The 144,179-nt window shown below is 41.9% G+C and overlaps 3 protein-coding genes across 20 annotated transcripts in view; 2 read left to right on the top strand and 1 right to left on the bottom strand.

The window, feature by feature from the left end:
* The window catches only part of cadm1b (cell adhesion molecule 1b), a 131,665-nt gene extending 120,468 nt beyond the window's left edge, over positions 1-11,197 (bottom strand). For both annotated transcript variants that reach the window (XM_056440845.1, XM_056440846.1), the window contains exon 1: positions 11,091-11,197. In XM_056440845.1, the coding sequence (XP_056296820.1) occupies positions 11,091-11,166 (76 nt within the window). In that variant the 5' untranslated portion in view covers positions 11,167-11,197. The remainder of the gene's footprint in view (positions 1-11,090) is intronic.
* A 28,569-nt stretch (positions 11,198-39,766) lies between these two features.
* Positions 39,767-121,103, top strand: ncam1b (neural cell adhesion molecule 1b). Of its 17 annotated transcripts, none has more exons than XM_056440365.1 (24): positions 39,767-39,971; positions 81,495-81,569; positions 82,235-82,444; positions 83,994-84,137; positions 87,817-87,954; positions 88,332-88,449; positions 90,038-90,198; positions 91,906-92,048; positions 93,421-93,444; positions 100,443-100,472; positions 103,932-104,082; positions 104,662-104,849; positions 105,186-105,282; positions 106,464-106,634; positions 107,159-107,287; positions 107,989-108,003; positions 108,668-108,700; positions 109,219-109,248; positions 111,134-111,258; positions 111,489-111,669; positions 113,910-114,108; positions 115,676-115,792; positions 116,532-117,596; positions 119,071-121,103. In XM_056440365.1, exons 1-24 carry the CDS (start codon positions 39,920-39,922, stop codon positions 119,189-119,191), a joined length of 3,717 nt encoding a protein of 1,238 aa, XP_056296340.1. In that variant the 5' UTR covers positions 39,767-39,919; the 3' UTR covers positions 119,192-121,103. The 17 variants fall into 17 exon arrangements, with proteins under 17 accessions (XP_056296340.1, XP_056296350.1, XP_056296342.1 ...); XM_056440375.1 differs by having other exon boundaries at positions 116,532-117,632; positions 119,071-119,158; XM_056440367.1 differs by lacking the exon at positions 93,421-93,444.
* A 3,806-nt stretch (positions 121,104-124,909) lies between these two features.
* zbtb16b (zinc finger and BTB domain containing 16b) lies at positions 124,910-143,876 on the top strand (the record flags this gene model as incomplete). The annotated part of the gene is made up of 6 exons (XM_056441296.1): positions 124,910-126,150; positions 128,896-128,993; positions 131,356-131,442; positions 138,915-139,085; positions 140,101-140,268; positions 141,331-143,876. Coding segments are annotated over 6 exons (1,995 nt in total), but the record flags the coding sequence as incomplete, so codon positions are not given.
* Between the last annotated feature and the right edge of the window lie 303 nt (positions 143,877-144,179).

Genomic DNA, 144,179 nt, shown 5'->3' with positions numbered 1-144,179 from the left:
TTTGCAGTTTCTCTTTCCATTTGTTACGTAAAGCTTTATTCAGGACCATCTTTGGTTGAATATACGTAAGTTAGTGCAGCCGAACTGGGAATGAGTTAACGGCTGCATAAACTGACAATTCCAGTAATTATCCTGTTTACAACTCTCTGTTTATGATCTGCTGCGCCTCAAGGAAATATGATCGCTAAAGTTGTGCTTTGTGTCTTGCGCTTGCATGAAAAGAGAAAACAACGGTTGGATATATGCTGATACTCTACTTCCATTCAATGGACCGACAGCTCTCAAAAGTAAAGGAGCTACGAGACGGACAGAGCAAATTTGGGTCGAGTGCACAAAAGGTCCATTGCTGTGCTGCTGTGTCCACACACATTTCCCCAGTTACTGTGTAAACCTCCCTCGCCTCAAAACGGCATCATTATTGTGCTGCAACATCAAGGCACATTAAAAGAAGTGAAACTGTAGCTCTGTGCTAATACGTGCTGGCATATGTTCTGCATCGGAGGATAGCAGCAAACCAAAAAAACTGTTTCAGGAAACAGACTTTACACTGACCAATTAAATGTATGAGAGCATCATGGACTATCAAAGCTAAATGAGATCTGATTGCAGAAAAGAGTGTGGAGCACTAGAAGTGCCTCTATGTGAGGAGTGAACTTCGGTTGTTCCTATGGCTTGCATGCACACTAAATAATGGATTTTGGCTTGTGAGCTGCAAAGCCGTCCATAAAGACAAAGGTTCCTCTTGCACAAGAGCTGTCACGACACCGGCTACGAGTGGACCCGAGTGTCAGGAGGTGCCACTTGGTTATTCTGTCAGTGACTTCTCTGAATTACACTAAATAGTACAGATGAGGTCATGAAATGCTGCTGTAGCATCTGTATCATATACAAATATGTAAATTAACTAACCAAAAAGACCATACCATATATATGTGTGTACAGAAACACATGGTAAAAAACCAGTACAGAAGGCATTTCTGTTGTTTCATTCTGTTAGAGGAAAAGCAACTGGCATGTGCTCTAAATGGAACATCACAACTTCCGAGCAGATTCACAAAGCAGCATAAAAAATACAACACTTTTAAGTAGATCATGGTAGGAAATTAACATATCTTTCAGGGGTTAATTTTTGCCCCTATTGACTGAAATCCGGGGGCAGTTTTTAAAACTTGTGAAATAACATTTAACCTTTGTCCATAAATAATACATATACTTATTTAGCCTTCCATTATTTGAGCAATTGTCATAAAAATTTCAATAATAAGACTATGAGGCAGTAGTCTACAGATTCAAAGTGTTTTCTGAGATTTTTTGAACAAAAAACAAAAAGAAAACAGAAATCAGACAATCATATTTAATTGTATTCTTATTTTTTTGGGTTAGTTATTGTTATTCATTTTTTAATGATGATATCTATTAACAATGATAACTTATTTCGGGGTTTTGAAATTATAGTGGCATTTTGTGCCCCTCTCCTAGTGATATCAGGGGCAATATTATATATCTTAGGGGCAGTTTTGCCCTTTGCCATCGTTTATTTCTGACGCTGGAGTAGATTTATACATGATATACGTAACTCCGTTTTTTTTCTGACGCTGGTGGAACAAAGAATAAGTGACAGATGAAAGAATTAACTTTGAGTGGAAATCTGACAAGTGTAATCGGCTTATCTTGACAAATGAATAGCATTAATGAAGGTCTGCCACATCCGTCTATATGAAGCAGGCTACTTTCAGCAATATGACTAGTTTGTACAATTTAAATTGTACAAGACTTTTAAAAAGAAAGTTCTAAAGTGCTGCAAAGACAAATAACCAAGAGAAAACAAACATCAGCACATAATGATAAATGAAAATAACATTGCACTGTTGACTCCATTAAAGCCCACAGCTCATTAAGGGAGAGTCAACCAACTTCAACACCCCTGTTAGACTCCACTGGGAAAACAGGAGAACAAATAAAATATACATCAAGCAAAGTGGGAGCAAAAACCAAACATGTGCATAAGATATGAGTTAAATTAATACACCGTGGTTGAAGAGAAAACACAAAGTTTGGAATTAATTTTCCTTAAATGTTTAGAGCCTTTGGTTGCAGCTGTTTGAATAACTTAGTGCATCATATCAAATAAACATACCATATGCATCTTTATGTAAAAACTAAGTAGTAGCTTTAGCTGTTAAATAAAGGTGTTGGAGTAAACTGTTCAACATTTTCCATCTGAAATGCAGCAGAGTACAAATATAAAGTGGCAAAGAATGGAATTACTCAAGTATGTAAGTATATAATTGTATTTAAGTACATAACTTGTGTAAATGTAGTATAAATGTGTACATAAACAACACTGCTCTCCTGGTGGCTCCTCCCACAACAGGAACACAGGAGGATGGGCTCACTGACTAGATGTTGCTGCTGGTTGCTGGTGTGAATCCCCTTTTCTTACAGAATGTGTCTACTGGCTTGAGGAGACACACTTCTACATTATGCTTGACGTGAGGATATATGGAATAAGTGGATATTTCTCAAATCAAAACTACAGACTATTTTAAAGCTTTGTGTTGTGTTCTCACAGGAAAAGTGTATTTAAAACCGTTAATATACGTATTGAAAAAAAGACATTCGATTTGTGGGGGTCGAGGGACTCTATTCTCCCATTAAATCATTCTTAAAAGGATAATAACATCCGATATAAAACCATATATTACAGTTAGCAGTGGTATGGAATTGGGATAACACAATAATGTTATTATCTCCAATAATAAAAAGCCAAAATGTGTCAGCTCCGATTGCAACATCAGAAGAAGATGCGTGTGTCTGTGTGCTGTCGAGGTGCCTTTTATCAATAAATATGATGAGTTAAATCGCAATGTTCAGTTCTGCGAAGCATGAACCACAGATGTGATCTGGAGATAGAGGAGGTGCTGTGCATCTGAACTGCAGACCAGTTGATCATTGGCAGCTTTCCTTTCCTTGTTAGCTACAGACAGACTGCTATTCTGGAGGCAGTGGATCAAGCCCATATTTCCTTTCAAATACATTTACCTGTCATCTCGGATGTAAACAATGTGACTTTGAGTTTCCCTCTTCCATTAGCTCTATTGCCTCCCATGTCTCTTCGCAGTGCAATGACTCAAGGATGAGAAATAATCGATAGGCTTCTGGTTTGGGTGAATGAGTCTCGCACAGTCTTGATCAGCCTGACAATGATAGATGATAGTGCTGTATCGGAGAGTAATTAAGATGGGTCTATCGTCACACTGATAACTCAAGAGCCTGATGCCCCGAGGCATGAAGCACCAACCTGTCAGACAACAGCTCTCGTCTTCGTAAACATCAGCATCGAAACATCCTTTTTGAGAAGAAATTCTCAAAGTCCTGCAATTTTTCTAAAACCATACGGAATTTCAGAAACAATTCAACCGTTTATTTTGTAAACCCATCTGGCTTACAAAAATAGACATTTGGGAAAATACTTGTATTTGCTTTCTTGACTGAGTTAGTACAGATGATTGATAACCGACCTCACGTCTCAACACTAAATATGAACCTATAGCCAGCAGCTGGATATTTAAGCTCAGAACAAAGACTTGTCTTACTCAGTTCAGAATTAACTAAATCTTCCTATCTGCACCTTTGGATGCTCACATACTAACCCATAAGGTTGTATCTGTATCTACTCTTTTTATGGGGGGTTATGTGCCACAAAATGTTTTGGTCAGGACCGGTAAGCCAATACCCCCCCAGTTGGACATTTTTGTGACATTTAAGTAGTGAAACTGATGAACGAGTTAGTTGAAAAAGTAACATTTAATTTAAACAAGAGTAAGTGAGGTAGAATGGATTTAATTTTTTATTTTTTATTTGTAGTATATTAAATGCTGTTTCTTTAAGACTTGTTTGTTCTTGCCATCCCTTAGTGTATTGTAAAAATAGATTAGAGGAAGGGTTTATTTATTGATTTATTTCTGAGGGTTCAACAAAGGCACTGCTGAAAAGAAACATAGAAAGTCGGAAGGGTCGGGCTATATCCCCAAGTCTAGATACATCCTGCTGTGTAAGGGAATACTATTTCATTCAGTCTGCATAAATGAATTTGGAAACGGCCAAAGGAGGGGCTGATTCTAGGGGATACTGATCAGAATGTAAGGTACCTGTCCCAGGATCTCATATAAGCATTTGATTGTTTACGTTTCGATCTCAGAGCAAAGCATGGCATAAGCAGCGCATTGTTTTAATGCATTGTTTATTGATGAGTGTTCTGTTGCCACTGACTTGTACATCGTGCTTTTGACGTTACGTTACTTCCACCTGCTTGCCTCGCTGCTTACAGAGGACTCTGGGTACACAGCGCTTATTTTATCAGCCTCATATCTGCCCAGACAAGCCCAGAGGAGACAGAAAGGTGCTGATCCTCTGCTGTTGTCTGAGAAGCACGGTGCAGCCGCTGACCTCCGCCAGATAGAGGAAAGCTCTTGCCTTCAGATTCCGACAAGAGTAAACGGCCAGCCATCAATCAACAGTGGACATCGTAAATGGGACGGGTCCAAATGCGGCGGGGGCTGACCAACTCCCAAACTCATTCTCTATAAATGTCCATGTTTCATTCCAATTCAATCAGTAGATTAGTGGGAGCTCAATAATGGAATTTATTGATTCGAGAGTCATTCTTCTCTCACAGAAAGAGTCTTTTCTCCTCTGCATTGATCAGCAGTTATTTAGTCTTAATGCCGTGACTTCTGGTCTGAGATGCATCCACTCTCGGGGCTCTCTTTTTGTTGAATTTCTCTTTTGTTGTGACTGATCTCAACACAGCAATAGTATCTGTTTTGGTGAGTTCATAATATGTTAAAGAAAAAAGGCAATAGTAAGTTCAAGATTAAATCACTGTCTGACCATCATGAGTAAGGAATATGCGTTGCCTATATTTAGGTTGTAATTCTGGTTACCCTTAGTGTAATTTTGAACGCTGTAATGCTCTGTTGAAATACATGTGTGATCAGATCATTGGCGTCTCAGATATCATATGACACATTGATGAATAAAAAAGTTATGGAAGGCACTCCTTTGGGTAACAATATTTATTTATAACCCTGACAAAATCCAACAAGTGAACGAATGTTGCAGGGCAGTGCACTCTTAAAGATACCATAATTGTCATGGTATGGGGTTTTGGTGTCTTGTTTCCTGTTTTATTTTGAAGTCATTGTCTCTTGCGTCCTCTGTTTCCTTGCACTTCCTGTCCCTGTGATCGTCTGCCCTGTCCCTGATTGTTCATTCCCTTCACCTGCCCTCAGCCACTCCTCTGCTTCTTGTTTGATTGCAAGCCCCGCCCTCATTGTTTCCACCTGTGTCTCGTTCCCCTGTGTGTTTAGTCTGTGTCTACTCCTTGTTCTGGGCCAGATCGTTTTTGTACTTCCCGTGTTCCTCGTCCTCGTGTGACTTTTTTCAATGAGATCCTGATAATCTGATCAGTGACCAGGGTTAGGGTTACTAAACACAGTGCCTCCCTTAGGTAACTTAGGGTTTGTCTGAAAAGGGCAAAACAATAAAATACTTTCGTTAAGCAGTCTACAAAGATAATGTATACCAAGCTATTCGAAAAAGAGAACATGTTCTTATTCACATCAAATAACATGCTGATGTTTTGCTGCAATGTTTACCACATTCACCACATGAGTTTAGCATGTTTAACCTATTTGCACTTTAGAAGGTTCTCAGTTAAATCATAAAATGGCAAAAAGTCAATTAAGCACTGACAACTTTTGGTAAATTCAGCATTTAACCGCAGATGGATTCACCTTGCAGTCCCTGAACAGCTGTATCTCAAAAATTATTTTGCGTTCCAGCACACTGTAGTTAAAGGGTTTAAAGGCATCTAGGTTTGAATCTCATCCAGCCTTCGTAAAAACTAAATTACTGGCATCTGCCGTGAGACAGAGGAATGGTCAGATCCCTTCCAGCTATTTTTTTATGCATCGTCATGTTATTGAACTGGATTCTTGTTTTTTACACATTCTATTTGAATTACACTGCAGGTTTATGGTGGATATCGGCCCAAAGAATATACTTTGCTTTGACTGCTCCACAGCCTTAATGGTGGCTTGTATTTGCTCCATCAGCCATACTAATATGCACTCTGTGACCCTTTCAAAACCAAAACATTGCATTTGCTTTTTTTCTCCTTTGTGGATCTGATTGTCACCGTCTGAGCATCACAGCCAATAGAGTGAGGTTTCTCTATACCAGAATACAGAGAAAACAATGTCATATTCATAAGAGCAGACATCAGCTCTCCTCATTACCACAGCACAGTCATGAATGGAAGCTTCTGTCCCCACAATAATGAAAGGATCTGTCATCTGTCTGTTTCTCCTAATTGACTGTTTACAACATTTCAACACAAACACAGACTGACAGACACACAAAGTGTTCATCGTCCTCAGTTTGTCATTCAGTTTGACACCGCAGTACACAAATTCCTTAAATAGAAATGTCCCAAGTTTCTACTTTCTACACGACTCAAAGTGATAGCATGTCTACAAGCACCACTCCTGCGACCTTGACAGAACAACCTCATACAGTATTTACTTGAAGGTCCCACTATTAAGCAAGTGAACAAAAACCCTCGTACTCTGCACCCAAGGTGACGTTTTCGAGATTGGACTCTTTCAGATACTGAAAAGAATCAAGGAAATAACAATCTTTTTATATTTTTATATCCTCTAACATTGACTTCTTTAACCAACTCTTTTCTGTATAAACTGACTAACTCGTTTTAACCTCTGATTTAGAAGAACAAATAGTAAAGAGAAGTTCAATCGTGGATGCACAGTCCCACTCTTGCCATGCTCAGGCAAGGTGGTAATTGATTAAAAACACTGCATTTACAGATGAGAACTTCCCACAGCTGCGATACTGTGATGTACTTTAGCAACTGTGCCTTGCTTTGTTACATGGGATATCAGTGACTTAATTGTTAACATGCATTAGCTGCCAATTCTCAGCCATCCCCTCCCTTTCCAACTGTAAGATTAGCTGCCACTGCATAAAGTAGTGCCATGCATTATCTAGCAATTAGAGTGAAACTTATTAAGCAGAGTTTAATGCAAATTTAATGAGCAATAAATTCAATTTCTTTAAATAGAAGAGATTATTATTGTTACAAATGATGTACTGTGGTGATCTCGAATGTCCCGGCGATGAAATACTTCACAAGAGGGCACGTATCAATGGGCCATTAAGTGCGTTTTTAAATTCATCATGGAAGTGCTATTTCACACAGATAGTGGGGAGAAGGCCACTTCAGTTTGCTCCGGAGGTAGCACTACGGTTCTGCGTGTGGTTCTGAGTAGTAGCGGGTATCAATTGATTAATCAATTTGTCTTTCCATGGAAACGTTCTCTGATTTCAGCCTCTTTACTTTACTCTGCCGTTTTTCTTTATTTCATGTGAGTTTAGAAAAAACAGGCCTCGGCTAATTATTATGTTTTTACATTCTAGAGATCCGCTTATCAATCCATGAATCACAAAAGTAATCCGCAGATTTATCCAAAACCAAAATAATCGCTAGTTGCAGTCCTCGCCAGTTGTATAATATACTGACAGTATGAATTTACTCATGTGCTGTATATAAGTACACAACTGATGTACTTGTCCTTGAATATATTCGTTTTGTTTTACTTCATACTTTTACTTCATTACATTTGAGTGGCAAATATCTGGTGTGTATTTACTTTGTTACATTTATTGACGACTGCAGTTACATTGCAAAATAACATTATACACACAAAACAAATGAAGGACATAATAACAGAATGTTGCATTCTCATGCATTTCATTTCATTTCATTTAGTCTAAACTAGGACACCTAGAACATTAAAATGCTGCTTACACATACTGTGAAGGCATTAGTAAAAATATAATGCAACAACACTCAGAGGGGAAATATTTTGTGTTGTGAGCAACATTTTTCTTATATTATTGAACATGGCTGTAATTCTGCTTAATTCAAGGATCTGAACACCTGTACTACCATTGGTCCTAGATTGTCTTATAATCAGCACTCAATAGAAGTGACCAGTACTGACCAGTACATGTGAAAAACACCGGGAGATCAACACTATGGCTCGTATCGTATACTGGGGAAATAAAGCCAAACCAAGACACCAGAACACACTCGCTGTAAGAAAGCACAAACTGAGCCCATTTCAGCAGTGTCCGTTCCAAAGCCAAACCCCACCATAAGCAGCCAGAGACGGACATCTTCAATTACTCACCCTGACACGTGCCAACTGGCAAACCAAGAGCACCATAACAACTGTGTGTTTCCTTTTGTTTCTCTGAGATCGCGTCATTCAGCGGCGCCTTGAGGCTTCACGACAGCTCGCATTGATCCACTTCACCATCACTCAGCTCTGACGAATGACTTCTTGAAGCTGGCAATAAGTGGGATTATGCAACCTTTTGAAACGCGTCCATCTGATATGCTACAGCAGGTCGAGCCACAGGAGACGCAGGGAGAAAAAATACTGCGAAACAGATGATTTGTTAAAATGTTAAAGATAAAGTGTCAGCATTTCATAAGAGGGTGCCCAGTCTTGTTCCCTGTCTAAAAACTATGAGCAACTTTCTCTTATGGGTCATATATTTCTTCAACCTACTCTATTTCCTGGCTATCTTTATAACAAACGGAACACCGATTGTGACGAGCAGCATCCAGTTCGTGGGGCTATTTTCCAATTCCAGACAATCAAACAAATGAAATGCCTGATGTCAGATCAGACTTTCTCTGGCTTGCATGAGGACGTTACCTGAACTGGGAGTGAGGCCACATCAGTTTCCTGCTGCTGCCAGCCTCGGCGTATTGAGCTGGAGGTTATTGTGCATTCGTGATGCATTTTGTGTTTGATTGAGAAGTTAATTAACTTAATGTGACATGGAGCCGCGAGACAATGCTGTAAATGACATTCAACACAGACCATAAAACATTCACCAACTGTGAAAAGAAAGCATTGCAGTGAGCTGTGAAATAAAATACAAACACTCACTGTAAAAAGAAGTGTTCTTTAACGAGTAGCCTAACCTCAATTTGGAGGTTCAATTTGCACACACATACACACACCCACACACATACACACACCCACACACATACAAACACACACACACACACACACACACACACACACACATACAAACACATGCACACACATACAAACACATGCACACACATACAAACACATGCACACACATACAAACACATGCACACATACAAACACGTGCACAGGTATACACCTACAAATACATACACACATACACACATATACACACATACAAACACATGCACATACATACAAACACAAGCACACGCATACAAACACACACACACATACAAATATATACACACATACAAACACGTACACACACATACAAATACATACACACATACAAACACATGCACATGCATACAAACACAAGCACACGCATACAAACACACACACACACATACAAATACATACACACATACAAACACATGCACATACATACAAACACAAGCACACGCATACAAACACATACAAATATATACACACATACAAACACGTACACACACATACAAATACATACACACATACAAACACATGCACATGCATACAAACACATGCACATATACACACACATACAAACACATGCACACGCGTACAAACACATGCACATATACAAATACATGCACACATACAAACACATGCACACATACAAACACATGCACATATACACACACATACAAACACATGCACACATACAAATACATGCACACATACAAACACATGCACACGCGTACAAACACATACACACTATGCACACACATCTCAGTGTTGCCAGGTCCGCTGTTTTCCCGCGGAATTGGGCTACTTTTGAAGTGTTGCCGCGGGTTGAATTTTTTGTCCGCTGGTTCGGGTAGACCTATTTTGCATGCAAATTATAATGAATATCTTTAAATAAAAATCCATATTTTAAATGAAATAATTTATTTATACCCAAATCCTACGAAACTGACTCCAGATCAGCACGTAGGCCTACACGCCGACACATCCGCGCACACAGGTGAGCTTGATGGACGATGCCGATGTCAATGTACGATAACTACAGCACTGCCAGAAACACAAATGAAAGTAGACTTCAAGTGAAAAGCTGTCATCGCAACTGTTGCTTTGCCATGTAACAACCCCCGGGCACTGACAGCACGGCAGCATGTCCATCCCGCCGCCGGGAAGCATTTAAAGCGGCTCAAGCTGACATTTTAACCGCTTCACATGCGTCAGTGTTGCCATTCCGTTCCCCAGGACCCGCGGTGGGACACCGGGGGGAACGGCCGGACTGTGGGGCTTCAATGGTCGGGCAGCTCCGGTTCGTGCAGTTTCGTCCTGTAAAACGGATGGGGAAGCCATAACAGCGACATGGCACATGCACGTCTCCAGCCCCAATGACAAGAGGAGTAGTTAAGACTGCGGACTGGGGAACGCGCACGGGCATCGGAGGCTGCGTTTGTGCGGCCAGAGGACGCTGCGAGACGAGAGCTGCAATGCGTGTTTTCCCCTCCAAAGCGCACCTGAAGCGCAGACTTGGGAGATGTGTACACCGTGGATTTAGTTGGGACTGTGAGGGTTTATGCGCTCGGAATATATAACCGGGGATGGAGTCGCGAGAATCGCCTCTCATTTCAAAATAAAAGAGCCACGTTTCACTCGGCTTGCCTTCAACTTGCCCCGTGGCTCTAATTACTGTCGGGCCGTTTCACTCGATCCCCGCTGCTGATACTTTCTCTCCGCCAAAGCAACACTACTTTTAGTTTTTGTTGCACACCTCTCTGTGGCTACAGCACAGGACGACACCCTTTAAACGCGCGCTCAGATGACCGGATAAGAAGCCCGACAGTGGACGAGGAGCAGCGTGCATGCTTCTTTTTTTTTTGTGAGTCGCATCGCAGCGATAGAAAGTGAGGCTGAGATTCGAGGGGAAGCGGGTTGCGCAAACTTCTCCCCGGTGCTCCTCTCGTGAAGCGGGTAATTCACACGCACGCCAAAAAAACAACTTACCTTTCGGAAGAAACGCCGCTGAAACCACGAAAAGAGAGAGAGTAATAGCGAGAGATCCGCTCCCCGTGATCGCCATGTTGGACACCTGCTTGAGACTGGCGGCGCTAAATCACCTAGAGACGGCCATGGGATGAAAATGTAGACACATGAGAGGCGGAGGGAGGGAGGGAGGGATGGAGGGAGGGAGGGCTCAAGCAGGGAGCCTGCTATCATAGTGAGCTGCATTATGTCGCGATGACAGGCCTATAGAATAATGTAGGGCTATTACAGTGATATCTTAAATGGTGTCAAAAGAGTGATACTGTCCTTATTTATTACCACTGTAGGCCTAATTCCCAATGGGGATATTAAAGTAATATTACAGTGATGCCATGGGAAGTGTAAAATACAATGGAGCGCGGTGAGGTAACCATAAACTCACCACCGAGAACCACAGACACTTTATAGGAATATTATAGTCATTTTCTTTTATGGTTATCGTCTGTTGGGTCATGTGGCTGATACCAACACATACTCATGGTGTGATAGCTGAAGCCCAAAGGAGATAAAAACAACATTTAGTTTATGTTTATTATACAGTAGGCTCGTCTGGACAATAGCAGTGTGAGTTTCAGTTGAATGTGTTTTAATCTGTTAGAGGACACTTTGAAGGCTGCAGATGAAGAAAGGATTTCTCTATTTAACACTCTTTGTGTGGAAGAGCACACAGTTTGCTACTTTTTAGCAGCATAATTGAAATCAAACTGCAACATGTTAACTACAAATGTATTCAGTGAAGCTTAAATAACACACAAAAACAACATATGTTGGCTGAAAGTACAGTAATGTTGGTGCTCTACCTTATTCAAACCGGTTTAACCATAATCTTACAAACAGGCCGCACAGACCCCACAGGTATACTTTTTTATTCATATCATGTGCTTCATTCTATCATTCCAATGTTACATGACGTTATCAATCTGTGTGTTTCCCGTGTCATCCTATCCTTGTTGTCATCTTTTTTTAGTGCTTTTGAATATATCAATATGTATAATATGTATTGAGGTCCGGGGGAACGCTATACAAAAGCGACCAATTCTGGCTACGCAGTTTTAACAGATACAAATATTGATAGAGTTTAAAGTATCCTGCCTTCAGGGGGGCACAGGCACCCTGCCAGTCATTTTGAAGGACACAGACACAGATTTCCTCATGTGCTTTGACCATTTAAATTGTACATGATATGTAAATTATTATGATACTAGAAATAATGATTTGACTACATTATTGATATTGTTTTGAGAAGAAATTGTAATTTTTCTAGGATTCGATTCAATTCAGTTCATTTTGTATCGCCAGATATCACAAATTACAAATTTGCCTGAGAGGGCTTTACAGTCTGTACATATACGACATCCCAGTCCCAGGACCTCACATCAGATCAGAAAAAACTCCCAAGAAATAGAAAAAACCTTTTCACGGGGAAAAAGGGAAGAAACCTTTAGAAGAGCAACAGAGGAGGATCCCTCTCCGGGATGGACAGAAGCCACAGATGTCATGTGTACAGAAGGAATTATTACAGAGTTACAACACATTCAATGAGTATGATAGAGTGTATGAGTAGTTCGTAGTAGGCATGGACCCCGATCCAGACCTCCATGATGCATCAGGCAAATGGAGGTAGAGAGGAGGAGTGGGCGGAGCATCCGCAGGGCCATGACAGGAGGCATCAGACCCAGCCAGGTCCGATGGACCCTATGAGACGTTACAAAGACTCCGGGGAGGAAGCAGAGTTAGTAATGTGCAATGGAGAGATGTAAATGTATCCATAAGTAGAGAGAAGAGGAGAGAGGTGCTCAGTGTATCCTAAACGTCCCCCAGCAGCCTATAAGCCTATAGCAGCATCTCTAGGGGCTGGACCAGGTGAACCTGATTCAGCCCTATATGCTCTATCGAAGAGGAAAGTCTTCAGTCTCCTCTTAAATGAGGTGACTGTGTCTGCCTCTCGGACTAAAGGTGGAAGCTGGATCCATTAAAGAGGAGCTTGATAACTGAAGGCTCTGGCTCTAAGACTCTGGGAACCATAGCCCCACATTTAGTGAGCGCAGCTCTCTAGTGGGGCAGTATGGTACTACAAGCTCCTTAAAATATGATTGTGCATCACCAATGTGATGGTTGTTTGTTAATTATTTTTAGCCTATATTTTATGAATAATTATGTTGTTGGGATGAGGGTCAATAAAGCAGGGTCAATAAAGAAAATGATATCTAAAGTTAAGTGAAACAATATTGTGTTATGTATACTCAAAGAGCCCTCGTCTATAGTATATTGTAGCTGAAGAGGTGGCAGGTGTCACGACGGAATTAGGGTGGACCCAAGATCGGAACAGACAGAATAATCCAACTGTGGAACGCTTGAGGGCTTGGTCAGAAAAACACAAGACAATCTGGCAGAGGACAAGTGGAAGTGAGGGAGCTAAATAGTGAGGGACTAATGAGGGGATGGGCTGCAGGTGAGAAGGGCGTGAGGACCAGGTGAAGGGAATGAGGGACTAACGAGGGAGTGATCAGAGGCAGGTGAGGGGAGTTGGATTGACGAGATGGGAAGCAGGATCTGGAATGACATGATAGTTAGTGACAGGATGAAAACAACTACTACAAAAAGGAAGGCGTGGAGCTAAACTGTTACAGGCAGAGGCGTTTGTAGGCTTCAAAGAAAGAGGGGGGTTAAGCCCCAATGAAAGCGTCAATTTTTTTCAGGACCTCTGATATCCATTTTTTCCAACAGTTCATAGATTTGTTCAATCAGAAAGAGTGTGATTTTGCTCTGTAGTTTTGCTTGCATTCAATATCACAAGAGACAGCATTTCAGGGTCATAGTGATATTTTATGCTAATTTGAACACTATCTCTGAGATAAATATGCACTAGTTCAGTGTAAAATATACCATTCAATGGAAGAAAAAAATATATATATTTTAATGCAAAGAATAGAGATGTCGATGGTTATTTATTGTATTTCGAATTCGCTTGTTCACACTCTCGCTCAATGGAGACAGTTTCTATTCCCTTTAATTATCCTCAAGTAGAGCTCAATGTAAGCAGGTAACCGTCGTTAACAACTACCGACAGCCACATTCTGTAACTACCTGGACTTACAAGTTCACTCTGTGCATCATTTACTTTGAGCTAACCTCATTGGCTGTAATTCTACCTGGCCCGAGTGAGAACGCCAGCGCAGCAGCCTCCCCAAAGTCCTAGTGCCTGGGGATTATATAAGTATGATGATCTGCTACTGAACTGTAATTTGAAGGGGGAGAAAACATACAAACCAGAATGCATGCACATATGTCACATGTTAAAGTTATAAATAACAATTCCATGTGAGAAATAATAGTTTAATTTAATGACATCACAAAAAAACAAGTACAAAAATAACAACCTTTTAAAGCCAATAATGTGAATTTTTTAGGGGGGCTGAAAAACATTCAATAGGCCATTACTTAAAAAAGGCCTAACGAGGCCCCTGAGAGGCGGCATAATCGGCAAAATAGGGAAACAAAAATCACATTGGAATTTCACATTTTAAAATCTGAGAATTTAAATAGAAATGAAGTACTGTGGGTTAATAATAACTGTCACCGATTCAACTATCTCCTACACTCTCTCTGTGTGTGCTTTATTACATTTGGTAATGCTTTAACCTTCCCAAACTTATTCTCACCTGAAACAGTACATTTGAAATATCTTCTGCGAATCTAAGGGCTACAGTGAAGCGTGCATGACAACGTTGAATCTCATTTCCCTTTTTCATTGTGCCAAAACAGCACAAAGGCTGCTAATTGCACAATCTATTCTTTGAGACTGCGTGTCAGTCCTCATTCCATGGATGAGTAGATAACATTTAGAGCTTCACTCTAATGCTGCAGCCGTCCCTATCACTACAGATTGAATTCCACACATCAAATTTATTTCAGATGTTATTATCTGTGGCCAGTTCTGCCTGCCACTCACACAATGTCTCCACAAGGTGTGTGTGTGTGTGTGTGTCCCCCCCCCCCCACACACACACAGCTCCGGCCAGGCTGCTTTACTCTCCGACAGTTTAGCATTGGCGGGCATCCGTCTGCACCTGGTGGAGATGTGCTCAGTAAGTTATGTTTCCTCATTTCGTACTTTGGTGGGATTTGTAATGATTTGAATTACTGTACGCCTGATGGTTAATCTCAGTTATTGTGCACTCAGGATATTTCACACTACTCCCAACTTTTGTTTTCACTCCCTGGTGATTCATTCCACTTCTGCATTTCAGCGCCTTTGCTCATGAGAATAGATGGGGTTCCTGGGTCTCTCTGAGAAGAGAAGCCCAGCGCCTCCGTCTCCCCGAGTAGGATGAATAATGAATGGGAATGGATCAGATGACTGATGTGCTTCATTTGAATCCTCTGTTGTAATAGTCAAGCATAGATTATCTGTTTATTTGGGTGTGCTCAATCGGTGCATCATACGAGGAACGGTCATGCGGCTTGAAAACGGTTGAGTATAGTCTATTTAGAAGATCTTTCACGTGAACTATAGTCGCACACTGAAAACTGGTGGTGCCATTTAATAAGGCAGCCATCAGCATTTTCTATTTAAATTAGTGGAGAAAGTGGTAATAACAGTTTTTCACCCAGGCCTCGTTCTATGTTAATGTTTGATTAGAAATGCAATGGTTTTAAATTAAGATTTCTTTCCCCCCTTTGGTATGAAATCAATCAAATTAACAGAAATTGAATTACTTGAGATGGTAATCTATTTAGGCAAACCATTCACCATGAAAATGTTTTCCTCCTGTTGTGAATAGAAGAATAATTGAATCAGACCTTGGTAAGTGACCCCCATTGGCTAAGCACGAACAAGGCTTATTGAAAATAAATGTAGATTTGATCAAGCTTTGACCACATAAGTGAACTGGCAGGCGTATCACACATTTGAATTACTGTATATGTATGATATGTTACATGCATGATTGGGATACCAGAGTGCAGAGTAATGGACTGTAATCATGTCCATATAGCATTTATAAGGTACAATAGTGCTACTGCACATTTCCGTTTCTTTCCAATCCCATAGCAAATTATTACAGGAAATGATATTCCAAATATATCACCACAGGTCATCAATTCTTTATGCCTTCCAGGGATGAAACATGTGCACTCAATTGGTTTCATACCTTCTTTTTTTTTACATTATACATTCATGTAGGATCCGCTTGTAAATCACATTTATGTATGTTATCCAGAAAGGGAATCCTATATTTGCTCCTGGTAAATGTCAAAGAGAAGTGTATCTTGATCCTTAAAAATACGTTCTCGAGATAATTGAAGGATGCCATTAAAATCATTTCGTGGTGTATTCGGATGACGTGTTTGCTCAAGATAGTAAATAGACCTGCACAAATGCATATTGTATTCTGTGCATCTGTTCCTTTGAAGCAACAGGATTTCCCAAATCTCAATAAGTGTATGTAAATGGAATACAGTAATGACATTCATCATTCTCTGCCTTTTTCCCAACAGACAACGCGTAAATACTTAATTGTTCAACACATACTTCACATTTTATCAGCCAATGCACACATAGGCAATACAACAGGTGATTGTAATAAATCATGAGTCACAAGGTACTTTACAGAAGCTTAATGGTAATACATTTAGCAGGGTGGATGTCAAGTGTGCCTTTCTTGTCTCTACACGTGTGGAAGAAAAATATTGTTTCAGTCCTCCAATTTGTGTTAGTCCAAACTCTAAAAGATCCTCGCGCTTTGCATTTTTTGGCCAATTGACGAAAGGATGTTATGACCGACTTCCACCTTTTATCTGCTTCGAGGGGTCTATCCAGTTCAACATATAGGGCTTAATCTCTGGTGAACCCCAGAGCACATAGAGTCAGATGAACAAATACTCCTTCAGCAACACTAGTCGTGTTCCAAATGTGATAAAAATATATTTGATCTGTTTCGCATTTTGAAAGGTAAACAAATGGACTTTATATGGTAAAACCAGAAACAATAAAAGCAATAACAAAATAGACAAGAATGTGAGATGACGTTCTAACAGGAAAACAACTAAACACAGACACACAGCACGAGCATCACAAGTTTAAAGCTAATTTAAATTGACGGCCAATGTTTTTTTCGATGAAAGGAAGCACTTTTTGTTGCGGAATCAAAGGAGAGGGTTTTATTAAAAATGATGCAGAGGTTAGTGTGAAAGCAGGAACAGTCCTGCCATTGATGGGGGACGAGTTGTGGTGGGATTTGTTTCGGGATTTGGGGATTTGTCGCTGTTGAAGAGAAAGTTGGTTGCCCCCAGGTCGGATTTGAATCAGGAGAGGCCTGTGCCAGTGATATGGAGAGAGGACTCAAGAAGAGGAAGATGCAGTGGTGGATGGTGTCAAAGGCTGCAGTGTATTTCTTGTAAGCCAGGATGTGTACTGTGAGGCCATGATCTGTTGGAGAGCCACTCAAGTTGACGCTTCCAGGATTTCATTGAGGCGACGTTCAGGTGTGTACCAGGGGGCAGTGTGGGTGAAAGAGACAGTTCTGGATTTGAACTGAGCTGATCAAGGCAGGAGGATAGTGTGTTATTGTAGAGGTCGACCAGGTCTGTGGACCAGGGCTAAAAGTGTCACGGCGGGATTTAAGGGGACCCAAATGCACGACTCAGGAGACAGATAATGCACTTAAAGAATTTCTCAAAAACGGAACAGACTGAATAAACAAACAAACAAACAGTGGACCGCTCACGGGCTTGGTCTGAGAACACAAAACAATCTGGCAGAGGACAAGTGGAAGTGCGGGAGCTAAATAGTGAGGGACTAATGAGGGGATGGGCTGCAGGTGAGAAGGGCGTGAGGACCAGGTGAAGGGAATGAGGGACTAATGAGGGAGTGATCAGAGGCAGGTGAGGGGAGTTGGATTGACGAGATGGTGTGACAGGATCTGGAATGACATGATAGTTAGTGACAGGATGAAAACAACTAATACAAAAAGGAAGGTGGGGAGCTAAACTGTTACAAAAAGAGGGGGAGAGGGTGAAGAGTTAACCAGTGAGACAGGCTAACATGAGGGGCAGACGGACGTTGTATTATTAGAGTGGTGGTGCGCGTCTGTTTGGCTTCTGAGATGTTCATGTCCATGATGATGGCTAGGTGGTCGGAGATGGTAAGGTCAGAGCCGGAGACGTGGTTGATGATGATTCCAGTGGAACAGACCAGGTCCAGGATGTGACCGTGGTTATGGGTGAGGAAGTTGATGTTGTTAAACCATCTAAGTATGTCCAGACATTCTGGGCATGGTTTTACAATCAGGAGTTCGGTGTGGAGGTGGAAATAACCAGCAGTAGCATTGGAAGGTGAGAAGGAGCAGAGCAGGGTAAGGGGGTCATATAGGTCAGAGAGGAGGGCAGGGTTGGGTTGGGGGGGAGTCGAACATTTAAATGTTGAGGATGGTAGTCTGGCTGGTTTTACATTAATGTGAACTCAGTCCACTAACATCTTATTTTCTGTTTGTTTTGCAGTCACACACACACACACACGTAATATATACTTACATATGAATAATAATCTCAACAGGGATTATAAAACAGAACAAAGCTCTATGATTGTGTTGCCTTAAAACCGGTGGGTGTCCTGCTGGCTTCGCTTTACTGGAATTATTAGCACAGCTGGAACGCCGGACTGAAAACATATTTTTAAAGTAGACTAAACAGCATAATGAAGGCCCAGTGCCATTAGCATCAAACTGCCCATGAGTATTTCTGCTGGGAGCCAAATAGCCAGTGGCTACCTGCTGTCATTAACTCACCAGATCGAGGTGCAGTTGTTCTTCAATGACTGCAGGACCCAGTGCATGATGGGAAATGGCTAGATATCGCCTGATCAAAGAACCGATTGGCTCTTAGATTTAAAACAAACACCACGTTTTATAGAAAATCATATTTTTTCTGTGTGATTGTAATACATATTTTTTCTGTGTGATTGTAATACATAATGCTAGATTTTTGGCGATTAGTCTCAAAACATATTTTTCGTGATTGATAATAATAAAGCTTATTTATACAACACATATCAATACGAGCAGCAAAGGGTTTCACAGGCAGACAAGAACAAAGGATAGCATAGAATCAAGATACACGCACATTCCCACAAGAATATCTATATGTATACATTTGCATTTACATATGAGGTCCGTCTCACTTTTTCTGTCAATGCCCCCTGCTGCTGCCGCCTGCTCTCGTTTTGACGATTTGACAGATGTTTTCAATTGGCTTGTCCTACAAAGGGCACTTTATTTTGAAGACCATACAGCACATGTCAATGTAAGCCCATGTCTTTAGCAGTCACTCAGACAGGTGTTGTGCAGGAACTATACCATAGTCCCCTCCAGACTGGCCGGCAAGCTGATTGAGCTGGGACTGAACACCCCCCTGTGTGCTTGGATCCTGGACTTCCTGACCGCCAGGCCACAGGTGGTCAGGAACACCATCAGGATGACACAGTGGTGGTGGGCCTGATCTCAACAACAGACTGTTTCAGCTGCTGCGGTCAGGCAGGCGCCGAACAGAGAACACACACACACACACACACATTGTAAATAGTGTTTCCTGCTGAGCATTGCCACTTTCATTTCACTGCACACCCTGTGTGTGTATGTGACAAATAAAACATCTTGAATCTTGAATCTTGAACCTTGAGTCTTAATGTGCTGTTAATTCCTTTCTAATGATTATCCAAAAGATATACACGCCTCACACCAACTGTGCAAAAATCAAACCTCAGAAAATCCAATAAAAATGCTTTAACCTTGACTGTGTGTGTAGCAATAATCTGTAATCACATTGGATACACTAATTAGTCTCTAACAGTATACTTTCATAGATCGAAATAATTTCAATTTTCAATTACTGAAATAAAAGAGACAATAATATGACTTGTGAATCTCCAAAAATCGGTTGATATCTTTAGAGAAGTGAGACAGAAGTTGCTCTAAGCAGAGTCAAACCTCCTGGTGAGTCAATTCAACCATTATTCAGTGAAAACATATTCCGAAGAAACAAATGAGGGAACAAATCACAGTTTTCATTTCCCGTAAACACTCAAAGAAAAAATTCAAATAATTGTATCTCCTCTACTGTGGTTGATTTTGTATAGATTTCATCAACTGCTATTGAAGCACTGACGGTTTGACCCCAGAATACATTAGAGCTTTAACTGAATTCTCAGATCCAGAAAGCCCTCTAGACTATCTCCTCATCGAGATGAAAAATAAGGGTGATGCATTTGCAACCAAGAACCCTAAACTGAAGATAACTTGTATGACAAGATTTAATTATCAATCAGTCAAGCGGAATTGTTGCTTTCTTAATTTTTTACATTTTTTTAAGTAGACCTTATGGAAGCAGGAGTCTATTAGTTTCTATGAGTTTATTTCAGTTTTAATTTGATGGTGTAATTAGATAGTCAGTGGCCTGTAAACTGTTAAGGGGGCTTCATAGTGTCCTAATTTATATGTAAATTGCCATTGTTATGATAATACTGCACTATAATGTATTGCGCTGTCTCTGTTATGCTGAGCTGGCCTTTATAGGAACCAGACGTTCAGGAACATCTTCTATTGAGCTGGATTGTTTTGTCGAAACTTGTTTAACATACTTTGATTTCAGAAAATTATGTTTTTCATTGAAATTTCAGAATTGTTTACCCTTTTCTAAACAGACAGCACAGACCTTTATTCTAATACATATATTATCTCGATGCATATAAAGTCATGTACAACACATAAGGACACATGCTTTTTCACACATTCTGTTGCTTCACCTTCACATTTGAAACTTAACCAGGGCGCCAAATTAGCTTTAATTAGATGCTCTATAAAACTGATTTCCCTGTTTGTCCACCCTTATCTGTATTGTCCTTGTTAAATAAACTAACAAAATGAATAACAATGTACAATCCAGTTTCAATCCACCCTATCCTGTAAAGCTACTGGTATTCACGGTTAAAATCTGTTAAAAAGTGTGTGTGTCGGCCACACAGCTCATCGAGCAACAGTCTCAGCATTACAGAGTACTTTTCCTCCCCTGTGTTTAAACAGTTCTCTTAATTAATGAACTAAAGGGAACTGCGCTATGGGGCTCTTATGGTAACAGACAGGTTTTCTCCAGATGTGAAAAACAGTGTTTTACCCAGGTTTAATTGGTTCTCATAGTTTTATTTCCCCTCTGTCACTTTCATTCTGCTGGTATAAAAGTGTACATTTCACAAAGTTTTGTGAAATCCAAAAAGGTTTTGCAAAATGTACCAATGCTAGTCACTGCTTTTTCTTTCCTCTCTATCTCTACGCGTTGTCATAACATAACCAAAGGTGTGTTAAATGACAGGCTGATATCAAAGTCATACTGTTATTTAGAATTGATTTGTGAATTTGTGCTAAGACATTAAAACGCTCTCTCAACAATACTGTTACTAATCATCAGAGCATAAAATAATATACATTACAAACTTAATAACCAGCCTGCAGCCAACTGCATTTATGTTTATCGGTTAATTGATGGAAGTTTGTGCTGCTGTGACACGGAGATATGATATTGTTTTTGACTGTCTGTAAATAAGTGTATATACTGTCAAGTCACGGGCTGTCCCTAGTGCTGGCTAGGGTGGGGCAGTGCAAGGGAGGAGTAAAAACAGTCAAAATTGCAAGGTTTAAAAATGAACGGGAATGTTTATTCATTTAAACAAATTAAAAATATATCAATTTCTCAACAAAAAGTGTCCCGGGGGAGAAAAATTATCTTAGCAAAGTCCGCTTAACAAAGTCCTCCAATTGGTAGTCCGCTTGTCCTCGTCCTGGAGGCCCTTCCACTCTTGGCTTGTCCAGCTCCTTTCCCCCTTGTGCTCTCCCCTCTGTCTCTTCTTAAGCTTCCCAGCCCTGCCTCAATTAGATGTCCCAAGCACCTGCAGCTGGGTGCGTGGTGAGGCAGTCAGGGAGCTGTAGTTTCCGCCGGAGTGGCCATTTTGTCTTGTGGCCGCTGTAATTGAGTGGGAATATATCGTTCCTCTCCAGTCTACAACCTGTCCCCTTGTGATGCCACAATACGTACTGATGGATTTTTACGCCATCAAAAATGATTATTTTGGATCACTAAAGGTTAGGATTTAATTTCAGCCTCAAACAACAGGTCAGTGACATTATCATTTATGTCAGTAAATCATTTACAGCAGAGCAATGTTCATGTTTTTCCATGTTTAACATTGATATTTGTTTAAAAAAACTTTAATTTGTTAAATGGGATGAGTGACAGGTAAGAGCAACAGGGAAGAGATATGCAGCAAAGTCCTGATTTATATCTCGAGCCCACAACGAAAACTACTTATTTTGAACTGTGCTCATTTCTATAGATGCTCAAAGCATTTCTGCACTACCAAGCAAACCTTTTCTCAAATCAGGAGTGTTCCGCCAGGAATGGTTGTTTTCTAATTGCATGACTCTCATAATCTCCATTTCCACCAAGGACAGACCTTTATTGGATTTCTATTATCTGAACAGTATCATTATCCTAGAGAGTGTTGTATCTTCATCTTTGGTGTTTTTACACAAGCTGAGACATATTTAACTAAAGGTGACGAGTCTGCAATTAAGATCACGTCTAGTTCCCTCTGAACGTTTACAGCATTGTCAAATGCGAGTTGACAGTGTGAAACATGGTTTATGGTAATGAGGCCATTCAAATCCGTGCGACTGTAGCAGCTCGGATGCTGCATCCGCACGGCTGTAACGGGTTGAAGCAGGTAGTCAAACAAAAGTACAGTGGAGAAGAATCGTCAGAGCAGTCGTGCTCTTCCTCGTAGTATAAGTATCTGAACATGGCTCTACATGGATGAACTACAGCAATAACATGCTCTTTCATATTAGTTATAACAACTGAAGAATATAATAACACAACATAGTGAAAGTTGCTATTCTGCATACTTAGTACTTTTCGTTTGACACGAAGTACATTTTGAACACGTAACGTTTTGAATTCGAATCATTTAATTGTAAGTAGTCATGTACTACTTTGTATGTAAGCTAATGTATCCTCAACAGCTTCTTTGCCCGGTTTGAAGCACAGAACAGCAATGATCAGGTTCTGTGCCTGTCTGCTGCCAGCGTGAAGAGGACTCTCTCGTCCATCAACACCCACAAGGCAACAGGTCCAGACAACATCCCACGGATGTCTTTAATACTTCTCTGAGACAAGCTGTTGTTCCATCATGCTTCAAGGTAACCACCATCATACCCCTGCTTCAACGACTATCGTCCAGTGGCACTGACCCCATAATCATGAAGTGCTATATCAAATCCATTCTCCCCACTCTGGACCCTTTCCAGTTTGCATGGAGGATGCAATCTGCTCTGCTCTCCACCCAGCCCTCACCCACCTGGACAAAATGTAAGAATGCTGTTCATAGACTTTAGCTCAGCATTCAACACAATCATCCCACAACAACTAATCTGCAAACTTGACCAGCTGGGGCTCAACACAACTGGCTGCTGGACTTCCTGCATCACACTCAGCACAGGCTCAGTCCCCTGCTCTTCACCTTGCTGACTCACGACTGCAAAACCAGCTACAGCACCAATCACATGGTCAAGTTTGCACATTGATAGGTCTCATCACCAAGGATGACGAGACCCTCTACAGGAGGGAGGTCAACCTTCGCCAACAACCTCCTGCTCAACAACAGCAAGACCAAAGAGATCACCCACCACTGACCATCGTGCGGACATTGAGCAGGTCAGCAGCACCAAATTCCTGGGGTGGAAATCAGTGAGGACCTGTGGACAGCCAACACTATCCATCATGTGCACCTTGCATCCTGACCAACTGCATCACTGTGTGGGCTGCACAGACCACAGCAGGTGAAGGCAGCTGGAAGGATCTCCCATCCCTGCAGGACATATGCCACCCCTCACACGGTCTCTTCAGCCTCCTGCCCTCACACCGCCAGGCTGTCCAACAGCTTCATCCACCAGGCGGTCAGGAAGCTGAACTATCCTCCCACTCCGTCCTCTTTCAGACTCACATGTCTGAATTTGTCTATATGTTTACATGTTTCTTACTATTTTTGCACTTTATGTTGTCTATGCACTTTATGTTGTCTATATGTTCACAAGTTTTTTACTATTTTTGCACTCTATGTTGCACAATTCACTTTATGTTGGACAGAGATCTTCTGTATGTTTGCACATATGGAAAATTGACAAATAAAACTGACTTTGAGTTTGACTTTGATCCTGTAGAACTGGATCATGACCCACAGCAAGTAACGAACATACAAAAGTGCAATGCTACCTTCACAGTGAAAATGTACCGGACAAGAAATAACTTGTGAATTAAAAGAGGCCACATATAAGGTACAGTGTATTGAGGCAAAGCAATTGGTTTCATTAACTAATTTGCACACTGAATTATTCAAATAACAAGCCAGGGGGAATGATGGCTTGTATTTATGTGTGACCCTTATTATCAATATAACTCATTAGCAACATGCACTGTCCTGGTATGTTGGCCAAGAGCTCATCATGTTTGTCACATCTGTAAAATAAACATTTGTGAGGCCGATCTAAATAACATCATGTGTAACACTGCAGTGTTTGACTGAACACAGACTAATTAAGCATTTTAAAATTGCGTTCACATATTTTAAGCAATCCAAAAACCTCCGCAGTTTGCTCATCATCCCCTTGGTATCATTGTGCTATAATGAAGATGTAAATAATAACATCTTTGTGCTCCAAAGACTCCCTCTGTGTCCTGCTTTGCACCCCACAGATAAGCGCAGCTACACGTCACAGTGTATGTGAGCGCACGAGTCAATTCATCTAAAATAAATAAACATCGAAATTAAAACTTTTTGGAAAACTTCTCCCATCTACTTTATGTTTTTTCTTACATTTATATATGTTTTACTTCCATCAGCAGCTCACGACAAGGTTTGAGGGTTAAGTACAGATAACAAAACTCATCTGTTTGGACATCAATATTACAAAAACAACCCTTCATTTGGTGGCTTAGGAAATATTTTCATCAAACTTTAATAGGAAAACATAAACTGCACCACAATTGATTTAGAAAGTCATAAGTAATATGAAAGTCTGCTTTAAAAGTACCCCATGCCCTCAAACCTTTAAATCCCCTTTGTTGTTTTATTGCTCAGAATTATGCCGCACAAGTCTCAAAAAACTAACCTGCGACTTACCTAATGATTGTTTTTCTGTGTCCACAAATAACTTTTATTATGAATATGAATGAATACAAATATGAATAAAAAGCAAGCATAAGGGAAGGTCATCTGTATTGGCATGGTGTGCCACGCTAGCCTCTGCTCAGCTCTCTCATCCTCTGACTGGCCTTCAGATTCTGCCGTACTCATCCACGACCTGACCTTTGGTTTGATGACTTCCAGCTGGATGGCCAGTGGCGGCCTTTAAAGGCGAGATGAAGTGGACGCTGCTGGCGGACATGAATAGACTTTTCCTGTGGAAACTAGGTCTTCTTCACACCCACTTTCAACGCTATGATGGAGCTTTGTACAGTTATTCCATTCATGGTACTTAGTTGCGAATAAAGTCGCTTTAGAAAAATAAAACAATCTAGCACCACAGTTGTCATTTCTTCTTGACTGGATCACCATAGTCAGAAGGAGTCATCGTCTGGGAACCACCAGCGTCGTCACAAAATGTAATAGCAATCCAATAGTTGAAGATATTTCCGAGACCAAAGATGCGAACCAACAAGACAAACTAAATGATATTTAATTTGAGTCACATCTACAGCAATTGGCATCTTTTTGGTCTTTTGATCGAGTATCTAAGTGAATGAGGAAATGAGCAGATCCACTTTAATCTACACTTAGTCGGAAAATGAAATTTAATTAAATATGCTCTTCCTCTTCAGTTAAACTTAATAAAACACTGAAGCTCACACGCCATCAATGAATGTTCAGCTGGGGATGTATTATGCTCTATATTTCCTCTGTGTGAGATATCTCAGAGAAATAATCTAACACTTGATAACTACTGAAATATCTCCCCAACTGAGTTGGTTAAAGGATGATTGATATGCCAATTACTGCCTGTCTGACTCAGAAATTATATTTGAAATACTGCTTTGTATAAGTCACTGTACCTTTCTGTAAGTATCAATGATCTGTCATCTAGCAAGTCAGAGATTCAGGCCTCAGTAGATTCATCTCGTCAGATTCACCTAAATGCTTGACTACAATTAAACTGCTGTACTCATATAAAGTGCTAATTACTTTCCTTTTAATTAAATTTCAGGCTGTGCGGGAAAACGATTTTTATTTCTGTGTTTCCCAAACTAGGGATCGGGTCCCAAGATACATCTGGGGCGTAACAAGAAGAGAATATCCAATTGTTTGCCTCTTTCTTGAGAAATCCTGCAATACTTTCACATAAAGTCCATTCCAAGCCTCTGTGGTGAGGGGTCACAAATAGATATCCCCTCATTAAAATAAATTCTCTTTCTCTTTCTTGATATGAGGTAGTCAGAAACTGATACCATTTAAATGTCTGCTTGGTAAATATAAAAATACAGCAAATGGAAACATTCAGCCTACCAGCACCTTTAAAGCTCACAAATTCACTCAAAAAACTAAGTGAAAAAACAAAAGACGCTAATATTTTACATATAGATAGGAGAGTAGTATCAACTAACTCATGTAACTCCGGTAATACGTCAACTGAAAAGTGATGAACAATAAATAATACTGCTGTGCCATATTATTAAATGAATGACACACAAACCAAATAATTATACTTCAACGGGAATATTCTTCATTGCTTTACACATTTAGTTGAATAAAATGAATGCATAATTTAATAAGAAATCCTGGATACATTTCTTTGTGCTGCACATGTAACTGATCTGGAGTTATACTTCATGTAATATAGCAAAAATAATTACTTTGCCTGCTCATTCATCCATTACAAAGGTATTATCACTTAATCCGAATGGCTGAATACTGACTGGTAAAAGATATCTTTATTAAAACCAGGTCTACAATCCAGCACCTGCCTATTTAACATGCTGTTCATTAAATCTCGCTTTTTTCTGTCAGTCATATCTCACCCTGGCCATAACTCAGCTGGGGACATGAGTGATAACTGCACCATCATGGGCCTTTTCAATTCGATTCTGAGATGAAAAAATAAATAATCCTCATCCTTCATGCCAGGATGCTTTTCCAGATTACAACACCGTCTGTATTAATCATAAAATGTATGAACAAGAAGTTTGCGCTTGCATAGCACTGCCAGTCATATTGTCTGGCATTAATAATAAGTACTCATGCACAAGCATAGCAAAGACAATTAGGGCTTGAAGTGTGTTCATGTTCTACTTATTGTGGTCTTTTATTGTAAGCAATAAATGACTCATATCACTTCAAGTCCTGGGGCTGAAAATTATGAAAACATATATATCCTGCATGATGTTTGTTGATTAAGCTATAAATTATGAGCCCATGTCCATATATATGCAGCTGGTTATGACCCCACGTACTGTGCTGGGGGAAGATACACATTAATTAATTAAAATAACACCATTTTAGAGGGGAAGCTATGGGATGCCATGCTGGTGCTAAATTTTTTATGCAATGATCTCACACGCATATATTTACATAACAGTGGTTGATTAAACCTTCCAGGTTTTTTCCGAAGGGGAGGAGGGCAGAAGTTTGCTTTCACCTCAAGATCCAAGGGAAAGGGAAAGTTGTGTGTGGTGTTCTAGGAACAGGAAGTTCCTGATTGTAGTTTGGATTTCGCTCACTGGTCAACGCCGTCTGCTGTCGGAGTAACGCTAGAAGCTGCGGCTCATGGCATGGACGCAATAAAGGTACACACACATTTGTAGATTCAGTATGATCTCATCTTTGCGAGGATGTCATTATATCGGATATCCATCATGAATAAACAACCATAAATTCGCTCGACACACGATGGTCATTACTTTGGTTTATTTGATAAGGGACAGTGCACATTGATAAAAACATTTCTGTAAATGTTAGCCAAGAGGCCATTTTTCATCTGTAATCCCGAGAGGCAGATGTCATAAAACAAACCGAAAAACATAAGATTACATATAGAATGTTTTACAATATTTACGCTTTCCAATGGGTGCGCAAACAATTAAGAGTGAGAATAGTGAGTACTCTTAGAGATTGTCAACTACTAAACTTGCCTTTTTTAAGTTTTCTTCATCGAGTAATCCAGTGAGAGATATATGGGCACAGATAGATACATTTCAAATGGGACTATTCGGCATGCATTTCATGCTGCCCATTTGCTAAAATGTAAACAAATAGAGGATAACATTATCAACAGGAGTGAGCAAGTATTGTAGGCACTGTGGTAGCGGTTAGACTAGTGAGTGTCTAACACACTGTGGTGATACATATCAGTGTTGTTGTCAGACCGTGTGGACATAACACAAATCCCTTTGTTCTACTTTTTGGTTTTGCAAAAATAAACATGAGTCTCAACTGTAAACTGGGGCTAGAAATGGCCTATATAGATTATACTCGGGGGCAATAATCGGGCCAATTATTTTCGTTATTTCCTTCTTCATAACAGAGGTCAGTGTAACCATGTAGCTATTGTAGGTACATTGTCAGAAAGGGGACATCTTGTGGACTGTAGTCTGGCTATACTGGATGTGGCCCTTAACATGACAGCGCATGTAACTTCGCAAAGGTTGCATGTACAATCAGTGTTGGCCTTTTCACTCATGAAAAAGGAGACAGTTATGTGAGTGATGGGCAGCGCAAAGCTATGCAGTGGCTAAATTTAGGCTTGTCAGTTTGGCTATTTTTCTTCTTGACATATCTCATGTCAATCTTTGCTCTGTTGCGTATTGACCATGACTTAAATGTGAGTATCTGATAGAAAGTACCCAGTGTGATAGCTCTGTCATTTGCACTAGAGATGCATTGCATTAGGCAGAAGCGACATACATATGAACACTGTGCTCAGACCGAAACAAGGGCAATAATTCAATTGATGTGGAATAATTTTAGCCCACAGCATCATCAAACAAGCTGAGTAAAATAGCTCTTTATTGACTAACTCTTGCAGGGGTCTTTTAAAGTGTTGAGATTTAGTTAAAAGGCAATTTAACAGCTTAATGAGGGCAATACATTGTGTGAATTGTCAGCAGAATGAATTGAAAAGTATACATTCTGACATTTTTCATTGAAAAAAATGGTGTGAAAAATCCTACTCCCTGTATTGAAAGTTAATGGGCCAGGTGGATACGTACGGGCAGCCGAACCATCCCACTCTGGAAGTAATTACCACACAGCATGTGCGAGCAAAAAAAAGCAAAACCGTGTTATGAGGACATTTTACACAGTGAAATAAGAACAAAGATTACAGAATATAATCGTTTGTCTCTTGACTGGTGCTCTTTTATTGATTCTCATCTTATCACAAAATAGTACAAGAGAAAGTCAAATGTATTATGTCCGAGAAACTCAAAAGCACCAAAGAACATGATCTCAGGCTGCTGTTGTCATATTAGAGATGCAATTTTAAAAAAAAAGTGATTCTACACAATATCAGACTGTATATAATATGTTCATTAACAAGCTTTATAGGTGTTGGTAGATTGATTTTGGTACCTCTTTATAGAGCCAGGCTAGCTGAAGTTTTTCTTTCTGTTAGTCGGGACAACATTATCCAACATATTAAACAGACACATCCCCTCACACCCACCATAAGTCGTCATTCTCAATATTTAATACTTAATCATTAGTTTTGATCGTTGCATTGTCGCATGGATCCGCATGGAACAAAGACTCCTTATTGACTTTCTATTGGCTCTTTTTGTGTGTGCTGAGCAACACAATTTGTGTTCATGTACACAAATCAACACATGTCACAAACTGTTCTGAGAGTAGATTGACCAAGAACAACTTTCAAAGAACTTTTTCCCATCTCAACATCACTTCTTTAGGGACTTATAAGTGTGCGGTACTGATATAGAACAGCAGCTGCCAGTATGGACCACCGCAGGGTCCATGAAGAGCATCCAAAGCGCTCATTAAACCTCATCTCACTTCACAATATTGAAACATGGGAGGATGTTTTATACCTCGAAATAGAAGAGCAGAATTGGGTCAAGTTTTTGCGGCGGGTTCACTCCTGTCCTTTTCCATCTCGGCATGAGCTGATCCAATGTAAGATTTTTCTCCGCTATCACTTAACTGAGGTCAGGCTGTCAAAGATATGAAAACTTTTCATCCTATCTGAGATTGACGTCGTCAATCTTCTTCTACCTGTATTCATATGTGTTGGATATGCCCCCTCTTTGCACACTATTGGCCACAGATTGTCCCAGTTCTTGCACCATCTGGGGCACCATAGGGGCGACTGTGGCTCAGTTGTGAGCAGGGTCGGTTAAATCAGAGGATCGCCGGTTCAATCCCCGGCTCTGCTAGCCCAATCCGATGTTGCCTTGAGCAAGACACTTAACCCCAAAATTGCTCCCGTAGCTGTGCCTACGGTGTGTGAATGTGTGTGAATTGTTAGTCCTGATGGGCTGGTGTATGAATGGGTGTGAATGGGTGAATGACATGTCATGTCGTGTTAAAGTGGTTGGATGACTAGAACAGCGCTTTACATCGACAGACCCATTACGCACACCAGTAATGCCAAATCATATGATGAAATAATACTAGCTCTTTTATCTACATGTCTGATTCTTGTTAGGTAGAAATTCCCCTCCGTCATTTGTTAGTATAATCATTTAAAAATAGATTTGAAGTTAATTGTTCACCGTTATCTATTTGGAAACACTGACAATAGATGCATAGTAAAGAATCTAATAAATTGTTAGGCCCATACACACTAACATACAGCCATGAAAAACACGACATGACATGAGATTTATGTGAAATTCAGAAATGAAATGACAATTTTGTCTCAGTCTTACTGCAGCAAAAATATAAAATGATCTCTTCAAAGTGCAAAAGAAATAATACTTTAAAGACTTTTACTAGACACATGATAGAGGATGTAATGAAGAATGGCATGAAATATTAATGGATTCACTTCAAAGATAGCATATGCTTCCCTTTCAAATGTTTTTAATTGCTTCTTCCGTTTTTTATTCCGTAAACACCATATTTCCCTCTTTTTTTGCTGGTTGTTGGAGACACATTCTCTCTGTAGTGCTTTAAACTTTCAGTAACGTAGTGTCAAAGAGTATAGTTCAAATGCAACACTTTGTTGTCCTTTGAATATCGAACAACAAAACATAAATGTCTGACCTCACATTTAGATGTGGAAGCAAAGTGGCTCATGCAGGTCATCGGTTTACTTCTGGATGAAAAGGGAAGATGGGACATGATTGATAGGCTGCAGATTGAAAGTGGGGTCACAGGAAATGAGCAACCGAACAAATGTCTTTGTTCTCGTCTTTCTCACACAATCGATTGAAGGGGGAAAAAATGGAACACATCCCCTTCAAAGTCCATCTTTTTCTGTTTGAAGTCCATATTGTACTTCAAAATAATGCCGGAGGGAGCACTCTGCCCTCAGCTCCTGTAGCACTTGAAGTCAATGAGTAATGCAATATTGTACTCGCTCATGAAATAATTTTGCTGTTGAAATATAAAGAAAAGCAAACAGCAACAAATGTACTCTTCTTTGTATTTTTTTCCAGTGATAATGAAAACATATAATATGCAAAACAGATTTGTGAATGCCCCAGAGATGACACATGTTGCATTATGTTACAATTGCATCTGTTGCTATACACACATGTAAGTTTTGCTGAAATACATATGTTCGAAGTTCATAGCAGCCTTGGTGAAAGGTTGAGTGGCTCACGTTTTAAAAGTGGTCGCACAAAGTCCAGGATGATAGACTAGCTTTGTGTCTTTTTGCTAAGCTAACTCGCCGCTGGATCTAGCTTCATATTCAGCAAATATGTGTGAAACTAATCATTTTAGAGTTAATACAATGGTAGTTTTGAACATTAATACGAGTTGCAAGCAAACAGCAGTCGTTGGAGATCAATTAAGATGGCGTTGTTACAGAATTGTACATTGCAATTGAATAGCTATATAATCATTTCAAAGTGTCTATAATTCAAACTTATTTTCTGGTGCACACCTCCGCATTTGTATGTTTCTGAAATCTTGCAAAGACTCGCCAGCACAGTGCTGTTGTTATACTCTAAATGTTGGTGACATTATATCAGCTGCTGTCGGCCAGCGGTAAACACACACACGCCTTATTTCCAGCATCAATCTAGAGGCCCATTCAAACCCCCACTGAAGTTGTAGCGGGGGCGGAAGCCAATGAACCGAACAGAGTTAACTTCCAGGTTGGCTCGCAGGATAACAGCCCCGCTGGCCTCGAGAGGCCTGTCGCGGCCATAATATTATCCACATAAACACTGTACACTGAAAAAACTGTTAAAATAAGACAGAATGAACAAACCCACTAAGCCCTTATTTGTTGGGCTACTACTCGGCACTTAATAACCTCGACAGTTCAAAGTAGATACTCACACATACATTAAAAATAACACATATTACATTAAAAATAACACAAATAATTTTTAGTGTAGAACTTATATGCAGGGTGCGCATAGATGCAAACCAATGACCTATTTAAGTTACAAGTCTTGCATCGACTGTATTTCCTACAACCTGCTGAGCTCAGTGTATGTGTATCGTTTGTGTATTAATTTTGTTGCCCTCGTAAAAGATAATCCTTTTGATCATCTATCATTTTCAAAGTTGAACCATTTTTCTGGAGTGTTTCAGTATTGCGCAGCGCATTTTTAAGGCAGTTTGATGACCAAGAGCCGTGTTCTGCATAGCCCGGGGTTTGAAATGGGGTTTGAAATGGGGTTTGAAATGGGGTTTGAGTATGTTAGAGGCTTGTCATACATCTTGAGTGAAATCCAAAGTGACAGGCTTCTTGAAAGACCGAGGATCTGATGTGAACTGCCACTGCACATTACAGAAGCTGGTGCATGCAAAGCTTGCTTTACAGGATATTAGAGAAGTCTGCAGTGAAAGTCTTTAAAGGAGTCTTACTCCTATTGTTAATACCCTCTATAAATAACAACAAGTGCTTTTGAAGAGGAGGCTGCTTGCTTGTTTCTTTGATGGATGGATCTATAACACAAGCCACCTGTTTGTAACATCTGTGTTCAACTCAATTCATGACATCATGTGATTATTATTTAGGTATAGTTTAGGGATCTATTGCAATAATTAGTCTGTTATTGTGGCGAGTAAATGAGGCATTGTGCCGCCGCGTGTGATGATGGTGATGACAATGAAGGCTGTTTTTATAGCATATTGCATTGCTACTAAGGTACTAAAAATAGAGTCAATTACAGACAAAGTTGTCCACTGTTATTAAAAATGGTTATAATTTAAAAAAATTGTTTGGACTTTGGAATAATTTGGATTGGAAATATATTCGAGATAATGAAATGACAGATGTAGTCAAAAGTATCTGCACAGTAAGAGACGCAAATGACATTTGGAAAATACTGCGAAAATAACACATAATAAATAGTGTGTAGATGAGATTTCAAAACATAAATAAATAACCAAGAGGAGTCATTTGCCTAAAAGCAACATAACACCAATCACACCAAAAGTAATAAATAGCACCGCTGCTGCATTGGCATGTGTACTAAACCTTGCATCCGCTGGTGTGCTGGGTCAGAGTCAAACCGTCAGTCTGCGGGCCAGGCACCACGGGTGCATGATGAAAATCTATTTTCCAAATTACACCACTTTTACAGTAGAAAAGCGATAAACATTAGTTCTCATTAACTCTTAATTGCATGTGTACACTGTCCATGCATGAATTATTCAGTGAGAAGAAAATCAGTTGAAAGTATTCTCTTTAAAGTAGAGATGTGGTGCCCCCACATGGCGGAACCGCCACATTACATGCAAAGTGCTGCTTTGCCCTTGTGCGGTGTTCTTCATCTATTATTCAGCTGGTGTTCGTGGGTCTGGTGGAGCCGCTGCATTTGTGGTTTTTTAATTCAACACAATCATGTTAAAATGTCTCTGTTTACTTCAGCCTAATTACAAGCAATATAAACAGCACATATGGTTAATATTAGCCCTTTGCCTTTATATGAGCAAATCAAATCCAGATTGGAGCCGGCCCATACAGGAGGAGGACAGAGTGAAGGTACACAGGACCTACAATGTCCACCCGAAATACTGTATGCATTAAAAATGATATATGTTCTTCACAGAAAATAAGCCAAGGCCAAATTATTAATGGTATCATGTTTTTGTTGTTAAAACATTATAGCGGGTCCCACAGACCCGACACACAAGGGTTAATAAGGGTGTTGTCATCTGTGCTAAAACGCCATGTCCATGCTGTAAAGCTCTTTTGTCCCTAGATGGCAGCAAATAACAAAGATATCTTTACAGTCGCATCTTTCGGTTGGTTTTGCAAAAATAAGTTCCTCCCCTACTTCTTGACTGCATGGCTGCCATGCATCTCTTTCATTGATCGACAACTACAAGCCGGAAGTGTTATATTACATGATAACACAACCACTTGCAGTCTAATGCAGTAGAATATGTCGATTTATTAAACATACATTGTCTAACGATGTTGAGACAAAGGTCTTGGTTCAAGCCCATGTGTGTGACTTGTTGCTTTTCTTGTATTTGGTTGCATTATTCTATCGAACAATTAAAGTATCGTCCTAAAACTGTGTTTGGTGTCTCAACATTCTTGAAATAACGTGTTAGGTGTTTCCTTTCTGGGAATCACTGTCCGAAATTGAAAATGTTTACTATAAATTCAGTTTAATTCTTTGTGTGACTGTGTCATTATGTGGCCACAGTGCATTTTTTCTCGCGTGCTGGGTTATGCAGACGAGGCCGAGGTGAAGCCTTGTCACTGGCCTGGCAATCAAACTGAGCCTTCTTTGTGCTTAGCGATGATGAATGTTAGTTGGAGCATTAGCGGTGAGGAGCAGCCTCAATATATTGCATAAGTCATCTCGAAAGAATGCAATTCTTATGATGCAGGAAATTTGTACGTGATTGGACTCAGCATCCTTTCCTTCTGTTGTTACATCATGAATAAGCACATGGTTGAATCTGTGTGTCTTTCTGTCTGCTGATATATAATATATATATATATATATATATATATTAGGGCTGTCAGCGTTAACGCGTTAATCTATGCGATTAATTTGGCCGCGTTAACGCACTAAAATATTTTAACGCAATTAACGCAACTTTGTTTACTTCCGGTGTTCGTTGAAGTTTTTACACTCTGAGTGTCAAACCGCGGCAGTGCGGTTTAACACTGTTTCTGTTTTTAAAACAATTATTTCTCCGCGAAAATAAGGAGCATGAATCAGTTTAAACTCGTGGATGAATCAGTCAGGTTTCCTCCTGCTCCTCCTTCCTCCCGTCTCCCCCTCTGATACACAGAGGAACGGAGGGGCGACGTGTCGGGGGACGCGGCGCGGAAAGAACTCGTCACACGAAACCTTCAACGTGATTTGTCAATCCGTTTGTCTGTCAACATTTTGCGAAAGAAAACAACCAATGAACACTCAGTAAATCACAAAGGACCTCCCACCTCACAGGTGAGGCTCATTAGCAGCCTGTCAGTCAGAGAACAGAGAACACGGCGCGAGGACAACTGAGCCTCATTGAATAGAGCTGAGATTGTTCTGGAATGTTTGATGTATAACACGTGGGTATGTGTCACATGCAAACGCCTTTAAAAGGTGAATTTACATTTTTTTGTAAAATGTATTAAATGCCCCCAGCCTCCAGAGGGTTAACGTGACACATTTGAATGTCAGTCAGTTTACCAAGGCCACTGGTTCTGCTGCTGTCCAATGTTAAAGATGACAGGACCAATGGGGTCTCAATATACTTCTTTTTTTTACTAATCTGATGTTTCACTGAAGAAACAATTTATCATCCACAATATTAAATACCTCGCTGGCGCTTTATAGGTAGGAGCCTCTTTGAAAACACAGCTCTGTGTGAAGTTTTGTCTTTAAAAAGAAAAGAAAAGAACTTTTAATCGCGATTAATGAATTTCAAAATGTGCCATTAATTAGTTAATTTTTTGTAATCGATTGACAGCCCTAATATATATATATATATATATATATATATAATTTATCACTAACAAAAATAGTCAGTGGGGGCAGTAGATTGATGTGTGTGTGTGTGTGTGTTTGTATTTGAATTTAGTCAGAATCCTCTCGATCTCTGCCTACACAGATTAATATCTGCAGTCCACAAAGGATCCCTGTGTGTTCAGGACAATGCATCTACTGTCTGACAAAAGCATCTGCCTCTCAAGCTAACCAATATGCACCCCTGAGTCCCGAAATTATAGGAAACTCGCCTCTCTGCACCAACGGTGATAATTGAATGACGGAGCCGTACTCCGAGCTTTCTCATAGCTTGTCACCGAGTCATTCATCTAGACCGAAGAGCATTGAATTAGAGTCGCCAATGGCTTTCACGCTTGTCCCTCCACTTGTGACTTTTGCAGATGGCTTTTTGAATGAAATTACAGAAATAGTCTGTGTTTGTTTCGTATTTTTTAAGGAAGAAAAAATAAATACAGAGTGTGCACCAAAATGGTCAAAGACAAAATGAGAAAGTTGGAGATATACAATAGAGCTTGATTTCTCATCAACCCTCTTGGCGGGCCATACAGCTTCATCCTACCAGCCTGCTGATGTACAATACCGCCACAGGCTTCTGTTTGGTTTTCTTTTCAGCTGATTTGAATAGTAATTGATTGTGAAATATAAACTGCAAGAGTCAGAGAAAGGTATGGGGTCTTGTCAAACCACACTATCTAGTCATTATAGCGCCCTTTGTTGTTCTCCTTAGTCACACTGATATCCACTGAACATAATTATGCATTCCCCTTCTTGCACAACAGACCTTTGCTTTTCTCTCCCATGCCTGGAAACCAATGTCCATAACAGTACTGTATGTTGCCTTCTGTGACAGCGGAGAAGGCAAGAGAAGCTATTTCTATATAGCTCAAAAGAGAATGCATTTGTGGTCATGGCTCTGATGGGTAAAAAGACGAGAGGATCGAGGCAGGAGAAAGAAGAGGAGATATACTGCACAGGGAGATGGAGAACTCAAAATAACAGCCGGAGGTGTGTAATAACCTGGACATTACGTTTAAGGTTTCAGAGGGCTGAACATGTTTTTAAAATGGCTTCTTTTTATTCAACTGGGGAGAATGAAACAAATGGAGATGTGATGTATTAGCATGAACAGTCCATTGGTAGTAGAGTGACTACTACAGTGTGTGATTCAACATGAGGAATGAAGGATTCTGGATGATTTGAGAAGATGAAAGAGCATGTTATTGGTGCGTTACCACACATGAATCCAACTGTTTTTCTGCTAAATAAAAAACAAAAGTATGAAGATTAAGGCATTTGGCAGTCCAAGCTAACACAGACAGACACACACACACACACACACACACACACAAGATCAATATGAATAAGATGAGTATGATATTAGAAATAATACGGAAGCACGTATAGTTAAAAATGCAGCACTGATAAACTGCTGAACAGATTTTTTTCAGATGATACGATTTGGCAGTGATATCGGCAGTTAAGCTTTTTATTAATTCACTCCAAGGTTTTCTGCTGCATTCCATATAGGCTATGTACTCAAGCAGAAGATGTATACATTTATCCTGATTCTTGAAGAAATTGCTCGAAGAATGTCTTGGAAATTAAATTGTTGTTGTGTGTGAGGTTACAGCACACAAACAAGAGAACGGAGGGGAAACAAAAAGAAGAAGCTCCATGAGGTTTTCAACTTCAATGCACACTGAATAAAAGACTACAGTGGATTTCGGAGGGCATTCATATGCATGAGTCATCAGCTGACTCACACTTTTCCTATCATGCCAAAGCAGACACAGCCGTCAGACCTCATTCCCACCACCCTCTTCTTCCTAGAAGACTGCTGTAAAAGAGGAATAGAGGGAAGCATGTGAACATCTTTGTGTGGAGGGATTTGCCGTAGAAGGATGGGTTGCAGTAAATGTGCAAGATTTGACCACAATACATTTACAGCTAGCCCATAGATTGATTTGGGTTAATACATTTGGCTCATTGCATCTCTCTGCTGGCCAACAGTGCAAATCAAAGGCAAACTGCCCTCTCAGGGTGCCAAATGCTAGGTCCCCCCTGGTGTATGAGCAAACAACGTTCTCTTCCCGTTTTATCCTTGTTATCTCAGGTAGTACTTTGAAGCCTAAATGGGCGACTGTGGGTCAGTGGTTAGCGGGTCTGTCTTTCCAACAGGGGATTTGCGGTTCAAATCTGTGTCGTTGAGCCAGATAATTCACGCTGAATTTCTCCCTGTGTCTAAATGTCATGTAAATAAAATTGTCTTGCATAAGGCTTTCTTTGGTCATTGAAGGGGTGAAGGAGGTCAGCGGAGTCTTTGATTTACAGCAGTGTTTTACAAAAATATGTGGCTATGTGCGGTTTATTTTACCTTTTTTATGTTGTCTTATGTGTTGGACTCTAATAGTCGTTTAATAAAAGCACAGCAATGTTTTCCTGTAATGCGAGATGAACATGCACAATATTATGTATGTTTGGAATTATAAATTAAAGTGCATTACAGTTGATCTGTTCACTGTAATCTGAATCTGTAAGGCAATTGATGACATTTTATATATGGAAGAAAACAAATGTAACTGAGAGATGATGATTTTTTATTGGAATGAAAAGCATTTATCATTGGACTTTCTCAGGGTTGTGGTCGTCATTGGGGACACTTACGCACTCTGTTTCTCCTGGGTACGATACAGCTACACTGAAGTGTATATGAAGGTTTAGAAGGCTGATTCTGAAGAATAGACGAAGAAAAGCAACACATCATCACAAATCTCAAGGTGGAATTGGTGTTTACTAAATCACTTAAAATGTTCTTTCTAGAGCGATTAATCCATCATGAAAATAATTGTCAATTATTCGTCTTTCAGCCAACTACTTTTTTTTACTAATTGTTTCGGATCTATCGAAAACCCAAGGTGATTCTCATTTATTTTGATCATAACTATTCTAGTCTCATACCTTATATCTGCATATTTCTGTGAAGCTTAATTGAATCTAAATAAATCATGAAAGCTATTCATGGAAGCCCTCTATGAAGGGTGCCTTGTTGTGCATGTATTTTTACATGCACAGTTTATTTTCGGGGGAAACAAAGAAATACGAATTAATTTTTATATTAGCTTTCTCATTAACTCAGAAATCCGTTTATCACATAGCTAAATATATATTTGTACTATTTGAATATGATATATTAATCCTAATCACAATGTGAGCTGTATTTTTTAATTTATTCCTGTGTATCTATTATTTTGTTGGCATTATCATGATTATTGCAGGGGTTTCCCCCATGACATGGGCTATTACTTTGAAACCGGCGCACTATTTAACAGGAGGTGCTTTATTCCGCGGATGAATCCACGTGTGTGAGAAGGCTCCGCTTGTCAGTCAGACTTTGAACAGTGCACTGGCGCTTATCACCGCTAATCTTCGACCGCCGCTTTTCCTCAACGACGCTGCCGCTGACAGTCATCACTGACCAGCTCGAGAAATACAGACGAGGATGAACAGTTGCTGAGATAAAGCAGGAAACCCGAGGGCAACACCGGAGGGACCGAGCGGAGATTAAACCTCAACGTTGCTATTCGGCAGTTGCGATGGTCCAGTCAAGGGACATCTGTCTAGCCTTGCTTCTCGTGGGCTTCGCAGGTAAGACCATCTCGCATTCAACACTTCAGACAGACATGTTCACGTTTCGCTCTGAATACCACATTTGAATAGTGGTCAGAAAGGTAGCAGGCATCCACTCGCCTCCTGGTGTCCCTTCCTCTCTCCTCCTCCTCCCGCAGCAGGGTACCTCGTTTAGCAGGTGCAGCGGCAACGGCGCTCTAACCGCTGCTAATGAGCGCACTGTCGAGCACGCTGAGGTGTTTAAACAAAACAAAAAGAGTAAAGACAGCTTCCTATTGTGTTAGGGATCTATTTTCTCCGGAGACACACACACACACACACACACACACACACACACACACACACACACACACACACACACACACACAGTGGGCTACATAACCCATATACTATTTGCGTGACCAGCCTGTACGCTGCTGACTTAGCGACAGCGTGCATTCAATACGACACGATGTCCACAGAGGACACGCTTGTGAACTGTATTGGAACGGATTTGGGATTTAACATTTTTTATTAGTTTTTTAGCCCATGTATGACCGCGTTGGTGTGGGCCGTGTGTCTCTCCTCGCTCGAGACGTGTTTGTTGTTGACGAGTGATGCTGATGGGCTCCTTGGATTTGTACACGCGCACACGCGCGCACGCTTAAACAGCCTTCAGGGTTGAGTCACGTTCTCTCAGTTAAAGGCACATCGTGCACACATCGAAACGTGTTTTAAATGTCAAAATGTGCGCAGGTGTGATGATGGCACGATCGGAGGACGTACTGACACAAGACGCGAGCTCGCGTGAAGTACATGAATGGTCTTTCAGGGACAATGTGGCTTGATTTGGTCTCTGAGGCTCACTGATGCATAGCAAGCACAACTTCTACTCTGAATCATCTGTTACGTAATCCGATGCCACGACAAAGGCTTTGAAATGAGATCCTCTATGTTGGTACAATGTGTCCTTATTTAATTTTATTTGAGTGAGTTTTGTGACAAATTGCATTTTTAATAGCCTATGCACGCCCATTTTTTGGATTAACATGAGTGATTTGACATGAGAGGCGATTAAGGTTGGTGTTGTACTCTTAGCTATACACTCCGGCTCAGGGTAGTCGTGGGATAGCCTTTTAATCCTTTATATACAATCCTCTATGTGCAGGGGTGTCTTCGGGCAGGAGAGGGAAACACACAGGAAGTGGAGCGCTCACTGCATTGTAAATGTGATGCTATTTCTCTTGGGCTCGTTTTATGTGGAAATGTCAATTTGCACAACCTTTGTGATTAGGATTAGGATTCAGTCCCCTCTTAATAGAACTAAAGATTAATATAATGTATTTGACACGTTATTTATTCTGTATCCCATTGCACTTAAACACTTAATAATAATAATACTGCTGAACATCTTGGCAAAGCCTTTTAATTTAATGGAAGCATGAGATGAGATCTAAAAATGATAAAGAATAAACTGAGAAACTTCAGCCTCTTGAAATTCTCTGTTCTGTTTGAGGGACAGTACTTTTTTAGATTTTGGAACATCTGAAGCTTCAACAGTTGAGATATTATACGACTCACTCCATCTGACCTTGTGAATACAGTTGTTATATAATGCAGCCGTCATGTTTGAGGCTGATAGTTATAAGTTGAAACTTGGATGCACTCTGTAATGTTGCCACTGTTTGTAAATGCCCTTAATCACATATCTTTGGCATTTCTGTACAAAAGTTTCTTGTCACTTATCAGCCTTATCTGCAATAACCTAATTGTGGTCGATCTTCAATTCAATTCAGTTTATTTGTATAGCCCAATTTCACAAATTACAAATTTGTCTCAGAGTGCTTTACAATCTGTACACATAGACATCCCTGCCCCAAAACCTCACATCGGACCAGGAAACACTCCCAAATAACCCTTCAGGGGGAAAAAAAGGGAAGAAACCTTCAGGAGAGCAACAGAGGAGGATCCCTCTCCAGGATGGACAGATGCAATAGATGTCATGTGTACAGAAGGACAGATTTAGAGTTTAAATACATTCAATGAATGTGACAGAGTGTATGAATAGTTCATAGTAGGCATATTCCACGATGGAGACCTCCACGATCCATCAGGCAGATGGCGGTGGGGAGGAGGAGTGGGCGGAGTCTCAACAGGACAGTGGCGTAGTCAGGAGCAGGAATTCCACGACCCAGACCTCGATGATCCATCAGGCAGATTGGATCTATGCCGTCTCATAGGGTCCGATGACCCCATGAGACGTGAAGTCAAAAGGACTCCGGGGAGAAAGCAGAGTTAGTAACGTGTGATTGAGAGATGAAAATTCATCCTTAAGGAGAGAAAAAAGAGGAGATAGGTACTCAGTGCATCCTAAAACGTCCCCCGGCAGCTATAAGCCTATAGCAGCATATCAAGGGGCTGGACCTGGTGAACCTGATTCAGCCTTAACTATAAGCTCTGTCAAAGAGGAAAGTCTTAAGTCGACTCTTAAATGAGGTGACTGTGTCTGCCTCCCGGACTGAAGGTGGAAGCTGGTTCCATAAAAGAGGAGCTTGATAACTAAAGGCTCTGGCTCCCATTCTACTTTTTAAGACTCTAGGAACTACAAGTAGTCCCGCATTTAGTGAGCGTAGCTCTCTAGTGGGGCAATATGGTACTACAAGCTCCTTAAGATATGATGGAGCATCACCAATCAAGGCTTTGTAGGTTAAGAGAAGAATTTTAAAAGTGATTCTTGATTTTACAGGGAGCCAGTGCAGAGCAGCTAGTGCAGGAGTGATGTGATCTCTTTTCTTAGTTTTAGTGAGAACACGAGCTGCAGCATTCTGGATCAACTGGAGGCACCTAAGAGACTTATTAGAGCAGCCTGATAATAAGGAGTTGCAGTAATCCAGTCTCGAAGTAACGAACGCGTGAACCAATTTTTCTGCATCTTTTTTAGACAAGATCTGCCTGATTTTTGAAATATTACGTAGATGAAAGAATGCAGTCCTTGAGATTTGCTTTACGTGGGAGTTAAAGGACAAGTCCCGATCAAAGATAACGCCAAGATTCTTTACAGTGGTGTTGGATGCCAGGGCAATGCCGTCTACAGAAACCACATCACCAGATAATTGATCTCTGAGGTGCTCAGGGCCGATTAAAATTACTTCGGTTTTGTCTGAGTTTAACATCAAGAAGTTGCAGGTCATCCATGTTTTTATGTCTTTAAGACTTGCTTGAATTTTACCGAGTTGGTTGCTCTCCTCTGGTTTTATCGATAGATATAGTTGAGTATCAACTGCATAACAATGAAAGTTTATGGAATGTTTCCTGATAATATTGCCCAAAGGAAGCATGTATAAGGTAAATAAAATTGGTCCAAGCACAGAACCTTGTGGAACTCCGTGATTAACGTTGGTGGTTATCGAGGCGTCATTATTTACAAATACAAACTGAGATCGATCTGATAAATAGGATTTAAACCAAATTAGTGCCGTGCCTGAAATGCCAATCGACTGCTCCAGTCTCTGTAATAGGATGTCATGGTCAATGGTGTCGAATGCAGCACTAAGGTCTAACAAGACCAGTACAGAGAGGAGTCCTTTATCTGCTGCCATTAAGAGGTCATTTGTAATTTTCACCAGTGCTGTCTCGGTGCTGTGGTGTTTTCTAAATCCTGATTGAAATTTCTCAAATAAACTATTATGATGTAGAAAGTCGCACAACTGATTTGCGACCACTTTCTCAAGGATCTTGGAGAGGAAGGGGAGGTTAGAGATCGGTCTGTAGTGAGCCAACACCTCTGGATCCAGAGTGGGCTTCTTCAGGAGAGGTTTAATAACAGCTACTTTGAAGGAATGTGGTACATGGCCTGTTAGCGAAGACACATTGATAATATCTAATAGAGAGCTGCCAATTAAAGGCAAAACGTCTTTAAGCAGCCTCGTCGGGATGGGGTCCAAGAGACAGGTAGACGTGTTCGAAGTAGAAACCGTTGAAGATAATTGGTCACGGTTGATGGGAGAAAAGCCCTCCAAATATACACCAGGGCATACAGCGGTTTCCAAGGCCATTCCACTTGAGGACAGATTGGCACTGGTTCTGGGCAAGAGAATATTAATCTTGTCCCTAATAGTTAAAATCTTTTCATTAAAGAAGTTCATAAAGTCATTACCACTGAGGTCTATAGGAATACTCGGCTCCACAGAGCTGTGACTCTCTGTCAGCCTGGCTACAGTGCTGAAGAGAAACCTGGGGTTGTTCTTATTTTTCTATTACTGATGAGTAATAGGCTGCTCTGGCATTACGGAGGGCCTTCTTATAAGTTTTAAGACTATCTCGCCAAACTAAGCGGGATTCTTCCAGATTAGTTGAACGCCATATGCTTTCAAGTTTTCGTGACGATTGCTTTAGTTTGCGGGTCTGAGGGTTATACCAGGGAGCAAACCTCCTCTTCCTCACTGTCTTCTTCTTCAGAGGGCTATCGAGTCCAGTGTCATTCTCAGAGAGCCTGTGGCACTGTCAACAAGATGATCAATCTGGGACGGACTAAAGTTAGACCAGGAGTCCTCTGTTATATTGAGACGTGGTATCGAATCAAATGCAGAAGGAATCGCTTCTTTAAATTTAGCTACAGCACTGTCAGTTAGACATCTGGTGTAGAAACTTTTGACTAACGGAGTACACTCCGGTAGTATAAATTCAAAAGTTATGAGGTTGTGGTCTGACACAAGAGGATTCTGTGGGAAGACCTTCAAATGCTCAATGTCAACGCCATAGGTAAGAACAAGATCAAGCGTGTGGCCAAAGCTGTGAGTGGGTTCCTGTACTCTCTGGCAGAAGCCAATCGAGTCCAACAATGAGATGAATGCAGCACTAAGGCAATCATTATCAGCATCCACATGGATATTAAAATCTCCTACAATAATACCTTTATCAGTTTTAAGAACCAAACTTAATATAAATTCTGAGAATTCAGATATAAACTCTGAATATGGACCTGGTGGCCTGGTGATCTTGCAGCCCAGATAAAATTGTTTGCAATATAAAGTGGAGGATGAAGCAGTTGAGTTGTATATGGATTTCACAGAGATAGGAGGATTCTGACCTTTCGGTAGACTGATCTCTTTTTCACAAAACTCATGTGCCGTCACTGAGGCTAAAATACCAATGTTTGTTTTCTACTCCTCTATTAAATCTGCTATTGTAGGGTTTTGCACACATGTCAGAAATAATACTTTTATTAATGTCAGTTTGGGAAATTTAAGCAAAAAATAAATAAATTGTAATCTAAATTCATCGGTGATGCTTTGGCAGAGTCGACATGTTAATAACAGAGATTTTAAAGACCTGAACCATCCTTCCGTTTAATGTACAACTGATCCTCTTCAAACTGATAACTGAATGTGGAAGAATTTCAAGACTCCATTTCTGACATGAAATGAGATATAGCCTCCAAAATGTGAAGACAGAGAAGTGAAGCAGAGTTCCTGATGTCCTCAACTGGTGGTTATGATGAATGAATTGCAATCTTCATCTCACCAGATGGCTCTTGCTTCAAACGCATAACGTGGCTCTCTCTAGTTTACTGTCGGATTGTTTCCTCTAGCCTGTGTTACATCATCAGTCAGACCATGCGGGAATGATGACGTAAGCGGCTCCATTTGCAAAACAAGATGGAATCATGGCCGACTGCAGGCCGGCTTACAAAACCTCCAGACTTCCTCACGTCTGACTTCGCTTCATGAGGATGGAAATCAACTTTGCTAAAAGCAATGGCTGCAAGTCCAACTGCTCCAACTTGAAGGAGCAGTGATTACTTCAGAGCAGTGTGTGCACCGCGAGCAGTGTTTCCCGTCTTTAGAATTTATTAAGGCGGTCCAACAAAATAGATTCTCTCCCAAAAGGATTGATTTCTTCAACTCTTCTTTTTGTCGACCAGCAGTAAATCATGAATGTATTATAAATCAAATTATCTAAAAGCGAGACAATAATCAAATGCTCATATTTGAGGAAGCTGAAACCAAGCAAATGTTTGGCATTATCGAATAATAAATGAATCAAACGTCTTATTACTGTCGATAACATTTTCTCTCACGTCAGTTAAGATGAGAGAGAGAGAGAGAGCGAGAGAGAGAGCAAGAGAGAGAGCGAGAGAGAGAGCGAGAGAGAGAGAAAGAGAGAGAGAGAGAGAGAGAGAGAGAGCGAATCAGAATCAGAGAGAGAGAGAGAGCGAACAGAGACAAGACGAGAGAGAGACAACAAAGAGGAGAGATGAGAAGAGCGAGAAGAGAGGAAGAGAGGAGAGAGAGAGAGGAGAGAGAGGAAGAGAGAGAGAGAGGGAAGAGAGAGAGAGAGAGGAGAGGAGAGAGAGTGAGAGAGGAAGAGCGAAGGAGAGAGAGGCGGGGTGGGGGGGTGCATCCTCCTGAACAACCATCTCCACTGTCTTTCCAGCGTTGAGCGTTGAGCTGTTGTTGTTCTCACCAGGTCACCAGGGGTGCAGTCTCTCCCACCTGTAGGCGGGTCTCGTCCCACCAGAGATGAGAAGCTGTTGGTGTACAGGAGAACAGCAGAGGGGAGAGAACACAGCCTTGGGGAACCCCGTGGGGGGTCGGGGGAGCCTGACGGTGTTTCCCCAGCCTCGTGCTGCTTCTCCTGCGGGTCAGGAAGTCTTGCAGGTGGAGTCGCCGTGTGCAGCTGGGAGAGCTTGTCCTGCAGCAGGGACAGGATGATTGTATGATCCCTGGCGAGGTTCCTCGGGAGTCCAGATGCTGGAGGATGTGTAGAAGGGGCCATGTTGACTGCATGTCTACAGACCCTGTGGCTCTGTGGGGCGAACTGCAGGGTCCAGGAGACCAAGCGTCAAAGGACTTCATGACCACAGAGGTCAGGCGGCGGGCCTGTAGTGAAGCAGGCTGGATGGTGGCATGTTTCAGGAGGTGTGAAGATGTCGGTGAACACGGAGACATGTTGACTCTCTCTCCAGGATGACGAGGGTCGTCGCTGAGTTGATGTGATTTGGCTTGTAGTTGGTGATCTGCCTGAGCCCTCTCCAGACAGAAGCAGAAAGAGCGAGACAGAGAGAGGTAGAGAGAGAGAGCGAAAGAGCGAGAGAGAGAGAGAGAGAGCGAAAGAGAGCGAGAGAGTGAGAGAGAGAGCGAAAGAGCGAGAGATAGAGAGAGATAGAGAGAGAGAGCGAGAGAGAGCAAAAGAGCGAGAGATAGAGAGAGAGAGAGAGAGAGAGAGATAGAGAGAGAGAGAGCAAGAGAGAGAGAGAGATAGAGAGAGAGAGTGAGAGAGAGCGAAAGAGCGAGAAAGAGCGAGAGAGAGAGAGAGCGAGAGAGAGAGAGAGACAGACAGTGATTTTGTTCCAGCCAGGCATCCTTGACTCTCCTTTGAGAGGGAGTGGATCTGTCTGATCCACTCCCTCTCAAAGTCTAGGGACCGAAAAAAGATGGCATCACACATGCAGATGACCCTGTAAAGCACTGTGTGAGCCGCGTAAAACCCTTTCCTGAGGCTTTGCTCACAGAGACACCGATAGTAGGGCTTAGTGTTTTTTTAATTTATGATTACTTCCGTGAGGCCTGAGATATTATATTAGTATTATACTATTCAGGTATATTTGAAGCATACAGAACGGGTTAAACACAGGACTGTCGCCTGGCAGCCGAGCTTGTTTTGTATTTTGCCACTAATGTACGTGAGAACTGAACACCTGCTTTTTTGCTCAAGATTGCAATTCTGCGAACTTCCTCCACAGTGCGATGTGTGAAGATCTCAGCGCTATCCATACATTTGATCAGCGGGTCCTTGTCATCCATCAAATTAAGAAGTCAGCGCTGTGGACACGGGATCCCTGTGGACTTGTAACTCTACATTGGTAAACCTTGAGGCATTGTGTGGCCTCTCCACTTTTCTTTTAGCATTTACTCTGTGGGAAAAAAACCCTGTGACAGGGTGTTGGAGACTTTGCGAAAGTTGAATTTTTAATAATCTGTTAGGCATACTTTTCTGTTTTTTTCAGACCACCACCTCCTGTTCAGCTATGTCCATGCAAGGTGCACTTGGCAAAATGTATCACCTTTTTCCCTCCGCTATATACTTGCCCAGACTGATTTCCCATTTTCCTGAGCCTTGTTATAACTGAAAGCACCTCCTATCTCCCTCTGTGCCTCGCTATGTCTTATTTGGTTGTGAGAAAAGCAGGAAAAACAGGATTCGTCTGACCAGAAACAAAGTCATCACAGTCTTGAGTTGACACAATTACGTATGACGCCAACTCCTAAAAAACAAGCTTTACATTATGTCTGATTTGAAGGAAATGAGTGCATGTCTCCTCTTACCAGAATAAAGGTAATATATACGCTGTTGCTGGCTAGGATTTAGCTCGCAACTTCTTTTCAGGAGTGTGAGAGGAAGCACCCTGTGTGGGTCTTCTCATGTATCGATGCACATCACGGTACATTCATTATTGAAACACTAAAGGAAGGCATCAGCATGCACAGAGAAGGGAACATTCAGATTGCTATGCCCCAGGCGTTCTTTTTATGCACCCTCTCCACTAACATCACACTCCTCTACTGTCTTATTCATCGCCAGGCAATTTAGAGATACCTCTGTTTTCATACACATGTAACATGCATCAATATTATTATAGAGAACCCCCTCCCCCTTCATTAAAGCAGTGAAGTCACAACCATTCAATTAAGAAAAGCTGTTATTTTAAATGTCTAATTAGATCACTCTAAGAAGGTACCATCTCCAAAGGTGCAAATACAGCTATAGTTTAGCAGTTGTTATCCATTCAATGACTTTGAAAGGATGTCAGTGATTCTCACAGATAGGCTCGGCCGCCTGCAGAAGCATTCCAACAGTCACTCAAGAACATTTGAACCCACTCAACATCTGTCGGGAAGTTTGTGGGATTGATAAAAGTGTGTTGCAGTGCATTGTGAGAACGTTTGTGCGAAATCATGCACAGATAACCCTCAAACATTGCATTCAATCTGCCAACTCTTTATTCAAGGGCTCATTATTCATAGATACTATCCCTACTCAGAAAAATTATGATAAATAATAATGACCTTTTATAAATGTATTATAACTTACATCCACCAGGATCAGTTCAGTGTCTGGTTATTTTGAAGCTGATCGTATTTTCTGGGTCTATGATACTGTTTTAGGATTTCTTGAGAACTAGAAGGAAAAGGGACATTTAGAAAATGATAGCATTGAGGACGGCAATTAACCTCATTTAAACATCCGGGCAGAGTAATCTCAAATTATGTAACCGATATGTCCAAGGATAGAAAGAAACCTAGGCCGCATGGCAACATGGCTCCTATTTCTAATTTGATTGTCGAACTGTCGCTCCTGTAAATGCAAGAGCGTGGATCGCAATTGACTGTCACCAATAGAATGTTAAATATGAAATATTTCGAAATATTTTCAAAGCTCTTTGTATTGATCGATTCGATCACTATGCTTTGGTAAGCTTGTCACACAGTGAACATTTGAGTTTGTTTTTTAATTATTCTTAAACCGTTTTAATCTACTGTTCACACACATAGACACTCACAATAATCAGATTTCATTTACATTTAAACATTTTATTAGATTAATACATTCGACATCTGAGATCTTAACATCCACTTTGACCTTTTCTTTATTTTTAACCAGGATATCACATAGAGGCCTACGGTTATTGATCCCAATAAATAATTAATGAGTAACGCTACACCACCTCTTACCATCATTTGCCATGCTGCTTGTGTGGCCTTGAAACAGACGGCATTGTGACATTCATATTTCAAATGTCTTTTTTTCCCATTTTGGCGGCCAGTTCCCTTCAAACTGAGGTATTGGTAACAGTTACCTGGAATTAACCTGGCCATGCATTTCCTCTATTACACATGAAACCACGACAATCTGTTATCCCAACAGGAGCTTCACCAGGAGGGTGTTACACACAGACCCCATCCCTTCTCACAAACACACATGGAAACAAGGACTTTTGAGAGGCTAAAGGTAATCGTAAGGCATTTTCACAGAGGGCACCGCATTGCGAACATTAACAGGCAATATCATCGAGTTGAGCGCAGCACTGAGCAGAATTCCTCCACCCAAGAGACAGGAGGTGTAGCTGGACTATTGGAGGGGAGTAGAGTCCATCTCCGAGTCAGAGGTCACTGGAGTACCATAGTTAACTGGTCAGTGGTCGAGTGTTGGCGGTTGATTAGATTTGTTCTCAAATACTGAAGGCTGTATGCATCTAGTTTAGCCCCATAACTGGGGCGTTTTCTGACTACTGTGTAATTGCACTGTTAAGTACCTCTGGAAACCTTATGGAAAGATATCCCAGCCTGTTATTAAACCTCGGATTGACCTTTTTCAGCGGGACAGTTGACCAGCTCTTCGCCCGGTGACAGATTGAGGAGTCATGAGGATTTGCTATTTCATTGTCTGATCAGGCTCCGTGACAAGCTTTGGATATTGGCCTAAAGGCCAAATAAATAACTGTAGGAGCCGGGGGGTTGATTCTCAGCAGTTGTATCTGTATTTTTGTGCATTTTTTATAAAGCCCAGTTGGCGTGTTAGAAGTGGAAAGCTCGGGATGAAGCACACTGCATGTGTGTGTCCATCTCTCCACAGGAACACAGTAAGGTTAGCATCATAAGGATTCCAGAGCATGAGATACTGAACGGTATGAACACATATATGAAGCAAGGTATCCTTTTAAAATTCTGAGGGTTTCACGGTATTTCTTGCATTAATATGGTTTTTCATAGGTTGATAATATCTTATCCTATTGTCGGGAGAACATAGAATCCCAAAAGACTATATTTTGATCATGAGCTGAAGACTTTCCCTAAGTTTTGCCCACACAATTTTGCAATATAATAACAACTCTGATTGCATGAAACAGTTGGAGAATAAAAACAATTTGTATTGTGTAACATGATTCTCGTGCATTTCCGGTCTCTCTTCCTTCATCTTCCATCTGTCTTTTATGTTCTCGTTCTTGTGCAGTCGTTCGTTGCGGAGCGTGCGCCAGCTGTTAACAGACTTTCATTCCACCTGGCTAGCCAGCAGCTATAACGTGTACATTTTGAAAATGTCATTTCATATCACATTGAAATTATCCTTATCTTCAAAGATTTGCTTATTATTTAGACATTTTAATGCAATATTTAGTGTCACTTCAGCTTTCCAGTGGGACACGCTGCCATGCACTCACATGCTCTTAAAGCACAGGCAGCATGTTAACAAAGGAGCAAGGAGAAGCTCGGATTACAACACACACATATGGAGAAGGACTTCATTATCTGCTCAGATAGACGCGACTCAACTATACCATTACACAAACTAATAGTTGTTTGCTGCTATTCTAATGCTCTTAATGTCATATATTTATTTATTTAACCCTCCTGTTACCTTTAGGGTCAATTTGACCCCATTCAATGTTTAACGTCTGTGTTCTTTGGGGTCATTTTGACCCCAGGCTGTTTTTCACTGTGTCAAACATATAAGAAATATCAACTTTTTCATATATTTAAAGGGCTATTTAGGTAGTCAACAAACAAACATAAAGTACCTCACACTTAAACTTGGGAAACAATATTAATTCTAATAATTTTCTGGAGGTTGTAATTGCTGGGGTCAAATTGACCCCGAGGGTAAAATATGTTAGTAAATGTGAAGGTAACAGGAGGGTTAAACTTACAGACGACAAATTCCGAAAATTCAATAAAAAATAACAACTTTGTATGTACAACAGTGTCATCTTTTGAGGTCAACCTTTCTTGATGTACACTGTACATTTGACACGAATCATAATGTTGTGACCATTTCTCTCACGCTCCTCCCTGAAGGATCTCCTCTCAGTGTGAGTCTTTGACTTCCTCTGCCTAAAAGCCGTCTTGCTCTCCCTTTGCCAGCAGAAGCCGGATGTATCACGATGAACACCATTGTTCATCCTTTCCATGGATGTCATAGAGTGCGATGGCAAATAACAGGCCCTCTGAAGCAAATGAAATGAACTTGCTGCAATAGTCATAGTAACCATGCCAGTGTAAAGAGACAGGCGCCCCTTGAACTATTTCAAACTGGAAGCACAACATTTGAAGAAATCACATTTGGAGATATCACCAATCTGAAAACAATCGACATCAATGTTTTGTTATTGTCTTAAATGCTTCCTCATCACTCTGAAGCTTGAAGCAGTTTAAGTGGATTCATGTTCATGTCTGTGGTTCAAATGCGAAAAGTGTTTTCCCATTAATTACATAGACTGTTCGGTCAGCCTTCATCTAATTTGTCTCACCACAGTTCATATAAACCAACAATATTATTTATTGGATGGGCTGGCCGGCACGATGTGGATCCATGTTAGCAACCCACCCAACTGGTCTTGAAACACGGACCCCGTCTCTTTGTGTGTGTGTGTTTGAGCATTTTGCATTTGCTGCCGCGTACACTCGACTCCCCACAGCTTATGCTAAAGACATTTTGAGGCATGGGGAGATTTTGTGTGGAAAAAAAGACACATTTTGAAAAGCACTTTGGAAACCCAGGAAATACAAATATGGAAATTCAGTAACTTTGCTGTATGCTGTGAGCAAATGGGAATCCTTCACTAATCTTAATGACTGACAGGGGATTTGTGTACTCCAACGGGAGATTCCTTCACAACAGCCATTAGTGGGGAGATGGGATATGAGAGGGCTCTTCTCTGCCTTATGACAGAGTGCGTGGCTGCTTTTACTGCCTGGCTGGACACAGTAACACTGAGCGGAAACACATTTGGACTGAACAGGGTCACGGCGCCGTTTCACCGCTGGATGTAAGCCACCATGCAGGATGTTTGACCTCAGCTGTGGCGTTCATATCGTTCGTTGGTCTTACTGCATCTTATTGGTAAATGTGTTCACACAGGGTTTTTGGTTTCTTGATATCATGGTGTGTCAGATAAATAAGCATCCACCTATGTAGTGTTCATAAAACTCACGGTTCAGATCGGATCACGGATCAGATCACAAATTGCCAAAAATCATGCAAATGCCAAATCACTGATTGGCAGGTACAGATCCCTTTGATGTTTAATTATCGCAGCTGGTGCACAAAAAGGTTCCAACAATCATTCAATCTGCTCTGAATTGCATTAACTATTCCAAATGTTATCCTTTGACTTTGTGATCGTAATTTATTGTAATTTATGGTTTTTCATTATAAAAACACAGAATTGAAGGAATGATACGAACGTAAGAAATAAAAGATTGTGTAGTTATTTATTAAAACAAATCTTGTTTTAATGATCTGCTTAGAGGCATTGTGAACAAACATAATTCTTTTCTTCTATATATTTATTTCATTGTGAAAAGATCTCACTCAAACAACTATGTATTTAAGCTCTCACCAACACTACCTTTTTATGGGATTACATTTTACAATGTAATACTGTGCCATCAGTGTCTGATTTAATATAGAATATATAAAATATACAGTTTATAAATTAACTTAAATAACTAGTTTAAAGGATTTTTGAATGCATGCTCATTTTAAATAGATCAAAAATAAATCTCCCGTACCCCCAGGGATACACGCACCCTCATTTGAAAACCACTGGTTTACATCATCACGGATCGCCGACTAGAAAAGCATAAATGCCGATGTCCTGATCGCAATTTTATTGAACATTGGCAGATAACGATCGGCAGTAAAACTTTATCTCACACTGGAATGGTTAACGTTAAACTGCGTATTATTCCTCAGTTCACATGCGTTCTGAACCCCGAAGGGAGATCCGTACGCATCACTGGTCGACAGTGGTCCATTACACGCTCGGCCTATGGAATCGTTGGTGTGTGTGTGTGAGTGACTTGTTATATTGCAGAACTATTTAAATATCCACGATTGTTAATTGTATCCCTGTTTACCTGTCCCCTTTGCTCTACAAATGCTTGCATCTTTGCTTATCTGGACACATGTCACTACATTCATGGGAATGTGTTATTACCTTCGCATTGAAAATGCGGAAGGTTATTGTTTTGATCGCCGTGTATTTGTATGCATGCGTGTTATTCAAAAAGTATTAAACCGAATCGCATGACATTTGGTGGGATGATTGGTTATTATCCGGGGACCATTTTATTAGATTGTGGGATCGATCGGGTCAGAGGTCAAGGTCAAGGTCATGAAAAAGTCAAATCTTATTTTTACCATTTTTATCCAATTGGCATGCAACTAATGCCAAAATGTTCATAATTCAATGCCCAATCTTGTGATATGCGAAGGTATGCGCTCTACCGAGTGCCCGTTCTAGTTCTTACTGTTACTGTCTGGAAAAGTGGTACCTCCTTCTGTTTGTTTCTTTGCAATGTGAGCATGCTGTGGGCTGAGGAAACTGTAGTTCGTTTACGAGTGTCTCCAAGAGATATTGTTTAAATAACCATAAGAGAGTTCAATTTCTTAACAGGTGTCAAGAGCATCATGGTGAATGCATGCTGATTTTAATTACACAGAATAATTGGGCTAAGGTCATTCTAAGTGAATCTGTTTACGAGTGTGAGCCTCCAATAGACTGTGGCTGCATGCCTGTGTTGACATCGGTAGACTAATACCTGCAGAGTATTATCCTCAGTCAGAGTTGGATGCATGCTCGCTGTCAACAAGCTGTGGTACTCGTCAGACATGAAACCAATGGAATCATTTGTTTTCACAGAACCGCTCAGAGATTTTACATATGACCTTGTGCTTTCTCCTAAAGAAGACTGCACACTCACATGTGGTGGTTTGTGATGGCTTGAGTGAACATGGGTCGTTTTGAAAATTGAAACTTGAAAAGTATTTCATTTTTGTCGTTCAATGAGAATTGGTTTTTAGACCTGGGCAGTCTATAATATCAATGTCAAACTGTGTTACGATCTCAGACACTTAGGAAGTAGGACCCAATTGCACGACCCGGGAGACAGAGATAAAGTATTTGTAAGTACTTTATTTTTCGGTTCTGCAGTGAACAAAGTATGCTCACGTAGTGAGGGATCAAAAACTTTTCAAGAGCCCAACATAACCCGACCTGATCATGGCAAAAGACCAGACGAACTGACAAGGAACACTGGGAGACAGGGGAATTTAAGCACATGGTAACAAGACACAGGTGGGACCAATCAGGGCGGGCTGACACTGATGAGCATAGGAGACAGGTGTGATGACAGGTGAAAACAATCAGGAAGCCTGGAATGAGAGAAAGCGAACATAAATGACATGAACCTCTCTAGCATATCTGTCGGTGCACAACAGTACCTCTAGGGCCAACTCCTGATGGCCCAGGCTGATTGTAAAAGTCGTGGATAAGAGTCTTGTCCACGATAAATGAAGCAGCTATCCAGCTTCTAGCCTCAGGACCGTAACCCTTCCAGTCTACCAGGAATTGCTTGCCCTCCCCTATTACGGACCTCCAGTAGCTTACGGACCTTGTAGCGTCACCCCTTCAAAGAACTGGGGCGGTGGAGGGGCTTGGGCGGGAACAAGTGTGCTCTCACACCGGCTTGATTTTACTAACGTGAAACGTTGGGTGCACTCTCAAGGTCCTGGGAGTTGCAAGCGACCGACGCCGGGTTGATGACTCTGGACACTGGAAACGGACCCACAAATCTCGGAGCCAGTTTCTTTGAGGCGACATGGAGTGGTAAGTCTTTGGTAGAGAGCCAAACCTTTGGCCTGGACTGTAGGAGGGAGCGACCCGCGATGAACGTCCGCAACAGCCTTCATCCGAGCTGAACCCGGAGAAGAGACTGGCGAGCACCAGCCCAAACTCTGCGACAACGTCTGATCATGGCATGTGCCGATGGAACCATCACCTCTTCCTCGTTGTTAGGGAAAAGTGGAGGCTGGAAACCATTGACACAATGGAATGGAGAGAGACCTGTGGCCGCCGTCGGAAGGGTATTGTGGGCAACCTCGACCCATGTGAGGTGGTCACTCCAGGTGGTCTGGTTCGGAGGCGAGACAACGTGGCGTAGTCTCTAGTTCTTGGTTCAGACGCTCCGACTGTCCATTTGACTGAGGGTGATATCCTGATGACAGGCTGACGGTGGCACCTATGAGTCGACAAAACTCTTTCCAGAAGGCGGAAATGAATTGTGGACCCTGTCGGAAACAATGTCATTAGGGAATCCATGGATCCTGAATACGTGATTCATCATGACCTCTGCGGTGACTTTGGCAGAGGAAGCTTGGTCAATGGGATGAAGTGAGCCATCTTTGAAAATCGATCAACCACTGTTAGAACCGTAGTCTTGCCTCTGGATGAGGAAATCCTGTCACAAAATCCATCGAAATGTGTGACCAAGGACGATGGGGAATCGGCAGCGGCTGGAGCAAGCCCATCTTAACTTGAGATGAGGTCTTATTACACCCACACCGGACAAGCCGCTACATACTCGGCCACATTTTTCTTCATGGATGGCCACCAGAAACGTTGTTGAATCCTGAACATTGTTCTTGCTACTCCCGGATTCTAAAGGCGCACAGATGAGTGAGCCCAGTGGATGACCTTGGAGTGAAGAGCCTCAGGAACAAACAGCAGATTGTTGGGACACTCGCTAGGCGCTGGATTCATGACATTTGCCTCTTTAACGTCTGACTCCACTTGCCAGGAAAAGGCTCCGATCACCCGGTTAAGTGGAAGGATGGTCTGGGCTCTACCGCAAGTGGTTCGGGATCGTAAAGACGAGACAAAGCATCGGGTTTTGATTCTGAGACCCGGGACGAAAAGAGAGTGTGAAGTTGAATCTACTAAAGAAAAGTGTCCACCTGGCCTGACGGGAGTTGAAGCCTTTCTTATATATTCTAGATTCTTGTGATCTGTCCAGACTAAAAACGGTTGCTCTGCACCCTCTAGCCAGTGTCTCCATTCCTCGAGGGCAGCTTTTACAGCTAACAATTCCTTGTTTCCCACCTCATAATTCCGCTCTGCCGTTGTCAACTTCCGCGACAGGTAAGCACATGGATGCATCTTGTTGTCTTCTGCAGAACGTTGAGACAGTACTCCTCCAATTCCCTCATTGGAAGCATCCACCTCGACCATAAACTGGCGCTGGGGATCTGGAATGGTGAGTATGGGAGCTGAGGTGAATCTATCTCTGAGAAGTTTGAAAGCAAGATCCGCCTGGGGTCCACTTGAAGGAACCTTAGGAGAAGTCAGAACATGCAGAGGAGCAGCAACAGAACTGAAATTCCTAATAAACTTCCTATAGAAGTTAGCAAATCCTAGGAACTGCTGAACCTTTTTCCTGGAGTCTGGTGTGGGCCACTGGGATACTGCACTGACTTCGCAGGATCCATTTGGATATGATTAGGTGAGACTATGTATCCTAAGAAAGACACCTCTTCTGTGTGGAACTCGCACTTCTCTGCCTTGACATATAGCTGATTATCCAGTAGTTTCTGCAAAACTTGGCGGACATGGTTAACATGAGATTTAGCGTCTGGGGAGAAAATCAGTATGTCATCCAGATACACAAACACTGAAATATTCAAGAATTCCCAAAAACCTCATTCACAAAAGCTTGAAAACAGCCGGTGCATTGCACAGTCCAAAAGGCATTACCAAGTACTCATAGTGACCATTCTGAGTGTTGAATCCAGTCTTCCACTCATCCCTTGTTTTATTCTAACCAAGTGATATGCATTTCTTAAATCCAACTTGGTGAATATCTTGGCCGTTGAAGCAGTTCAAAAGCAGATGACATGAGTGGCAGAGGATAGCGGTTCTTCACCGTAATGTCATTTAGTGGACTGTAGTCTATGCAAGGTCTCAGAGACCCGTCTTTCTTTCCCACAAAGAATCCCGCTCCGGCTGGAGACGATGAAGGACGGATAATCCCTGATTTGAGTGAAGAGGAGATGTATTCATCCATTGCTGTTCTCTCAGGTCTCGAAATCGAGTAAAGTCTCCCCTTGGGAATGGGGCTCGGGTAAGAGATCAATGGGACAGTCAAAATCTCGGTGAGGTGGTAGCGACAAGGCTTTAGACTTGTTAAACGCTTCTTTAAATCATGGTAACAGGAAGGTACCTTGTGTAGATCAGGATAGTCAGGGTGATCTATAATGATCCTACTAGAGTCTGTTGGTGCATTAACAGGTTGCGAAGTTTACACCTGCCCTTACAATCCTCTCCCCATTCCTTAACTTTCCTGAAGGCCAGTCTATGTGAGGATTGTGGATCTTCAGCCAAGGAAACCCCAAAATAATCGGGTGCTGAGTCGACTCAAATATGAAATTGCATGCTCTCGGTATGGTCCTTATTTATAGTAATCCGTATGGGCTCAGTGCAATGGGTAACTGTGAACAACAAGCGGCCGTCTAAGGCACTGGCACTAACAGGATGAGATAGCGGGACAGTTTTTATTTTTAGCTGTTTGACTAGGCCCCAGTCTATAAGGCTTTCGTCAGCCCCTGAGTCTATTAACACACCCTGGTCAATGGTCTGATTGTTAATACAAATGTCTACCTGAGTAACAGGTCGAGGAGGAAGTCTGCGAAACTTGTTCACCAGCGCCCTCCTTTTGACTGGTGAGCACGATCCTTTCCCGGGCATGAAGCGAGTTGATGACCCGCTGGCCGCAGTAGAAACAGCAACCCTCCGTGAGCGGCGCTGCCTCTCCTCCAGAGAAAGCCTGGTTCTTCCAAGCTGCATGGGTTCACCGGAGTCATTCGGAAGTGTAGTCCTCTGATGGTCCGGTAACATGAGCTGGAAATCCTCCGCTGGCGGCGCGACCCGAGGCGAATTCTGGAAGCTGGGAATAACATCTCGGTTGCGTCGGCCCTCTCTCTTTCAAGGCCACGGTTATCGATCCGGATGGCCACAGCGATGAGGGATTCCAGATCCCGGGTGTCTCCAGTGGAGCCAGCTGGTCCTTTATCGGTTCCGAAAGTCCTGTCATGAAGGCGTCACGAAGAGCCGGAACATTCCATCCGCTGTCCGCTGCTGCTGTACGAAACTCGATGGCATAATCAACCACCTGACGGTTGAGCTGACGTATTTGAAACAGTCTTCTGCTGGCCTCCGTAGCAGGCGATGAGTGGTCAAAATCGCCTCATAGTCTCTATGAAATCGGCCAATGAGTAACATAGTTCGGTGTCTCTAGACCATTCTGCAGTAGCCCAGGCTGCAGCTCTTCCCGTTAAATGAGACACAATAAACGCCACTTTACCGTGCTCAGATAAAAAAGCTGCTGGGTTGTGTTGAAAATGCAGATCACACTGTACCAGAAAGGCTCTGCAATTCGAAGAGTCTCGGAAAATCTCTCCGGAAGAGCCAGCAAACGGGAGGAAACAGCCTGACCTGGGTCGTCAGCTGGAGTATTGACAGGCAAATTCTCAGCTGTGGATGACGTCACCGGAGGAGCAGTCTGTTGATGAGTGAAAAAATTATTCATTTGGGCAACCAGTTGTTGCATCTGTGTAGATATTTCTTCCTGAACCCCGGCCTGGCGTCCTCTCAGCTCTTGTATTTCCCGGCTGACTTTGTCCAGTTTTTCCTCGTGATGAAAAATCGTCACGCCCTGTACCGACAGAGAAGCGTTCTTGGGTCGGCTGGGTCCATAATGTGGTCAGTTCGTTCTGTTACGATCTCAGACACTTAGGAAGTAGGACCCAATTGCACGACCCGGGAGACAGAGATAAAGTATTTGTAAGTACTTTATTTTTCGGTTCTGCAGTGAACAAAATGAAAGCGCTCACGTAGTGAGGATCAAAACTTTTCAAGAGCCCAACATAACCCGACCTGATCATGGCAAAAGACCAGACGAACTGACAAGGAACACTGGGAGACAGGGGAATTTAAGCACATGGTAACAAGACACAGGTGGGACCAATCAGGGGCGGGGCTGACACTGATGAGCATAGGAGACAGGTGTGATGACAGGTGAAAACAATCAGGAAGCCTGGAATGAGAGAAAGCGAACATAAATGACATGAACCTCTCTAGCATATCTGTCGGTGCACAACAAACTGTTACGTCAGAGTTTTTCATGCAGACTGATTCTCAATTTTCCTGTGACATCATAGTTTGATTATTGCTAGAAGTTTGTGTCACTCAGAGAACTATTTAATCCAGGTGAGGCTTCAGACTGTGTCTAAACGCCATAATAAAATCTAGATGACAAACCAGAATTGAGTTGCAAAAAACTCCTAAGACATTTCCTATGTGGAGTCTACATACCTGCAAACTTGTCAGCGGTAAGAAGTCTACGTTAGGGGGTTCAGGTTAGCTTGAATGTCAGCCCGCTACATCTACTGCTGTCATGCTGCACGGTGTATCGACACTAACAAAGTACCCGTACGTTAAAAACGATATGATTTTGCATATTTTTAGCATCAATACTTCACAAAGAGAAGAGCGCGTGATCAGAGCGCAGCGCTGCTCCGCTCCGTGTCACGCTGTCTGCACGCAATGCGCTGCGCAGCGCTCACAGCGAGTGGCGTCAAGTGGCGGAGCTTTTGAGACCGTCTTCGACTTTAAAAATGTTTTTTTATTTTATTACTACTGTAGATAAATATACCAGTATCGTATTCATGGTATATCGTATTTATGGTATTCTGGTATCATGATATTTATGGCAGGTATAGAAGTTATAATTTTAGGATCATGACAACCAGGTAGAGGAAGGAACAGACTCATGGAACAGAATCATGGAACAGACTCAAAGCTCAGCAGAGCACACGAGTCAAATAAAAGGAAGTTGGTTCATGATTGTTTTTAACTATATTACATATGACAATGTAAAGTTATTACTATTATTCAGAGGACCTTTTTTCTTACAATTTTTGTTTGTATTATTTAGATGTGCGGTCAGAACAATCAAAAGACCGTAGTGTCAGGCTGAGATTCCGATCAGGACTCAAAATGCTGAGGCGTCAGTGAGCAGAGTTTAATAATCAAAACAAAAACTCTCCTAAGAGGTGGAGGCTAAATAATGTACTAAGAAACAAAAAGCTGGATTATGAAAACTACAACAAAAATCGCTCTTTCGAGATTGGTAATCAGTTTCCAAAAAGGCTCGGCGGCTATGAACGTGGCCTTGGTGAACGACCATGAGACGAAACACTTTGGCACAGGACAGAGGGAAGACGCAGACTATAAGCACATGAGGGTAATGGGGAACAGGTGGAAACAATCAGGGATCAGGGGAGACAATCAGACCGGTGACACATGAGGAAGGGCAAGTGACCTGAAACAAGAGGAGAGTTAGACTTCAAAATAAAACAGGAAGTTACGAGACAAAAACCCAAGACAAGACAAGCTTCACCACGGTGTGACAGTACCCCCTAAGGGCCGACTCCTGACGGCCCAGGCAGTTCAGGATGGTCCTTCACAAAGTCTTCTATGAGGGACCGATCCAGTATAAACCGGGATGGGAACCATTGACGCTCCTCCGGGCCGTACCCCTGCCAGTCCACCAGGTACTGCTTGCCCCGACCACGGTTGTGCACAGCTAATAACTTCTTGACCTTGTAGACAGGACCCCCGTCTATCACTTCAGGAGGAGGAGGGGGCGGGAGGGGCGGGACCATGGAGCTCTCCCTGACCGGCTTGACCTGACTGACATGGAATGTCGGGTGGACACGAAGAGGCCGGGGCAGACGAAGGCGAACCGCTGCAGGCCCGATAATCTTGGTGATGGGGAATGGCCCCACGAAGCGCGGTGCCAGTTTCTTCGAGAGGCCTTTGAGGTTGAGGTTCTTGGCTGAGAGCCACACTCTCTGGCCCGGCTGGTACACAGGGGCGGGTCGTCTTCTCCGGTCCGCGGCCCTTTTGACCCGGTCTCCTTGGCGGATGAGGAGCTGCCGGGCGGCCGCCCAGATACGTCGGCAACGGCGGACCATGGCGTGGGCGGAGGGCACAGACACTTCCGGTTCCTGGTCCGCGAAGACAGGAGGCTCGTAACCATACACACATTTGAAGGGTGAGAAACCTGTGGCCGAGGTGGGCAGGGAATTATGGGCATACTCGACCCAGACCAGGTGCCGGCTCCAGGTTGAGGGGTTCTGGGACACCAGACAGCGGAGACCGGTCTCCAGCTGCTGGTTGAGGCGTTCGGCCTGGCCGTTGGCCTCCGGGTGATAGCCTGACGTGAGACTCGCCGTGGCTCCGATAAGCCGACAAAACTCCTTCCAGAAGCATGACACGAACTGGGGCCCCCGGTCGGAAACGATGTCCTTAGGGAAACCGTGGACTCTGAAGACATGGTTAATCATAATCTCAGCTGTCTCTTTGGCTGACGGCAGTTTGGGCAAGGCTATGAATCTCGTCATGTTAGAAAACCTGTCCACCACGGTAAGAACCGTGGTGTTACCTTCGGAGACCGGGAGGCCCGTGACAAAGTCCATGGAGATGTTAGCCCATGGTCTGGAGGGAATGGGGAGCGGTTGTAGAAGTCCCATACGCGGCCCAGAGGACGTCTTATTCCTGGCACAGACCGAACAAGCCTCGACGTACTCCTGGACCTCCCGTTCCATGGACCGCCACCAGAACCTCCGAGAGATGGCAAACATGGTCCGCCGAACCCCCGGATGACAGGAAAGCAGCGAGGTGTGAGCCCAGTGGATCACCTGTGGGCGCAGCTCAGCCGGGACAAACAACCGATTCTCAGGGCACCCACTAGGTGGCGGACTCTCACCGTTTGCCTGCTTGACCTGCTTCTCTATTTGCCAAGTCACCGCTCCAACCACACAGGTTTGTGGAAGGATTGGCTCTGGTTCCTTTGTAACAGGCTCGGGGTCGTAGAGACGTGACAAGGCATCGGGCTTGACGTTCTGGGACCCCGGCCTGTATGAGAGGGCGAAAGAGAAGCGGTTAAAAAAGAGCCTGGCGAAAATTCAGTCTCTTGGCTTTACGTATATATTCCAGGTTCCTATGGTCGGTCCAGACGATAAACGGGTGTTCAGCTCCCTCAAGCCAGTGCCTCCATTCTTCCAAGGCCAGCTTGACCGCCAACAGCTCCCGGTTGCCGACATCATAGTTCCGCTCCGCCCGCGACAGACGCTGCGACAAGAAGGCGCAGGGATGCATCTTACCGTCCTGTTAAGACCGCTGGGACAGGACCGCTCCAATCCCCTCGTTGGAGGCGTCGACCTCGACCACAAACTGCCGCTGGGGATCAGGCATCGTGAGGATGGGAGCCGTGGTGAAGCGGGTCTTGAGGTGCTGAAAGGCTGCCTCTGCCTCCGGGGACCAGAGGAAGTGCACCTTCGTGGAGGTGAGTGCATGGAGCGGAGCTGCTATTGCGCTGAAGCCTCTGATAAACCACCTATAAAAGTTAGCAAAACCGAGGAACTGCTGGACCTTTTTGCGGCTATCAGGTGTGGGCCATTCGGCCACAGCGCGCACTTTAGCTGGATCCATCTGCACCCTTCCAGGAGCTACAATGAAGCCCAGGAAGGAGATGGTGTCGGCATGAAACTCACTCTTTTCTGCCTTCACATAGAGTCTGTTTTCTAACAATCGTTGGAGAACCTGGGACACATGCTTTCTGTGAGTATCTAGATCTGGTGAGTAAATGAGAATGTCATCCAGGTAAACGTACACAAACTGGTCTAAGAAATCCCGGAGTACATCATTGATCATAGCCTGGAATACGGCTGGGGCATTGGTGAGTGCGAAAGGCATCACTAAGTACTCGTAGTGGCCGCTAGGAGTATTAAATCCTGTCTTCCATTCATCTCCCTCTCTGATCCTGACTAAATGATAAGCATTGCGTAAATCTAACTTGGTAAATACCTTAGCCTGTTGCAGTTGGTCGAAAACTGATGTCATGAGAGGTAGGGGGTAACGATTCTTAATGGTGATGGCATTGAGGGGGCTGTAATCGATGCAGGGTCTAAGGGAGCCGTCCTTCTTCCCTACAAAAAAAAATCCGGCCCCCGCTGCTGATGACGAAGGACAAGTAAGCCCCGTCCTTAGTGATGACTCTATGTACTCTTTCATGGCTGCCTTCTCCGGCCCGGAGATAGAGTACAACCGGCCCTTGGGAATGGGGGAGCCCGAAACCAGGTCTATGGCGCAATCATAAGGCCGGTGTGGGGGAAGTGACATGGCCTTGGTCTTGTTAAAAGCCTATCGGAGGTGGTGGTAGCAGGGAGGTACGGCGCTTAGGTCGGACGTCTCAGTCTGTGGCAGAGGTGACGGAAAGGTGATTAATGGAAGGCATGTTAATCCCCTGGATAGAAACAGGTTTGCAGTGGTCCGCACAATCCTGCCCCCACCCCATGATTGTCCCCGTCTTCCAGTTTACGTGGGGGTTGTGCTGACATAACCAAGGATTCCCCAGGACTAGAGTCTGAGAGGGTGATTCAAATAAATATAGGTTCAGGAGTTCCCTATGCTCCTGGATCTGCAGTTCCAGTAGTCCTGTAGTGTGAGTGATCCTGAATAGTTCTTTGCCGTTGAGGGTCCTGACCTTGATGGGGCTGACCAGGGGTTCCGATTTTAACCCCAAAGTCTCCGCCAAACCCCAGTCAATTAGGTTCACATCGGCCCTGGAGTCTATGAGTGCCTTAAAGTCAATAGTGGTGGCATGGTGCGTTACCTTAACTGGCGTCAGGCTGCGCCGAGCGAGGTCTGTGGCTTGACTCACCTCCTGGGGTCTTTTGGCCGGACAGGCGGCGACGAGGTGGTTAGTCTTGCCGCAGTAAATGCAGCTGCCCTCCTGCTGGCGTCGTCGTCGCTCCTCCGGTGTCAGCCGCATCCTGCCAATCTGCATGGGCTCCTCTTCTCCAGCGGTGGAGGAGGGAAGGCAGTGCTCAGGCGGCGAATAACGGGGAACCTGCCCGCCCAAGGCAGGGGAACGTAGATACCTCTCCGTCGTCGACCCGCTGCTCTGTGGTTGCCGGAGCTCACGAACCCGGTTGTCTGTCCGGATGGCAAGCGAGATGAGTGAATCCAGGTCTGCAGGCAGATCCACTGGCAGCAGCAGCTCCTGGATGCGAGTCGCCAGCCCCTTCAGGAATATGTCATACAGGGCTGTGTTGTCCCACCCACTCTCCACCGCCAGGGTGCGAAAGCGGATGGCGTAGTCACACACAGAGTCCCTGCCCTGTGTCAGCCTGCTCAGCTCCCTGGCCTTTTCCCTGTCTGAAGACACTGGGTCAAAAATCCGCATGAGGGCAGTTCTAAAGTCTGTGAAAGAAAAGCAAAGCGGAGAGCCACACGCCCACTCAGCGGTGGCCCAAGCTCTGGCTCTCCCTGCCAGGTGGGAAATCATGAAGGCTATTTTCGACCTATCTGTGGTGAAGGCCTGCGGCAGCTGTTCAAAATGTATCGAACAGTCAACAAGAAAAGCCCTGCATTGTCCTGGTTCCCCAGAGAAACGCTCCGGGGAGGCCAACTTGATTCCCACCCCGGTCATGGGAGTGCCCTGGGTCGGAGCCACGGCAGCTGCTGGAGCCTCCCGCGCCGCGGGTGGCTGGGCTGGCTGCTGCAGGAGGTCCCCCAGCTCCCTCACCTGGGACACGAGCTGACCCAGCTGAGCCGCCATCGCCGCCTGAAACTCCTCCTGACGGGAGACGCGGGCTTCCTGAGCGTGTAGCATGTCCGCCCACTGGCCAGCCTCTGCTGAGTCCATACTGGCCAAAGTGTACTGTCAGGCCGAGATTCCGATCAGGACTCAAAATGCTGAGGCGTCAGTGAGCAGAGTTTAATAATCAAAACAAAAACTCTCCTAAGAGGTGGAGGCTAAATAATGTACTAAGAAACAAAAAGCTGGATTATGAAAACTACAACAAAAATCGCTCTTTCGAGATTGGTAATCAGTTTCCAAAAAGGATCGGCGACTATGAACGTGGCTTTGGTGAACGACCATGAGACGAAACACTTTGGCACAGGACAGAGGGAAGACGCAGACTATAAGCACATGAGGGTAATGGGGAACAGGTGGAAACAATCAGGGATCAGGGGAGACAATCAGACCGGTGACACATGAGGAAGGGCAAGTGACCTGAAACGAGAGGAGAGTTAGACTTCAAAATAAAACAGGAAGTTACGAGACAAACACACAAGACAAGCTTCACCACGGTGTGACACGTAGTTATAAAAGCTTTGAGGTGTCACCAAACAACGTGGATGTGGTGTGGCAAACAAAAAAGAGTCCCCCTCCCCCCCCCCCCCGTTACTAATCCTGATGTTTTTGGAATCAATGTTGTGTTAATTCCTGTTTTAGACCTTGTACACAGAAGATACCCAGATAAAATACAGTATGACTGGAATTAAAAAAATGTTTAAAGACCAAACTCAAGTACATTTTTGATGAATTGATTTTCTTATTACAGGATCTCCCAGGTTTTGGCCCCGGACAAATTTCTTCTGGTAGTGCAGCTCACAGGATTTGTAACAGAACATCCAATGAGCTGCATCTCAAATGTGCAGTGTCTGCTGCATCGGCTCTCCCTCAGACTGAACTGAAGGAACTGATCAAGGGAGGCGAATCTGTCGTCGGCTAATTAGCTGTCGTGACTGGTTGTTATCATCTGAAGGTCAAACCAATGAGGTCCAACAATAACCACCAATAACACATATTGGCACATGTAATGATCTTGGGCACTTTGATATGCTTATAGGCAGCATATAACTTACTCAATGTAGAACCTAATTTTCTGCGGTATAACACCTGAAAACCATTGACGATAGATATGACCCTCACATCCATGCATGTCCACTGGGAATGACATTAGTCCAAGCCACTTAGCTAAGACTATCACATATTGAGAATCCTAACATGTATAACAGAGCAGACATAAAGTATGAATAAATGCATTACCTCACTCTAATGACTCACACGCATGTTTTTAAGTGCCTAGATTAATGGCGACAGTCTTCCTTCTCTATGGATTTGTCTCGAGAGAGTCTAACCCTGAGGAATAGAGTAGTCAACTCTCTGGAGGTTATCCTTTTCCCAGTGTCTATTTTTACAGTCCAGTCTCTGATTGGCCAACAATGTGTGTGTGTGTGTGTGTGTGTGTGTAAGCTCGTGTTGTGTCATAAGTTGCCTCTGTGCCATCTGTCGCCCCTCAGAGGAGCCGTTGTCAAGACAGCCCACACCTAGCCAGTCTGTCTCCGAGAATGCAAAACACAACCTTGGGCTTTCCTTGCTCTTTTGGAGTGACAGCTATATCGGGATCATGAAAGGAATACAGGATACACATTCCCATTTGTGTTTTTAATGAAGTCACAACAAGGTCCTTTTGCTTATGTTTTCTGTCAAGCTAACAGTACGTGGTATGATCAAGTACATTGAATCTCAATGGTAAACCATCTCTTGCTCATGCATTGAATATGCGCCAGTTAACAGATTACATGCAAACAGTAAACATGAACATATTTGCTTAGCAGGTGTAATAACAGGTTGTCATTGAGTCATTGCTCAACGTGAGTCATTGCTTGTGAAGTCAGAGTATGAATTTGTTGTCCCACGGAAAGTGCAAATGATTCACTTTTGTGTTACAGACTGGCTGACTGAAAAAAACAGAACACTAAAGAGCACAGTTCTTCAGGTTCACTGACAACTACTTACATGAGCCGCCCTCTTGCCTAATCCTCCTTAAGTTCAGCACATAAGACGTTTAAACCAAGCGGCGACCTCCGAGGCTGACAACTGAAGCTGAAGGGCCAAAATCGGCTCATCAGGATCTGTAATGTCTGTGAAATTTCCTCCAGCTAAATCTTGGAATACCGGATTGCACAGGGACTGTTTTGTATTCACCTATCTGACTGAACAGAGGACTGGCAAGAAGAAGGAGAGGTGTGCACACATTGAAGGAGCTGCAGGCTGCAGCCTAGCACCAGCTTTTAGAACCAAAGCGGTTTCCTTTGGGTGCTATGGTTTCCCTCTCCATGATCCAAAGACCGTGCGTCTCATTCTATGTGCATCTCACTGTGTTTCTTTGATGGACTCACACCTATTCATGATGTTGAATTGCCTTATTGTCAAGGCATGTTGGGAAAGACTTAGTATCTTACTACATTGCCACTTGTAAAAAAAGTAGCCACATTGAGCTTTACTGTACACAACAATACTTATCATTCTTTAAAGGTGTTTGGTATTCACAGCTGCACTCCATAAATGTCAATCTGAAAAGAGCAGCTTCATTATTGATACGCTCCGCAGGTCCCGACAGAACCACCACAGGTTCATTACCTTCGCATTGAAAATACGGAAGGTTATGTTTTGATCGCCGCGTATTTATTTGTATGCGTGTTATTCGCCTAACTCAAAAAGTATTAAACCGAATCGCATGACATTTGGTGGGATGATTGGTTATTATCCGGGGACCATTTGATTAGATTTTGGGATCGATCGGGTGAAAGGTCAAAGGTCAAGGTCATGAAAAAGTTCAAAATCTTCTTGAATCGCATGGAATTTGGTGGGATGATTGGTTATTATCCGGGGACCATTTGATTAGATTTTGGGATCAATCGGGTCAAAGGTCAAGGTCATGGAAAGGTCAACATTTTCTTTTTACCATAGCACGGTCAATTTGTATCCAATTGGCATGCAACTAATGCCAAAATGTTCATAATGCAATGCCCAATCTTGTGATATGCGAAGGTATGCGCTCTACCGAGTGCCCATTCTAGTTTAAAAAGCTTCACTAGTGTTACCATCCTCATCAAGCTCATCGTGAGCATCTCTAATGAGTCAGAAACGGGAAGCATGATGGAAGAACACGGTGTCACTCGGCAAATGGCTCGCTGTTAAGGCGTAGCACAATTACATGTGGCACAGATTAATAAGAGAGGACCCAACATGCAGGGAAATCATTCCCTCACCATTTACAGAAAAGAACAACCTTTTTTATTGCATGTTTCCAGGGAAAGGGGTGAGAATTTTTAGCATAACCCTGAGCACAAAGGCAACATGCTGTTGAAGCGATAAATGCAGCAAGGCCAATTATAGAGATTTAAATTCTGACCATTATTTAGTGTCTCAGAGCTATTGGTTTTTTTCAAGCTATGTATGCAATGCACTACTAGTTGTGACATATTTACTTGTATGTGGTAAGTCCTGTTCCCTCAGTACAGAATATTGAAGGCCCACAACCGCCTGGCTCCCTCTTACCTCTCTTTCAAGTCACCAAGTGACCTTTCCACGTGTGTTACTTTCTAGTCAACACAATTGTATAAATATATTTTCTTTCAATTTATTGTCTTCTTACTTTATATGTTATTCTGCAGCATGCAAGTGTCTTTGACAGCTTTGAAAAACGCAATATAAGTCAGATGTATTATTTGTATTGTTGTTTTATTGGTATTAGAAGTTGTGTTAGCATGGGTTTCCTCTGGGTGCTCCGTTTCCATCCCCAAAGACATGCACATGAGTTATATTAGGATCCTTCTTGACCAAGGTGATGTCCATTAGAACGGTAGTCGGTCCCCCCCAGGCACTGCGTTGGAGTTACCCAGCGCTTCTAGATAGTTAGGATGCATCACATTCAGAGGACACATTATTCCATGGGGACTTATAAAGTGGAACTAAATTTAAATAGAATAAAACAAATTAGCTTCTTAGAAAAGCATAGATGACTGTTGTGTCACGATCAAAGGGTTTTATTCTGATATGGTCATCAGGGAAATGCACTGCAAGTAAGAAAGATTAATTACACATTGGCAGTTGTCTGCGTGTCACGCGATAGTGTTACGTCTGCACAGAGCCGCACACACAAACACACATCATGTCGTCAATGTTCAAATTCTAAAGCGTGAGAAAATATAAAGCTTGCAATTTATCACAACTGCAAGTCTAAAGGAAGTTGTGGAGGAACAACTTAAAAACACTTAACCTAACTAACCTAATCAGAATTCTCGAATGAATTGCAGAGCAGGCTGGTCACCCTAATCCTGCTTATAATGGAGCAATAGCTAAGGTTCACAGAGGTATTGACTTTCATTTTAATCAGTGAGTGTTGGGCAAAGGTGGATTTAATGCTATCATGGTGTGTTCAGGTGAAAATAAAAGGTGGATTGTAATGCTATCATGTTCAAATGTAATGCAGAGTAAATATTTTGCTCTGTCAGTTTATATTTATAAAACCACTAATGCCAATATTTTCTTTAATCAAAGTGATTACAATACATTCAAATACAATCATTTCATTCATATTAATTTAAATTGTGCTCCTTTGTGAAAATTGAACTACAGCATCTCTAGTTAGACGGATTTATTTGCAGGAAGCTGGTTACTTTCAAAGTTTAGTTATTATTTTGTTGTTGAAATTACTGTTGATTAAAATAGTAGAGTCAATACACAGCTGGGGCTGTTGTTTTTTTACAATGCTAACAGAAAAGCCTTATATATATATATAATTTATATAAGTTTGCCTTTTACTTATTGATCAAATGTGTATGATTTTGAGCACCGAGGAAAGTATAAATGTTCACCACCTTAAGATAAATGTGGAATTTCATCTGAGGTGAGTTTTTTTTGGTTCTGCAAAGGAAGTTCTCGACAGTAATTTCCGACTGCAGTTAAAGGTATGATTCATGACCTGTCTGCTTGACGGGTCTCTGATAACACCAGCCTAATCACTGCTGCTTCATGTTCTGTTTTAAATCAGAAACGTTGTGAAGGATTCAGCAAAGAGATGCACAGATAGAGGCTTGGACACGACTTGCTCACACAGTGTTGTGATTTGGAGTGTTTCCTTTTTTGTTTTGAAGTCCCTGTCTCGTTTCCTGTTTCCCTGCGCTTCCTTCCCTGTGCTTGTCTGTTTCGGTCCTGATTGTTCCCAGCCACGCCCTGATTGTTTCCACCTGTGTCTCCACCTGTGTCTCGTTTCCCCAGTGTATTTAGCCTGTGTCCTTCTGCTTGTGCTGGGTCTGTTCGTTTTGTTCCTGTCCGGTTCTTGTCCCTGTTCCTGCTAGATCTTTTATAATAAATCCTGTGTTTTCTGAGAACTCTGCCTGCTGCGTTTGGGTCCAAACCTTGCACCACCTAACACACAGTCTATTATAGATATTTTTGGGACATAATTCGAGGACAGAAAAAGACGACCTGAGGCATCACCGTCTTGGCTATTGTGGCGGATGACCCTTGTTCACTCACTTGCAGACTAAATGTACTGCCATTTGATACTTGGAAGGTGTTAATATCAGACTGCTAGTCTGGGAGGCGGGACATCAGTCTGTGACTGACTGCTGTTGGGTGACATCCAAATGCTCAGCACCAGCCAACCGTGATGGCAGCCAGCCAGCGAGGGAGAGGAAATGGTCGTGGTAAACATTTTCCAGCATTTCTCTGGTCATAGGAGAAGTTTGGGCTTCGGGTTTCTCCACTCGCGATCGACGCGCTCACACAAATCATCCGTCTCAGCACTGTGACCTTGACCGAGGCACGCTCAAGCCAGCTTTTTATTTTCATCCGTGCTTTAATCTAATTACTGTGTTGCCTGCCGTCATCTCTAATGGGTCTGCGTCGTCTCCCTCATTCACAGGGGGGATGTGAAGAGGCTTCCCAAGAAGTGGCTGCACACACTGTGTCATCCTACACCCCATAATGAGTCCTCAAGTGCTGCTCTACCTCTTTGCCCTGCCCTTGGCTCTGTCTGGCTGTATCTGAGATGGTGCATTCCCTCTTATTGATCCTCTTCCTGGTGGAGTCACAGGCAGGCCTTTCTGGCTCGTCCCAGCTTGTCTGCCTTCTGAATGGACACACAGAGAGAGCTGTGTGCATGTGCCAGGCGTGGGGGCTCTGTGTCCTCCTGTCGTCCTATAGGCGGCTTCGGGCTGAGTGGTCTTTGTGGCCCCCCCCATCCAGCCCCCACTGTCCCTTTTTTGCCTCCTTTGTTGTTACAGGAATTATTAGGGATGCATGCAATTATGCCCAGATAGCACAACACGAATGTAATATATTCTGCGAAATCTTAAAAACGCTTTCTTACAAGTAACAGGAAGGTGGCCGCTTTGTGGGCTTTTCTATGGGATTGTGTCGTGACTATAGCGCTAACAGGGAAGCCACTGGAGAAAGACTGTTGTGATTAATCTGGAAGAGCAAGTGTTATTTTTGCGACAACACGCGGTGATTCATTTTGTTCGCAGAGATTTTTACAATTTCAGTCATTGCTCATGCCACACAGGCTCCAAATGAATGTTTGTAGTCGCAACACAGGATTCAAACCGGAGAGAAAATACAAATCTTTGCACCGTGCCCAATATTCAGCCTCCAAGAATCTTTCCATATCACTGATTATGTCATTTGTAGACAGTGACATACTGCTCCCTCTCCGTCCTTGATCAGGTTGTACAGCTCGCTGGACCATAATCAAACTGGTATTTTTGGGGCTAACTATTATTTCACAAGGATTACAAAACGTGTTTATCCTGCTTGGTGGTAGTTTGCGTTCACATCATTTTCTGAATAATTTACGAAGCCACAATTAATTGTATATATGTTAAGTGTCCCTGCCAGCATGATGTCTGGCCCTGTTTTCTGCCTTCTAAATACTGAGTCATTACAGGAGTTCAAGTCACGGCATGATGGGCCACAGACGCTCAGATCTGCGCCTCCCTGGGCTTTTGTTGTGTGGCACACAGCTGAGGCAGATGCTGAGTGGCACTTGCACGAAATTGAATGAGGGTGAATTCTGTTGGCCACTGATGTGGAGTGCACCGTAGATCATGGACTGAATTGTCTTTAGCAATGAGAGGGAAATGAAGTAGCTCAGAGAGGCTAACACCCGTTAGGGAGTTCATTTTAACTTTTATGTTGGCTTCGGATTTATGACGCTCCATGAAATATGTTATAGCTCCAGTGGTATTATATCATATATAGATATTATTTGAGAGACTCAACCAAATAGATTCAGCACAGGCCACATTTTTATATGTTTTTTGTATTTATGATTGATTCTTGTCAGTAGTATTTAGAAATGCAGTGCCCAGTCTGGGAGAGTGGTGCATTCATGTGCAACGGCATAGACTGGAAAAATATCTTCCCTAATTTGAATTTCTCTTGGGAATCCATTTTTTATGGCAACAGACTCAAGTGATGCATATCGAACACACCCACCACAAATACATTCTCAGGATGTGAAGAATCTCCTATAATTGGGTAAATAACCATGTGTATTCTTTTAAACTGTTGATTGTAATATGTTTTTAATGAATAGGTTAGATGATGTAGCTTATCTATACATCTTTTGGCAAATCACGTAATGCAAAAACAAATATCATTGTTGTGGTTAGTCTAATAATTACAATAAAGCTGTAGAGGGTGTATTATAATTATTTGTATTATTATTATTTGCACAACGGCAAAAATGATATATTCAAATTGCTTGTTTTATTTGACCACCAGTCAAAAACCCAAAGATATTTAGTGTATTGACTAATCAATGAATCAACTATTTATCCAAGGATGAACTGATAATAATTCACACAACACGTTTTTGCCCACAACTCAAGAATTTCACATGCTAATTCTGACAATTTCACACAAACGTCTAGTCGAATAAAATGATGAGGTGAGGACACTTTGGACCAACATGGATGTACACATGTACCCATGACAACCACAAGGCGGCAATTCTAGTTTCATGAGACTTCTAAATGTGGCAGAAGCCAACGTGAAGAGGGTTACTAATTTAATTTGTTCTGAATATTTTTTACATGGGTTAAAAAGTAATGTAACCATCATGTTTTTACAGTATATTCGATCGTGAATATGTTGTGATGTATCTAAATCAGGACAATGTTTGTTGAGTTCCTTATTCATCACATCAAGCTACAGTACGCAAGAAAATCATCCTTTTTGGCTTATGACTAAGTGATAAAAGGGATGTGCCCTAAAATATGAAAGGTTATATGACAGTTAAATATCACAGCAAAATCCCTTTCAAACGCCCATACTACAACAAGAGATAGTCTGAATCATCTCTACTGTGGCAGCTCAGCTTCTGCTGCCCCGGCCTCTTATTCTAATATGGGCTGCCCTATTATGTAACACATACATATGACTAGTACGCCAGTATTTCATGTTTTTACGCCCTCGTTTTTTAACACCTACCATTTCATGTCACAAAATCAATCATTTTAATCGGCTGTGAGTGCAGAAGAAAAGATGCCATTAATCATTTACAACTTATAATATCATAAGCTTCCGTACTAATACTTCAGATGCCATAGAAAGAACATTTTGGATTAAAACAATATACAATACAGTATGTGGTTAACTGGTGCAGATAATGGAGCATGTTATCACCATTGGCCTAGCCACTGAAGGCAATCATAGTGATCCATTGAAGATGTGGGCTGTGTTTTAACAACCTCTTCAATGTAAGAGAGAGAGAGAGAGAGAGAGAGAGAGAGAGAGAGAGAGAGAGAGAGAGAGAGAGAGAGAGAGAGAGAGAGAGAGAGAGAGAGAGAGAGAGAGAGAGAGAGAGAGAGAGAGAGAGAGAGAGAGAGAGAGAGAGAGAGAGAGAGAGAGAGAGAGAGAGAGAGAGAGAGAGAGAGAGAGAGAGAGAGAGAGAGAGAGAGAGAGAGAGGCTGGGAAACACGTTTCCATGGCAACTGGAAGAAGTGAGTATAACTATGGTTGAGAGGCATGAGCAGCAAGCAAACACTCACTTGTTCCTTAAAAGTAGTGAGTCCTGAATACAGCCACTTTGGGTAAGTATTGTCCCTTTCAAACTGAGGTTTCAGGGTGCTGTGGTTGTTCTAAATGAAAGTTAATTTCGATTAATGTGCACAGAAATACGTTTATCGTTCAGAATCTAAATGTGTGAGGGGTTTGTGTACCAACACACCTGAATTACATAATGTTACTTTTGTCTTCTTTCTCTTTTTATCCATTTGCGCAGTAGATTGTCATGTACATTTGATTCCAAAATCACAATAACTTTCCTGTGCTGGAACATGTTGAACAAGAAACATATATTGTGAATCAGTCTTGATTAAAAACACACTGGCACCATTACTGAGGCAGAGGTACTTTATCCCCGGAAACAATTGACCCTTTTACATAGAAATATAATGTTGTTCAAATACACAGTATATCTTCTTCCATCCTTTGGGGGCAGGTAATTAGCGAAGAGTCAATTGAACTCTTCATCAAAAAAAGACAGCAGCAGTTAAAGGTTGTTTGACATTGAGATAGTGGTATTTTCTTAAATGAAGCCATCAACTATGTTTGTGTGCGTGTGTTTTGCATTGGAGTATGATGCCATTACCGTGGGCAAAATATATATCCAATACAAATGTTGTTTTAGTATTGTAACACCAGTTGCTCAGTGATTTTCAGGCCTTAGTGGCTGCCATACCTTTCCATTAAAGGACAGATCAGATTCTTATTTTAGATTACAGATAGTAAAGCTAAGGTTTAAGTGTGTGTGTGTGTGTGTGTGTGTGTGGTGTTGCAAAAGAGATAATGAGCATAATCCCACATGGTAAGTGAAGCGAGTAGCGGCTTGACTGGAGGCTTGCGACAACATCCAGTTGCACAAGCTGTAGCACCCGAGGAGTTCTTCAAAGATAACTACGGAGGCCGGAGGGAAGAGACCATGCTCTGCATTAATCATCATCTATATGGTGTCCTTGCCCTTCACATCTTATCATTCACTTCCAACATGACTGTCAAAAGTCAGTTTATTCCCGCGGGGAACTCAAACCCAAGCTAGAAAGGTTCAGGCTACATGGACCTGTTTAAGGCTCTCCAACTGCAGCCACTGATTACTGGAGCCCGAGGACATCGATGTACCTCATTTGCATTTATGAAATAATAACCCTGTGGTGGTTGGGGTGTGATTGCGCTCAGCTGTGGAGGTGTGTGGGGGAGTGGATCAGGGAACAGGTGCCGGGAAGAGGCCTAATTGGCCTCAGCTGTAGTAGTGGGGCAGATAACAGCATTTTTTGATGAAGAATCGTTCAAATGTGGATACAAGAACCAAAATTGGCACAATTACTCTATGGATACTGCTCTTCCAATAAAGAACGTTAGCCAACGCAAAAAAAGCTCATGTCGGCCGCGGCGGCCATTTTATTTCCCGCCATTATCAAAATGTGTTTTCCATGATATCTCCTGAAAAAAACATCAAAGTACATATAAGATTATGTCAACCCCTATGTTTTGATGGTCAAGGATTGCAATGATACCATAGACAGCATCATTGGATGCTTTGTGGCATTCATGGCCACCATTTTGCCTTCCTCCATAACCAAATTCTGTATTTTGCGTCGTATCTCTTCAGCCAAACACAATAAATGAAAAGTGGTAATGTATACCCCTATGTTTTGATGGTCAAGGATTACAATGATACACAACACCATACACTTTATAAATCTAAAGATAAGTCTAATTGTGAGGTATAATAAACTGCCTTGAGTGATGGTGGGAGGCTCCACACTGTTCAAAAAGCTCAGTTGGCAGCCATACTTGAGTCTCTTGTCAAAATCTATGATACCGAACCAGAAGTAGAAACCATTATCATTGATGGCTCAGCACTCAACAGTTTGCCCCCACGGAGCTCTAAGACATTTGACGACTATGCATCATTTGAGTTTCTCCCAAAAGTACAGGCATACTCTGCGAAATACAAGAGAACAGACATAGTCTTTGACGTGTACCAGCAATCAAGTCTGAAAGCAGAGACCAGGTCTAAGAGAGGACATGGAGCCAGAAGGAAAGTGACCAGCAATGGCAAAATACCAACTAACTGGCGGAACTTTCTTAGAAATGACAACAATAAAACTGAGTTGTTCCACTTCCTTGCTGACAAGGTTGCACAAACATTGACACCAAATGTGCTTATAGTGACCAAAGAGGAGCAAGCTGTCAGCAATCAGTCCATGAGGAAGCGGACACCAGGATCTTTGTCCATGCCAAGCATGCAGTCCAAAATGGCAGCAAAAACATCATGATCAAAGCCAGTGATAGACGTCCTTGTTATAGCAGTCAGTGCTTTACCAGTTCTTCAAGCAGCAGGTCTACAACAGTTATGGATTGCTTTTGGTCAAGGAGTGAACATGAGGTGGATCCCTGTACATGACCTCTGTCAGTGTATAGGAAGAGAGAGGAGAAGAGGAATCCTTTTCTTCCATGCCTTTACAGGCTGTGATGTTGTTTCAGCCTTCCGTGGCAAAGGGAAGAAGACTGCTTGGCAAACGTGGGGTGTATTTGATGAAGCCTCTGAAGTCTTCACCAAACTCAGCCACTATCCACCAAGAATAGACAGTGACCTGAAGACTTTAGAAAGGTTTGTGGTCATGATGTATGACAAATCCAGTGAAGCAGCAGGAGTGGATGATGCCAGGTTGGACTTGTTTGCTTAGAAAACAGCGGTCATACGAAGCCATTCCTCTGACTAAAGCAGCATTGCTTCAGCATGTAAAGCGTGCAGCCTACCAGGCAGGCTGCATTTAGAGTCAGGCAACAGCATTTCAACCAGAACCAGAGAGTCCTTCTGAGTGGGGATGGACCAAGAAAGATGATCAGTGGCAGGTCCTCTGGACAGAGCTATCACCAATAGCAGAGAGTTGCCAGCAGCTGACCAAATGTGGATGCAAGGTAGAATGCAAAGGAAGATGCAAATGTTACCAGTTTGGTCTTACCTGTACAGCTCTGTGCAGCTGTAGGTGTCTGGACTAGAAAGAACTGCAATGAACTTTCAAACATTTTAGATGTCTCAGAAAAACTAAATAGATCTAACCTCCTCAATAACATGATACATTCTGTTCATTAAACATTCTTCATATTAAATCATTTTTCTGTCTTTTTCCATGTTATTTACTAGATGTCACCAATTACGATCTTTTACATTATTGATGTTCCCAGGGCAAATAATAGAGGATTTAATGGTAAAATATAAAAATATGTCCCATGGGTACAATTCTGTGGCAGAATATGTCTGTCAAGCAGCAAAATTGGCAGCCATCTTGGAAAATGGCGGCCATTTTTTAAATTTAAGTGGCTAACGTTCTTTATTTAATTAATGACCCCAGAGGGATACATATACCAAATTTGGTGCTTGTATCCACTTTTGAACGATTGTTACAGTTATCTGCCCCACTATAGGGAATCGGGCTGATTGTGCCTCTGCACTTCGATGCTGCAATGGCGCCAGCAGAGCAGACACGAAATAAAGTATCTTGCCAACCGTTACACTACATGTGCTCATTCCTTGGTGCTGGGGGGGGGAACCCAGGGATAGTAACAAGACCTGTTACAATGGAGCCCAATGTGGGGGCCCCTTGAAATTAAAAAAAGCATATATAGTGCAGAGGCACAATCACCCCGATACAATTTGAATTTTTTGTTTCAAATCTTTTCTTTCAAACGAACAAAACTATAGGCCTGGATTTGGCTCCATATACTTTGTGTATTCTGCATTTCTCTTTTTTTTCTTCTTATTGTTGAATGTAGTAATGTCAAATAATTACATATTGGCAACATGGTAGTATTAAAATAAACAATCTTAATAACGATATTGATGTTTAACTACTCATTCATTTCAAAGAAACAAGTCAACAGGCAAAAATGCATTATTATATTATGCTTCTATTCTCGCTTTAACTTCTGTAATATAGATATCTTGAACGGGTCACTGGGGATTCACACAGCTACTCTGACTCGTTATTTGGCCACCGAGCTAGAGTAGCTTGTTAGCCGGATAAATACATGAAAAGATGGCTGTTGGTTGGAAAGAAATGTCTTGTTCATCACTATGTGCAATATGGGGCACGGTGCTGCCTTCGATCCGACGACACAATTTATTGCTTGAGCTACCGAATACTTGAATTTAGAAAACTCTCAGACTGCTGAGCTGTATTGTTCTTCTATTGTGACATCCTACAGAATAAGAAGAACAACAGATAGCGAGAGACAGAGAAGGGGGTCGGGGGACTGGTCATCATTTTCAATGTCAGCTTGTTTGCAGGAAATGACAACAGTTTTGCTTTTTTGGTTTTAATATCGGGAACACTGTGAAGTACAGTGGCAGGTTTCACAAGTTGGCTTTCTGCTTTCAAACTTCTTGACATTAAGTCAACTCACACAGCTGATCCAGTTAGATCACATGTTGTGATGACTTGGCCCGCGATTTAGAGGACCTGTTCCTCTATTATTTATCCAATGATGTCGTTGATATACAGTAGAATCAGTTGCAGGTTTCTAAGTTTCAACCAGCTGAAACTAATGCAATACACCCTCCCTTCATGAACGTCAGGGTGTTCAAGAAACTGTTTTAGAAGTGCTGATTAAACTTGATGGTCATTTTGGAGGCTGTAATTTAAGGTGCGGTTAATTCATTCTGAGAGGTGTTGGAGATATTCAGGCTACTCTAAGCCTCTTTAATAGCCTCTCCATCTCCTTTTGAATTGAACAGTATGACAGATTGATCATAGAGTGATTTAACAGGGATTATTTCATTCACTCTTTTTAATTTATCGAAGTTTTTATAATGGATTTACCTCTTAAAATAGCTGAAACCAGAAAGTAAAGTAGTTACAGAAATAGAAAATACAACAATTAGACCACATTTCAACGGTAGAAATACAGCTGGCATGTTTTTCTGTTTTCTTTTCCTCACTTGCTTAGATAGTTTGGGCTTTCTGGGGAACCATTACAAATATAAAGCACTTTCAGACATTTGTTGTTATAATAGGCTTTACAAATAAACTTCACATGAATGGATTACTCATCATCTCCTTGCCTCCTCTGCAGCCTATTCCACTAAATAAATACCATCTGTGGTTATTTCCTTGTTTCAATTAAAACAAAAGCCAATATCCGTAAATTAACATAACAATGTCTTAGCGAGCAGTTCATATGAAAATAATATCAGAGGGTTTTTTGATGCCTGGTATTCATGTTGCTTCACTTTAAACATCAAACCCTGTTGACAAAATGAAACAATTTGGCTAATTTAAAGATACCAACTGAATAACTGCAAACCATGCTGTCCATTATAGTGCAGAGAAACAAAAGTGATTTAAAAAAACAACTATATTCCATTTATACCTGACACTGCCGCTCTGATGGGATGGGGGATCATACTCACACCAATGCATGTCCTGGTCTGGAAGGCGTAGTAAACAGTAGTTAGTGCACTCAAACGTTGGTATCCTGAACAGGTTTTCTAAGGTGTTAATTCAGCCGTCTATTGCATGCCTACCTTGGGTTGTTATTAATCTCTCCTGTATTGAATAACAATCATTAACTCAATTACTGAGAATCAATAGCATACAAGAGACAGGTAACCTTACATACTTTTGATATAGAGCTTTCTTTGGTTCAAGTTCAGGATAAGCAATTGCTATCTTGTCATGTCAGCCAGGTTTGCAATCGTAGGCGATTAATGGATCAGTCCCTCCACAGAGAAATAATCAATAACTGATGAATAATTGAAGTGTTCCTTTTAGCAAAATTCTTCAAAGTCACAGGTTTCATCTTCTCAATTGTGAATACTGTATTCGCTTGTTTTCTTCCTTTGCTTTGATTATTCGACTAATTATTTAACTATCTGCACACACAAGCTGAATCGTCTTTGTTTGGTGTCTGACCTTAAGTTGAAAAGGAACCCAAGTAATTAAAATGTGTTAACTTGAGCTTTGGGACGTATTTCTTTCTTGCCAGTTATACCTAGCTGTGGTCACTCTGGCAAATACATTTTTATGCATTTTGGACCCATTTAGTCACACTTCTTAGTCTCACCACAGGGCCCTCATGGGAGATTCTGCAAGGAACAAGTGCAGCTTTGTTCTAATTAAGCACAGAAGGGTTTCAGGCCGGCCTTCTGTCCGAGTCCAATAACAGCAATCTGTCTTTTTATCCGGTCTTTGATTAAGTGCAGGCTTTCACTGAGGGACAGTTTATATTTTGTTAGACAGACAAGATGATTCTTTTTGATGCATCCTAAATTTCTCTCAAACCACAATTGGCAGCACAGCAAAGGTTCTTACCAACTGCTGAGAGTTAACTGAATAAGTGCAGTGCAGGAAGACTGCAGGCAAAAGACAAACAGGAAATAACAGGGTTTTGTTTTGCTAATAGGGCTGCTGGAGTTTCATAATGTGCATGTGCATTGTCCTGTACCTACTGCCTTTTAGAACACGTGGATGTGTGTGGTTGTGTGTGCTAAGTGTTGCCAAATACAGGCAAGGGAAATAAAAGCTGTTGTAATGTGGGCCAAACGCAGGAAATGAGACACAGCTTGATTTATTATTGTTTTAATTGCTGTTGTGTGTTTAACGTTACGCATTCAATCCTTGTACCAACTGTTATCTACAATCGAATAATTAGTAAGCATTTAGCAATATGCCTCCGGCAACCTACAGTTAGTGTGAGATAACATAATAGGAAAACCATTCTGCCTGAGAACAAAAGATACATGGGGACATTTTAAGTGTGAACTCCACAATCTTTTCCAGTAATGAGCAAATAATATAATTATGAGTTAATGATTTTCTGCTTTTGGCTATTTCTTTCCCTGCATGGTTTTAGATGGCATACATTGATGCATACATTTTGTGCTTAATTTATTAAGTTGGAAAGTTTCAAATCTTTGTGTTTTATATATTTGTTTTTTCTGTTGTAGTGTCATTGGAAGTGCAGATCACTCCAAGCTACGGTGAGATTAGTCTTGGGGAGTCCAAATTCTTCATGTGTGAAGGTAAGTTTACTTTACTGTGATGACTGTGAACAGAACACCTTATTTTCTTCCCTCTCAAACCTGCATCCCACCTATCAATTAGTTCTTATATCAAATATATTTAACCTGAAAAAAATCATCGGTACTTGTAATTTGGACATTATTAACTGGTTCTCAGACAAATAATAGCAAGTACTAGTACACATACTTTACATTACCAACCTCTCATACTCATTGGTAGGATTATGTTGTAAAACCACATTGCTTTACAAAGCCATCTGTTAAAAACATGTCGTGACATCCTGGTGATTTAGGGGTCAAGGATGCAGCCATCTACCCATATGGCTGGAATGTCCTGGTCAACAATTGAACCCATGACCTTTGTTACACAACACCCCCTTGTCAAGCGTTGCCCTCTCCATCTGTTCAATGCAAAACAATGGCATACATTTTTTGGGTTTATTATTGAATATTTTTCCTTTCAAATTGTTTATATTGAGTTAAAAAGGCAAGAACCACAGACTTCCGTCGATGCAGACTCATGAACAACCTACAGTGCAACATTCAGCATGAACAAACCACAGTAAAATATTCAGTCTGTGGGCACTGGGCATCTTTTCTGGTGTTGAATGTGTACGTTTTAGAATAACTCTTTTCTCACCAGCTGCTCTTCACTGTGCTCTCAGTTGTAGGCGTTGCCAAGCAAATAGACTGGTTCGGACCTAGCGGGGACAAGATAGAACCGAACAGACAAGACGTGACAGTAACCCGCAACGATGAGTCATCCTCCACCCTCACACTGTACAAAGCCGGGACAGAAAACGAAGGGACATACAAGTGCGTCGCCACCATTGGAGACCAGCAAGCAGAGTCAACTGTCAAAGTGAAAATCTTCCGTAAGTTTTCAACTCAACTCACACACTCTCCAAATTATGAAGTAGTATGAACAGAGAAGTACAAGTCTCAAAGTATTTTATTGACTGCTCAAGGGCAACACATTACTCTTTTTCTTTTCAAGTGAGGATGGATTTTTTCATCAGTTCAATAAACGGTCGGAAGACCATTAGAGGGCTGCTTAATGATCCTGTCTGTTGTGCAGTTCTTGTGAGTAATGGCTTTTATTTTTCCATGAATGCCAAGCATCAGCAAATGTCCATCAGAGATGAATTCCTTTCCCAAACAAAACTTTTCCTGTTATTTCATTTCCTATTTAGGTTATTATTAGAAGTGGTCACCCATGTAGCAACTGCATTTGAAAATCAATATACAGCAAAATATGATTGCATTTTTCTGTTTGTAATTTGCATTTGTCTTGGCTCAGTAGATGTTAACAGAATACTTTACCCTGTTTCACCTTGAATTCGTTCTCAAAACTTTATCTACGTAAAAAACTCTCCCACAACTGGTGCAGTATAATCCAAGTTTTATATATCCAGTTGTATGCTCACTACTTCCCAAACACTAGCAACAGGCAGAGGCGAGACTGTGTTTTAAATACTACGGTTGTCGTGAGGATGCATGTGTGAGCAAACCACTGGATAAGTGAAACATGCATTACACGGCTGGAGTTTGAAGATGTTTTAAGAAGAGCATTTGAACTGTTTTTAGATGCTCTTAGAACTGGCTTGTAGTCCACTCACAAACTCATACATTCCCATTAAGGGAGCTAGCACTGTTGTTGGAGCAGTAACACATGGCGCCAACCTCTGCCACCTATCGTAAAGGGAAGTATGAGGATGAGTTTGAAGATGTAATGCGACGACACACCCTGCAGTCAAAGAAAATAACAGCTGCTGCAATTTCACCACTTTTACCCCCTGCAGGCAATGAGTATTACAGCGGCAGTTTTATTTTTGTATCTGCACTTTTTTACATTGTATGTGTGTGTTTAAGGTTTTACATAAAAACTGTTTGCAATGAATTAACTGCATGATATAACAAAAAGCCGTGTTGGGATGCTGTAGATTTATAGCTGGGAAGTAGAATAGGATTCTGTAACTTTTGCATTTTCCCCGCAGAGTTCCTCATTAAACAATTGTTGATTTTTTTGAAATTACTGTAAATTAGATTTGCTTTAGTTTTGGTAACTAGTTTTGGAGTCATGGGGTGTTTGTTGTGAGTGATAATGATCTCGCAAAGCACTGCCTGAAAGAAAGTCCTCCTCAGTAAAGTTAGTTGGTTGTAAAATGGGTCAGAGTTTAATATTTTGCGTGGAGAAAAGATGGTGATTGGTGAAATTGCCAAGCACACCTCCAGGGATGAAGAAAAAGAAGAAAAAGCAGGGAATTTAAATGTGTGAATTTCATGTGTCACAGTTTATTATCTGTAATATTGAATAATAATGCATTTCTCCCCAGCAGTAACACTTTGTGTAGAAGATGGAGTATTGATGAGACTAAATGGTCGATGAGTAAACAGTATTTATGATTTATGTTGTTATTCCAGAAAAAATCACCTTCACAAACGCGCCTTCACCCCAAGAGTTTTCAGAAGGAGACATTGCCAACCTTGTGTGTGACGTCGTCAGTTCGCCTCCACCCTCTGTCTTCTGGAAATATAAAGGCGCAAAAATAGAAATGGAAAAAGATGGTAAGAGCTCTCTCATCAGTTTACGAATCATATTTTTATTTCATTTATTTTGGTGTAAAGCTCCTGTTATCTGTTTTAATTCAATTCAATTCAATTCAGTTTATTTGTATAGCCCAATTTCACAAATTACAAATTTGTCTCGGAGTGCTTTACAATGGACCAGAAAAACTCCCAAGCATATTCCACGATGGAGACTCCACGATCCATCAGGCAGATGGACAGTGGTAGTCATGAGCAGGAATCCACGACCCAGACGATCCATCAGGCAGATAGGATAGGATCTATGCCTCATAGGGTCCCGATGACCCCATGAGACGAAAGTCAAAGGACTTCCGGGAGAAAGCAGAGTTATTCTACTTTTAAGACTCTAGGAACTACAAGTAGTCACATTTAGTGAGTAGCTCTCTAGTGGGGCAATATGGCACGACAAGCTCCTTAAGATATGATGGAGCATCGCTGCAGCATTCTGGATCAACTGGAGGGACAAGAGATTTATTAGTTGCAGTAATCCAGTCTCAAAAATGACAGCGTGAACCAATTTTTCTGCATCTTTTGAGACAAGATGAGTTAAAGGACAAGTCAGAATCCACATCACCAGATAATTGATCTCTGAGGTGCTCAGGCGATTAAATTACTTCGGTTTTGTCTGAGTTTAACATCAAGAAGTTGCAGGTCATCCATGTTTTAGTGTCATCTGCATAACAATGAAAGTTTATAATATTGCCCAAAGGAAGCATGTATAAGGTAAATAAAATTGGTCCAAGCACAGAACCTTGTGGAACTCCGTGATTAACGTTGGTGGTTATCGAGTTTACAAATACAAACTGAGATCGATCTGATAAAGTCTCTGTAACAGGATGTCATGGTCAAGACCAGGACAGAGGAGTCCTTTATCTGCTGCCATTAAGAGGTCATTTGTAATTTTGATTGAAATTTCTCAAATAAACTATTATGATGTAGAAATGACAACTGATTTTGCGACCACTTTCTCAAGGATCTTGTGTTAGCAGAGACACATTGATAATATCATGGGGTCCAAGAGACAGGTAGACGTGTTCGAAGTAGAAACCGTTGAAAATAATTGGTCAACACATTCTTAATATTGTTGTTAGTGTTTTGTTCAATATTGTTTGACATTTAGTTTCCGTGGTCTACCACAATGGTTTGCATAACATACTGTTGAAATCATTCATATTGGATAGATTCAAAATAATCCCAAATCTGTCATCAGTAAATATTCCTTGTTGTGTTTCTTTGAAAGATGAAATTGTCAGTGTTGTGTGCATACACACACACATACATGCATCATACATACACATACATTACATGTCATTTAGCTGACGCTTTTATCCAAAGCGACTTACAATCCTGTTACATTCATACACCGTAGACCAGGTGTCACTTTTTCTATAGCGCCACATTACAGCAGCAGCACGGCATTTCTGTTTCTACGTGTCGCGTTAACAGTCCTCTGCCCGCCGTCTCGTGCGCCGCGGAGCTCCCGACACTGGTTTGCGCGTCAACAACTCATCTCCGGTCGCGCGGGTGAGCACTTACTAGCACCCCCGTCAACAACTCTTCTCAGGTCGCGCGCGGCAGGTGAGCACACTTACTAGCACCCCCCGTCGGTCGATCGCCTTGACTTGGTCAAGACGCAGCTACAGGGAGCAATAAAGGGTTAAGTATTTTGGGATTGAACCTCCAAACCCTTGATTGAAAGACGGACCTGCTACCCACTGACCCATAGTCGCCGATACACACCCATACATACATACACACATACACACATATATACATACATATATACATACATACATACACACATATATACATATATACATACATACATATATATATATATATATACATATATACATACATACATATATACACATATATACATATATATAAATACATACATATATATATACATACATATATATATATATCTATACATATATACATACATACATACATATATACATACATACATACATATATACATATATACATACATACACACATACACACATATATACATACATACATATATATACATACATACATACATACATACATACATATATACATATATACATACATATATATATATACATATATACATACATATATACATATATATATATATACAAACATATATATACATATATACATACATACATATATATACATATATATATAAATAGATATATACATATATATATATATACAGATACATACATACATACATATTTATTTATATATACATACATATACATATTTATATATACATACATACATACATACATATATATACATATATACATACATACATACATACATACATATATACATACATACATATATACATACATATATACATACATATATACATACATACATATATACATACATATATACATACATATATACATACATACACACATACACACATATATACATACATATATATATATACATACATACATACATATATACATACATACATACATATATACATACATACATATATACATACATACATACATATATACATATATACATATATACATACATACACACATACACACATATATACATACATATATATATATACATACATACATATATACATACATACATATATACATATATACATATATACATACATATATACATACATACATACACACATACATATATACATACATACATACACACATACATTATACATATATACATACATACATGCATACATACATACATACATGGGGCGACTGTGGGTCAGTGGTTATCGGGTCTGTCTTCCAATCAGGGGATCGGCGGTTCAGTAATTCGATGTGTTCTTGAGCAAGACACTTAACCCTGAATGGTTCCCCGTAGCTGTGTCTACGGTGTATGAACGTAACATGTAAAGTGTCTTTGAGTACCTTAAAAAGAGCTATATAGATTAAATGGATTATTACACACACACACACACACATACATACATACATACATGTGTGACCATAACTATATAAAAAATGTGATATGACCAGTTTTAACGCAGACTAACATCATTGGAGTATTGAAGTTGAGTTAAGATTTGAGGATAAACATGAAGCACATTTTACAACAATAATCTGACCTAATACTGAAAATGTGACTAATTTAATATAACTGTAATGGACATAGACTACTTCAAACAAAAGACGACAACATACAACTAAAGGCACAAGCATGGTGGGTATGTAGATTTATCAGAGACTTGAAGGTGTTCATCTCCTCCAGTGTTTATGAAAGGAACAAATGATTTGGTTTTGAATTTAAAAACAGAACTGATTCTCTGTTATTCACTTCTGACACTGGAAAATAATAACACAAGCTCATCTGTGGGTTGTGATATTATTTTGAATTACGACATGATTAAATTTGTTTGGTTCACATTTCATCTTCAGCTCTTGGGGGCCATATTTCTCTTTTTCTGGAGCTCGTGAAAGGAGTGTTGTGCATGCTCAAAGAGATGAAATTGTGATAATAATGCTGATATATTGGTTGTTAAATAAGACCTCTGTGTTAAATTAATATATCAAAATGATTTGCCATGTTTTCTGCTGTTTATCACCAAATATTGACTTATGCCTAATTTAAACTTTCCAAATATAAATCATGGCTGACAATAATTTCTGCTTTCTTTCAGTTCGCTTCAAAGTACTGACCAACAATCACTTTCAAATCCGTGGCATAAAGAAGACAGACGAGGGCTCATATACCTGTGAGGGTCGCCTCATGGCCCGCGGTGAGATTGGTCTGCGGGTCATCAAGGTCGTTGTGAACGGTGAGCACAACTAGCACTATTTCCTTTTCCTGTTTGTTCCTGTGTGCATGTCTTTGGGTGGCAGGTGTCCCGTGCCGCTTAAATATGCTGTATATCCTGAGAGGCGACTTGGCTCAGCATCAATGTGGAACCAGTTGCCCAGAGCAACCGTGTATCAAAGATGTTCCATGCTAATGAAGTCGGTTTCCTGCAACTTCTGAGCCAAGCAAATGAGTGTGCCTAAAATAAGTGCTCTGAATTTATCAAAGCTTCTGTCTCTGTTTTCTCTCCATCGTTGCTATTTATCTCTGTGACTATCTGCCTACGTATCTGTCTGTCTTCAAATTTATTTTTTATTTCTATCTTTTTTATTATTTATCTACCTCTGTGTGCCTCAGTACTCCCGACCATCAGGGTGTGGCAGTCAGAGGTAAATGCCACAGCAGATATCGGGCAGCCGGCCATGTTAACGTGTGCTGTTGATGGCTATCCTGAACCCATGGTGACCTGGACAAGGTAAAACTCTGCTAGCAACTAGGGAGACAATTGCTTGTCAGATGCCGGCTCATTATAAATGTAATATAAATGAACTTTACTTATTTTTCTTACTTACATTGCCCTAATCATTTGAACATGTTTCAGTATATGTGTAGAACCGACAAAAACATATAAATGTAAAAAGTCTATCAAAGAAAGCAAAATATTAAGAATTGTTGTTTTTTCTTAACCCTTGTGTTGCCTTAGGGTCAATTTGACCCGAATTAATATTTAACCCTCCTGCCGCCTTAGGGTTAATTTGACCCCATTCAATTTTTAATGTCGGTGTTCTTTCGGTAGTCAACAAACAAACATAAAGTGCCTCACACTTAAACTTGGAAAACAATATTAATTCTAATAATTTTCTGGAGGTTTTAATTGCTGGCATCAAATTGAACCCAAAGGGTAAAATATGTTAGTAAATATAAAGGTAACAGGAGGGTTAAACATTGAATCGGGTCAAATTGACCCTAAGGCGGCAGGAGGGTTAATTTGTCTAAACTTGCATACGTAAACAACCTATTCACTCGTAGAGATTTAGATACATTTTTTAAATCTTGGACGCCTGTTAAAATTTAAACTATCCATAAATTATAATGATAGCACCGTATTAAATAGCATTAGCACATCTATGCTACGTTAGCTACTGAATGTATACTGCATGTCTACACATGCTGCTTTCGCTTCTTAACCTACCCAACTCTACAGGAACAGTGCTCCTTAATTTCAGTTTCTTCTGTTTGGATCAGCGGGGCATGTGGTGGTTCACTTTTACACTGTGATCTGTTGGCTTTAGCTTCTATCTTTATCTGTTAACATGTCCTGGCTATATCCTTCAAACGCACATTGTAGACCCCTCCGTCTGCTTCTTTTTGAATTGCGTTAATCATACATGATTATATAAATTTGACATTATGATGTAATGTTTAGTATAGAAATATCTGTACAGTAAGTAACACACATATTATGGCTATACTGTACTTACTGCTGGTGTATTCATCGCTATGGGATACTTAATTACCGTTTATCAAAAGTGCATGTAAACAGTGAAATCTGAAGGCCGGAGTGTTATCGATAGCCACATTATTCTATTATCCTGTGTATCTGAATGCAGCCATTGATAGCTTCCTGCTTTGCTCGTATTGTTTCCTAGACAGCAGTTAGCTGTGCAGACTGTTTCGATTGGGGCGCACAGCCCTGGCTTTTAGTGCTGTGTCAACCCTTGACGACATTTTTTAGAGATGTGCAGCTAGACAGCACCTGCCATTTGCTGAGAGCTGTATTGAAACCTAAAAAAGTGTTTGCAGAGACTTCCATGATCTCTTTTATTTGACTGCCATGAGTGACATTCACTCAATTTTCTGCTCTGACACTTTCAGCTTTTAGATCTTTTTTGTATCACTTCACTTCTACCTCGTCCTTTCTTTTTTTTTTGTCATTCAAGGATCCAGAAACTATTGATAATATTCTCAATTTTTGAAAACCATTTGTATTCTATTTTTGTTCAACACTGGTTTGAAAGCGAGCGGATAGATGTATTTAATATTCCAACACATATTTTCCACAGGAACGAAGTGGTTCTCGAGGCAGGAGAGAAGTACAGCTTTAATGACGATGGCTCAGAAATGACATTCATGGATGTTACCAAGCTGGATGAAGGAGACTACGCCTGCATTGCCAAGAACAAGGCTGGGGAAAGTGAGAAGGAGCTCAGTCTGAGGGTGTTTGGTAAGGCAGAATGTTTTATATGCATACATCCACAAACTAAAGTGAGAATATAATATGTTCCAAGTGTGTGGGAATAAGGTATAAGACTATGTAGGTGGGGGTATGGTTATGTGTCTGTTTTCTAGGGGATAACAGATGAGGTGTTGTTTCAGTGTGGGTTGTCGTGGTTTCATGTAAGGATGAAGCTTAAGGATCGAGAGAACTGGCCAAGTGGAAAGAGCTCTGCTTTTCTTCTCATGTGCCCATCAGGTTGTTGTTGTTGTTGTTGTTGTTGTGGTTGTCTGCGACTGAGGTGAGCAGGGTCGTCTTTCAATCAGAGGATCGGCGGTTTTATCCCCGTCTCCGCTAGCCCATGACGATGTGTCCTCGGGCAAGACACTTAACCCCAAAAGCTATAGTTGTGCCTCCGGTGTATGAAGTTACGGCTGATGGGAACGTGGAACCTTCCCATCAGGGTATTGAATGGGTGTGAGTGGGAGAATGATGTCACGTCGTGTTAAAGCGCTTTGAGTGGTCGTAAAAAAGGAAAGGCCCAGTTATTAGTACAGCTCCATTTATTCTGTCATGTAAGGAGCAGAATTTCAATCACAACCACACTATCGGTGCATGTAGTGACATGAATTCACCATGAGATCACTTGTTGAGTTTAATTTCCCGAAGAACAGAAGTTGCCTTCAGAGATGAACAGGTATCCAAACAATCTCCTTGCACTTACAAGGCTAGACTCTCCTTCCATCAATGTGGGAAAGATGCAATCAGGGGCTTCCTTTTAGGCTCCCTCTTCTGAAATGTGTTCCTTTCCCTGATTCTAATTGGAGTACTTGAATATTTCGTAGCTGTCAACACCAAGTCTGATCATATATTTATATTATTGTGATATATATATCTATACACTGAATTATAATAATATGTTTTCAAGTTTGTGTCTGAGGAGCGCAATCTCTTTCTCATGCAGTATATTTGCCTCCCGTCTCTCCCTTACTCTCTCGGGAGGCTGTTGACTTTTTCGTTTATCTTCATCCTGCTGAATGTTTATTTAAAATCATACCCTGTAATTTCCTGATTATAATTTCCCCTCTCATGTGAATCCCGTCCGAATAAGTTTTTGAATGTTACTTATCAAGAGCTTTACAGTTTTACAAATAAATACAAATTGAAATGACAAAATGACACCACTGGTGTTCCTTTGTTTACGTAATAAGTATTGGTTGGGTTAAAAGCATTTTAATTCAAGGTTTTTAGAAATTCTAAATGATACAGTATTTACGAGTATGAATAGACTTGCATTTGAAATTCACACATGTATTGCTCAATTCATGCATTCATCATTCAGAGTAGAGTGAAACATATAATGTGTGAAAGCAACTTGCTGTGCCCTCAGGTCAGCTTCACGCTACGCAACAGGTCTCTCTAAACTAAACAAAAAAAGAAAATCAACTCCTTTGAGAGGCTAAGTATATTATTATTACATGAAGTAAGATTGGACTCAGACATGGTTATTAGAACTTTGCCTCTGCTGGAACTGGAAAATCTCAAACACAGTTGTTCTGCCGTATCAATCCCCCGTCGTGTCAAGCTACTGCTCCGCCTGCTGAACACATCGCACATCCAGCTGCTTTTTTGACTTCTTGCATTTGTGCTGCTGAACCAGCTGCTTGTCTCGTTGCGCTCGTGCCTTCGTGACAACGTTTGTCTTTTCGTTGACAGTCATACCTAAGATCACATACATCGTAAACCAGAGCACTTCAGAGATGGTGGACCAGGTAACTCTGACTTGCGAGGCATTAGGAGATCCGACTCCCACCATCAGCTGGAGTTCCGGTGAGCACGTCTTCACTGAAGGAGAGCAGGTGAGATGACAATGTGCAGTGTGGATGACCGTGGAAGCTCAATATCTCAATCTCGGGTTCTCAGTTCTGCTCCTTGAGGGCCGAAGTCCTGCAAGCTATTTTCCTCCTGAAGCCAATGAACCACAGCTGGTGCAAAGTAGACTGACACCTCTGTGTCCCAGCTCCATACGACATTACACACATTCTAACCTCTACTTTTTTAAGTAACTAATTCACACTGGGGAAAATAGACTCTGAAACCACTTTGTAGAGTTAAACAAAAGAGAACACACATGATGTGATTATGGGGGTGTATTGTCTCTGGAGATGGCACAGAAAGTAAATTACATAGACATAAACATTTATTTGACTGATCCTTCCATATGTGTACCCTTCTTGTGAAGGCGAGATCTAAGGAACATATTTTGCTGATTTGGCACAAACGTCCCCTTTGGACTCAAGGATTGGCGGGGGCAGACAACCGTGAGGTGGTAACTCAAGTTATTTAAATATAATTTAAGTATATATGATATAAGTTGCCGTTTGACTGACATCAATTAATCTCATGCACCAGTTTCTGCGAGTAAAAATGGAATGAACTTTCTTCCAGTATGTTTTATTATGTATCAGCATGTGATGTGGAATTGAGACACGTTGCATAGTAACCATCAGGGAGGAACTCAAACCTGCAGGACTCCGGAGGCTCAACGAGGTTTATTGATCATGCAAAGGTGCGGGGCTTCTGCTGTTTCCTCAACAAGATGATTATGATTTGCTGATTGTTTCCCCTAAATGATCAGCTTCTTCTCAATGGCCCAGAGGATCTCATGTAATTAACTCAGTGATGCTCAGCCAGTAATGTAGAGTGCACTCTTGAGTTTTCTTAAATGTCAAGACAATCTGCATAAGAAACCAAATTATAACATTCCCCAAATAATTCTGCAATTTGAGACAATGATTACACTTTATCTGCTTCCTATTGTACAGTAATTGCTGGAATGAACACTTGAACGATCAAGTGGGTCTTTTCGGAGCATTTTTAATCACCATTAATTATCATCATTTTGCTCACGCTGGAGATTGAAAAGTTTAATTTTGTATGTTCTTTTGATTATCAATATCTATTGTTATCCTGCTGCCATTTTTTTTTAAATTAGCTTTATTATGTCATATGCTTATGTATTCTGCAATATTATATGTGCAAACCATCAAAAACAATGAATTGTATTGGTATTCTCGCACATCTGCTGCCCACATGGCCTTCTCCTTCAAGGCCTTGGGTTCTTGCTCCAGTTGAGAGGTAATGATGGGGGAAATGCTTCAGAGATATATTGTAGTTCATAGAGGAATTCTGGAGCCAATCCATTACATGTACTACATTTTCTTCCTACAGGCACATCTAAACAGGATCTATCAGGTATGAAATCCACGTGGCACATAAATGTACTGGAGTAGTTTTGCAAAGTATGCCTCCCAGTGAAATCAAATAATCTCTTTTTATTGAAAATCGCCCAGCTGTTTCTTGAAAACCCCAAGGAATGATCTCATCAGAGTTCATGAAATTGATTTGACTGCTTGCATGCTTCCCAAATGTCGCCCGTAAAAGTGTCACACTGATCTTGTGATGGAAAGTGTGCGGCGCTTAACTCACGAGATCAGATGGCAATTTGGTTAATACCGTCATAAAAGAGAGTCGCCATTTCTGTGTCGCTGTTGCCTGATCATTTCAAACGTTACATCACAGCATGAGGTTGCCTGGATTCAAGCCCAGCTCAGCCTGTCATTTTCATCAAACTGTAGTTTGTCTAACATTTACGTCAGTATCTCTTGCACATCGAGGGCTCCACCTAACATCTTTTTGAGTATCAAAACACTCCCTGCAGACCAAAATGAGAATGGGAGCGCTTGAAACACCAGATTGTGAAAGTGGCCAATGGAGAAGTGGATTCTTGCCGCAGGAAGTTTAAATGGGCATTTCCCCAATTTTTTAACACTCTTTGCTATCCATTGTAATTGGCATGATTTCAAGCAGACTGCAGGCACTGTACCAACTGTCAAGCCTACAGGGCTGAGTGTTTGATATTCAAAAATAGGTTTTGAGTGAAGCATCCCTTTGAGTGCAAAACACGCTACCACCATATGACGCACGTCACGACAGGCCTGTTCTTCTCCTCTTGTGAGCCCACACACTGTCAGTGGCGAGGCACACATGAATGCAGTAACGGTTAACGTCTCTGTTCCGTCATCAAGTATAGCCGTCCCATGAGAAGCAGCATTTATTTTGCTTGCGGCACACCCGCCTGCTGCTGAAACTCAACTTCCTTGCATGACGGATTCTTTTGTGTTCTTGAAGCTGTCATCAGGGGGCTCGGGTAAATCTCAGAGCTTTGCATCCCTCCGATGTTTCGTAAAAGACATCGCCGGGCCAGCGGTACTGTCGGTTTAAAGATGGACTCTGGATGCTTCGGGAATAAATAACACACAGTCATGAACAAAGAAACAGGCAGCTACAGGACACCTCAGGCAGTTACACACACACGTCGACACACAGCACCGTGGTGGTATTGTGTTTTGCACTGTAGTCTGCCGTACGTTTCGTGATCCGTGGCATCTCTTTACAGCCGTCGTCAAAACAAATGATTAGCAGCCTTACTGAATGACCGTAGAGTTTAGAAAGAGTAGATGCAGATTTTTTTACATTTTCCCTGAAGAGTTGTGATTATCAACCAGGGAAATGATTTCCATAATGAATGCATGAGGAAACGGCTGCTAATTGTTTAATGGTCTTGTTCTGTTCATCTAATGTCCTTCTGTCATGCTATCTGTAATCATCATAACAGCTGTATTTCATCTGGGATGGTGTGACAATTGAAAAAAACATTCGTTTGGGGTGGACATGCTGAGCTGAAAACAAATGCAGCTGTTAAATTTTTGAGCAAATAGGATGTTAAGTGCAGGATTTTCTCACAACTCTATTGATGAACGATCTTTGTGTTGCTTAGAAAACCAGTACAGAACTGTACTGGGCCAGTTTAGATGTGTGGTGGTGATGAATGCACAGAATTAATTTGCACTTCATTTGAATGCGTTTTTTTCACTTTCCTGCCATTTCTTGTTTGAATGGCAGTTTATCTTGGACATGGACTTGTTTCACTCTTACTCAGCACTTTCCTTCATCACACATAGTGTATCAGTAATGTTTTGTTCATCGTTAGACGACAGACGTAGTGATCCAAAAATAATAGAATTATTAAAGTTATGTGAAAGATCATTATTTATGAGGAACATACACATGTTATGTTTCACATTATACATAAAGCAAAATGACACTGATGGTAAGTGTATCTGTCATGACTGTTACGCCAGCAATACACCGACATTTTGGTGAATAACCAATTTCATCATCTTTGCTTGACAGTAAGATGACGAGTCAATGACGAGTAGCGGAATAATCACAACAACATCCATGAGTATTTTTACTTGATGCAAGGGATCACATTTTCATGGTTTCATTATCAGTTCAAATATAATAAGAAGGATACCAACTTCGATAAAAAACCCTCTGAAACAAAACACCAGAAATCATCTGTACATGTTTACGTGGCTTTGGCCTTCCTCCGCCCTCACAGCGAGAGTGAAGCCTTGATCGACCCTAAAAATACATATTATAAAGGTGCCCTGTGGAGCATTCAATCACGGTTGCTCACCAAAACATGTGTGAGTCCTTGAAACTGAACAGAATATTTACAAAGTAGATTTTTCTGAAGTCTGAAACCTGCGTTGTTTCCATCCATGTTTACTTGCGTGGAGCCTTCTTCTTCTTCCCTGCATTTGTTGCAGGGTTCCTCTGAAACCATTGGCATGAGTGTGTAATACATAGATAGATAGATATGTACTTTATTAATCCCCAAGGGGAAATTTGTCGTAACAGTAGCAGCACCAATAAACTAAACACACAAGAATAAAGAATAAAATATATAAAACAGGGATGAAAGATATCGATGTATACAAGAAGTATACAAAGTAAAATATAAAATAAAATATATATGTATATATACAACATATATGCATACATGCGTGGCATCCCCTGCACATGCACAAGGACAACAACATGCAGACATGTAAACCGTTTGGGGTCTGCTGTAGCTCATGGGGATGAGTGGTACTATTTCAGATCCATTGTTCCATAATGTCTGTATCGGTCAACATCTCCACAGTGTACCTTTTTAAGCTTACATTTACACCCTTTATAACCCTTTCAACCTGTCAGTTGCTTTATTTTGCATTCTCTCATAAGAGCTTCATGTTGAAGTAAGAGCCACGAGTTGAGGTTTTAATTATACTGAAAAAGCAGCAGGTAGAGGACACGGTCTCTGTCGCTCAGGGTATTGAATTACTGCGTAATGTCGGAGCAAACATTTCAGGATTAGAGAATCCTTAATAAGCATTCTGTGTTTCAATCATATGAGAAACAAAGTCATTGTTACATCTGATATTCTGTGTCAGGGGAGAAACTAATTCATTAAGAATAACCTCAGCTCGAAACTCCCACTCAAAACAATGTGCTTTAAAGAGGCGCACAATGTGTCTGGATAGAGGGAGATTACTGGAGCACAATAGAAAATCAGTGGTGTTTGTGTCGCCCTGTTTCAAATTCAAATTGTTACTTGTCTGGTAATAGTTTTGCTTGTATGGCTATTAAAGTTAATAAAATATTTAGATAATATTTATAAAGTTAATGTTTATTATTTTCTGTCAAACTTTAATCATCTTGTATGTGTGGTATACGGTTGTTTCAATCCTTTGAATGCAGTCACTCAAGATAAGTGACGGATTTTTTCTTTATTAACGTAAAATGTAAATTACTTTTATTTTTATGAACAGAAAATGTAAATTAAGTATTTATCCATTCTTTGTATATTATCTACATAATGAATGTCTGGCTTATTTGAATACATATTAAATATTCTGCTTGATTTTCAATATTTTGAACTGTAACTATACAGAAAAGAGGTTGTTGTGAAAAAGGACAACATATAAAAATTCGAAGCACAATAAAAGTGTATCGTTGATTGTTTAATATCTGGATTATATCCAGATTGCCAATTAGAAGTTAAAGACATAAGAGAGAAAAAATGCATTTAAGTATTGAGTTGCTTGAAGGAAATGTGTAATTACCTTCGCATTGAAAATGCGGATGGTAATGTTTTGATCGCCGTGTATTTGTATGCTTGCGTGCGTGCGTGTTTTTCGCATAAGTCAAAAAGTATTAAACCGAATCGCATGAAATTTGGTGGGATGATTGGTTATTATCCGGGGACCATCTGATTAGATTTTGGGATCGATCGGGTCAACGGTCAAGGTCAGAAATTTGGTGGGATGATTGGTTATTATCCGGGGACCATCTGATTAGATTTTGGGATCGATCGGGTCAAAGGTCAAGGTCAAAGTCATGAAAAGGTAACAATCTTCTTTTTACCATAGCACGGTAAATTTGTATCCAATTGGCATGCAACAAATGCCAAAATGTTCATAATTCAATGCCCAATCTTGTGATATGCGAAGGTATGCACTCTACCGAGTGCCCGTTCTAGTTAATGTGGTGTGGCAGTGGTTTAGGCCGGACCTCTGAAACCGAGGAACCTTTGAGTGTAAAGACAGCATTGTTTTCTCGAAAAACAAAAAACAATGCTGTCTTTACACTCAAAGAATCCTCTCTTTCAGAGGCCGGCCTGAACCTGCTCGTTTCCAACAGCGCGCCTGCTCGCTCAGTAATGGCGTGAACACATCAGGGCTTCTTCACTGAAATGCTCGTCAGTTGTCTGCGATGCACTGCCAGGAGCTCTGTGGCTCAGCAGCACATGACACCATGCATCGTCATCACTTTGAATCAGGCGTCGCCCAGCGAATGAAACACCAGCAGGCTTACGTACATGTATGCCTTCGGCGTATTTGTGTTCCTATGTCTCCTCTTTCCCGGCCTTGCCCACTTCACGCTGACATTACAATTACCGGCCGGGATAATTCTGTCCGGGAGGGAATAACAGTCGGCTCAAGTCCCAAGGGAGCAGTCCTCATATTGATCTGAGAGTTCGCTCCGAGGAGCGCTGGTGTTCCGGTGACTTCCGTTTCGCACTCTCCCATTTGCTGCTGTTCCTTGTCCTTTTCGTCTCAGACAAACACCTGTCACAGATATGACGGCGACACTTGTCAGCTCACTTGCCGCCGTGGTTCCAGACTGTTAGGTTGCTTGTTTTAATTGCCAACTGCTGCTTTTAATGACGTATGTGCACAGTGTGTTTCATTGGACGTGCAATGCTCTTAAGTGCACAGTGAAATTACACTGGCACCATGAGCTCTGCATGGGATTTGTCCGATCCGGATTTAATCATCTCCTCTTGTTCCATCTCTTATTTAGCTTATTTTTAATATTAAAAGGAGAATCAGGTTTGTCAATGACATTCAGTGAATTCAAACACACCATATGTATTTACAAGCCACCACCATAGATTATGAGAGGGGGATTTGTAGTTATTAATGAATTGAAGGTTGCTTTTGTTTACTTCACAGTTGCACCTGATGAAAGATCTGTTTATTACTCTGCTGGTTCCGCTTCAACACTTTTTCGCTGCGTGGGTCATCACATCTCATTGCCATGCTTAACATGTTCTCTTTAGCTTCATGACATCCGTAGAGCATGCTTTCTCAAAGGCTTTCTGTCTTGTGGGGCTTCTCACTGTCATTGTGATTTAACTCGACGTGGCATGTTGACTGGAACAGTTGTAATGTTTTTGTTTATTATTCAGAGGTTTGATTTGATCTGAAATGATGTGAAGTAATTCTGCATTCAGAAAAGTGGGAAATATGACCAACATCATTTTGATTGTCACATATTTATCTTGATATAATTTTCTAATGCATTAAAAAACAAAAATGTATTGCCTTTTTTTTATTCTGATATATTGCTGATTTGCTACAGCTTAAGAAAACGAAAAATAGTAGTATAGTATTAAAAAAAAAATCACTTGAATTGTCTAATTAAACAAAAACACCCAAAAGGTTCCTGAGCCTTGACAAACACTCAGCTGTTATAAATCTTTTTTTTACTTCTGTAAGCCATAATCAGCAATATTAAAAATAATAAAAGGCTAATAATATTTTAGTTGATTGTAAATGAGAAGAATGCATGACATTTTTTTTTTTTTGCATTACAGAAAATAAAGAACTTTATCACAATATTCTAATTTTCTGAGACAGTCCTGTATGTGATTATATTACCTCTGTAACTCTGCATTACATAATAAAAGGTTAAACTCAAAGTTGATCCCAGTCAGAAATCAATTAAAGTGTGCTTAAATAATCAACTAAAATAATCTATACCACTATTTCTTGTAATTCTCAGAAAAATATGCAGTGCATACAAGTATTTAAAATGTTAATGAATCAATTGGACATGAGAGCTACATGATGATATAATACAATTTCACAATAACGCAGCCCTAGTTATTCATTCTTAGATTTATAAATATCCACTGACAGGGTGATGATACGCTAGCATATGTTACTTTTAAAGAATTAGTTATTCAATTCATATTTGTCTATTTTAAGCTTGGAAAGCACAACACGTTGTTTGAGCCTCAAGTAGAAGTGCTGCTCACACTCAGAGCATCGGATACAGTCGGCAAAGATTTATTTTCAGGCGTCGCATGGGGTTTAGGAAGAGGTGCTACAAAATTCCTTCTTTTAAGCCCCTCATGCTTATTGAAAAACACAGCACGACTTGATGACTGCTAACTGTTGTTTGTTGATGCAGGACATGCTTTTCATACGCATGAATAGACAACAGGGACAGAGCAAATAGCGTTTTATTGGATTTTACATTATCATTATTGCTCTAAGCTTCAAACATGGATTGTTAGTCGATAACTGCTGTACTACTTTTACCAAACAGGCTGCATATATATATATATATATATATATATATCTCCTTTGTGGCAATGTAATAGATTCACCTCTCCCTAATAAACCAATAACCTTTTTATCCGTAAGTATTTCTGTTATCCTGATGCCAATACACTTACTTCTTTGAGAGTTAGAAGCAGTCTTGTTCCAGCTTGCAGAACAAACAAAAACGTACCCAAAGAAATCCTCCAGACTTACACCTTTTGAACAAAACCACCTGTTGTCACATATTAAGCTTCTCCACGATTGAAAAATCCAAAGCATTAATCTTATTGTATCTGTAGATTTTCGGCACAATCAAACCTTCAGCTCAGAGACTGTGGATCTAAAAAAATATATATGGACACTTAGCGCTTGCATGCAATGTGCAGCGTCCCAGCTTTGCCTGGATGAGGATTACTTTCTAAGAACGGCTTTGCCTTTTGTTTGTTGTTGTGTCTCTGTCCTCTACAGGCATCATGGACTCGGCCCGAGCAACACAAGGTACTCTAAATGCATGACTTTTTACCTACACCCAGCTATTTTAATGTCAAGGGAGTCTTGATTCAATCCTGGTTGGACGCAGATCAGATTTCTTGATCAATTAATGGTCGGAGAGAGTGTAACCCTGAGAAAGGTGACCGTGTCTCTTTGTTTGACATGTGTGGTTTACACATGAACTTTACATGCAGCAGTCTCCTCCAGCCTGTGGTGTGTTGTCCCTTTCAGACCGTTGACATAGCACAAGACATCACATCACACTGTCCGTCCACTAGGGCCTTCCAGATCTCACTCAAGCTGATTCCAGTTGATTAGTTCATGCTTTATAACTTCAAGATGTATTTTTAAAAAAAAATGTTTTCGCTTTTATTCTTTGGACCAAAGATAAAGGAATATGTATGCAGTATGTCATATATGAGGGAATGTTCCTGAAAGAAAGTGGAAATTGGCGAAAGAAAGAGCTTTCGACTTAAGCTTTCCACCAATTGATTTCACTCTCAAATATGTATTTTACATAATGTGCGAAAACCTGGTGAGAAACACCACTTCGGCATTTCTAATTTTAGTGCTGAGTGCACCAAACTACAGGACAGTATAGATTCATCATTTTGGCTTTCAAATGATCACAATTGTGTTGCTCTCACAAAGTGTGTCGTTGACGATGAGCTCATCACAGGTTCAGGTGCAAGATCAAATACGAGGCTCCACATCCACATTTTGACATGCGCCCGTTAATAACACCTATGATTACACAACTTTTCAAATTGAAAAACGTATCACCCTCTACTCACTGCAGGAGGTGAGGAAGACTTTTCATCAAGCACATGCTGACAGTAATCACTAGGTTTGTGTGATTTACGCTTGGCTGCGATGACATTGTGTGCGTCAGCAGCGGTACGCAGGACGAGGCAGCGACACGTTGACTGAGAAAGAAAGCTGGACAAAAAAGCCCAAACATTTTTATCCTAAGATTCATAGTTTTGAAGGAAGGATAAAGAGAATCAAAAGCAAGTGCCACTTTCCCCTGAAACAAGAACACACATGCCCTAAAACTGAGTTATGCCGTGCTTCTTCATATTATGAAGCATATTTGAATTAACTGACAAATGATATTCCTGCACCATATTTGCAGCACATTTGCGATTCCAGGTTGCAAGTGCATTAGTTCTCATCAGAGGATCGGGCAATACTAATTCTAAATTTCCGACATAGGAATATGGGGGTTTATTCCACCTGCACTCTGAATTGATCAGCGTGTCTCTCTGCAAGTGATCCCATTATAGAGCACACTGAGGAGGAGGATGAGCACGGGGCAATTTGAGCATGCTGAGCATGTTTGTTGCAAGTGCGTAGGCAGCTCAGCGCTCATTTGAAAAGCAACGGAGTTGAAGATACATACAAGGGAGGATGCATTTGTATGCAGGACCAGCTCAGATGGGGTGGGACATGAGTTCAACATGTCCCCGGTGTGTTCTGCTCGTATGCCCTGACGTTGCAGCAGGGCCTCTCTCCTCTGCTGGTGAAGCTGCAGAAGCGTTTGGAGAGCTCTGCTGTCAGAAAGTCATCATTGCTCGGTTTTGCGTCTCTTTCTTAAAGGCAGTAAAATCAACAAATAATTTATGTTTAATGAGGATTTTTACGATAGAGAACTACTATGCTGCATCGCACATTCATGCTATAAAATATGAATGAATCACAACATTAAGTTGGAGTGAAGATATCATTTCCCTCCCATGGATGATGATGTTCGTTATGGGCTTCAAATGGGGGAACTGTCCATATGCTTTTTTCTGGTGGTGGCATTTTGATGCTGCATTCCTTTCAAAAGTAGTAGCGCACAATACAAAAGAACTCAATGTTGAAACATACTGAGTCACTCGGACTTTGAGGCAGTCCACAGTGGGGCATGTTGCACAGATGCAGGGGTCCAAAGCAGTGCAACAGGGACCGAGGCAGAAGGCTTTCTGCCATGGGGTCAGAATAAAAGGGTAGTGTGTTATGTAAGTGTGTCCCTGGTGCTGCTACCCGCTATGCATAATGAATGCCACAGACATGCTTTGTCTATGGAATTTGCATCCAAACTAGCGAGGGTTTCTCTTACATGGCCGGGCCCTCATTCAGTATGTGTAAAAGCATCTGTGTCATTGTTGTGCCTGCATCTTGGACCAAAGCCACAAAGGCCTAAATATTCAATTCTGCAGCACGTTGTAAAAAGAACAATCCACAGAAGCACCAAAGCGTACTGTATCAAAGTACTCGATATAAATAAAGTCACAAACCCATAAACTAATCTTTAGACACACTGAGCTTGAATATTTGCTCTTCCATTAGCAGCACGAATAAGCACTTGAGGAAAAATGAAGGTTTAGAACCTGCATAATACATGTTTTAATTAGATGCGTCCCCCGTGAGAAAACGTTTCTTCAAAAGGAGAACTTTAGACTGAAACTGTACACCCCCGGTTTAGTGTCACATGACAGCAGCAACCACAACAACAAAGAGTTGTTGACCCTGAAGGCCAGGAAGCCACTTATGGTCGGATGTTGTAACTCTGCCTATCAAGTTAATGAAACCCGCGAGGTCATTTACACTTCTCATGAGCCAGCTGTGCTATTCCCCTGGTTTCAAATGCTTTGTGACTGGGCGTGTGCCCTTCATCACTGGAACCGGGTCACGCGCTGGATGTGGGTTCAGAGAGCATTGCAACACACATTAAAATACCAAATAAACACCGCAAATCATCACCTTAAAGTGTCATTTTTCTTGAAAACATCTGATTGTTTGAAGTGACTCTTAAGCCCCAACAAAAAAGTGCAAGTGTGCATGTAAGGTGATGCTCTGCTGTCTACACAGCAAAATCGAAAGTGTGAATTTAACTCGCATAGTGTTAATAGCAACACTATGCTGGTGTTTATATAATCCACCCCAGCTCCGAGTTAAATTTACACTTTGCATAGTGTTAATATTTTAACTCATTAATAGTGTTAATATTTAACACCTAGTGTTGTTAAAAGACACGCAAAAGTGTATTTGTAACACTAAATTGTTGTTGATTTTTAACACTCTTGGTGTTATTTAATAACACATTGCAGTGTACTTTTAACTCTAAATTGTTGTTGATTTCTAACACTCTTGGTGTTATAGCGTCACGCATCAGCATATTTCACAAGTTGCTAAGCCCTCTGTGTGAAAAGCTCTGGATGGGTTCTCGTGCTTCTCTCATCTATTATTGATAAGCTCCCCTGTTCTGTCAACTGTGTCCTTATGTTTCCACGTCTTTACAGCGCAGTCTGTGCCTTATTCATTAGCCTAATGTCTCCGCTGGTCGTTAAAGGCAGGCTTTCTGAAGTTTGTTTTTTTGGTGTGTGTTTTTTTCAGGTCACACTTCTTTTTGCAGAAATGAGCAATGTGTAAATGTATTTTTTTTTTTCCTAAACCAAGCTATTTTATGCTCCCATTTAGAGCCTGGATGGAAATATCGTGGTGAGAAGTGATGCTCGTGTGTCCTCCCTCACTCTGAAGTATGTCAAGTATACAGACGCGGGTCAGTACCTGTGCACGGCACGCAGCGCCATTGGAGAGGATGAACAGCCGGCGTTTCTGGAGGTCCGCTGTGAGTACAGTATTTCCTTCTCTCTTGCTAAAAGTGTTTCGGCTTACAATATGAGCACCATAATAAAAGCGACTTGCTCATCATGCATCCTTTTTAACCCTCCTGTTACCTTAGGGTCAATTTGACCCCATTCAATGTTTAACGTCGGTGTTCTTTCGGGTCAATTTGACCCCAGGCTGTTTTTCACTGTGTCAAACATATAAGAAATATCAACTTTTTTATATATTTAAAGGGCTATTTAGGTAGTCAACAAACAAACATAAAGTACCTCACACTTAAACTTGGAAAACAATATTAATTCTAATAATTTTCTGGAGGTTTTAATTGCTGGGGTCAAATTGACCCCAAGGGTAAAATATGTCAGTAAATATAAAGGTAACAGGAGGGTTAAACATTGAATGGGGTCAAATTGACCCTAAGGTAAGGGTTAAATGAGCAGAATATGTCATTTCTGATTACGTAGAGCTCTTGAATTCACTTATTATTTAAAATGCACATTTAAAAAAAATATTTCCGGCACTGTTAAAACAGCAACACCTTAAACGTTGTGGCAGAACTCAACGAAATGTCTTTCACTAGATGCCCCTAAGATTCACGGTGCAGTGGCATTATATACGTGGGAGGGAAACGCTGTCAATATGAGCTGTGAGGTCAAGGCTCATCCCAGTGATGTGTCTATTGTGTGGCTGAGAGATGGACTGCAGCTCCCCAACTCAAACACCACCAACATCAAGATATTCAGGAGTCCATCAGCCTGCTACCTGCAGGTACACACACACAACACACACACACACACACACATTACATTCAATCAAATACATGTACACACAGCCTTTCCATGTGCACACGCAAACACAAACTTCACACGCATACCTCACTGCGTCACCAAGGTTTCATAAGCACACACTCGAAGTGAAGGGGTTTTCTTTTAGCTCCATCGTGTGAAAAAAAAAAACCTGATGAATAATTCACCAGAAAGCTCACAGCAACAAATATAAATAGGCTACTCTAATGGACAAACAAAAAGGTCACCTTCCGAGTGTTTGACATTTGTTCATATGTGTTGGTACCCTGCCCTTCATCTATTTGTTTTTCTCCTCCAGATAACCCCGGAGTCCGAAAATGACTTTGGGAGCTATAACTGCACTGCTTCAAATGAGATCGGCACAGAGTCCAAGGAGTTCCTGCTCATCCAGGCCGGTCAGCTGGGATTCTGTGAATTATATTCCATTTGCTGTTTTGGGATTTAATTGTGCTGTTTAAAGGATTAGTTATGACATGCAGGCTGGGAACTTTCTCTGGATGCTTAGGATTTTTCGTGATGACACATAGAGTAAATAATCAGTGGAGAATTTCATTGCAGCGCACACATTACATGACAACGTTTTTCTTGGTTTCAGGAACATGAGATTACATAGAGCAGTGTTTGTTTGGTTGGATAAATTGATGAAAATACTTTAACGTTCCTTCTCTTTGGTGGTTTAGAAACTACTGCGCCTTTGAGGATTTCACTTAGTGTGAAAAGAAATGTTAAACAGAATATATTAGTGTGCACATCCGAGGTGTGTGTGTTTTATGAATTCAAAGACAATTGATGAAAGTTTCAACGTTTCATTAAAACATCAATGCACCACCAGCTGAGACCAAAGACTGTCTATTCAGCAACTCAATAGACCAAAGGTACAGAGAGTAGGGGGATAATTAATTATTGAGTAAATTAATGGAAAACATGGACAACCACGATAATCACACAGTGTGTCTTTTCATTTCAAAGATCAAAGTGATTCAGTCGAGATCTGTGCTCAACTAGTACTTTGATGCGGCCAATCCCAGTGCTTTAAATAGTTACGATATTGTCATTTTCTCTCAAATAATAAGTTATTTTGATCATTAAACTTGACTTACTTGAATGTAAATGAGTAATCAATAGTCAATCAATTGGCCAGGCAAATACAACATTTATGAAGGCATAGGAATCACTAAATGTTTGTTGTTAAACACCAACACCATTATATTGAAATAACATTGTGCATAGCTGACTGCAATACTTTTTTCTAGCTGAAAGCTCAAAATCAGCTTTTTTTTATTGGTCTGTGTCATTTAAGGCAAATTTAAGATTAGCTGGTACTTGAATCTGTTTCTCATAGGCGCGTTGTAATGTTCTTTCTACCACTCTTCATTTTCTGAGGTAATTGCATTGGGTCAGTGTCTGATAAATGGCACTAATGTCACAAAGGGTAATTTACTTATCAAGCTGAAGCTGTTTTAGATGCATTATGGTCTGTAAGTGAGCTCGGCCTGGAACAATGGCGCCTGACAGTGTCGGCGGGCTGCAATCTCACAGTTTTTCTTTGTTGCTCTACATTTCCTCCCTTTACCAGAGGTGCCATCGGCTCCATCCATCAGTGAGGTGAAACCCTTCTCCACCACGGCACAGATCCAGTTTGAGGAGCCAGAGTCCGTTGGAGGTGTTCCTGTCCTGAAGTACAGAGCGGAGTGGAGGACTCAGGGCCGGGGCAGCTGGGTAAACCGGGTCTATGAAGTCCAAGATGGTGAGAACACCAGGCAAATCCAAAAAGATGGTATTGTTTTGGTGAAGTTACCTGTAATGAATGCGGAACATTTGAACACAGATCATTGCATGAGACATTTTGATCGTACATGCATTTACCTATTAGTCAGTCCTGATGTAGATTGGCTCAGCTGAAGGAAGGGTATTACATTTTCTTATAAAACGTTACATTTAATTTCTATAAAAGTGCATATTATCCTGACTTAAATTATATTTTCATTTCAAACTTGTAGTAAATAGTGTAACACAAGATAAATAGACAATAATAAGAAGAAATTGCCAAAGTAATCTAGACGTGATTATTTCTGTTTATGTGTACAATGTGTTTACACCTTTAGACCACCGCTAAACAGATTTACCCATTTTAAACATTGTTGGAATAAAAGGAGAATTAAATCATCACGATGGAATTAATTAAGCATAAGCATGTTTGTTTCACCTCTTAATCAGAAGTATGAAGGTGTTGTGAACAGGGATTGCACTGCCTCTGATATATTGAAACAGGCCACACCAGTGAGGCGACTATCACGGACCTGAAGCCAGAGAGCAGCTACGAAGTGAAGCTGTCAGCCATCAACGGCAAGGGTGAAGGTGAAAGCAGCGCCGCTGAGTTCTTCAAGACGGAGCCTGTCCGTAAGTGGCACATGTTGCAGTGTACAGCTCGCTGTGCAGTATTTATCTCCCCCCGTCTCCACAAACTCATTACCTGAAGTCCTCTCTTCTAGGTCTTGGGGTGGGAAGTGCTTGTCCATCCCATAACTAATGTATAAAAGCATAATTAAGTGTAGTCAGCTGCTGGACAGCAACACACACGCCCAATTTAGCATTGAGACTGTTAGGACAGCGTCACAAAAGCTTCCAACAGTGTCTTTTCAGTCGAAGTTTGTTCAGGAGTCAAACTGACAACAGGATGTAACTCACTGACCTCCTTGTTTTGTTTGTTTAGTTTTTCACAAGGAGGGTTGATAACATCTAAGAATCCAGGAAGCATTTGTGTCTCACATTTCCACTGGTTCAACACCATCTTGCTAATTTGCGCTTGTATCCATTCACACAATTTAAAATCCACCGTTTTTATTTTATTAAGCTCGTAACATGCTTACAAGCCATGAATTAGAATATAAAACCGATAGGAATACCTCAGTCCTTTCAAATACAGCCTTGTAGTTAGTCCTGAACCCATTATTTAGTCTTTAGCCCCCTCTGTTGGTCGGAGATGCATGTTTTTAGAAGAGAAACTGTCCATATTATAATATCAGCTCCTCATATGTCCATTTCATACTTTTGATCATCTATTTTTACATCCATTTGCTCATCTGTCTGTAATCCATCAGGCTACACTTACAAAAGTAAGTGCTTCATCTCTTTTTGTTCATCTCTGTTAAGGTTCTCTGACTCTGTGTATCAGGTGGTTTAAAGTGCTGCTCATCAGTATCACATTGGGCAAAAAATTTATGAAATAGCTTCTCTGTTATTAATGTAATCCCACTCTTATCGATACTTTAAGATGTATTTTTCATTATGATGCTTTTAGTGCGTTAACGCAGCTTTGTGTGAACTCAACTGTCTCTCTGTGTTTGACATCCAAAGCCATCGAGAAATCAACTATCAGTGTCTGTTTTGGATTATTTATTGAATACTGCGAAGACAGCAGTCCAAATTAAATGTTTTCTGATTCTACATTTTGTAATAGCTTCTCACAGTGAACACCGTTTGATGTCCGTTGAGTTAATAATTAAAAACCTAATTAGAATAACTGCAACATTTACTTAAAATACAATTTTATAATAAGAAAATAACTTGTACTTCCTTTTGAATCGGTCTTAAAACAGGCTTTCGGTATCATGTGTGCAGACTCATTCTCACCTTAAACGTGGCAATCATTATATGAAATGTGTTGTTTCCCCCATTGCGTCTGGCAGGAATGTGTCTCACTAAGTGTTATTACAGAGATGCATGTCGTCATGTGTGCAGACAACAGATTGCCTGATATCTTCTCTTTTATGTCCCTAGACGGCATTTTTCCTTTTTTCACTGAAGACACAGGTTTGTTCTGTAAAGAGGGTAATAGATGATTAGTTAGTTGTTACTGCCGTAGCTGTGTCTCTCCCTGCAGGATAACCCCCTGCCCCTCCTGATTAGCTGCATTAACAATGGCTTCAAAGCATAGCACTCGTATACTTTTTGACCTAGTATAGCCTGATTATAAATGCAAACTCCTCTGTGTCTGTAACCTGTAGCTTTTTACCTCTCACATGCTTTGATTTGACAGCTGAGTTGTCTAAATATGAATATTAATATCATTTTGATTTGCACCTTGTGGATTAATTCACTCAATGACAGTATGAATTGGCGCCAAACTCTGCAGACAAAAAGCTGCACATTTCCACTCTCGCTACAGCCAATTTGTGTAATTTGGGAAAAATTTACATTTGGATTCGGCCCGTCAGCATTGATGAATCAGTAGGTGCAGGTCATTTACTTGTTTTTACTTTGTTCTGTCGTTCATATCCATCTTTCACTCACATGTGTCATTTCATGTTACTGTTATTTGGCTTTCATAGTTCTGATGGTGCCCCTCCACTCAGCAGAAGGTAACTTACTGGGGCTGATTCTTTGAAAGCGGACGCCTCACTTTAATCTGAGAATCCCACAGTTCAACCACACGTTAATTGCTTCTCTGCAATCATGTAATACACGTCTACTTCAATCCCATTAATCAGTCATGTAGACATTTGCCTCAGCAGGATAAATGAGGGAGAGCCAGAGCTGTCTTCACGGTAATATATAACAGTCAATAGTGTTTAATATCAGCATCACTAGGATGGTGTTGATAGCACGCTACCTAAAGGAATGTTACCTCGCCTCTTTTTAGGATGTGTTCCTATATAAATCAAGTTTGAAACACACAGAGTTTCCTCTAATAATAGGAGACTCGTTATCAGTCTCTACACAACATACCTGCAAAAAACTGCCCCTCTCAGCAGTTTGCTCTGGTTCTCAATCAATAGTTTGTTGTATTCATGCTGAGAGCAATAGCTACCCTGTGCACTGTATCCTCCATCTTGTTAATGATGTATAACCTAAGACTGCGTTAAAGGCTATATCCACTAACTTTGGCTGATTTTACCAGCGTTTTGAAGGAACTCTGACATTTGAGTCAGAGTATAAATAATAACCATTAAAAACCTCTTTCTTGTTGTATGTTAGTGACTCATACTGTATTTATGGCCAGGGCTAACATTTTCATCCCAGTAACAAAACATATGATTAAATTAAAGACAAGACAATATTGTTAGAGAATCGAACAGATTAGGGCCAGATGTTTTTTTGGGAGAATAAATATGTCTTGAAAGAGTTTGCCTATCTGACCTCCAGAAAGAGAGCCAAACGGAGCTAAATTGTGAAGCACTATTAAAGTATTAAACGTATTGTAGACGTGCTACAGCTTTTTGTCTTGGATAGGAATATATTGCATGATAATAGACAAAACAATGGATGATTCCTTCATTATATGGACATGATTTCTATTTAAATATAGCAGGACTAGATAACTGACTTTATATGTTTCTCATCAATTTGGAATGAAAAAATGTCCCCTAAGTTTCTGTATTTTTCAAATAACTTTTTTGTCGCAAGCCTTTTGTGAGTCTGATTTGGGGCTAAAACTTCAGTTTTGTCTTAATTTATTTGCAGGTAATCAATGAATTCATACAGTGATCTCATTTAGACACATTTAGACATTTGAAATATGAATTTCCCTGATTTTACAGATACATAAAGCTGAGGAACATTGATATTGCAATAATCAGAGACAACATCACAGTTAATGTGTCCTAAAGGTAGAATAGGACTTTGAACCCTGAGGAACTCCACCAGCCGGATCAGGCACTTTGTCTGTGGTCAATACAAAACACTAACAACTAGACATTTCAATTTGACTTAATTGTTTTGTGTTTTTTGTTAAGTGTTTAAACATTGATTGTATAAATTAGTTTGAGATGTTGAAAACTCAGGTTAGTGCATTAAAAGAATGTTTTCCAGCTCAAACGTTTCACCTCGTGGTTATCTGTATAGGTTCATCCATTTATCTAGCTGTTAAATGCATATCTTACATCATGAGAAATGCCTTTTCCCCTGGAGCCATGTATGCCACTGGGTGAATGTTACTCAGCAACTTGGACTGAATCAGATAAGCATGTTGCTGTGGGTCATTTGGCAATTAGTCTTAGACTTGAGACATACCACCTTGCGGCTGGCAACTAAAGAAGGGCAAGTGACTTAAAAGGACGACAACAAAGAGGTCAATTTTAAAGTTGTGACTTTTATTTAGAATCAACGTTTTGGTTTTTCTTTGCGATACATTTTCGAAGGCCGTGGTAACCTGATATAATCTTCTCCCGATACAATAATCTTGTTCTCTGCATCTTTTAAGCGAGGCTTTAAATAACATCTAACTTGCTCCTGTGTGCCTTGTAGGGAATCCCAATCCTCCTAAACTTGAAGGGGCACTTCAACCCAAAGGCAACTTCCTCAAAGTCCGCTGGGTCATGCAGGACGACGGCGGCTCGCCCGTTTTACATTATCTGGTCCGATATAAACCAGTGAGTATGGCGGTTAGAGCGGAAATGATTAGTCCTCATCAACTTCTGCTAATCAATGGTCCGTCCGTGCGTCCCATTTTATGGTGAACGTGATATTTCAGCAACGCCTGGAATTCTAATGATGACCCATAGTTTAGACATCTTAAGATTGTTAATAAAAATAGGCCTTCGGGTCAACCCTTAAAGCATGTTCTCTATGTATATATTTCTATATATCTCTGTGTCCTTAGATACAGGTGTCAGAGTGGAAACCAGAGATCCGGCAGCCCAGCGGCAGCGACCACGTCGTTCTCAACGGGTTGGAGTGGGACACAGAGTACAATGTCTACGTGGTGGCAGAGAATCAGAAGGGCAAGTCCCAGCCAGCCACCATGTCCTTCAGGACGCCCACACAGCCCGATGCCATCCCAGGTACCCTTCCTCAGGTCACTCGCACTGAACTGGAAATAAACAGCCAGAAAACTGAGGAGCCAAACTCAAAGCTCAAAACCAGAGTTCTATTTTTAACTCGCTAGCTCCGAAAAGGTGAATGGCAACTCAAAAAAATCTCGCGAAGAAAATTTGATTTCATGAACGGCGGTGAGCCATCGATGATTTTCCGGCTGAATCAGAAGTTTTGACAGGCCTCGCTAAAGGAGCTTGAGTTTGCGCTCGCAGGACTGGGACAGGCTCCTTCCACGGAGGATGAAACGATTGGGTCTAAATGATTGTAGTTTTCCTTTAGCTTTGTTTACTGCTAAAACAGCAGCTAGAGTGGATAGTTTGTCATTGAGTGGAAGCAGCCTTTACATTGATTCTTAATAACCACTAATTAACTTGTACCTCGAGGGCTTAACTGCAGCTGAAGGTTTTTACCATTCGTACAGCCAAAACCACACAGCTTGTCAGATTCCCTTTAGGTGCGAGACACTGCCGAGCGCTTCGCTGAAACATCACCACAGACCATTATGTTTTCCTCTCACTTCTTCTTCTTTTCTAATTCATTTTCCAATCTACGGCATTTTCCACTCACCCACCAATGAGTCACCATCTAGTCCACACGCTGTAGTTTTCCCCTTTGTGCTGTGCTTTTGCTTTGATGTGTTGCTGTATTTATTTGATTTATTTTACTCCCTCAATACAAGAAATCCGTTTATTTTTTCTTTCTCACTTTTGACACATTTTCACTTCTCTCTTCCTCTGTTTTCCCCGCCCTTCTCTTTTTTCCTCTTTGTTTCCCTTCATTTCCCCCCCTCCTCCTGTCCTTTATTCTCTTCCCTGTTCTCTCTTGTGTCTCCCCGCTCTCAATGTTCCTGCTCTCTTGCCCGGTTCTGGACATTGGCGGGGTGGACCACGTGAACATTTCCGTCTCGCCCTGTGTGCATTATGGTGTGGTCGGGGGTTGTCCCTCGCTCCTCAGCCGATCAGGGCTGTTCATCTGTGACATGCACTTTGGTATCACTCATCTTGTCCCTCATCACCGTATTCCTGCTCTCATAGTTTTCGTGGGGAAGTTCACACCCTAACTGTAGCGGAGAGCTCGCCTTTCTCTGGCCTGGCTGTCTCTTTGGACGCTTTCACTCTTAAAAACAGATGACAGACGTGTCTCTGTTATGGGAGAGAAGACGTGTCTCTGTGTGGCTTCAGAGCAGACCAGACAGATATGCTCAACCAAAGGCAGTGGAAATCCTCGGCCTCCCACAGATTCACTTCGCTCACCATTTGAACAGCGCGTCATCAGCACCAGACAACAGAGAGCGGCCATTTTACAGTCTTGAACAATAGAAGTTGAACGAGGTTATATTAAAATAAATAGCACTTAGAACAGAATGAAGGCTGAGAGCTGGGCCTGTCCGTTTACATAAATACTGTCATATTCTTTAATCGCTCACAAAATGCTGCATATGTACCGTAACGATTTGTAACATTAACGTTTACATTGTTTGACGACAGAAACACGTAACTGAAAAATGTCTGTAATAACAATATTGCTAATTTTTGACAAGCAACTGTAAATTGAATTATCAAACGGAAATTGTTATTTCTATTCTGTTTACTAAGAAAGATGTCCAGATGTTTCCCATGCATGTAATTGTATCAAATATCATTCAGAAATACCTGTTTTTATACATTTATATTGGAGGGTGCTTTACTCCGCTGCATTTGGTTCTCTAGCAGATCTCGATTAATTATTGGCATCTAAAGAGTTAGGATATTTTAGAGAGTTGACTTTACACAAACAGTAAAGATGCATCATCGACTTTTGTGATGTTGCGACAAGCCCCATCTTCATTGTGCCCCTAAAATATTCTGCGTTTCTGGGTAACTCGCACCGCAGTGTACACTTTGGTTTGCTCTTTCTAATACCAAATAAATTGCTTGAATATATATATCTATATATCTTTTTTTATGGGTTTTTAACACTGGCCATAAAACACATTATGAAACACTAGTCGTGCAGCACAGTCTACACGAACATCACACTGCATCTAAGTCATGCCGAGACAACGAGAACGTTGAGTGCTCGTAACAGGTGAGTTGTTTCTGTTTTATGGAAGTTGTTGTGGTTACAGTAGCATAGCTGCACTTTTATTGAGTCGTTCCTGGCTGTTTCTGTAAAACTGTGTCACCCTCCAGTCGCTCAGCTCCCCCTGTTGTCTCTTGTCTGGTAGATGTGGGAGATGAGGAAGCGCTCTCCATGGGCACCGTGCTCTGGGCTGGGATCCTTGTCGGAGCATTTGTCCTCCTGCTGCTCGCTGTGGATGTCACCTGTTACTTTGTCAACAAATGTGGCCTCATCATGTGCCTCTGCAGTAAATCAGGTACAGGGACCAAAGGACACAACGTGGAGGAGGGCAAGGCAGCCTTCATGTGAGTACCAGTGAATTCAATCTCTTACACAGTGACTGTTATCACCGGACAGATTTCAATTAAAGTTCCGTTACACTGTGGGCCCCAGTTTTCCTTTTTAATCTCTTTATAAATGCAATTAATTTTCACAATCTGGCAACTAAGGTATTGCTAAGGTTGCTAATAACATGTCTATATTATCAATGGATCAGATGGGTAATTTTAAAAATTGAGAATAATCACCAAACTCGGTTTCTTGAGCATCTTTTCTCTATTGTCTTTGCCGCCTGAAGCGTTTCTGTATTACTTCAGTCTAACTAGTGTCATCCACGTGGTTTCAAGTTGTAGCAGGCAGCTGTTTTCAGTAAAAAAAAAGCTCTCATAAATGTACAAATGTACGCTACCTGCCCAGCATTAAACTTTAGAAAGACAGAGTTAGCAACTAAATGATGAAAATATTTGAACATTTAGCAGCTAAGGAGCCAAGAGTCAATGGAGACCAAAACAGAGCTTTAAGGAGAGTGAATATTGTACTCCAGGCGTTAACATGCGTTCTGGCCTTCCTCATGCAAAGTGTAAATCCACACAGAAGGCGGTCGGATCAGCAGCGACATAGTGATGGGAGCTAAGACAGCTGAGGATGCAATCGGTTTACCGGGACAGCACTAAGAAATGAATCCGCCCATCATATCGACATATTATTTCCAGATACAGATCACATATTATTACAACACGACTCTAAGTCAATGCTGATGTGAATAGCCAACTGTTAGGGTTGTGTTTACAGCTTGTTGTACTGCCGCCAAAGAAATCTTAAACATAAGTTCAATTTAAAAAATGTACAGGTTTGATGAATAATGACAATATGTAGATGATTATTGATAGACTTTTTAAAAAACTGTTATAAATATCCATTCTGTGACCAATAAATGTATTCCAGGCATTATTTTGAGTTTCTGTAGTTTACATTTGGTCTACTTCTAGTGTGCTTCCACTTTAATCAGTGACTTCCTACATTCCCCAGAATGCCTTTTGGCGCTGACATTAAAGAACATTAAGAATCTGAGCTGACATTTTTATGTTTTGGCTGATAATGCAAGAGCTAACTGTAGAAGGGTTGTCCATGAAAGAAAAAATATTGTGCCTCTAGAGTAAAATCAACATCTTGTGACCGCAGTGCATTATGGTCCGCTCATTCAGTAACCGCAGGAACAAAAACACAAATCAAAGAAAAGAGCCCATAAATGAGATGACGTATTAAGAGTGCAGTCCCTCTTTCAAGAAACATATAAAGGATGCTGGGTATAAGTGCATTGAACGTATACTCTCTTGAGCACCATAAGGCATTTTAGAATCAGATTGAGTGGGAAGTTGCTTTGTGTATTGATTTTTGCTCCATCCAGTACAGCCACCTGGAATTCGAGTTGGCTAAATTGAAAAAATAATCCTCTCGCATTGCGTGTTGACCGGATTACTGTCCACTTCTCTTGTATCACCTCTTCTCACTGCTCATTGTGGCAGATATGAGAAGTGTCCTGTGAGATGATCTGTTGCCATTCAACAACATATCTCTCCCTCTGTCCTGCAGGAAAGACGAGTCCAAGGAGCCAATCGTGGAAGTCAGAACAGAAGACGAGTGCACAGCCAATCATAACGCAGCAGGACCGACAGAACCCAATGAAACCACGCCTCTCACAGAGCCGGAGTGAGTCCAAACTAGCGTACCGCCTTTGTTTCCGCTCAAGCCTCTTTAGCTGCTGTACATTGCACTCCACTTCAAAGAATCATGGTCTTATTCAACAGGACAAAATTTAAAACAACTTTTTTAAACAGTTCAGGTCATTCTTGGGTGGAGTCCACTGAACCGTGTTGCTTTTCTGTTTTTATTTCCTTTCCCGAGGGAAACACTTTGTGTTTCTTCTCCAGCCGTTGGAGATGTCCTGTCTCGTTGTATCAAGGTGGAAGCATTACCAGTTAAAGACACACAAAGGCGTTTTGTCCTCTTGAGTGTGGTCAACTCGTATGAAGCCAGTTGACAACCTCAGCAAGCCATCTCTCATTACCAGCAGTCTGGACGAATTAGATGACACAGTATGCGATTGTCACTGGTACTGTTTAACCCGTTCTCGGCGGTACTGCGTGGTTCTGTCGTTTTCGGCAAGAAGACCGGTGCTTCTTTTTTTTCCCTCGTACATTAGTTGTACGAGTCAGTGTACTCCATGTTGGTGTGTGTATGGGATGTATCCTTTAATGTCCACTCACAGCATGACGACCTCTTTTTATTTGTTGTCTTCTTTTTTTTGCTGGGCTTAATAGTTTCTGTTTTTCAGTTGCTTTGTCTGTGTCCGTGTGAATTAACAAATCCCCTTTGCATGCTCCCTTCCTCTGTCACGGTCACCCTGGTGTCTAGTCTGTGTGTCTCTGTTCTCTCCCTGCTCTCTCAGGCGGCGGGCTAACACTGCTGCTCTGGCACTGGACACCCTCTCCTCCGTAGCCACCGACTCTGACACGGCCACAGTTGACCCCGCTCAGGACAGCCCCTCTAGCGAGACCACGACCCTCACTTGTAGTCTGTCTACCCCGGCCAACGACCCCTCGCCCACCCTTGTTCGGGCTCCGGCCCCCACTCCAGAGTCGAACACGGCCCCTCCCGCTCCCTTCATCTCCACCTCTGCCATCGAAGCCAAAATGGCCCCGTTAGTAGAACAAAGAGGAAGTAGCAACCCGGAAGAACCGGAGAAAGTAACCCCTCCTCCTTGCACCCCCGAATGGACGATAGCTCAAAAATCGGGGACGCCGATACCACCGAAGCGTAGAAACTCTCCTAAACTTGCAGCTTTGAATGCGAAAGGTAGCCCGCCTGTATCTCCACTGATTGCATCTTCGTCGCCACCCTCCCCGACACTTGACACCAGTAAACGTGCTCCGAGGCCGCCGGTCGGCAAGCTTCCCATACAGCCGCACACCGTCGCCTCCGACGCCGCCCCTCCAAAACCAGACCCCGATTCAGAAACAACTGCCCCAGATCCCGGCGGGAGTAGCCTCACTGCCTTCGACACGACAAACACACCTGCTGACCAAACTGATGACACTGCCAAAGACGCTGCAACTGGCTCTCCTTCAGGGATCCGCGGTGCTCTTAAAGTCCTGGATGCTGAGGAATCTGCCCCTCTAGTTGCAGACGTCCCCTCTCCTTTGCCTGTCACTCATATTCCTTCTACTCCCCCCAGTGTCGTGGCGCCGGTTTCAAATGATCTCTTCGCGTGGCCACCCGACAGGTACGACTTTCTAGCCCCTGACGCGCGGCGGCCCGTGAGTGCAGATGTCGAGTTAGAGCTGACAAACGGGACAGAAAGACCCTCTTCGCCGCCCGCAGAGCTTATTAGCTTAGAGAGCCCGCCCTCTGCCCCCTCTCTGCCCAATGGAGACGGAGCAGACCTCCCCCCCTCTGGCCCAGTTCTGGAGGCGTCAGAGACTCTGGCCAAGACTGCTCCTCCTGTCAACGATGAGTACGGCTCCCTCTAGAGGTTTATCTGTGTGTTTGTGTGAGTGTGTGCTTGTAACTTGTATGCCCATTCATTCGCCACCGCATCTTGCCATTGACCGCACAACATGAACTATCGTAATGCTAAACTGTGGTAACGACGTTGGTTGAAATCTTCGTAAGATGTCGTGCATTGTGATAGACGAGTCACATGATGGTTCTGTATCTGTTTTTGTGTCAGTCAGCAGTCTCCACTTTTTCGACATTCCCCCACAAGAATAGTCACGTCCCTTTGAGACGCACCGTGTTACAACAATGTGAAGCAACGGCACACGGCCGTCCCATAACTGAGCATGTGTGTAAAAGTCACGACGACAACATTACTCGCCGAGCAACATTTCACAAGTCTGTGTTGATCACGGTCAGAGTAAAGCTGGCAGTGTGCTTCAGCACTCTGACAGGCACTTCATTTGAATGGCTTCAGAAAGGCCCCTCCCCCGAACAGACAGCTTTCCAACAAACTACCCCAAACTGACAATCCAACGTGCAGAGGGGCGAAAGCAAGCCGGGTTTGAACTCTTCTCTTTCATTCGTTACACATCTATCGATGTCACTCTTTGTCTTTACAAATGTGTGCACCACTATGAATACCTTCCAGCAGAGATGGCACGAACGTGTGCAGGTTTTAAGATGTAAATGATTATCCAGCCCCCGCTCCGCCTCCTCCTCTGTGACGGACGGCGTTTTCACTCCACCTGAGTGCGACTTGAGAACAGCAACTTGTTGTCACAACTATTCAAACAAGTTAAATGAGCAGAGAGAAAAGAAATGCACGTCTTGTTCCAACTTCTCACAAGCGCTGTAACGAATGCATCACTTAATTATCCAAAGAAAAGAAAACAGGAAACCCTGTAATGAACCTCTTTGAAATTGTTGAGGAGACATTTCGCCTCGAAAAAAAAAGTCTGACAAAAAATGCGTATAACCCTCTGAGAACAACAGTAATCCAACCTGTTGAACATCAGAAAATATACAGTGGACTTCTCTCATAAATTACATGTATTCATCAAACTTATTGGAGCATCCCTTTATAAAGCGAGGCTTCAACGGGCAAATAAAATCAAACACTGGAGTGTGAAGAGAGCAGAAAACATTCTCTTCCTTGACGTCGTTGCTTTCCACCTGGGCGGTGCCACCACTACCTCTCGTGCACCAGAGGGCAACATCGCACAGAGCTGATACATAGTTCATATTTGATAAACACTGTTTTGGATCAGGAAGGTTCTGTAATTATCTGTTTATTTAATTTGATCTAACTGTTGTCAAGGTGGTGAAAAAATATGTAAGAAGGCCTCTTCATGTAAACATTGTCTTCTTACATATTGGGTGAAGGTGTCATTGAGAATAAAGGATTCAAATTGTGTTTATTGAGATTTGTGTTTTCTACCAAGAGATGAGCAGGTTTTTAATGTCGCCCTCCTCCTTTTTTTCCATTGCAGGAAGATTTGTTCTGATGAAAAAGGCAAACTGCAGGAGGCGGAGTTATCAAATGCCCTGACGGAGATCGCAGCAGAACACAACAGTGTCTTACAGACAAATACCACTGAGAGCAAAGCGTGATGGGCCGGGGAAACCCTGCCCACGACAAAACATTTTGCAGCAGCAAATGAGCGGGAAACACGGCAGGAGTTTTGATTTCCTCTTAACTCCACATTCAAAACAACACACACGCAGAGCTGGGTTAGAGCGCACTCTGACAGTACTTTACGCTCTGGTTTCATGCATTAAATGTTTACTACACCCAAGAAGTTTACCTTTAGATGAGAGATTTTTTTAATTTTTTAAATTGTTGTTTTATTGAACCAGTCCGGAGGATTAAGGACAATCTCTTATTATAATGATCGCGTGGTAAAAAAATGCAATTAGACTCTACTTTCTGATCGGCACATTTAGTTTACATTGCAGTTGCACACACAAGTTTTGGTTCACAATGAGAAATGTAAAAAGAACAAATTACAACAAACTGACATTATATAGAAATTATCTTTTTTATTTTCAGTTTTACTGTTCAAATGTAAAACTGTTTACGTTTCTATTATTTGGGCTCTTGAGTTGCAGGCGTGTCTCATTTATTAGCTTGTTCTGCATGTCTGACCTGCAAGTGGTTGTGAAGTTTTGTTTACAAGGTTTATTGTTTCACCTTTTCTCCAACAGGGATGTTTCGTCTCTCACAGATACGCTAGTATTGATTAAACAGACGTTTGGAATATAACCATATTTGCTATTCGGTTATGAAAGATTAACCCGCAGCCAACTGCAGGGGGAAAGAGATCGAGAGAGAATCCCAACAGCAGTGTGCATGATCAGATCAGATTTGGCCCATTTTATGATAATATAATCAGTCCGTCTCTGCCTTACCACGGTGATGGTGTTCATTCATTAAATGTATTTCATAAAAAAAGAAAAGAAGAAAAAAAGCAACTTATTGAACATGAACGTCCACAGAAAGAACAAACTGCCTGCAGAACTGTTGATTCTCAGCCGAGGGTTGAACAACCGTGAACCTTAAGAGCTCCAACTCAGTGTACAACTCGTGTTCGTTTCGGGGGGCGACAGCGACCGTTCCCTCCTCACATTAGATCCGATTTAAGGTCTGGCTTCATACTTTTGAGTTTTGCTTTTGAAGCCCAAAAAAATTCATAAAATGAAAACTCCAAAAAGCATTTCGTAGCCTACTAATTAAAAAAATTCCAAGGATTTATTTTCCATTTCCTGCCTGCAAGCTTGTGCACTGTGCCTGTGTGTCAATAGATTGTCTTGTCATCCGTTACTATGATAATCTGCATAGCTTTGTCGTGAGAGATCTAGCCTATTCTTTTTATTTAATATATTGTATTAATAGTGGATACATGGACTAATGTGGTCATTATAACACGTGTAGTGTATTGTCCGTCTCGGGTCACAGCACTATGTATCGCCAGCTATAGTGAAGGAAGATGTTTGGAGCCTTGGCATGAATTCAGTTTATAACGTAAAGCTACAAGGCAGATCGAAGTGCCCATGTCTGTTTGGGGGAAATAGTTCAACGAGTGTTACATTCGGGGATTGTTCAGCCATTATTACACATTGTTTTTATTTCTCTCCCCCAATTGTTATTCAAGTGTTCTGTAATGTGGTCTTTGAATTTCTTTTTCAAATTTTTGTCTTTTTGTACAAAAAAATAATTCACCGAGAGCGACTGCTTGACAAGTTCAGGATGAACATTGACCGGAAGCAGGGTGGTCCCGTCTGAAACTGGAGATTCAACATTTTTGAAGAGAAAACAAAAGCTTTAGAATATAGAAATCAAGAGTAAAACCCCATATCTGACAAGCTGTACGCCCCTGAGGGCCCCTGAGGGCCCCTGACCGCCTTGCTGCCGTGTCAATGGACACTCCTTTTGGTTTCATTGGGTCGAACTCAGAACATATCTGTGGTGTACAGTCTGAGAGCTAACCCATTTACTAAATAAAAAACTGGTTTCAGAATCAAATTTTGTCGTGGCCCATTTTGTAATAAGTTTCAATGACTTTTTAAGAAAACGTGCCCTTCGATTCCGATGACGCAGCGACGTGTCCTCAGCACGAGGTGGCGGTAAATCCCAATGTTTGGATGGATGGCCTTTTGTTTTCGCCATGTCATGACCACACGGGACTATTTACAGAAAGGTTACAGTGGCAACAGGTTCTGTTGGGGGTGCGCATGTCCCCGGGACACTTGTTGAGGGAGATGGGGTTGCAAATAAACACGTGTTACATAATGCATGTTCGTGCTGGAGTAAAAGCTAATACTTCTAGAGTAGGATGTCCAAATACTATGTTCCAGTGAGGGTTTGATATGTTCAGCTGTGGTATCACTGCCCTCGGTGCTTCTAATGTGACATGAAGTACCAAACCAGAGCGGAGTCAACAACCACGGCGGCCAGCGCGGAGCCGGCGAGGCGTCCGGTTACACCGAGCGGCGGCACCTCGTGTGTGCTTTCATATTTATCGGCCGTCCTGCGAAATACAAACTGATTTGGTCTGTATAACCCGAGCTGCTTCTTATTCCAGGACAACACACTGTGCCCCTGTCAGTGGGCCCGATGCCCTGTACATGTCTCTGATCGCATCCTTGATGGAGAGGCGAGGAGCAGAGGGCGAGCGCTCTGAGCCGTGACGTAGCCCCGGCGACGTGTTCTGCAGCCGGTCAAGACGGCAGCCGGCAGCCGCGAGGCCACCGGAAGTCACGTTGTGTGGCCTTCATAGCAAACGGGGAAGAAAGCCGGAGCAGAGAAAGAAAAGAGGGACAGGTGGGATGTTTAGAAAGGCAACAGGCGCTATATCAAATCCTGCTACTTTTACAAAAGGATCTTATTAATTTTCCTTCTATTTCTGTCGGTATGTTTATTGGTATGTCAACTGGGATTTTCAGGGATATTATACTAGTTAAGGAAGTAGTTGGGTCATTTACACAAACAAAAGAAATACCATCTTTAAGGCTGGACTATTTTTCCCTGCCAAAATAATTCACGATGCTGATATATTGCGAAACCCCCAAACCACAATGTTGAAATAAGCAAATAAGTATTATCAGTTGCCATATATCAACAACATTAGTCATTATGCAGATAACATGCACCAAGTGGAGCTAAGTTTAAGAAGTGTGTATCATCTATTGTTTAAGTTGTACAACAATACATTGTATGGGATATAAATAGTGTACCACTGCTATTAAATGAATGCAGTGGAGTAAAAGTACCATCAAATTGCTGTAGTCAGGTAAAGTATTTCAAAATTAGGTCAATGCATTTAATTACTGCATTCTACAGTTGAAAACGCAGACCTGATGGGAATGTTAAAGGCGTGTTCCAGTAGTTCACTCTAAATATTTGTTTTAGCTTTAAAGTCAACATGAAGGAAAAAAGAAGAAGAAAAATCCCCATTTCTCACCAGGATTTTGTTCTGAAATAACATTCAGACCCTCGTGCAAAGAAAATAAATTGCAGAGAAATTATTCAACAGCTAACACAGTTAAAGGGTTGTGGAGACAGAAGGGGGATGGGTGTATTATTGTGGACTGACATTCTTGACCCCAGTTGACCACATGGGTCACCGCCTCAGAGCACTGGGTCACCAGAGTGCCATTTAGTATTTCTAAAATCCACCTAGCAACCATCTGTTGAAATGTCAAAAATTAAAATAAATGCAGAAGCAAAATGTAGGTTTCCTTGAAACGTCTTTATATTCTCTCCATACAGACACATGATTGAGTTATGTGACTCTTGATCCCCTTCCCCCACTTGTTCAGTTTTGCTTGCACACCAAAGAACCCCTCCCACATTTTTGGTTGACTTCAAACAAAGCCAGTGAGCTCTCCAAATGTGTTACGAAACATTTTCATTCCTTGTATTTTCTACATAGCTTCTGTGACCATCAGAAGAAATGTAGGCTCATAGGGACATTTTATTTTTCTTATTCATCCAAGTATAATAATAATAATAACAATAATGCATCCACATGCAGGTAAGCAGTGCAACATATTCAGGATAAGGTCTGAGTTAAAGATTTGACAAACATTTGTGTTGAGCCAGACAACCTGCACCCAAAAAGTTGATTTAGTTCTACAAAATAAACACAATGCATCTTTTACCATTTTTACTCAGAGGAGGTTTATGTCATTGTGAATGAATGATTGTTACCTAAAAGTTGGAAAATTATAAATAATGTTAATAAAGGCACTAACAGCGTCCATGTTCTACTGTTTTTATAAAGCTACAAAGCTACTTTACAAAACATCACGGTGTAGCCTATCAATAATATTGTGGATTTGTACTCTATATTTTAATTATATTTTGATAGTCTTAATCTGACTATCAACTTCCCACAAACCAAATTATTTTAAAAAAACACATCAACAACTAGATTATTACGTTTGGTTGCAACATATTTATGAACAACTTTGATTCTCAACAGAAACACGACTTGTTAAAGTCAAACATTTCAACACGTGTGTCTCAGGTCACGTCTTATTTTGAAGGCGGCAGCCGGAAGTGCTGCGCTTCCCCCACTGGTTTCCCTGTCGCGGCTGGCTGATGATTACTCGGAGCAGGACTGAGTTTGGAGCGGGTACTGTGAAATGTGTAACCATGATGTTGCGGGGTAATCAGCGGAGGACGTGAGGACACAGAGGTAAGGACAACTGTCACAGCCGACACTTTTATTTACCCAGCTGATCTTTTTAGGCGATAACTACTTTCCAATCTTTGACTTATTTCAACAGTAAATATTTAAAATAAAATCAGTTTTGCAGCGACTGTGTATGAATATCGTTTTCCAGCAGACATGTGGAAATTGACTCCCAAGTTTGACCGCAGCCCGATGTCGGCTTCTCCCGAACTTGATTCACTATAACGCGGACTGTCCGACGTATCGATCGACTATTTGGGGATCAACTCGGGTCTTTTATTATCGGACGACTCGCGTTCACCTCAATCCTCGCGCTGACAGTAAATACGCGCGTGCAGACGGTGAATTTGTCGCAACGGTGTTTGAACAATAAAAGGTGGCTTTGTGCATCTGCACCTGATGCGCTCTGAGGTTGCGGTTACTTAAGGATGCAGCCTGTCAGCATCACTCGAGGTGGTCCGACAACGTCAGACATCACTCACACAGCTCGTTCGGGTCTTTAAACGTGGTGAGAACACGCGCACTTGTGTCACGGTGGAGCTTCATTACCGCGCGTTCACCAATTTGATAGTTTTATAACTTATTTAGGGTTTTTTAACAATGCCGCGTAATTGCCTTTAACACATCTAATCACGAACGTGCGGAGCCTAAATTAACTCATCAGCCCTTCGAGGCGTTTGTTAATCGCGGTCCTACCTGTTGAGGGCACGAGCGCGGGCGCGCGGGCGCGTGCGTGAGGAGCTTGATAAATTGAACCGTCAGCTCTCAGTATGCAGACGTTATTACAGCGACGTGCCCTCCGACTAATCACCTGCAATGGAAACTGTTGCTTTGTGCGTATCGACCTGTTGTCTGCTTTTGGTTCTTAATTAAAATACATAAACATGGAGGGCGTTTGCAATAAAAAATTTAAAAAACCCTGAAAAGATCAAGTGGTAGTTTGGAATTTCAAAGAATATATATTTAATTCGATGTGTTTTGCAACGAGTATTGATGGATCGTGGATGAAAGTCACCACTGGCGTATGTATCATTATTTGTGAATCACATTAAAAGTGAGACGGTCACTAATGATCCTCTTCCCCGTCTCCTCCACCCAAACCACAGACCTACAACTAGCGGAAGGCAAGTGAAGAAGGCAGGGCAGCCATACCTCATGCGTGGGCTTAGCGAAGGTCCGAGCGGATACGGGTCTGACAAATATGGGTGTGCTCCAGCTCCACAATCCCACTCACCCCAGCACGCTTCTGCAGCGTGCCAATCAGATGCGTCTGACCGGCACCTTGTGTGATGTCATCATCACGGTTGACGGCCAGGAGTTCCCGGCGCACCGCACCGTCCTGGCCTGCACCAGCAAAATGTTCGAGATCTTGTTCCATCGCAGCAGCCTGCGCTACGCCCTGGACTTCCTGTCCCCCAAGACCTTCCAGCAGATCCTGGAGTACGCCTACACCGCCTCGCTCCAGGCCACAGCCGAAGACCTGGACGACCTGCTGTACGCCGCTGAGATCCTGGAGATAGAGTACCTGGAGGAGCAGTGCCTGAAGGTGCTGGAGACCATCCAGGCGGAAGAGAGCGAGGAGGTGGCGGCGAAGACCCACAGCTCCGGAGACCACAGTGACCACAGCAGGGCCAGGCACTGGAGGCACATGTTGATGTCCAAGAAGCATTCCATACAGGATGGACCCAACCGCATCACTCCCACCGCTCTAGACCACCTGTCGCTCTGCCACATGACGGAGGGGAGCTCTCCTGGCCCAGAGCCCAAGACGACTCTCGAATCGAACCCCAAGCTGGACCCGGAAGTAGACATGGGGAGCTCTCAGCAGCCTCCGCGTCGCAGTTCAGAGTTATCCCAAGCCTCCGCCCTGGATCCCGGCAGAAGTATAAAATCGGAGAGCATGCTGGTGGATGACGCCAACGGCTGCGAGGGCAGGGCCTCCAGCACTGGAGAGGGAAGCTGCGTGTCAGACCAGCCCAGAGACGAGGGCCCGGGGACGCCCATGAGAGGCAGCGTGATCACCAGCGCTCGGGAGCTGCACATCGGCCCAGAAGACGGAGGACAAGTGGGAGGGAACTCCCTCGACTGTTTCCCCGGGATCTCCGAGAAACATCTGCCCTCCCTGTACTCTGTGCCCTCCAACCACACAGGGGAGGGGATGCTCCCGGCGTCCGTGGCCCCGTCCGTGGGCGTGCCACTGGACCCGAGGGCCTACAGCGGCCTTTTGCACCAGGGCTTGCTGCACAGGGAGCTCCTCAGCAGGCTGGGCCAGTTCGCAGCAGGGATGAGGCACGAGGGCCAGGCGCAAAGCCAGCAGTGTTGTGGCGAGTGCGGGCTCCAGCTGCACAGCAGGCAGGCCATGGAGCAGCACAGGTAACAAAGCATCCATCAACACCACCTTTTGTTTACACTTTTCCTGCAGCACGGCAATGTATTTTGAATCCATTGTTGCATCTTAAGTAATTGGGAAATGGTACAAAATGAAAATGTGTATCCACTCGGTGCCTAAAATATGTGAATCACTTGTGAAAAGCGCGAGAAAAAAAAGAAGGGATAGTTTTTCCGTGGCATTTTTCACGGCGCTTTTACAACCACCGCTCAACATTTTCAGAGACGTAAGGTGTGTCGCGTGTAATGTGCAGGAATGTGCAGGTGCACGTGTGCTTGTGCGGGATCATGAATGCGAGCCGATTATGCTTATTGGAGGCGGCTGTAGCTCAGTGGGGTTAGGGGGTCGTCCTGCAACCCCAAGGTTGTCGGTTCGATCCCCGCTCTCCCCATTAGTTGCAAGTCGAAGTGTCCTTGAGCAAGGCACTGAACCCCCAGTTGCTTCCCGGGCGCATCACTGCAGCCCACTGCTCCTTAATAACTAAGGATGGGTTAAATGCAGAGAACTAATTTCCCCTTGGGGATTAATAAAGTATATATCTTAATCTTATCTGTTGGGAAGAGCATTGGACGCGTGTCCCTTGAACTGAACCGTTTCTTGGTCTGCAGGATTTATTCCCCCCCCCCCCTGCCCCCCCTCCAGCATTTTAAAATACCATGCGAGTTAAAAGCTGGAAGGGGCAACAGCAAATATGTTAATTTATTCTCAGGGACACCTGCTCTCATGACTTAACAGTGAGACGTCTCGGGAAGTTTTTAAATCGGGTCTCTGTCAGGGATTTGATAGAACGAGGCCGTGGTGTCTTTACAAAGCCTTATTTCCTAAATTCAGTTTGATTATTTGTGCAGAAGCGTGGCCCACACAACAGGCTCCTTTCCAGGCTATTTGATATGCATTCCTTTGCATCAGGAGAGAGGAGCCGCTCAGCGGCCACCAGGCTGGACGCTTCAGCTCCATGATGGATAACTTCTGCTTCACGACCTGCTCTGTTGTTTTTTGTTCTTTTTTTCCTTTGTTCACAAGCTGGTCACTTCAGATTTTGTCATTGGACGAAAAAAGTTACCCACTTGCTCAGCGACAACTCTCATTAACGTGATTGCAGAGGTTTGTAATTGTGTGTGCTCGGCAGTGTTTGGCTCATTAGAAATGAGGAAACGTGTGAGCCGAAAGTCCTAATTTCGCAGTTAGCTCATGATTAGGATCACAACCTTTCCCTGTGCGCGCCCCTGGCTGACATTTCATTCTCGTGCCACTCCAGAGTTGTGTTGAAACCGCCCGGTGAAACAGAGCATCCTGTGGGATATTTAGTGATACGCGTTGCTTACTCATGGAGACAGCCGGATGTCCGCAGGTAGAAGGAGTTGCATTGGTTGCACTGCCTAAGGATGTAATGAAGTATTCGTGTGGGTCTGTAACCAGGTCACGAAGCAAACACCTGGTCTGCACATTGACATTGTGTGCTTTTGTTGTTAAAGAAGGTTCTCCACAGTTTGAGTGTGGACAAACTACAAATATTTGACAGATTTGGTTATCAATGTTTGCTGAAGACAAAATAAAGAAACTAAAACAAAGAAAAGGTGATTTGTTAGGTTATTCTGTAAAGTTCTAAGAATATTTAGCATATCTGACTAAACAGTATTTTACTAATAATTAACATAATTTTTAGGGTTTGAAATAATACCATTGTTTAAAAAAATATATTTTTGGTGGTCTATATGTTTCAGTTATAGTGGACTGGAGACAGACAATAAGGTTAGAGAGATGGGCAATGAAATGCAATAAAGCTGTCGAGCTGGACCCGAACAGAGAAGCCGTGGTTACGCGGTCAGCCTCTTAAACCCCGACACTAACAGCTTCCTATTTATTCTCTCTAAATAATCAACTGTGGAGAGAAAAAAAAAAAAATGAAATCCATCTCCATCACGGGTACATGTTTGACACCTCCGACTGCTGGGTTAGTCTTACGTGAATGCTCAAGTAAACTATCATCTTTCAGTGAGATCTTTAATATTACAGTGAAACGCCAAAAACCTGTCGGGTGTCGCTTAAATTGGGATATTTAGCTCCAAAAATATAATTTACCCCAAATATGTTAATGTAGATTTCAAGCATGCTAAGTTATATCTCGAGACCCGCAGAGTGTATTTAATAGTGGAGTCGTTGAGGCGGTTCGTAGCAGGGTGATACCAGGATAACAGTACAGATGCTCGGATGTGTGTGATATGATACGATCGCTGCTGCTGCCGGCACAGCTTCAGCGAATCATCCTCTTTTCTCCTATTCATGACAAGTGTAAGCGTGTGCATGCTATATGCTTGAGTGTGAGTTTGCGTGCATGCAATTGATGTGTGTGTGTGTGTGTGTGTGTTCTTGTGTGCATGCCCAGTGTCTTGCAGTGCTGGCAGGTGGAGGCACGCGTATGTCTGCACTCTGAAATTAGCCAGATATCCTATTGTCTGTGTTCTTTTAGCATTCATGCGTTGTGATTCACAACTCCAAGGGCCTCTTACACTAATGATGTTGCATTCAGCGAGGGATTCTTGACGGAATTAAAACATGCTCCTCTTGTTACGAGGACAATGACGCTTCTGGGTCTGGAAGACCTTTTTGGATTTTTGTTGTTGTTGTAAAAGGCGCAGAACCCGAGAAACTTTTATTGTCACAAGTGTGCACTCGCTCTGTTCTCGTCGCTGTTAACACGCTTCGCATCTGTGTCGGTCTTTCCACAGGAGGCTGCATAACGAGGAGAAAGGCCACGGCTGTGAATACTGTGGCAAACACTTCCAGGACAGCATGCGGCTAAGGATGCACATGCTGTCTCACACAGGTACTTAGTGACTCTGACTCTCTCCTCTCAGTGTATTCGGTGCCCATGAAGCTTCTTGATCGTGCGGCCTTTCAAATGCACCTGTTCATACTACCCCCCCCCCCCCCCCGACCCTCTCTCTTTCTCTCCTCCTCCTCCTCCCCTTCCCTCCTCCTTCTGCCAGTTAGTGCTGCTCTGATTACTTGGATCATGCCTCCTTTTCCATTCTCAGGTCTCCGTACCTGTCCCCTCCCCTCCCCTCTCCTCTCCGTCGCTCTCTTCGTCTCTCTCCCTCCGTTTGAATCGTTTCTGTGTTTTTTTCGGAGACTCTGGCAGCTCGCCAGCTCTGCCCCTTCTGAGTGATGACATCATCAGCTGCCGGCAGGCCTGGGTGTTCTGCCAGTGTTCCGAAGCGTGTGTGATGGCTCGCTCGCAGATGTGTGTCCAGGAACACACTGTACCCAAATGCAGACTTAATCAGACCTGACTGCTCTCCCAGCTACTTTATCCAAAATAGAGAAAGAGGAGCAGAGGGGTGGGGGTAGGGGGGGGGGGAATCAGTGAGGGGGGGGGGGATCAGGGACTAAAAATGAAACTAAAACAGAAACCTCGGTTGGAATATGTGTATAGACAAGGCGAGGTCCCTGTCCTCTCCGACATGACATATTGCTGACAGATGAGAGCGGATCTGCCTCTTTAAAGTTCACCTGAGTTGTCCTTTGATACCCTCTGCATAACCCTATGCACGCATATTGTCTTGCATCATTCGTGGATCTTCGACAACATGCTTTGATTTTCAATTCGCAGTGACATCCACAACAGCATGCACCTTTAAACCTAATTTGTATTTTTGTATAAACTCTCCGCATCCCGATGTGTCAATACTACGAAAAAAAAGAGAGACGTGAATCTCATTTCTTTGTCGCCGTGTATTTCGGTATAGCAGCCTTAGATCCCGCTGGTTGCTAAGGAGCGAGTGCTCCACCGCTCTAATGGGCTGATTTGGTATTCAGCTCGATGCTGGCTCTTATTTTGGTATGCCAGACAAAGTGTTTTGATGGAGGACGATTGCAGCCGCGTCTGGAGACAGTTTGATGGTTTATGGATGAGAGCACACTCCGTGCCTTTGACTGCACAAGACAATGCACTATGTTCTCTTCTTCCCTTATCACACAATCTCACACAACACACCACACTGGACAGCGTCGCACAACATCAGCATCTACACTGTTCTAGTATTGCTCCTATACAGGATGACTTTCTACCAAGTTTTTTTTTTTTTTTTTTTGCACGGTGTAACAAAACGCACCGTTCCAAAACATTAACCAATTTTTTTACATTTTGTAATTGTTGTTTTTAAGAGATGAACAGATCTGGGCTTTTTTAGCTTTGTTATTTGTGCGGAGCACTGGGCACAGTGGCACAGTGTCTGTGCATAGAGGCATCGTGAGAGTTGAAAGAGGACCACATTTAGGCTGTAGCGCTCAGAGTTCCCAAAGCTTGTGGGTGTTTTAATGACTCATTTTAACTTCATTTAAAGCTAGCTGAGCAGAAAATAGATCAGTGAATGAGCCCTGGGCCAGTATGGATCTGCAACCGATTTACATCTCTGTGAGAGCCAACCCACATCCAAACAGCTGTGTGTGTGCGCACATGTGTGTGTGAGAGAGAGGGAATGCGTACGCGAGTGTGTGTGTGTGTGTGCGCATGCATATCGGTCTTATGTGTGTGTCTGTGCAGGTGTGAGGTGAGTGCAGAACAAGGGTTGAACATCTCTGCAAGCTGTATGAATACTTGTCTCTTTTATGTCTTCATCCGAATAGACAAGGGCATTCCAAAGGTGAACTGGGAACTGTAGTTACAGTGCATGCGATGGGATTTGGGGTGTTGACTCTGAAGTGTTTTTTTATTTATTTTTATATAAAGAGATGTGCCGCAGGCGGGAAACGTCTGCTGTAGAGAGAGAACACCCAGTCCTTCTGTGGCCTCTCAGGCAGACAGTCTGCTCACTGTTCAGAGACTGATAACAGGGCACGGTAAATAAAACTCTCCAGCTTGGCTCTTTTTAGTCAAGAAGAAGGGCCGTTGCACCCTGTCTGGTGCTTTTGTTTGTTCTGAGTTGTGTTTTTATGGCGCTTCCCTCTGCTCCATTGTACTCGGCGCGGTTGCTTCCTTATGTTAACACCTGAAAAGCACAAGTGTGTGACAAGCGAGGCTCTTCGGTGACTTTGGAAATAGGGTGCCTTTGTTCCCACCGTGTCGCCTTTCCCCACTGTTCCCTTTAAATGCTAAATTAACTGACTTACTCCACAATTACAAGCACACTTGTTTGTGTTTACTGTCTCATCAGGATACTTTATTATGAATTTGATTCTTTCTACAGCTCCTGCAGAGGCGCTGGTGTGTGATCAGTGTGGAGCGACATTCTCCTCAGAAGATGCTCTGGAAGCCCACAGGCAAACACACACAGGTAATTCTCACACACACACACACACACACACACACACAAAGTCTACAATGTCTAAAAGCTACTCTCCATTTGAATGACTAAACAAATATGAGATACAAGTGGTGATTCATAGGTACGGAACAACAAGAGTTTGGATCAAATATATAAAATCACACACACGTTTAACTAATTAACAGTAATAATTAAGGAATCATATTTATCTATATATCTGCATTTCACATACAAATATAAATATCGATTTAACAGTGGAATCAAATAGATTAGATTGTCAGTCTGACCAGCAGTTGAAGAGATTATAAATAGTGTCAAATTAAAATGACAAATAAAAGGTCTCGTAAGTAACACACGATCATGCCAATGAACTTTTGAGTACTCCATGACTACGGGAATCATTGTGGGTCTAAACGTGCGTGTCATGCTAGCTGGGTTAAACTGTTCCTGTCATGATGCTCCATAATGTATCAACATGAAGGTGGGAGGTCCTCTCACATCTCACCCACTAATATCTCTTGGCATCCAAAACCACGACATGCCACTCTTCCAGAGCCGTTTTACAGCGCCAGCGTTACAGTGCACCACAGTTTCACAGACACACTGTCCTCACCTTTTTACCTGACACTCACACTCAACACCACCTTCTGTTTATCGATAATCTTCATGTACATAACATGTTTGTGCTCCAACTTTTTGCTGGCATTAACAGTTGGCAATCGGTATTAATCATTTCTTAATAGTTGTGTTTTTTTGTTGGCCAAACCTGGATGGAGATATTTAGAGTTTGTAACAACATGCATGAGGAGCTGAAGTAGTTTTCATATTTTAAATCCATTCTTATAACCCGCATTAACAGACTTCTGTGTTATTAGTAGCAAGCAGGCTGCAACATATTGCTTTCTAGGGAGAGGAAGAGGAAAACAATGAGCTGAGGCCAAATGTAAAATAAGAAAAGTATGTCTATAATCTCTGAGATAATCAGGAAAAATAAAACAATTGGCTGTCAAATAGTATTTGTATTATATCATCAAGCCACATTATTATTCATAATATTTTCTTCATCAACTACAAAATAATCTGTAAAGTCCACGTCAAACATAACACACAGATTTAAACCTGAGGTGCAAAACATAACGATAACATTGCTAAATCTTACCACACAAGCAACCATGAAACCATTTACAGCAGTGTATCTGTAATAAACAATAAACTATATGAAGACATTTTGAAGTCGCCATGATTGGTTGCTTACATTTCTAGCTCTTTAACCCTTGTGTTGCCTTAGGGTCATTTTGACCCGAATCAATATTACACCCTCCCCCCGCTTTAGGATTAATTTGACCCCATTCAATGTTTAATGTCGGTGTTCTTTCGGTAGTCAACAAACAAACATAAAGTGCCTCACACTTAAACTTGGAAAACAATATTAATTCTAATAATTTTCTGGAGGTTTTAATTGCTGGCGTCAAATTGAACCCAAAGGGTAAAATATGTTAGTAAATATAAAGGTAACAGGAGGGTGAAACATTGAATCGGGTCAAAATGACCCAAAGGCGGGGGGAGGGTGTAATATTGATTCGGGTCAAAATGACCCGAAGGCAACACAAGGGTTAAACGGTGAGGGAGGACACTTCCTCTGAATAGTTTAACCCTCGACATGTTCTAGAAAAAGATCAAACATTTAGTGACTTACAATAAAGCTGTAAATATTAGTTGAATAATGAATAAGTTGATTGACCTATTTTGATAATTGATTAAGTATTTCTTTCAAGCAAAGTACCCACACATGTACGGTTCTCAGCCTCTCTAATGCCAATATTTGCAAATTAAATGAAGATCTTTGAATGCAAAGACGTTACTCTGACTCTGGACACTTGAAACTATTTTCCAACGTATAAATGATCAACATATTCATTAATAATGAAAATAATGGTTAGTTGCATCCCTTTAGGGGAGGACAAACAACCCTATGACCCATTGTTTTCCACACAATAATGATAAACACCAAACAACACGATCAGTCAAAGCATTGATAACTGGTTTACTTATTACAGGTTTATTGTCATTGATATGATAAAGCCTGAACTAGGATGCCTTGAAGGGAAGTGGGACATGAAGCTAATGGGGTAATATTATTCAAGAGTAACGTAAGAAAGACTTAGCGACACCTGTTTGACTCTCCGACTTTGAAAAGTGCGTTGCATTGTTGTCAGACGATACAAATGCCCGACAGTGTCTGAATCCACACCTTTTCTGCTTCTGTCAGAGAAAGGCGATAACCCTCGCAGGAGCATTGGCATGTAACTGTAACTCCAGGTGGCACACACGGTATGAATACTTAATGTCTGTGGACATGGAGGGGTGTTAACGACGCAGAGAAGATTCTACCCTCACCTCCCCAAGTTGTAAACATCCAGAGCTCGGTTTCAGCTTGGCAGTGTATCCCGAGCAGGGTACAGGAGGGCATTACTCTCTCATTTTGACGTGTTCTCGTCTCGCTCGGCTGTGACGCATTACTAACTCGCATTGTAGCCCTCACAGCCTACACCAACATGAGTTACAGGTAATTAAATCAGCTGTGTTGAGGATTTGGCCCGGGAACTCTCATTGCCAATTGTGCCGCCTCGGCTTTAATTTGCCATGTGGCGTAACCGGTGAGCCACATGAGTTTCCTCTTAGCAGATTAACCCTTGTCAGACCTCAGCAGCTGCACAACTGCAGTCCACCTCCTCTGGAAAGGGACATTGAGCTACTGTTGGGAGATCTCACTCCGAAGCAGTTTGGCAACACCGGCCGGCAACGGCGAAAGTCTCTTTAGCTATTTTAATGTCAGAGGTGAATCGCCGTGGGTTACTGAAGTTGGAGATCAAAGAGGGGGTGGAGGATTTGGGGGCGGATTGGACTGTGGGAAGGAAAGGGGGTAGGGGGCATGTGAGGACTTCCTGAGGGCAGGAGGAGTGCTGCTGGTGTTGGATGCCAGGACTGAGAGGAAAACAACATCATGTGCTGCTATTTACTCCTCGCCACAGCACTGTCATAGTCTCCTCTGACCTACTTATCGGTGCCCAAAATAAAAGAATGGATCTGTCTCCGAATTGCTCTCACAACAAAGGGGTTTGTTTCATCAGAGCAAGTCAAGGGCTCTGGGGCACCAAGTTTTCAATTTTGGACAACCCAAGACTGTATCTTATCTCCAGCAGGCACACAAATGAACTGTATGCAGTGTGCTTCGACTCATTCTGGCTGACCATTTTTCGCCACCTTGCCTTTAAGGCAAAGGCCGTAAGAGTGCTGCCTTTGTGTACTCACAGCAGCTGCACTGTTTCCAGACAGGCTACTTCATGAAGTGAATAATATTACCTTCTGTCCGAGTCCTAATTAAACAGCCTTGTAGCTCATTCAGATACAGCCCCGGCTTTATAATCTAGACCTTTTAGCTCTCCTAATTGTGTGTCCGTCATCATACTGCACCCTCCTGTTAACACCCGGTTGTAATTCTTACAAGCTGTCAACTGATTCGAACTGTGCTCTGTTTGGCCATTGCGCCCCCCAGTATTTATTTGAACTCACCGTCCTGGTACACAAAGACCCGGGGGTGCCTCGCCGTTTGCCGTCGAGTGAAATGAAGTAAATCGGAAATATTGTAAACGGTGTAGGGGTCGAGGCAAACGTGTGTGAACTCAATGAAACGAACCATGGAGTGTTGGTTAAACACGAGGAACGTATCTCGTGTTGCATTAATTATGAAGTCGGTTGTTCCTCACTTGGGTAGATTAGCAGTCTGCTGATGAGCGCTCGGGGTTGTTTAAGGTACTGTCGTGTTTGTAAATGTGCTGCTTGAGCTGCCACAACTGCAGGGAGCCGTCTGCATGAACACATAGAGTGCCATGTTAGGTCGACAACGTGTAGCCTGCATAACTGTGTATGTTTAACTGGGTGATATGCATTTGCCAGAAAGCAGCGAGGTCACTGCGTGAGCACTGAGCAGGGCCATAGGACATAGTGGATAGACATGATCAGCCATGATGTGATGTGTTACTTGGAGAAATCCGTGGGGAATTCCTCGCTCTTTTGATGGCACAAATTACCGGGAAAAAATATCCTCAATAGATCTAATTCTGCAGTTCAAACTCAATGTTTTGTTCCCTCTATATGTCAGCAAATGCAAAAGACAAATTATTCACAAATCAATCAGTTTAAATGGCGGGCTCGGGACATCGGAGTTTAGATTAACACAGTAGAAATTATACAGATCTGCGATCGTCACTGAAATTGAACAATGTTCAATTTGCAGTGGGTTTACTCCCAGATTCTCAGGGTGGGAAAACTTTTGTTTGCCGCTTGAAAGGAAACAGGCTGCGCTTATTTGTGAATGAAGGGATTAGCTTGAACACTTCACCCCGACAAGGACCATGATCCTATCTGGTTGCCTAGACACACGGTTTTGTTTCTTCGGCAGCGTGAGAGCGTGGCCGGCTCCCACCTCGGTTGAACAGAATAAGTGGCAGATGTATGAAGACAGACTATGTTAAGTCACATGAGGATACACATGGTTTTTGTGGGGATGTGCAGAAATAGCATAGCAACCTCACACTGTCCTGAATTACTAACCTAATTGTCCATCAGACAAGCAGCTCTGTAAAATAATGCACTCAGTAAATGTTTCTATTCTCGGCCTCGCAGCAGATTTGCTTGAAAGCAATCATTATTCCCACTGGTAAGGCTCCCTCCCAGTAAACACAATGCTCAGTCAACTCTCCAGCCTTTGAGGAATACCATTGATTACATGGTATTTACCCCATTGAGGGCCAAAGGTCAGGGGTCATCTTTTGCCTTAAAACCCAAATCCCGAGCCCATTGTTTAGATAAGGGTGAGAAAGCAGGGGGCAATGACAGCCAACTTTAGGGCTTATTCTCTCATAAAGAAGCTCCTCTGCACTTATTACCAAAGCTTACTGGAAAACTCTACAACTGCAAATCCTTTTTCTTTGAAAAGTGAACGCAGCAGCAAGGCGAAATGCCACCACTAACGCATCCAAACACTTCCTGCGCCTCCGAAAGGCTTTTGTTTACACTTCAAGATACTATTTGTTATTTTTATTTTCGGCGTCGGTTGTGCAAAATCAAACCGACAACCGCTGCTGAGCTCTTGTCACCGTGTGACAACCTGAGATCAAGGGTGAGATTCTTGCGACAGAATATTTGTCATATTTCCTCACTCAAGTTTGGGTATTATTGGTGACAGAAGGATCAGAATACATCTGTGAGAGTCTGCGAGTGTGTCAGGAGGAACGGTTTAACCTCCACAAAGAAACTGGAATGTTAAACTTTCAGAGTAGACAGAACAAAGTATGCGGGCTGCATGGAAACACACATTTACAATAAGTGGTATTTAATGAAGAGAGAGCGCAGAGCGCTTGATTAAAGTAGCTTTGAAATATCTACACAGTGTTTAATGTTATTCAGCCGTTTGCAGGCTCTGCTCTGCCTGCAGCGAAGGCATCCTGGACACATTGGAGCAGACAGCACTCCCCCTGCTGGCTGCAGAACATATCACAAGAGAAACGGGTTGAAGTGGATCCACATCTCAGGTCATGCAAAGACTGCATCCTGTGCCTTTTAAATGCCTTTATCCATTTTTGGATGGATCATTATCCAGGCTCCACTGTTGCACAGTGTCTAGTGAACTGGCATTAGTTCGTTATGACTCAGACAGAAAGGGAAGCTGGTTGGACAGTGAAAGGATTTCCTGTATGGTCAGCGAATAAGGGGAGTGGAGAGGGCGCAGAGGCGTTGAGAATGGAGGGTCTTTTGTCTTCAACTAAAATATTGTGATCCGTGGGGTGAGAAAGGACTTTGGTCATTAGGCGACAACATAAAGACAGGGATTGTAGGAGTTTCCGTGAGGAGCCTATGACTAATGGGCTTGGTCAATGAGGGCCTGAACCTCATTGTGTGCCCTTTGTGCAAAAGTCCACAGGCTAAAGCCTCTGAACAGGTGCAGTTCATTCCACTGGATCGCCTCCCTGCAGGATTGTTTGGATCAGGGAATGTCTTTCATCCAGTCTTCTTTCTGTTAATGATTACGAATGATCAGTTCTATTACTGCCGTTTTGTGGCGAAAATGTCAGTACTCGGCTTCAAAAGAAGCACCTTAATTCCAAAGACGAGGATCGGTGCCTCGATGCCAAATTATACTTGTCCGTAAAAATGTGAATTCTGGAGAAGCGTCTTACTTTGTTTGGGCAAATTGACATACGTGGATCAGGAAACAATACCCGATGAATGTTTCTGATTTATCCTTGGAAATGTGAATTTGCTTGATTTGTTACCTTTTCTTTCTACTTTGAACAGGCTTGCCTGTTAACTTGATTGAACCCGAAGCAAGTGTCTAACACTCTTCCCTCTTAGTATGAGTGTGCTGTATCCCTTTCCCCGCGTTAATTCCAATTTAATTGCCAGTTGCCTCGAGGCACTTCAATAACAGTAACAAATGATTTGATTTAGTGGACCTCATCAGACTGCATTTTAAATGCGACACAGCAACCCCACTTGAATTCCAATGAAGTGCTGGCACAGTCCTCTGTTTACTAATGATCCTCCGCTGGAGATGTCTGATTGAATCTGAGTCAGAAGCAATGGGACCTGCTAGCATTGTAAATGATCTGCAACCTGAGCAGACAGAGAAATAAGGACCTCATCATCTCACATTATAGCCTCACTCTCTAGGACATGCACATTATGTCCAATGCATCCGATTAGCCAGTCCCTCAGTTTCACCGCATGTATGAATTTGCATCGGCGCGAATGCCAGAATGGATTGGAGTGCTGGCGTACACAGCCCGCAGATCAAGTGTTGACTGTATGACAGCCAATGGATCTTCTTCACATCGCCATTTCGACTTGAGCTACCCTGCCAGTGACTCCCCATCTGTATTCCTCCCCACACTCTGTGCAACAGGAAAGCAGCCCCAAAGAGATGCCAGGTCACACACAGGATTAAACTGGATTGTGTTTTTTCCTGCAGTCCTGCCTTTAATGGCTTGATATCACCACTTAACATTCTGCACAGAGCGCATAGAGGAGGCATCATTCAGGGCGGAGCTACTATCAGCCGCTCTTTGAGCACAGAGACAGAGGACTTCACAAGCGAGAGCTGACTTCTGATGGGGAATGAAGGGAATAATTACACATCTAACACACCAGGAAGGAGCCATTGATTGTGTGATTGGCATGGCTGTGCATTGTGTGGGAAATTCTTCAAGAAAACAATGACTTTCATGGTTTAAAAATAGAATGTTTAAAGTGCCTCCGGGCTTTTAGGGGAGTTAGTTTAGGTAGAGGTACCTTGCTCTTTGAAAGAAGCTTTTCCCGCTGAGGACTCACACAAAGTTGAAGTGACCCAGTTTCCTCACTTAAGTCCCTATCTGTGTGTGCTACTGAAATAACTGTGTGCCTGTGTCTTGTGCGTTCTCCAGGGACTGACATGGCGTTGTTCTGTCTGCTGTGTGCAAAGCGCTTCCAGACCCAGAAGGCCCTGCAGCAGCACATGGAGGTCCACGCAGGGATGCACAGCTACATCTGTAGCCACTGCGAGCGCCCCTTCCCCAGCCACACGACACTCAAGAGACACTTGCGCTCGCACACGGGTAAGAGACGGAGCGTGGTGTCAGACGCATGCATATTTTTGAATTGGAGACGACAGCTGTATATATTTGTGTATATGGGTTCATTTCCTTAGGTTCCTGGCATCAAGGTTTTTGGACAATTTGCGTGCATCCTTTCCCGCCCCTTCTTTTCACATGAGATGACTCACCTCTCTGATGACAGCGCTGTCCCGTTATGGCCGGTGCATATTTTGGGCAATTTCATCCTGTTTATATTTTGGGTTCTTCGACAGCCTTTGGGCTTCTGCGATTCACGGCTGTCAGTTCTCGTGTGGTTCACCCAACGTGAGAGAGGAAACCCAAATAAGTATTGAGGGGAAAGCAAACGGAAATGACTTGTCTGTGTGTTCCTACGAGGGCGAGTCTCAGTGCCGCAGGAGACTGAAAGATGTCCCCCTTTCTTCCTTTACCTTAAATAACACTCCCAGCTGTCAGGATGGCTTGATGTCTAGACAGGAGAAATACATAATTGATGTAAAGAGACAGAAGTGAGGGGAGTTTTGGCCATGGCAGCCGATCTTGTTTGTATGGCATTCTGCTTGGAAGAAACATTTTGTAAATGTCATCTGCTCCACAGTGGAGTCGGGGATCGGGGAGAATCGGCCCGTAATGAGGAGAGCAATGTATCCTCTGACTTGGCTGTTGCTGTGGACACTGAGATAATGAGGCACATAGGTCATTGGAGATGAGTCAACCCCTCAGCCTAGGAGAGAAATAGATTAACTACAGTATAGAGTACGGATCAGTACATGGCTGGAGGACCTTTATTAGCGATTAGCAGACGAGAGAAGTATCCTCATGTCGTAACATTAGCAACGTCTGAACGCACATCATTTCCCTGCTTAATATGCATGTGCAGAAAGGGCTTTGAGACTATTTGACCTACGCAGCCACATGATATGCATCCATAGCATGTCGGGCGAAGGATGAAGCCTGTAACGCTCCTCGCGGTAAAGGGTTGTGTTGGTGTTGTGGCGCGACGCGACTGTGTTTGCAGGCGATCACCCGTTTGAGTGCGAATTCTGCGGGAGCTGTTTCAGAGACGACGGCATGCTGAGGGGCCATAAACGCATCCACACAGGAGAGAAGCCTTATGAGTGCAACGGCTGTGGGAAGAGGTTCAGCCTCAAGCACCAGCTAGAAACACACTACCGTGTCCATACGGGTGAGTTCAGACACAAACACACTCAAACATACAGGGCGTTCAGGTCGTCAAGGGGATTTTAGTTCCACTAATGGGGGGGATATGGTATAGTTATTACATTTACATTTTCTCTTTGAAACCAGAAGATGAGTGGTACAGCGTCTTGTTTTTTTCAACAAAACCAACAGTAACATTTATGAATGTTATTTTATTTAAAAGTATGGTTTCTGTGGCTTATTTTGTCTTCATTAAGATGAACACGGCCTCCGAAGCTTATTTTGATTTCATGCTGCATCACTTTCCTGCAGCGTAAATACTCACACAATGTGAACGGTACACAGCTAAAAATGTACTTGTACTACTGTTTGAGTAGCATTTGCTTAGAGCTACAGAGCCCAGTCGTTTTATAAAATCATGTTGCCTTCTTTTTTTGCAACCATTACATTTGCGACCTGTTTTTAAAGATGTATGTCTTCTCGGGGGACAGATTGTCTTTCGACTGAATTACAGTAACAGGGGCGAGAAGTCACAAAACATGAAGAGTCATCAGACAAAATCCTTTCTGGCTTTGGTATTTTCATGGGACTGTTGACCATTAGAAAAACATAGAATAATGCCATTTTTTAAATACCGTTTTTAAGCTAAAATGTCCTCCAAAAAATATGTATTATGTTCAGAGTAAAAAAAGGCATTGAGAATCCAATCAACACTTGGAACAAACAAAGTAAATTCTTGCGAGTCATTTTTGATAATCGTGATGGTTTGCAAACACGGCAGAACCACTGATTTACATCATTAAGCTGTGCAACAGGTCGACATTTTATTCCGGGTTGCAGATCTGACTAACTGCTACCTGATTCCTGAGGTCAGAGAGAAACCTCTGTCGTATTCGCGGTGGATGACTCGGACTGGCCAAATCCTAATTAGCAAACCGATATAGGTCTAATCCTCGAGCACTAACACAAACACCACACAATACCTCAACAAGTACAGTGGGCTGAAATAGAGGGGAGTCCCGTTTCACCTGGCATTCCCTCCGGCTCCGGGTCGACAAGGTTAATGCTGGATTGTTGAATTTTTCAGGTGAGAAGCCATTCGAGTGCAAGTTGTGTCACCAACGTTCCAGAGACTACTCGGCTATGATCAAGCACCTGCGCACTCACAACGGAGCGGCTCCGTACCAGTGCACCGTCTGCCAGGACTTCTGCCCGAGCCTGGCCGCCATGCAGAAGCACATAAAGGGCCACAAGCCAGAGGATGTGCCAGCGGACTGGAGGATAGAAAAGACTTACCTGTACATCTGCTACATCTGAGCAGGACTTGGACCCTCCCTACCCCGCTCCACACACACACACACACACACACACACACCGTCACTGTTGGGGGGGGCGGGGGGGGGAACCTCGTAACTCCAGTGTTGCTGTTTTTTCATGCTGACAGATTACATGTCTCTCCCTCTCTCTCTCTCTCTGTGGGTTTAAAAACATATTTCAGACTCTTTTTTGGATAAACTGAAAAAGGACATTGTGGTAAGTTGTCATTCTGGGAGATACAAGGTTTTTACCTGACAACTGAGGCATGCAAGCACCAATACAAATGTGTGTACACACTAGGGCTGCAACTAATCGTCAGTGTCATTATCAGTTTGATAATTTTGTACTACCAAGTGATACATGTCAGAAAAGTAGTCACATTTTGGTGACACGGTGACATCTTTAAATAACTGCTGTTATGTTGTCCGACCAACTGTCCAGTCTGAAGATAATTAGTTTACAGTGATATAAAAACAGTGAAAAGCAGCAAATTCTCATCCCCCCGAGAAATGACTTGAACTCAAAATGTCTTGACGACTCATTATTTCAGCCCTCGTGCACATAAACATCCACGTCTCCCTCCTCACACACACAGTGTTGCTGATAACTGCATCTCCAATGGATTCACTGTGGTTGAAATGAACTGCTGACCTGTATATGTAGCAGAAGCTTTTTTTTTATTGATTGGTTGATTGATTGATTGATCGATTGATTGCTAAACCATCAGGCAACCTGAGTCATCTTCTCTGATTGTGCAGTAGATGAAAATGATTCCATGAAGACTTGACTGGCTGAAATTTGCAACATTATCTCGCCTAAATTCCTGTGACTTCTAATTTTATTTTGAAGTTGTTTTGAATGGCTGCCACCTTTTGACCTCATACGCTTTATCTCTTTAATTGCATTGTCTTTCTTGCAGTGGGTGTTTGTTTGTTTTCGAGATAGCTTGCTGACAATTTGAGTTTCTCTCGCAATGTAAAGGGTTGTGCTATTTATATGTTTTTTATTTGTTACCAAATATGTGCTGGTTTTCATCACACCGTCTCTGTCACCTTGGTAGGCTGCTGAGGAGAAAGAGCTCTGCCTCTCCGAACTTTTAAACCTACTGCAATTTTTTCAGTCATCGTTAGTTTAAATTTTCTAAAACATACACATACATCATTATTTCAACAGACAAGCAGTGAGTTTTAAAAAAAACAGCCTCTTTCATGTGTAGGTTTCTATCAATAACTATATATAGATGTCTTATATGATTACAGAATCTGAATTTCCGAGGAGAAAATTAAATAGAACATGAGAAGATTTTTTTTTTACGAAACCTGAAAAGAAAATTCTGACATTGAATCACTATGAGCAGGTTATTGTCAGTCGTAGTGTAGCTGTAAAGTACAAATTGTCCTTGTATGTTATTCCCTAATGTGAGCCTAACACAGGCCTTATAGATTTAAACATGTTGTATTTTTGTATTACAGTAATTTGCTATCTGTTTACATTTGGTATGATTTGAGAAACATCTTAATGTGTGTGTTTTATAAGTCTCTGGTTTGATTAAGATGCCTTCCTTGTGCCTCTTTTATAAGTAGAGCATTGATGTGCTTGAGTACATGGGTCTGTGCTACTGGTTGTTGTTTCTGGGTGTTTGTTTATTGTTACTTAATTAAAGATAGACTGCCATGTAGATCCACTTTGTCTGAACATTGCAACTGGAAGCAACATAATGTGATTGTCACTGATACTCTGTGACTAGTGTGTACTTTTTACATCACAGTTGCTTGAGACTTGCATCAAATAGTTCCCTTCAAAGTGACAACGGACTGAGATTTCTGGATGAAAACAGTGTGTATCGCAAATCTGGCCGTCTGTGGGCATTACCAATGCCCACCCGAGTAGCCAACGACACCGAGTGCCATGAAAACACACATTCACTGTATCTATTCTACATGAACATGCACTAAAAATGGATTTCCTTGGTGGACCAAAAGAAACAGAGCACTTTTATTTGAAAAGGGTTTATTCTTTGATCTTTCTATGTTGTGATAATGCAGATGTCTTTTTATTTGATGTGTCCTAGAAGGATGTGATTAGCATTGTTTAGATTCTGTCGATGTCTGTCTACCTCAGGGCCAGATCAAAGCTTGACCTGGTATCCAATCAGGGTTGTTCCTCTTGCCATGTGTGCATCCCTCTTCATTACAGCTTTGTAACACAGTGTGTGAAAGTGTTTTCTCAGTGTGGATTCAGGCACAACTCTGTATGCGTCAGTGTTCAGTGGCATGGTTTAAAAAAAAAGAATAAAACTATTTACTATTTTATGCATTTTTTTGTCTAATTTGCTCACTGTTTTTGCTGCCTGTGTGGTTCCCAAGACCTTCATCAAGCCAAGCTGGCATGTTCCAAAGGTGCTCTATGAATTGTCTACGAAAGATTTATGATATAAAAGTGGATGTTATAATCATCTGTTCATGCAATTGAACTGTAAATGATTAGATTGGAATAATTTCGTATTACTTTTAACAATTCAAATTGTCATCGTATTAATTTTAACAATTCAAATTGTCATCAATTAGTCTTAGAACAAAATCGATTTCTTGTTTTAAGAATCCATTTCAATACTTCATC

The sequence above is a fragment of the Pseudoliparis swirei genome, chromosome 20, assembly GCF_029220125.1.
Source record: "Pseudoliparis swirei isolate HS2019 ecotype Mariana Trench chromosome 20, NWPU_hadal_v1, whole genome shotgun sequence".
Lineage (NCBI taxonomy): Eukaryota > Metazoa > Chordata > Actinopteri > Perciformes > Liparidae > Pseudoliparis > Pseudoliparis swirei.
The sequence above is the reverse complement of the archived record's forward strand: the minus strand, read 5'-3'. Positions and strand labels throughout refer to the sequence as shown.

Coding starts and splice junctions, on each gene's coding strand:
- ncam1b (XM_056440365.1), top strand. CDS start 39,920: ATGGTCCAGTCAAGGGACATCTGTCTAGCCTTGCTTCTCGTGGGCTTC. Junction 90,199..91,905: donor GCTCAGTCTGAGGGTGTTTG/GTAAGGCAGAAT, acceptor TTTCGTTGACAG/TCATACCTAAGATCACATAC. Junction 109,249..111,133: donor GCCCCTCCACTCAGCAGAAG/GTAACTTACTGG, acceptor TGTGCCTTGTAG/GGAATCCCAATCCTCCTAAA.